The sequence below is a fragment of the Dermatophagoides pteronyssinus genome, unplaced genomic scaffold, assembly GCF_027571235.1.
Source record: "Dermatophagoides pteronyssinus isolate colony J.1.1.1.1 unplaced genomic scaffold, Derpt_VIB-CSIC_2022.12 sq0048, whole genome shotgun sequence".
Lineage (NCBI taxonomy): Eukaryota > Metazoa > Arthropoda > Arachnida > Sarcoptiformes > Pyroglyphidae > Dermatophagoides > Dermatophagoides pteronyssinus.
This window is the reverse complement of record NW_027461571.1, coordinates 65,513-170,350: the sequence shown is the minus strand read 5'-3', so window position 1 is coordinate 170,350 and position 104,838 is coordinate 65,513. Positions and strand designations below refer to the sequence as shown.

General features: G+C 28.9%; 28 protein-coding genes and 1 long non-coding RNA gene across 30 annotated transcripts; 8 read left to right on the top strand and 21 right to left on the bottom strand.

The window, feature by feature from the left end:
• Positions 1 to 4,046: 4,046 nt before the first annotated feature.
• On the bottom strand, positions 4,047 to 4,960 carry LOC113796598 (uncharacterized). The gene is made up of 2 exons (XM_027346901.2): positions 4,821 to 4,960; positions 4,047 to 4,722 (listed from the first exon to the last, which is right to left on the bottom strand). The coding sequence occupies exons 1-2, from the start codon at positions 4,827 to 4,829 to the stop codon at positions 4,222 to 4,224; spliced, it is 510 nt and encodes a 169-aa protein (XP_027202702.1). The 5' UTR covers positions 4,830 to 4,960; the 3' UTR covers positions 4,047 to 4,221.
• A 2,692-nt stretch (positions 4,961 to 7,652) lies between these two features.
• On the bottom strand, positions 7,653 to 15,238 carry LOC113796556 (protein madd-4-like). Its single transcript, XM_075824096.1, has 11 exons — positions 14,008 to 15,238; positions 11,940 to 12,079; positions 11,740 to 11,839; positions 11,122 to 11,648; positions 10,841 to 11,045; positions 10,697 to 10,767; positions 10,486 to 10,629; positions 8,796 to 10,416; positions 8,585 to 8,737; positions 8,217 to 8,459; positions 7,653 to 8,124 (listed from the first exon to the last, which is right to left on the bottom strand). Exons 1-11 carry the CDS (start codon positions 14,059 to 14,061, stop codon positions 7,891 to 7,893), a joined length of 3,492 nt encoding a protein of 1,163 aa, XP_075680211.1. The 5' UTR covers positions 14,062 to 15,238; the 3' UTR covers positions 7,653 to 7,890.
• Positions 15,239 to 16,842: 1,604 nt separating this feature from the next.
• Tsen2 (tRNA splicing endonuclease subunit 2) lies at positions 16,843 to 18,051 on the bottom strand. Its single transcript, XM_027346854.2, has 2 exons — positions 17,626 to 18,051; positions 16,843 to 17,538 (listed from the first exon to the last, which is right to left on the bottom strand). Exons 1-2 carry the CDS (start codon positions 18,049 to 18,051, stop codon positions 16,936 to 16,938), a joined length of 1,029 nt encoding a protein of 342 aa, XP_027202655.2. The 3' UTR covers positions 16,843 to 16,935.
• Positions 18,052 to 18,224: 173 nt separating this feature from the next.
• On the top strand, positions 18,225 to 19,239 carry Phax (phosphorylated adaptor for RNA export). Its single transcript, XM_027346885.2, has 2 exons — positions 18,225 to 18,801; positions 18,858 to 19,239. Exons 1-2 carry the CDS (start codon positions 18,225 to 18,227, stop codon positions 19,181 to 19,183), a joined length of 903 nt encoding a protein of 300 aa, XP_027202686.2. The 3' UTR covers positions 19,184 to 19,239.
• On the bottom strand, positions 19,169 to 20,327 carry LOC113796589 (uncharacterized). The gene is made up of 3 exons (XM_027346891.2): positions 19,953 to 20,327; positions 19,582 to 19,887; positions 19,169 to 19,511 (listed from the first exon to the last, which is right to left on the bottom strand). Exons 1-3 carry the CDS (start codon positions 20,156 to 20,158, stop codon positions 19,232 to 19,234), a joined length of 792 nt encoding a protein of 263 aa, XP_027202692.2. The 5' UTR covers positions 20,159 to 20,327; the 3' UTR covers positions 19,169 to 19,231.
• Positions 20,328 to 24,145: 3,818 nt separating this feature from the next.
• On the top strand, positions 24,146 to 25,146 carry LOC113796580 (uncharacterized). Its single transcript, XM_075824097.1, has 4 exons — positions 24,146 to 24,291; positions 24,392 to 24,572; positions 24,646 to 24,759; positions 24,836 to 25,146. Exons 1-4 carry the CDS (start codon positions 24,283 to 24,285, stop codon positions 25,051 to 25,053), a joined length of 522 nt encoding a protein of 173 aa, XP_075680212.1. The 5' UTR covers positions 24,146 to 24,282; the 3' UTR covers positions 25,054 to 25,146.
• A 1,302-nt stretch (positions 25,147 to 26,448) lies between these two features.
• On the top strand, positions 26,449 to 27,499 carry LOC142646078 (uncharacterized). The gene is made up of 4 exons (XM_075824098.1): positions 26,449 to 26,566; positions 26,650 to 26,836; positions 26,920 to 27,033; positions 27,110 to 27,499. The coding sequence occupies exons 1-4, from the start codon at positions 26,558 to 26,560 to the stop codon at positions 27,349 to 27,351; spliced, it is 552 nt and encodes a 183-aa protein (XP_075680213.1). The 5' UTR covers positions 26,449 to 26,557; the 3' UTR covers positions 27,352 to 27,499.
• Positions 27,500 to 28,040: 541 nt separating this feature from the next.
• LOC113796591 (uncharacterized) lies at positions 28,041 to 29,030 on the bottom strand. The gene is made up of 3 exons (XM_027346892.2): positions 28,888 to 29,030; positions 28,600 to 28,828; positions 28,041 to 28,524 (listed from the first exon to the last, which is right to left on the bottom strand). Exons 1-3 carry the CDS (start codon positions 28,894 to 28,896, stop codon positions 28,052 to 28,054), a joined length of 711 nt encoding a protein of 236 aa, XP_027202693.2. The 5' UTR covers positions 28,897 to 29,030; the 3' UTR covers positions 28,041 to 28,051.
• Positions 29,031 to 31,251: 2,221 nt separating this feature from the next.
• On the top strand, positions 31,252 to 32,511 carry LOC113796592 (uncharacterized). Its single transcript, XM_027346894.2, has 4 exons — positions 31,252 to 31,413; positions 31,638 to 31,857; positions 31,926 to 32,017; positions 32,091 to 32,511. The coding sequence occupies exons 1-4, from the start codon at positions 31,405 to 31,407 to the stop codon at positions 32,424 to 32,426; spliced, it is 657 nt and encodes a 218-aa protein (XP_027202695.1). The 5' UTR covers positions 31,252 to 31,404; the 3' UTR covers positions 32,427 to 32,511.
• Positions 32,512 to 36,302: 3,791 nt separating this feature from the next.
• On the top strand, positions 36,303 to 37,972 carry LOC113796578 (uncharacterized). The gene is made up of 3 exons (XM_027346878.2): positions 36,303 to 36,441; positions 36,584 to 37,063; positions 37,131 to 37,972. Exons 1-3 carry the CDS (start codon positions 36,433 to 36,435, stop codon positions 37,632 to 37,634), a joined length of 993 nt encoding a protein of 330 aa, XP_027202679.1. The 5' UTR covers positions 36,303 to 36,432; the 3' UTR covers positions 37,635 to 37,972.
• An 83-nt stretch (positions 37,973 to 38,055) lies between these two features.
• LOC113796567 (fatty acyl-CoA reductase 1-like) lies at positions 38,056 to 40,375 on the bottom strand. The gene is made up of 3 exons (XM_027346866.2): positions 39,545 to 40,375; positions 39,036 to 39,426; positions 38,056 to 38,971 (listed from the first exon to the last, which is right to left on the bottom strand). The coding sequence occupies exons 1-3, from the start codon at positions 40,205 to 40,207 to the stop codon at positions 38,268 to 38,270; spliced, it is 1,758 nt and encodes a 585-aa protein (XP_027202667.1). The 5' UTR covers positions 40,208 to 40,375; the 3' UTR covers positions 38,056 to 38,267.
• Positions 40,376 to 42,082: 1,707 nt separating this feature from the next.
• On the top strand, positions 42,083 to 43,576 carry Hao (Hydroxyacid oxidase). Its single transcript, XM_027346874.2, has 2 exons — positions 42,083 to 43,202; positions 43,285 to 43,576. Exons 1-2 carry the CDS (start codon positions 42,159 to 42,161, stop codon positions 43,423 to 43,425), a joined length of 1,185 nt encoding a protein of 394 aa, XP_027202675.2. The 5' UTR covers positions 42,083 to 42,158; the 3' UTR covers positions 43,426 to 43,576.
• On the bottom strand, positions 43,451 to 45,608 carry LOC113796603 (uncharacterized). The gene has a single exon (XM_027346905.2). The coding sequence runs from the start codon at positions 45,477 to 45,479 to the stop codon at positions 44,550 to 44,552; it is 930 nt and encodes a 309-aa protein (XP_027202706.1). The 5' UTR covers positions 45,480 to 45,608; the 3' UTR covers positions 43,451 to 44,549.
• Positions 45,609 to 45,637: 29 nt separating this feature from the next.
• LOC113796581 (mite allergen Der f 6-like) lies at positions 45,638 to 46,805 on the bottom strand. The gene is made up of 3 exons (XM_027346881.2): positions 46,448 to 46,805; positions 45,984 to 46,380; positions 45,638 to 45,912 (listed from the first exon to the last, which is right to left on the bottom strand). The coding sequence occupies exons 1-3, from the start codon at positions 46,741 to 46,743 to the stop codon at positions 45,760 to 45,762; spliced, it is 846 nt and encodes a 281-aa protein (XP_027202682.1). The 5' UTR covers positions 46,744 to 46,805; the 3' UTR covers positions 45,638 to 45,759.
• Positions 46,806 to 46,949: 144 nt separating this feature from the next.
• LOC113796596 (mite allergen Lep d 7-like) lies at positions 46,950 to 47,982 on the bottom strand. The gene is made up of 2 exons (XM_027346899.2): positions 47,822 to 47,982; positions 46,950 to 47,734 (listed from the first exon to the last, which is right to left on the bottom strand). The coding sequence occupies exons 1-2, from the start codon at positions 47,868 to 47,870 to the stop codon at positions 47,205 to 47,207; spliced, it is 579 nt and encodes a 192-aa protein (XP_027202700.2). The 5' UTR covers positions 47,871 to 47,982; the 3' UTR covers positions 46,950 to 47,204.
• A 323-nt stretch (positions 47,983 to 48,305) lies between these two features.
• Positions 48,306 to 49,293, bottom strand: LOC113797778 (mite allergen Lep d 7-like). The gene is made up of 2 exons (XM_075824099.1): positions 49,141 to 49,293; positions 48,306 to 49,053 (listed from the first exon to the last, which is right to left on the bottom strand). The coding sequence occupies exons 1-2, from the start codon at positions 49,187 to 49,189 to the stop codon at positions 48,524 to 48,526; spliced, it is 579 nt and encodes a 192-aa protein (XP_075680214.1). The 5' UTR covers positions 49,190 to 49,293; the 3' UTR covers positions 48,306 to 48,523.
• A 268-nt stretch (positions 49,294 to 49,561) lies between these two features.
• Positions 49,562 to 50,549, bottom strand: LOC113796595 (mite allergen Lep d 7-like). Its single transcript, XM_027346898.2, has 2 exons — positions 50,389 to 50,549; positions 49,562 to 50,300 (listed from the first exon to the last, which is right to left on the bottom strand). Exons 1-2 carry the CDS (start codon positions 50,435 to 50,437, stop codon positions 49,732 to 49,734), a joined length of 618 nt encoding a protein of 205 aa, XP_027202699.2. The 5' UTR covers positions 50,438 to 50,549; the 3' UTR covers positions 49,562 to 49,731.
• A 229-nt stretch (positions 50,550 to 50,778) lies between these two features.
• On the bottom strand, positions 50,779 to 51,750 carry LOC113796594 (mite allergen Lep d 7-like). The gene is made up of 2 exons (XM_027346897.2): positions 51,530 to 51,750; positions 50,779 to 51,447 (listed from the first exon to the last, which is right to left on the bottom strand). The coding sequence occupies exons 1-2, from the start codon at positions 51,576 to 51,578 to the stop codon at positions 50,864 to 50,866; spliced, it is 633 nt and encodes a 210-aa protein (XP_027202698.2). The 5' UTR covers positions 51,579 to 51,750; the 3' UTR covers positions 50,779 to 50,863.
• Positions 51,751 to 52,145: 395 nt separating this feature from the next.
• On the bottom strand, positions 52,146 to 57,268 carry LOC113796562 (uncharacterized). The gene is made up of 6 exons (XM_027346859.2): positions 55,848 to 57,268; positions 55,281 to 55,394; positions 53,737 to 55,088; positions 52,925 to 53,664; positions 52,691 to 52,858; positions 52,146 to 52,612 (listed from the first exon to the last, which is right to left on the bottom strand). The coding sequence occupies exons 1-6, from the start codon at positions 57,046 to 57,048 to the stop codon at positions 52,240 to 52,242; spliced, it is 3,948 nt and encodes a 1,315-aa protein (XP_027202660.2). The 5' UTR covers positions 57,049 to 57,268; the 3' UTR covers positions 52,146 to 52,239.
• Positions 57,269 to 61,200: 3,932 nt separating this feature from the next.
• LOC113796585 (uncharacterized) lies at positions 61,201 to 63,057 on the top strand. Its single transcript, XM_027346887.2, has 2 exons — positions 61,201 to 61,344; positions 61,416 to 63,057. Exon 2 carries the CDS (start codon positions 61,417 to 61,419, stop codon positions 62,746 to 62,748), a length of 1,332 nt encoding a protein of 443 aa, XP_027202688.1. The 5' UTR covers positions 61,201 to 61,344; position 61,416; the 3' UTR covers positions 62,749 to 63,057.
• Positions 63,058 to 63,061: 4 nt separating this feature from the next.
• On the bottom strand, positions 63,062 to 64,393 carry LOC113796577 (uncharacterized). The gene is made up of 2 exons (XM_027346877.2): positions 64,234 to 64,393; positions 63,062 to 64,170 (listed from the first exon to the last, which is right to left on the bottom strand). Exons 1-2 carry the CDS (start codon positions 64,265 to 64,267, stop codon positions 63,182 to 63,184), a joined length of 1,023 nt encoding a protein of 340 aa, XP_027202678.1. The 5' UTR covers positions 64,268 to 64,393; the 3' UTR covers positions 63,062 to 63,181.
• Positions 64,394 to 64,660: 267 nt separating this feature from the next.
• On the bottom strand, positions 64,661 to 65,346 carry LOC113796599 (uncharacterized). Its single transcript, XM_027346902.2, has 2 exons — positions 65,191 to 65,346; positions 64,661 to 65,132 (listed from the first exon to the last, which is right to left on the bottom strand). Exons 1-2 carry the CDS (start codon positions 65,225 to 65,227, stop codon positions 64,750 to 64,752), a joined length of 420 nt encoding a protein of 139 aa, XP_027202703.1. The 5' UTR covers positions 65,228 to 65,346; the 3' UTR covers positions 64,661 to 64,749.
• A 419-nt stretch (positions 65,347 to 65,765) lies between these two features.
• Positions 65,766 to 67,558, bottom strand: LOC113796593 (uncharacterized). The gene is made up of 3 exons (XM_027346895.2): positions 67,173 to 67,558; positions 66,751 to 66,945; positions 65,766 to 66,656 (listed from the first exon to the last, which is right to left on the bottom strand). The coding sequence occupies exons 1-3, from the start codon at positions 67,530 to 67,532 to the stop codon at positions 65,835 to 65,837; spliced, it is 1,377 nt and encodes a 458-aa protein (XP_027202696.2). The 5' UTR covers positions 67,533 to 67,558; the 3' UTR covers positions 65,766 to 65,834.
• A 133-nt stretch (positions 67,559 to 67,691) lies between these two features.
• On the bottom strand, positions 67,692 to 69,270 carry LOC113796579 (cathepsin O-like). The gene is made up of 3 exons (XM_027346879.2): positions 68,929 to 69,270; positions 68,675 to 68,845; positions 67,692 to 68,570 (listed from the first exon to the last, which is right to left on the bottom strand). The coding sequence occupies exons 1-3, from the start codon at positions 69,211 to 69,213 to the stop codon at positions 67,782 to 67,784; spliced, it is 1,245 nt and encodes a 414-aa protein (XP_027202680.2). The 5' UTR covers positions 69,214 to 69,270; the 3' UTR covers positions 67,692 to 67,781.
• A 222-nt stretch (positions 69,271 to 69,492) lies between these two features.
• Positions 69,493 to 70,364, bottom strand: LOC113796597 (uncharacterized). Its single transcript, XM_027346900.2, has 2 exons — positions 70,179 to 70,364; positions 69,493 to 70,098 (listed from the first exon to the last, which is right to left on the bottom strand). Exons 1-2 carry the CDS (start codon positions 70,201 to 70,203, stop codon positions 69,494 to 69,496), a joined length of 630 nt encoding a protein of 209 aa, XP_027202701.2. The 5' UTR covers positions 70,204 to 70,364; the 3' UTR covers position 69,493.
• A 1,114-nt stretch (positions 70,365 to 71,478) lies between these two features.
• LOC142646079 (DNA damage-regulated autophagy modulator protein 2-like) lies at positions 71,479 to 73,031 on the top strand. Of its 2 annotated transcripts, none has more exons than XM_075824101.1 (3): positions 71,479 to 71,658; positions 71,775 to 71,842; positions 71,912 to 73,031. In XM_075824101.1, the coding sequence occupies exons 1-3, from the start codon at positions 71,504 to 71,506 to the stop codon at positions 72,469 to 72,471; spliced, it is 783 nt and encodes a 260-aa protein (XP_075680216.1). In that variant the 5' UTR covers positions 71,479 to 71,503; the 3' UTR covers positions 72,472 to 73,031. The 2 variants fall into 2 exon arrangements, with proteins under 2 accessions (XP_075680216.1, XP_075680215.1); XM_075824100.1 differs by having other exon boundaries at positions 71,721 to 71,842.
• LOC142646080 (uncharacterized) lies at positions 72,937 to 74,162 on the bottom strand. Its single transcript, XR_012847086.1, has 2 exons — positions 74,104 to 74,162; positions 72,937 to 73,966 (listed from the first exon to the last, which is right to left on the bottom strand). It is a non-coding gene; the product is annotated as an uncharacterized LOC142646080 (long non-coding RNA).
• A 10,387-nt stretch (positions 74,163 to 84,549) lies between these two features.
• Positions 84,550 to 85,471, bottom strand: LOC142646075 (uncharacterized). Its single transcript, XM_075824093.1, has 4 exons — positions 85,411 to 85,471; positions 85,175 to 85,355; positions 84,973 to 85,086; positions 84,550 to 84,912 (listed from the first exon to the last, which is right to left on the bottom strand). The coding sequence occupies exons 1-4, from the start codon at positions 85,423 to 85,425 to the stop codon at positions 84,653 to 84,655; spliced, it is 570 nt and encodes a 189-aa protein (XP_075680208.1). The 5' UTR covers positions 85,426 to 85,471; the 3' UTR covers positions 84,550 to 84,652.
• Positions 85,472 to 85,700: 229 nt separating this feature from the next.
• LOC113796560 (uncharacterized) lies at positions 85,701 to 86,656 on the bottom strand. Its single transcript, XM_075824102.1, has 5 exons — positions 86,608 to 86,656; positions 86,367 to 86,535; positions 86,180 to 86,293; positions 85,927 to 86,063; positions 85,701 to 85,733 (listed from the first exon to the last, which is right to left on the bottom strand). Exons 1-5 carry the CDS (start codon positions 86,614 to 86,616, stop codon positions 85,701 to 85,703), a joined length of 462 nt encoding a protein of 153 aa, XP_075680217.1. The 5' UTR covers positions 86,617 to 86,656.
• Positions 86,657 to 104,838: the final 18,182 nt, after the last annotated feature.

Sequence of the window (104,838 nt, the reverse complement as noted above, 5' to 3'; positions counted from 1 at the left end):
CAATCAATCAATAAAGCTTAACGGTCCGTTGAGGTCCATAGCTTCTCCAACGATTTGTTTCCACCGGTCCCTGTCCTGTGGGTCGCTGTGTTGGCGATTTAATTTGACTAGATCCTTGGTGACGCTGTTGAACCATCGCTCTTTTGGCCTGCCTCGTCCTCTCGTCCCTGCAGGCTTGTAATGAAGCGCCTCATTTAATAGTCCATTGTCACGCCATACGTGTCCCAACCATTCGATTCGTTTTCCCCTGGTGTAGCTTAGAATATTTGCACGGCCATAACGTTCGTACAGGTCCAGATTGTGTCGCCGTTCAAATTCATTTGTTACCGGGTTGAAGACAGGACCAAATATTTTCCTGAGCACTTTGCGTTCGAATACTGCTAGTATTCTCCTGTCGTTTTTGCAAAGCGTCCAGGCCTCGCAGCCGTATGTCAATACCGGCCTAATGTAAGCGAGGTACAACCGGATTTTTGATTGGTGAGACAATAGTTTTGATTTTAACGTTTTCTCAAGCATGTAGTAGCACCGGTTGGCACACTTGACACGTTCTTTGATTTGCTGGTGGGCGTCTCTTTTGTTGTTAAATACCACCCCCAGGTATTTGAAGTCACCGGTTTCTGCAAAGCGTAGACCTCTCACTTCCATAAAGGATGTATTGTTGACGACATGGTCTTTATTAGATTTGGACCCATCGATTACCATAAATTGGGTTTTCGTTTCGTTGATGGTTAGTCCAACCTCCGCTGCAGAATCGATCAACTTTTCGCACGCTGATTTGACTAGATGCATGTTGTTGCCCACTATAACGATATCATCGGCAAATGCTAGTACTGTAGGCTCGTTTTGGTTGATTGTTGCGATTGATAACTTGGCATTCCGCATCACATACTCTAGCACTAAGTTGAATAGGGTCGGGGCCAGTGGATCACCTTGTCTTAGGCCGTTTTTGACTAGAAAACTGTCCGAGATTGTTTTTTGGCACTTCACTTTGCAGGTGGTATTATCGTAGCATGCTTTGACTAGATTTATATATTTAGATGGAATGCCAATTGATGCGAGGGCATGCCACATTGATTCCCTGCTGATTCTGTCGTACGCCTGTTTGAAATCGATGAACAGTGCTATTGTCGGAACGTTGAATTCGTAATTCTTTTCAATGATTTGGCCGATGGTGAAGATGTGATCAAGGGTTGACTTTGCCCTTCTAAAACCGCACTGGTATTTTCCGACTATTTCCTCGGCATATGGTACCAGCCTCCTGTTTAATAGATTTGTAAATACTTTGTATCCAATATCCAGTAGCGAAATTCCTCGATAGTTGACCGGTTTAGTTTTGTCGCCTTTTTTGAATATTGGGATGATGGTGGCGGTATTCCATGCCTCTGGGACTTTTTCGTTGCTCCATATTTCAGTGATGATTCTGTGGATTTCGATAAGGAGCGATTTGTCGGCTTTTTTGAGCATTTCGGCTACTATCATGTTGTCGCCGGGAGCTTTGTTATTGCTTAGCGATGTTACTGATTCGCTGACCTCCTCCAAGGTTGGTTCCCCCATCCATTGTTCTGTGGTCGTAATTGGGGGAAGAGACGGACAATTTGAACCTTCCGCATTTAGAAGTCGGTTAAAGTGGGATTTAAGCACTTCCACTATATTGTCTTTTCCCGACACTAAATCACCTTGGTCGTTTTCTAGTAGTGACGTTTGTTGGTTGAACGTTTTTTTCACTTGGTTGCAAGCTCTGAAGAATTGTCGAGACTTATGTCGATTATTTTCAATTTCTTCAATCTTATCTTTTTCATATTTTCTCTTTGTTGATCGAATTAGTTTGTTTGCTGCTTGCTTTAGATCGATGAATTTCTGTCTTGTGGCTGAATCGTCGTTTTGAAGAAGACGGTGATAAGCCAGGTTTCGCTCTTCGATGGCTTTTTTACATAATTCGTCGAACCACGGTTTTGATTTTGTCTGAGATAGCCTTCCGATGGTTTCGTCTGCTGCTTTCTGCAGAGATGTGACAAGGTGGTCCCATTGCCTTGGTTGGTCGTTATTAATGTGATGTTTCGTTTGGGCGAGAAAGGCTTGAGCCGTTTGGTCGATTTTTAGTTTTTCTATGTCGAATTTTTGTTGCTCGTCATGCTGGTGTGCCCGGCATCGTTTGATAGTATATCGTTGTTTGATTGTGATTCCCACCATATGGTGGTCGGTGTCGAAGGCTACCCCTCTATATGTTCGTAGTTTTTTAATTGATGGTTTGTGGGTGGCGTTGATCATGATGTGGTCGATTTGATTTTTTGTCGCGCCATCGGGCGAGGTCCACGTATATTTGTGGATCCTTTTTCTAGGAAAATAAGTTGACACTATGCACTGTCCTTTGGTGATTGCGAAGTTGATTAGCCTCTGACCATTTTGGTTGCTTATGTCGTGTAGGCTGTCGGGGCCGATCGTAGGTCGATATATGGATTCTTTGCCCACTTGGGCGTTGAAATCTCCCATGGTAATTACTACATGGTTACTTGAGATTCCATCGTATGTTCTTTCCAGTTCGTCGTAGAATTCATCTTTAACTTCATCATCTTTTTCTTCGGTAGGCGCATAGCAATTGATGATGCACAGGTCCCGTGGCTGGGCTCGTAATTTGATTGTACACAGTCTGTCGTTGATTGGTTTGAATTCTTTGACGGCTGGCAGAATTTTGTTGTTTATTGCAAATGCCACACCGTGGCGTTGATGGCGGTTGCTTTGCTCACTTTGAGCCACGTGGCTGTTATTGTTTACATTGTGAGGGCCGCTCATAAACAATGTCACATTTTCAATTTTCATGATTCCCGAGTCGGGTAATTTAGTTTCCTGGAGGGCGATCACTGATATATTTTTGGAAGATATTGAATTGACGAAGTCGTGGATTGCGCCTGTTTTGAATAGCGTTCTGACGTTCCAGGTTGATATATTAATCGTTTTTCCGGTCATTTTTTTGTTGGTTTTGTTGATATTTGAGCACCGGGAATTTGTTGAACCGGGAATTGTTTGATGTACTGTAGCTGACGAATCCAGAGGTGTTCCGTTGGTGGTGTCCGTTGGCGAGCGAGGTATGTTGAGTCCGTTGATGGCAGTCCGGCTTTTTCTATTTGTTGGAGGTTGAACGATGAGTTTTTTACGTGGTCGGATTGTTAGTCCTGGACGCACAACCTCTGTGACCGAGAGGATCGGGACGGGTGTTTTAGCTGGATATAAAGGATGGTCTTCACGCCTTGGGTGGCCCTACCAGGAGTAAAAACTCCAGACGTACTTCTTCCATCCAATCCATTGTCACTTGCTCGCCACGTTGAGGCACACACCGTCACCAGAGCAAGATCAATATTCAATATCAATCAATAACAATTTTCGTTTGGCACCAAGTCAAATTATAGTGTGTGTGTTTTGTTTTTGTTTTTGATGCATAAAATTAACAATGTTTTTTTTTTCGTTCCTGGATCCAGGAAATCAACAGCAAAAAAAAAAAAAAATAAAAATCCTAATCTCATTCATATTCCGTGAATATTTTGATTCGTCCATCGATCAATCAATCAATCAATCAATCGATTAATCAATGGTTTCAACTGTTGAATAACATTCAAGTGGTGACCAGTAGCATTTTTACACCATTTTTTTTCACACAAAGATTTAAATTAAAAAACAAAGCATTGTTTTCGTTAATCATCATCGTCACATAATTTTTAATTAGTTTACAAACACGAAATTGTATCAACTTAATTATCGATCGATCGATCGATCGATCGATTTTGTTGGATACAATCATTTTTCCTGTCCTGGCTTTCATCAAAATTTTTTCATATTTTTCCTCTCTCTCTTGCATTGATTAATAATTAATTGGGATTTGGCGACTAAATCAAAAGAAAAAAAATGGATTAAACATTTGATTGATTGATTGATTGATCGATCGATCGGATGACCAAATCACAAAAGAGAAAATGAAAGTGAAAAATTGTCTTTTTTTTTGATAATTTGTAACAGTTTTTCGGTCGTTAGATCGAATAAATACATAGAGAAAATTGTTTTTTGATAGTTTTTTTCCACCACATTGATGTTATATGTGGGATTTTTTATTATAATTTCTTTTAATTAGAAGCAAAATTATCATTTCATTAAAAATATATATTTCCAAAATAAAGAATCCATAATTTTTCCAGAAAACTTTCCAGGCAAGATGTTTCCATTTGTCATGTTTTAATGAATGTTTGCATTTTTGGCAATTTTTTGTACAACTTCTTCTTGTACCGGGCGAATTTCCTGTACAATTCGTCGATATGGTTGAATAATTTCACGTACTTCTTGTATAACTGGCCTAACAATTTCATGTACTAAACGATGTGGTTCTTCTTCCGAACGGGATAATTGAAGTTCTGGTTTTGGTGCTGGAACATGTGTATGTTGTACATTTAATGGTGCTGATTGTGAACGATAATGTACATTAACTTCTTGTGCAGGTGATTGTACTAATAATGGTCGATTTAAAAATTGATTTTGTAATGTACCAGCATTAGCTTGTAATGCTTGTTCAGCATTTAATGGTGCAACCATAACCAATGCCATTTGACCATCTTGTATACCATGTTGTACTAATAATTGATGTAATGTAATTGAATGTGGATCCTGTTGTAAATAATTTGTTGGTGTTAATGGTTGCGATAATGCCAATGGCAATAACATTAACAATATTGCATATAACTTTATCAACAACAAAAAAAAACGGGAAAAAAATAAATCAAATTAGAATAACCGGATACTCAAAGGGTTAAATTAAGAATTGGCAAACAAACACATACCATATTCATGGTTGATTCAGCCAGGAAAAATTATTCAAAAAAACCAAGCAAAACAAAACAGCACAGCACAAAACAAACAACACAAAATTCCCAAAAAACACACCAAAATGAAATGATTCCAAATCGACAAAAATGTTCTGATATTTTATATTCCCATTTTTTACATCAGAAAAAAAAATTTTTGCTTCCAAAACGAGAAGCAAAAATAAAAGAAAAAAAATTCAATGCCTCTGTGTATTCATTACATACCACCACCACTACGGCAAAGACACGCCAAAACGCATTCCATTTTCATTAAAACAAAAAAAATCACATTCATTTTCACCTTTAAATGATTTTAAATAAGAATACAACAACAAACAAACAAAAAACAAAATGGTGGCATTCCATATTCATTAATTATTCGCTCGTTCGTTCTATATATTCACCATCAACATCTTAATCACACATTGTCGTCATTCATTTATCAAAATCCAATGAATGCTTTTTATCATTAACATTATCATTGAATGTAAGAAAAGTAATAGTAATATGAATGAATGCCTTGTTGTTGGAACAAGTTGTTGTTTCAACATTCGATTTTTTTTCAATGATAATAATAGCTTGATTAATCGAAATCAAAAAAACTAATGGATTGCAACAACAACAGGTATAAATTCATTTTGATGATCCATTTCTTCTTGTTATTATTATTTTTTACATGTACATTTTTTTCGCTATCTTTTGTACGTTTTTTCATTATCACATACACATTTGTATTATCGCTTGGTTCCAAATCATCATTCATTCAAATATGGAGATCCGATCAAAACAAAACGAAATAACAAAAAAAAATCATTGAAGAAACAAAAAAGGTGGCGTTGTTAGTGGCCATACAATGCACTTTTGTCCCTCGTCGCTATTGATTGATATGATAATCGTCGAATGATAAATATTTGCTCTGATTTATTTATTCGTTGTTTTTGTTGTTTGCTTCCAAAAAGATTTTTTTGCTAATTGAAAATCCATTCATTATCATTTTTGGTTTTTTCCCCGTTTGGAACAAGAGAAAAGGGGAGAGAAGAAAAAAAAACAAAAAAGAATTATCAAAATGAAAACGTGTTTTTTTAAAACATCGGCAATGAATCGATATAAAAGAAACAAAAAAAAGAAAAAAAAAGATTAAAATCAATTTTATTGATTTTTGAATTCGAGGCAATTGAATTCATTCGCATCATCATCGTTCAATCCATAACCTTGGTGGAAAACAATATTTTTTTTTTCGCAGCCATTTTAACCACAACAGTCGGGTATATATTTCAGAATTTCAACTTTCGTTTCTGCATCTTTTGTTATGTAATCGAATGAATGTAATTGAAATTCCCAGAGAAAAACTGTTTATAAATTTTTATCTAAATTGAAAAAGAAAATATTAATTACAAAAAAATCTATCTATTTATTTTGTAATTCAAGGAAATTTACTTGTGTGAATAATAATAATAATAAATAAATAATTTAGTAATCAACGGATTAATCACTTCCGATTAGAGGTTTTTCTTTTTTGCATTTGTTTTTCTGTTTGTCGTTCTATTTCAGATCTACGAATAGCTGAAGAAGAAGAAGAAGAAAAAGGATTTTTATCGATTTGGAAATGAAAAAAAAAAAAATTAAAAATCGATTTTTTTTTGAATCAAATTCAATCAATCATGATTAATCCAGAAGAAAGAAAAAATTAACTGAAACAAAAAAATACGCATTGGAATAATGAATGTTTAATGAACAACAACAAAAAAAACAGCAAAATGTTTGAAACTAACAATCTAATCTTATCGTGGATATATGTGTGTGTGTGTGTGTGGTAAATGGATGTAGGAAAATGTAAAAAACTGTACACCTGTAGGGCATTTATATTGAAGCAAACCATCATCATCAGTTTTTGGATTTCAAGTTTTTATTTTTGTTGTTTGTTCAAATTTCATCATCATCATCATTATCGTTATATTCATAATATGTCAATGATAGTGTAAACTTGTTGAAAAAAAAATCCAATTCGTGAAAGTAAGAAAAAAAGAAAGGTTAGTTTTGATGCTTTCCGCATGCAAATGTCATTCGACAAATTTTTTTTTACAACCAATTTGACAGTTAGAAAATATGCCAACAAAAAAAAAATATTAATCCTTTTTTTCCTTTGGAATTCTGAAATCCAATCTAAATTGGATTTAATAAATCAATGAATATAACTGAAAGGTAAATGGTAAATGTAATTTGAATTTTGAATTTTGCAAAACGATGGCGTGGCAGACAAAAATGATTTTTCGATGATTTTTCTTCTTATTATTAATTTTTGTCGATGATTATGATGATGTGGAAGGGAAAATTTTTGATTGATTAAAGAAAACTTGTGGAATTAAAAACTTGGAAACAAAAAAAAACTTGCACTTGAACGAGACAGACACATGAATATAAGAAGTAACATCGTCATTTTGCAAAACTAGATTTTTTTCTTTTTTTTAAAAATATTTTTTTGAATGAATCCAGCCTGTCAACGAGAAAAGACAAAATGTAACATCATCATCATCACCATCGGATCATCATCTTTTTTTTGAAGATCATGATCATGATCATCTTCATAATTCAAATCTTTGAAACTTGTTTTGCTCCTTTTTAACACCATTTAATCATCGATAATCATGTTTTGAATTGAAGAAAATCTTGAATAAAAAAAATCAGGAGATTTCCAATCGAGAAAAAATTATTATTATTATTTTTTTTACAAATCAAAAAAAAAAGGATTAAGATTGATTTTAACAGACAAACAAACAAAAAAATACTGTACAATTATACTATACATTCAATATGGGAGAAGAAAAATGAAATGAATACTGATTTTCATTACTTTTTTTTTTTGGCTGTTTTTTAAGTAAATGAATGTATGTGTGTGATACACACACACGAACACATCAATTATTAACCAATTGAAAATGAGGGAAAAATGCATGTTGAAAATGAAAGTGAATTGCGTGTGAATGAATGAATGAATGGATTAAATATTTTGGTCAATTTTGATTTTGATGTCATCATTCATCATTCATTAAAAAGGATTAATTGTGACCACATCATTATTGTCATCATCATCATCATCATCAGCATTGATGTTTGGCTTGATTAATCCATTACAATAATTATCATCAATAATTTGATCTTGTAATCGTACATCATTCCAAACGCAACGTATTAACAATCTTGTCCTCGATTCATTATTTTTTTGTTGTTTTTCTTCATTATATCTATTCGAATTATCATCAATGCAATCATTGTTACGGCACTATTGACAAACAAAATCAAAATAATAAACAAAAAAAATTGAAAAATTAAAATTTGAAACATTAATAATTACAAATCAAATGAAAAACAAACTTTTCTTTCATTCAAATCAAATGATTCTTCTTTTTCTATTTCTGTCAATGAATGTTGAATTGTTTTATTGAAAATTTTCCACATTGGTATACAATTCATATGATAACATTCTTGTTGCGTGATTGGTTTGTTTGAATTCCAATGATAACATTCAGATTCATCCATATTGATTGTACCATTTTGATTATGACATTCAACATTTCGCCATTGTATTCCTTTATGTATGTCTATACAACCTTGACACTGTGTGATTGAATGATTAAAAAAATGAAAAATGAAATAATTTTTCCATAATTGACAAAAAATCACTGGAATCCTTTGTGGCTCCCTATGAAGCCATTCTCTCTCTCTTTTTCATACACACTCACCTCAGACCATTGGCCAACCATCCAATATGAACATGTTTGTAGGCCACATATTTCAAATGTATTCGGTTTAGTCAGGCCTGATTCAATACAAAATGAATCATTAAGTTTACGTGTCATATTGTCTAATCGTTCATAACATTGACTATGTCGAATCTAATATATTGAAAAAATATTTTAGTTTCACATAAATAAAATCATATCAATAAATTACTTTAAATCCAAATCCACCGCAAGGTATTGTACAATTAGACCATGATGTTGTAATCCAATTCAATTGGCCATATGGTTTTTCTATTTGTTTTTCATCATTAATTTCATTCGAATTATCCACTAATGATAATTGTGGTGATTGTGAAGATTTTTTATTTGATTTTCTAACCAATGCAATCAGTTCCTGAATACCTCCAAGTCGATCAGGTCGTATTCGATCATTATCATTATCATCATTATTATCATAAGATAAATATTGTCTTTTTGTTTCACTTTTTAATGAATATTTTTCCATTTCTTGTGATACATCCAATTCATTTTGATAATAATTATTACTTATTTCTGTGGTCGTTGTTGTTGTTGAATGTTGATCATTCATAAAATCATTATTATTATTATTATCCATTAATCGAACAACATGTAAAAACATTGAATGTTGAATGATATCATCATCATTATTAGAATCATAATTGTAGATACATTTATAAACACCAGTATCATTGGATTTTATCATTCGGATTTTAAGAAAATTATCCATCATTATAATATGTTTACGATCCGGTTGAATAAGATCATGACCTTTTAACCATATTGGTTTGATTTCGGTTGTTGTTATTGTTGTTGTTTGTAATGGTAATGGACATAAAAGTTTAATTCGTGAACCTTCCATAATGGTTACTTCTCCTTGTACTTTAAATACATGTTTATATTGTATTTGATGATTATTTAATCGATTATTATGATGATTTCGTTTAGATTTTCTTATCATTTCACCACCATTATTTCCCATCAATAACAATGATGATGATGATGATGATGTTCGACGACATGGTTTAAGATTACATTGTTTCGATATTTTTGGTTTTTTTGCTAATGAACATTCAACAAACGATACGTTTTGCAGGCCACCAATAACATAATCTTTTACACAATAAATATTACGTTTTTTTAATCCACCACCACATTCACGGGAACATTTTTGCCATGCATGTGTATCCCATCTGGCCGGACAATCAAATTGATTACATTTACGTTCGATTAATGGTTTAAGTGAATCACATTGATCATCAGGAACAATGACAAAATTTTTTGATCCTCTTGCTACTTCATGTATACAAAGAACAACACGAGTTTGATATCCACCTTCACCACATTTTTTCGAACAATCGCCAAATTCACTCAAATTCCATCTTGGTAAACATGGTTGATCATTACAAATTCTTGTATAGGTTTCGGGTTTTGTTTCCAATGGACAAAGCTCGGTAGGCATTCGTTGATTATCGCTAATTCGAATACAATCAATTATCGATTCTTGTGTACCACCTAAACAATTTGCTGAACATTTTGTAAAACCAGTAATTTTCCATTGAAATTTTTCATCAATAAAATTATCATCAGGTTCAATAATATAATTATTTTCTTGAAGAGAATCTTTTCCATCCATATGACAATCATATCCATAACATATTTGTATATCTGATGGTCTTGATCCTGAACATTGATTAAATGGTATTGTTGCAAATGTTTTTGAAAATTCCAAATAAATTCGACATTTAACACTACGTTTTTTATAGCCAATTCCACAAGTAACATTACACGAAGACCATTGTCCAACATCATAGCTGAGGGAAATTGACATTGAAAAAAAAATTTAGAAAAAAATTTCAAAATTCAATTAAAATAACCTTTACCTTGGTTCATTGATCATTGAATCAATGACAATATGATTGTTTGGTGAATCTTCTTGCGAATTTGTTGATTTACCATTTAAACAATCAGATATATCTGAACAATTACGACTATCTAATGGTCGAAGTTGCCAATCACATTTGTCACTATAATAAATAAATTTCGAATGAAAAATTATAAATGGGAAAGATTTCAATGAAAAAAAACAATTACCTTGGCAATCCTTGATTATCTTTGCATATAACATGACGCTTTTGAGTACCGTTACCACATGTTTCAGAACACTATTTATAAATATTTTAAAAATTATGATTAATCATTTTAAAAATGTTTTCAACAAAACAAAAAAAAACATACCGCTGACCAAGGTCCTTCATACCATTCTGGACATTCTTCTTCATTACATTTTCTTTCAGTTTCAGGTCGTTTCAGACCAATTTTTTCACATTGTTTTTCATCCATTTTTACATTATGATTTATATTCAATACACAATATATGGCACGTATTTGATAACCTGTTCCACATTTTTGTGAACATTTTGACCATTCTTCTGTTATCCATCTTTTTTGTAATTGAAAAAAAAATTGTCAGAATTAAATCAATTTTAAAAAAAAATTAAATAAAATAAACAACCAACCTAAATTTACAATGTTCAATCGATGATTCACATTGTGATGTTATTGGATTTGGTCGTTCATCTTGTCGACAAAATAAATCATCAACAATTATTTCAGTACTAACATCCGTACAAAAAACTGTTGATGTACGAAATTGTGATAATTGATAATCATTGGAACAAATGGTTGAACAATTTGTTTCAAATCGATGTTGCCATCTATAAGTATGATTTTTACATGATGATCCATCACCACCACAAACACCACAATTATCAATTTTTTTTGTCGATCCAAGTTGAAGATCACAACCAACACTCATACATTTTCCGGATACACATACATCTAATGAATCGGTTGTACATCGTGTACCATCCGTTATGAATGGTGATAATTTGGCAACAAAATTTAAACCATTTGCTTTACATGTTAAACTACATGGATCAGTTGGATCAATAAATGCAATCCATTCATAATAACGTTCTCTATATGGTTTATTATTGAATGATGAACATTGTGATTGACGAAAATTTGTTTTCACAATACATGGCTTATTTGCATGCAAAAATTCAATTTTGAAAAAAAAATTCAATGAACAAAATGATTTGAAACATTAATTGAAAAATAAAATGAAAAAGTACCTGCATATTACATAATTTATGTCGTTTAAATTGGCCATTTTTACAACCAGAACGAGCCAAACATTTTCGAACTGAGGTAGTTATTCCTCCATCACAGATTCTTTTAGTGTAGTTTGTTCAAAAGGAAAGTTTCAAAAGCAAAATCAATGAGTTTTTTTCATTTCATAAAATCCAAAAAAATATGAATGCATGATTATTACCTAGAACAAGGAGACCAAGGTGACCATAATGACCATTCATTTATTTCATGAACAACATCATTCGATAATATTGATATCGATGATGATGATGACGGTGATAATACATTAAGGCAACAATAATCATTGATCAAAAATAATGGCTATAAATGGGGGAAGAAAAGGACGAAAAATTAATTTCCAAAATGAAAAATCCAAAAATGAATAGTAAATGTTTGTAATAAATTTTTGATCATTCAATTTTTTTATTTTCCTAATATATCTGTAAGCAAAATATCTATCAAATAATGTTATTAGTATCATCATCATCAATAAGTGGATGATGATAACGAAATTGAAAATTTCATTTTCCAGATAAACACAGACATGAACAAACAAACAACGATCTAAATGTTTTTGAAAAACATTAAAATTCAGGAAATGATGATTGCTAAGAAAAGCAATTTTTTTCTCCTGAATGAATCACAAAAAAAACAGAAATATAAACAAACAAACAAAAAATGTTTTTGTTTTTCAGTGGGGGAAAAACGTTAGAATTTTTATTTTTCAAATTCTATTTTTCAATTCTACAATGACAGTGAAATGTGTACTTGTTTCGTTTTTTTGGATGTCAAAAGATTTGTGTTTGAAAGATTTTTGTTTTGTTTACAATAACAACAACGATTCTGAAAAAAAACTTCAGGATCATCAAAAAAATTTTTTCATCGAAAAGAAAAAATCTTCGAAAAGAATCGATTGAATTGAAAATATTTTTAGCCAAGTTGGCAATTTGATGATTTGTGTGTGTATGTTTTATCCATGCCTGATGATATCTTTTAATCTTGAGTTTCGAAAATGAAATGATAATTTTCTTTTAAAAACAACCAAAAAAAAAGAAAGGTAATAAATCAAATCGAAAAGAATCGATCTAATTTATAAGATAAATTCATTCATTCCGGATTGTGAAAAGAAAAAAATATTCAAAATCCGAAATCACCCTTCAATATTTGGTTGGTGGTGGTGGCGAAAAACACAAAAATGATCGTAATCTTTTTTTTTGAAAAGGGAAAAATCAAGGGAAAATTCACATGCATTGAATATTATATCATTCTTCTACCACGATTAAATGGTATATGAGAGAGAAAAAAAAATCCAATTACAGGAAAATAATAATAATTTCACGAATGATGTTCACAGGTCACGAAATATACAAATTGCATATATCAAACATAGATGTTTGGCTGATTTTTTTTTTCATTGAAAATTCAAAAATAATCAAAAATCAAATTGATCAATCTAATATTTTTTTCCCCCAGCAATGAATGAATTAAATTAATGATATCATTTTTAGTAATAAAACACATTTTATCTATACATATTTGATTTTTTCTGGTTTTTTTCAGCCTGTGTATAGCATGAATTTTCTATTGATAATCAACATGAATATAATTACATTCGGTAAGCACATGTAAACAACGAAAAAAAAATACATCAAGTAACAACAACAACAACAAATCAATGGATCTCTGAAAAAAAACTAAGCTAAGTTATTAATGCGTTTTTTTAGATATGTGAAACAAACAAACGAAAAGCGAAAAAAAAATTGTACGAAAATTCCATTCTTTGTTTTGGCTGATATACCAAAACAAACAAACAAGACAAAATGCAAATATTATATTTATTTAGTGGCCAGAAGAGAATTATAAAAAGTTTTTTCTATAAAAAAAAGATAAGAAATAAGCATAGTGCCAACAGATTTATGTATGAATGAATGAATTAAGCAGAAAAACTTTGACTTTTTTTTACTTTGACTTTGTTTGTCAATCAATAGGATATGGTTCGAAAGAAAAAAAATTCACAAATAACGTATAATGAAAATATGTTATTTTAAAAATTTAATTTAAAATGAAACAGAAAACTGATGCTATTGTTTTGTTTTTTGAAATTTGAACCCATAAAATTTTTTTTAGTAATTAATTTCAAACAAAAGAATCCTAATTTATGAGTCGAAATGTTCTTTGTTTGATATTTTGAAGAATTTTTTCAACAACAAAAAAACAAAACAAAAGAGAAAATCAAACAAGATACATACGCAAAAGATTATGGTGAAAAATATTAGCAATTTATAATGATGTGGATGTTTCATTTTTGTTGTTGTTGTTGAATTGAAGAAGAAAAAAATTCTCGATAAAAATCAATTAAACATCATTCAGAGCCAAACAGATGGACACAATGGTTCGAATGATTCACCATCATCATTATTATTACATTCGGTTGCAAAACATTTCACACACACACACAAAAATTTTTGATTGATCAGTTGAAACTTTGGGATGCAAGAATAAGAACAAAATGACAAGAAATGATGTAATTTTTGATTGCAATTCATGATGATGATGTTTTTTTGGAAATAACACAAAGGCGTCAGCGATCAAAATGCGCCTGACATTTTTTGTTTTGTTCGGGATGTTATATTCGGACAAGAAACCAGAATAGTGAAATTAGGCAAAACAGTAAAAAAAAAATTCACATCGTTGTCAAAAAACAGAATAATGGAACGGATGACGGCGTTGACAAGTCGTCGTTTTTTTTTGGGGTTTTTTTTTCTTGTTTGATGCTGGTCACAAATCGAAAAACCAAATGGTAATGTAATGTTTGGCTGGTTGGTTGGTTGTTTCAAACAAAACAAATTGAAGAACACATCAGAATCGACCAACCAAACACTCACTACATACATTAATAAAATCATATAAGAGATTTTTCATTATTTTTTTTGGGCGCGCAAGACTACGACGACGATGCGAGAAATGGTTGTTGAAAATAAATGGTGATGGCTGTGTTTTTGTGTTTTTGTATTATTCTTTGCTTTGTTCGGTTGATGTTGTTGTTGGGTCAGAATTGCGCCGTTCTTCGGCTTTCATCACAGTAAAGTGACTTGTACAAAATGAAAAAGAGATACGGGTCGTTTTCATCATCAGTCAGTCAGTCAGTCATTCTTTCTTCGAACGATGTTTTTTTACGATGACGACCCAGAAACTAAAATCGAAAACTGTTTTCCACTTATACATACAATACACATTCTCTCACACACGATTGATGTATTTTCGATTTCAATTTTTTTTTAAAACCCGAAAAAAAACAAAACTGCCGCATCAATTTATCCATTTATTCATTCATACACCCAGACACACACACACATTATATTGACAAGTATAAGTTTTCATAAGTATTTTTCGTCACTTTATTTGAGAGCAAGGGAGAGAGAGAGAATAATTTTTTGTTGGTTATCAAATTGATGATATTGATATGTGTGTGTGATAATAATAATAACAAACATTCATATATGAATTTAGATCGAACGAACGATCGATCAATTGATCGATTGATTGATTGATTGATCAAAATAATGTTGTTGTTGTTGTTGTTGTTGTGATGTTATAATGGATTTATATATTTGTTACGATGACAACAACGAACGAACGAAATGAATGAATGATTTTTTGTTTCTGGTAAATTGAGGAAAAAGTTTTTTTAAAAAAAAACAAGCGACAAATTTTAAAAAAAAAATTAGTTTTTTCCATTGATATGATGGATGGAAAAGTCAACAACAAAAACGACATATGGAAAGTTCAATTAACAATGTTGTTGTTGTTGTTTTGTTGTAAATAATAAATCAATCTGTATTTTGTGATGGAAAATGAATCCAAAAACAAAAACATAAAAGAATATCAATAAACAAAACAATTGAATTCAAATGATTTTGTTTTGAGATTTGCTTTCAAGATTTAGAAAAATCTGGCTAAAATCTGATTGAATGACAAAAATGGTAATGATGCTGATGATTATGATCAAATGAAAGTTAAACACAAACACAAAAAAAAAAATACATTTTTTTTGGGAGGTAAATCTCTATAAGTATATTTTGGGGGAAGAGGGGGTTAAAAACACCTAGGTAACAAACAGCAGCAGATGTATAATGTTGTTGTCGAAGGTGTCCATCATCATTTGATGGTCGGTATATTCTCCACTATTCTTAATACAGAAAAATGTTTTTCTGAGATAAAAATTATTGATTTTTGTTTGGCAACTTTTTTTCCCTGAAAAACAAATGGAATTCAAATTCAAACATACTTGATTTTCAGAAAATGGAAAAATCTCAAGACCCAAGAAATGTATTCGGCTTTCTCTATTTTTGAGTGGTTTTTCTTTTCTTCTTCAATGATGATGATGATATTCTCTCTCTTTTTTTGGACTCTGCGCCAAAAAAAAAATTTTTTCTCTTTCGCGGTTTTCAGTTCTGGGTTGTTGATGATGATGATAAAAGTTTATTGTGGTTGCCGATGGTATGCATGTTTTTTTTCGGATGATGATGATGGTGATAATGGTGGCCTTGCCCGATGAAGAAAAAAAGAGGAAAATTCTCCAAGGTAACCAAACAACAAAAAGAAAAAAAACCACAACCAATCAAAAGAACTGTTTTAAAACGATTCGATGATGAATATGAAAATAATTTTGTGTATACAATATCGAAACACACACACATAATGCCAGTAAATTAGACTTTTTGGTTGTTGTTCGAGAAAGAGAGCGAGAAAGATGGTTCCGATGGTAAAAAACAAACAAACAAAAATTTTTTTTCAAGTGTTGTTGGCTGGCTGTTGTTCGGGGGTCGATCGATCCGGTGTACGAAGTTCGTTCCATGTATTCAAATTCATTCGTAAAAAAAGCAAACAACAATCAAGAAGATCAACAAGGGTTTTTCGAGGGTCGGTATCGACGGATCATCAAGATAGATGAATTTATAGTGAGAAAAACTTCGAACCGAATCAAATCCGATGAACAAACAAAAACCAAAAGAAAACATTCGAAATTGGTAATGGACGAATTTCAAATTTTTTTTCCTGCCTTTTTCACACTATCGCAATAGTTGACAACAAAAAAAACTATCGATTGTTTATTTGATCGATAATAAAAAAGTTTTAATTTTTTAAATTTTAAAAATTTTTAAAAAGAAAATAAATTAACCACCACCATTTTGCCATGAATCTAATGTTTGTCGTCGTAATTGAATAAGATTAATTTTAAAATATTTTATACAACCAGGACCACTAATTTGTAATTTGGAACGATATCTTTCAGGTATTATTACCGTACATAGAATTAATTCTTTCCGGGAATTATTCGATATCCGAATTAGACCGGATATTTCATTATAATTTAAGGTTTTTGTTTCATTATCAGTTGTATTATCATCATATTTATATTCAATAATTATTGCATAATGTGAATGATTAAATGGTGGTCCTTCTTCATAAAGCAGATAATCCACACCGAATTTAAAACCATTATTAACAACAAAACCTTGTGAACGAAAATAATAATAGGCTGCAAATCTGGTTACAAATTTTGTTGAACAATCATTATTATCATTGGATAGTTGACAAAAACATTGCCACAGTTCATCAAGACCATAAAATTCTTTGCTAGAATTTTTCTGAATTTTCAGCATTCCAAATACATAGCTAAGAAAATAAGCTTCTTCAAGATTTAATTTCATACAGGTGAATGAAGTTTTTTGCTCAGTGGATTCGATTGTTGGATTTTCATTCGTTGTTTTAAGTTTCTATATTTTACAAATGTAAGAAAAAAAGAATAAAATAAAATTGAGAAAAGAACCAAAACAAACATTCAACTGAAACAACAACATTACATTTGTATCACCGATAAAATTTGTTAATGCTGATGATATGTTAACGGTATTTAATGAAAAAAATCCAACAGTAAATTTTGGTTTATTTTTATTTGTTGCTGATTGTTGTTGTTGACGTTTACTTTGAGTATCAATCATTGATTTGAAAATAATTTCACGGCTAGAATGTGCACCGAAAAAACCCATTTTATTTAATGCTAAAATAGTTGGTAGATCATCGATTGAAATTAATTTTTCATTTTCTATTAATCGCCCGATTGCCATTAAGAAAAATTCTTCTTTTGAAAATGGCCATATAGTTTTGTTTTTTAAATCTAACATTGGATATGGAAACGGTAGATTAATCTGTGATTTACAGAATGATTTACCCAATGAATGATTATGATTTGGTCGAGTGGATTTGGACATCTTTTTGGATCGATCCATATTTTTGAAAATTTAAATTTCAAAAAATTTTCAAAGTTTTTTGTTTACAATTCAAAGACACGTGCGAAATCCGTTCATAAACACTAGGACATTATTTTCACGTGGATCCTCATCGAATGTTTTTTTTTCTTGTTTTGTTTTGGTCCAAAAATTTTTTCATTTTTTAAAATAAAATGAATTCATTTAGATTAGATGATAATATGATGAATACTCAACGACCACCATTTCGATTTGAACCACCTGGTTCTTCTTCTAGTGATGATTCTGACTGTGATGATAATAAGGTTGGCAGTGGACGATGTCATCTTTTAGCCAAAATTGATGATGAAAACAATTTGGATGATAAAATTTCAAAAAATGACCTGAATCCATTTACACAACCATCACCAAAACTAGCAATTATTGATCATAAACAATCAAATATTAAGAATAAATTTAGTATTTGGTCGGAAATTCTTTTGGAACAACAATTAACCGAAACAATGGATGAAACATTACAGATTAAAGATCGGCGTTCAGCAGCACGACGACGAAAACGTATGCGATTGCAGCAAAAAGCTCAAGAACAACAACAACAACAGCAGCAATCAAATGATGATGCGGAAAATTATTTTCAATGGACACAAAAAGATTTTGAAAAAAAATTTGGCAAAAAAAATCCAAATGAACAAAAACCAAAACGTATACGTAAACCAGGAGTTGTCGGTGAAATTGCCTATAAACTTAAAGAAGCAAGAACCGATATTATCAGTAAGTTTAATGTTTTTTTTAATCAAAAACTTTTTACAATCTTTTTTTTATTACAGAAAATATTGTCGATGTTCTTGGTGAACAACGTGCACGACAATTAACAGCCGAAGTATTAGATATTATTGATGTTGGTGGTATTATGATTGAAAATCAACAACGTAAACGTTCACCAGGTGGAACATTATTTTATTTAATTAAAAATGATTCAACAATTACTGATGAACAACGAAAATTAATATTTGGTAATCGTGAAATACGTGAACGTAATCGTCAGGTAAAAAAATTAAAACATAAACGTAAACAATCGGTTGGTGGCAACAAAAACAACAACAGCAAAAATGTTGTAAACAAAAGAAAAAAGAATAAAAAACGAAAAAAATGATAATTTTTAATTAACTAAAAAAACAAACGTTTATTTAATAAAAGATCATTATCTCATTACTTGACAAACAATAAATGCTAATTCATTAACAGAAAAATTCATTACAAATTTTGAATCACAAGTACGTTTAACAGTTTTATTTGACATTTTTTGTTCAATAAATACTTCCCAAAATGAACCGAAACGTTTTTTCATTGCTGCTTTAACATAACGTGCCATATCTTTTGGATTTTCAAATTTTAACGCTGCATATTCGGCTTTTGTAATGGCAAAACGTTGTTGATCGATTGGCATTTTGGCTGTTTTAATATCAATATCGACCGGTGCACTAATTTTGAAAATAATCAGAAAAATGAAAAATCAAAAATCAATTTGAAAATCAAAAATATAAAACATACATAAAAGCAAAATCTTCTGGATGTAATTCTTTTTCAGGTGTACCAGCTAAATCATCTTCAATATTATGTTCTTCACCTAACCAATTTTTACCATAATACATAAATAATTGTCCTTTACGAAAACGATAAATACCACCAGAATTTATAATCCAATCTGAATATGAATCAGACATTTTATTGATTTTTTTATTTTTACCACCAAACACATCAAACATTATTGAAATATTATCTTCAGTTTTTACTTCACACCAATGACGATAAAATGTTGTTTTTGTCGTTGATGATGATGATTTTTGTGGATATTTTCTTTGAAAATTTAGAAGTTTTTAAGAAAATTTCATTAACGGTAAAATACAATTACAACAACATACCCTTTAATATCATAACGATCATCTGGTTCGATAATTTTCTTTTTAAATTTTCTTACATTATTATTTGATGAATCACGAAAACATTGTATTTCTACGGGAATATTCAGCTTATTCCATAATGTAATCCATGTATCACATTGAACAACCATTGGTTGTTGTAAAGATAATAGAAATATCAAAATGAATATACAGGAATATTGATTCATTATTAGTGAAATTATTTGATTAAATTAACCAGGTATTCAGGTATTTGAAATGTGAAGATGAATTTTTTGCATCTTCTTCTTTTTTTTGTAGAAAAAAAATGGGGAAAATTAGATGTTCATTGGTGAATCAATTGGTTGGATTGCAACAGAAACAGAAAACAAAATAGCAACAACAACAACATTTTTTTTCTGTTGCTATTTTGTTGTTACTGTTGTTGTTGAATTGATATTCAATGACGAATTCGTTATTTGTTGGAGAAAGAAGAGAAATGGACATCATGATGATGATGATCATCATTATTTATTACTTCATGATGAAGAAAAACACTATACACGTACTGCAGATAATGTTGATGGATGACATTGAAACTTTTTGCTGTTTGATTTCATAAATTTTTTTGTTTGTTTTTTCACTCAATTCAATTCATTTTTCAATTTTGAATTTCGAAATCCTGGATATATACTTTTTTAAAATCAACAAAAAAAAGGAAAGTTTGAATCATGTTTGTTTATTGTTTCCTGATGTTTGTATCGATTCACTAGCATCATCTATTGATTGATTTTGTAAAAACAAAACGAAATAGAGCTAAAAAAATACTTGATCATCATCAAACATTAAAACCATCCAATGTAATTATACCGGGTCTTGGTTGTCATCATGAATTTACAATCAAAAAATTTGAATGTTAAGTTGATTTTACTTTTTACTTTTGTTTTTGTTTTTGTTCATTCAATTAAAATTCAGTATATTTTTTGGCAAGATTGGATTACTGGTCAAAAGATGGCGTAACTAATACCACATTTTTATTTATTTATTTTTTTTTTTGAAAATAAAGGTATTTTCAAATCCATTCATTATTTTGATGTAATTTGGATGGATAATAAAATGGATAATATCGAAGATAATATCATCATTCATTTAGTTAGTTAGTGAATGTACAAAAAAGAATGGTCAAATTAAGTCGATAATGATGATGACAATGAATGAATGCTGGTGATAATTATTATTATTGTGTTGAAAATTATAACAACAACAATCATCATCATCAAATAGACAAGGTCAGAAATGATTCCAACAAAAAAATCATGATTATTTGTTGAAAAAAAAGATGTTACGAAATTTTCATTCATTTTTTACACTGCAAAAAAAAGATATAGATTTGCTTTTGTTACAAGTGGTCAATTGGAAAGTTTTTCATCAATCGACAACAACCTGCAAATTGTTAATCCGAAAATTTATCTGAAAAATCAAAGATTATTTTAGATTTGAATGTTTTTTGTTTTTTATTTGTAATTAAAAGCAAATTAAAAAAACAAATATTTACCTCAATGTCAAAATGTCCTTTAAAAAAAACGAAAACGAAAACATTTTGTCGCCTGTAAAAGGATGTTTTATGTGAACAGTTTGTGTAGTGGTCGATTGTTGAGGATCCAAATTCAATAAACAAAAAAAATTGATATTAGATCGATATGAATGATAACAACGACGATTGATTGAATAACGAATGAAAAACATTCATTATGTAATCAAGGTGTGGATAAAGGTAAATTGTCAAGTTTCATTTCAATTCAATTCAATTTTGTAAATTAAGCTCGAGGAAGAGCATTTGGCGTTTGTCATTTTGTTTATGAATGACATTTGTTTCAATTATGAATATTGAAATTTTATCCATTTGAAATGTCCATTTTTGTTGCTGATGTTGTTGTCGTTTATTTCGAGAAATTTTCCAGTAAACAGAAAAACATCGCATAGTTAACCTTCAGATTTTTTTTGCACGATTTTTTTTTCTCGCTTGCTTGTTTGATCCAAATAGATCGTGTTTTCGCTTGCTTGCTGTATTCCCCTAAAGGTGTTTGTCACTTTGATACAAAAATGCGATGATTATATAACAGCAAGCAAAACAGCCAGTCAGCCAAACTGAAACATTTCAAGAGGATAATTATTGATGTAAAAAAAAGTGAAAAATTAATGAATTTAATGAACAAAAATGATCTATTCGACTGCATTTGATTGGAAAAAAATTTTTCATTAAAAATGATTTATCAAAAATTTTTGATTTTTTGATTTTTTTGATCTTTTTTTTCGATGGAAAAAATTACATAATTTCATCATTCAGCAAATCAGATGGAAATAATAATCCCAAGAATTTTTCCAATCTAAAAAAAATCTGAGAAAATTTTTTCTTCAAGCTAGAATTTCTTCTTCTTCTTCTTCTTTCTTCGGCTATTCGACTATATTTTCACAGCCAAATTGATAATTTGTTCATTTTACGCAATTGATTGAATTCAAAATGAAAAAAAAATTTCATTAAATATCGATAATCAAATCAATTGATTTTTTCGCTTTTTCAATCGTGTCAATGTAATTTTCTTAATTTTTTTTCATTCATTTTGCTTAAAAGCCAAAACATTTCAAAATTATATCCCCCATCATCATCATCAGGATTGAAAACGATTGCTACTTTAATTGATTGAAATTCATAGAGAAATTAATTTTGAATTTTTTTTTCTTTAAGATTTTTCTTTCTTCTTTTCTCAACAAGATTAAGTGATGCTGGGTGAAAACTTGAATTGATCGATTATCAAGAGAGAGAGAGAGAGAGAGAGAGAGAGAGAGAGAGAGAGATTAGACCTAATAGACCTTATCCTTGATGTTTAAGTAGATTTCAAGAAACAAAAAATCGGTCAATTTTCAATTTAAAAAACATTCACAATTCAATTACCACCAAATTTTTAAATTGTGTGAGAAACCGAATAAATTTCGTGATGAAAATATTGAAATCGATTTCAATCAATCAATGATCCATTAAGAGGGGGGAATGTAAATATATTTGTGACCATGAAATGTTGTTTTTTGTTTTCTAAAATGGAAAAATCCAATTTGGAACATTGAATATCGTTGATTTAATCATAGAACCTCTTAATAAGCTGCTTCAAGGATTAATGGATTTTTGGATTAAAAAACAAAAAAAAAAAATCTGATATTTTATCATGATAAATGTGTTTGTGTTTGTGGTGAAAAGCAACATTATCAAACAATCATCAAATATTGAACATCATCATCATCCGACTCTGAAAATAAATATGGAACAAACACGTGTGTGCGATGATCATCGTCATTTGTACATCTTTTTTTTCTGAAAGAAAATTACGATGTTAATGACGATGAGGATGATGATACAAAAATGAAATTGGAAAAATCCATCATCAGTGAAATCAGTGGTGAAAATTGATGATGATGATGAAAAACAAATAAAAATAAATACAGAATTGCATAACCCACCAATATGAGTAAAAAACACACAGCCAATGAAAAAAATAGGCCATGAAATTATTATGGATCAGAAAAAATATTTATCTATTTTTGATCTGAAATTTTTTTCGATGAAGAAGTTGACGATGGTAGTGTTATTTTTGTCTTTATTTATTTATTTTGAAGATTTTTTGTTTCATCAAGTAGGTGAGTAGGCGAATCACACCATCTCTCTCTAACAAAAAAATTTTCAAAATGAATTTTTGAAACTTTAAAACTTTTTTTTTGAACTATTAATTGACCATCATCAACTTGGCTATTCATCACAAGATCATAAGACATTTTTTCTTCAATAATTATTGTTGGTCAATTTGTTCCAGTTTTTTTTCTTTCTTTCTTTCTTTCTACGCTGACCATCCATTTATGTAATATATAAAATATGTCCGTTGATTGTATACATCTGTGTTATGTGTTTCAGTGAGAACGAAAAAAGAAAGAAACGAAACACGTGCTGTCACGTGTTTCGTTGTTCTGTTACACAAAAACAAAAGGGGCAGTCACCATATTCAAAAGCTAAATGTAGATGTTTTTTTTTTTTTTGAACAGAAACAAAAAAGATAATGATTACAAATTGCGAATCGTTATTTGCTTTGTTTTTAGCTATATAGCTAAGTTTAGTTTTATTAATTTTTTACAAAAAAATTTTTTCGTTGTTCGACTATAAAAATGTTTAGTTTTTGGCATTAATATTTCAAATCGATCAAACAAGATCATCCAAACAAGCAAACAAACAAACAATCATCTGATAGCAAATTTTTTTCTGTTTCTGTTTTTGCAAACAAACAAACAAACGAACGAAAAATTTAAGAAAATGTTCAAAGTATGATTTTTAAATTTTGTGTTTGTTTTTTCCTTACGATTTTTTTGGTTCATTTACGGTTTTTGTTTTATCTTTGAATCCCGACCGGGTAAATATATAGCTTATTGTTTTAGTTGCTTTGGTTGCTTTGGTCCATGGTTACGGCGGCGGTTATGGTGGTGGCGGTGGTGGATATGGTGGTGGCGGATATGGTTCAATTCCATTAGCCGTACGATCGTATCATAATATCCGAACCTATGATGTTCCATCATATGGTTATAGTAAACCAGTATATGTTGATGGTATGATTTTTATTGATTTATTGATTTTTGTTTAGAATTCAAATCTCTATTCTTTTTGCTTTAAAAAAATTAGTTGATTCTAGTGCTATTCCAATCTATATGAATTTCCGATCAAAATCATCATATTTGAAATTAAATCAACAACATGAAGGACAAAAAGGATCATATCAAGAATCATATTCACAAGGTATGTGTATTTTGTTTATTAAATAATTTGATAATCAGAAGAATGCTAACGGAAAAATGCCCATTTTTTTCAACAGATGAACCACATTATTTGAAACATACCGTTAAAAAACCAGTTTATCAAGAAGTTAATGAAGTTATTACACCATATCGAAAAATTAGACAAGAAATTCGTCCAGTTCAAGAAGAAATTGAAACAATGGTTGCACGAAAAGCTTATGGTGGTGGTGGTTACGGTGGCGGTTACGGTGGTGGTATGGGAGGTGGTTATGGTGGTGGTGGTGAATATTATTAGACGCAAATACATGCATATCGATCCAAATTACAAAAAAAAAGAAGAAATTAGTTGTAGTTTATTTTTTTCCAATTCATCTCAATCCCAGAAACCGTGTGATTTTTTTTAAAATTATTATCATTGAAAATGTAAATCAAATTCCCCGGGAAGAAAAATAAACTTTCCAGGAATTTGATTTTATCTGAGTTAACAATTACCGAAAAAATCAAAATCAAAATCTCATCTCCCAGATCGATTATTTTTAATTTATTTTTAAATTTTATTTATTTATTTTACCCAAATATGTTCATATTTATTGTAATTTCTTTTTTTTTATAAAAAAATAAATTTTTTAAATCTTTTTACAAGAATCTTTGTAGTTTTTGTTTTTTTTCAAACCATAAATTTTGGAAAACTTTTTGGAAAGTTTTGATTTTTTTTCAAAATACAGATGAAAGATGTTTATCGTTTCTTGGAAAATTTCTTTTTAAAACAACAAGAAAAATTAATTACATCTTCAGTGTGTTAATGAATCGAAACTCAGTATTTTGTTCTTATCTCGTTTCGGAGGATAAATAAAAATTAAATAAATTGTATCATTTTCAATCGAAAAGACATAGAAAGAAAGATTTATATCAATGTTTTTTTCTTCTTGAAACAACAAGATTCATTACATAAATCAAAAATTCATTACATAATTAATTAATTAATTAATTGATGAAAAATTTTTCTTTTGTAAAAATCTTTTGTATAACTGAAATGGAAAATGTTGCGAATATTTTGAATAACTTTTCTGTCTTTTTGGATTAGGTTCCTTTTTGTTTTTTCAATTTCGGGTTGACCACTTGACCAATTGAATGGTTTTTTTGTTGTTGTTGTTGAGAGTAAGTGTGTGGGGGAAATTGAATTTTTGAATGGCTTTTTTTTTGCATAACCACCACTTTTACATAATGTTTTCTTTTTCTTCCCAAAGAGGATGTGTGTGTGTGTGTTATTGAAAAATTCATTAGCGAAAGAAAATTACAAATTGACATTTAGCATTGAATTACAAAGCACGTTTTTTTTACTTTACTTTACTTTTTTTAAAAATTTCATTCAAATTTGATCCAAATATAATTTTTCATTTCATTTTTTTTTTGATTTCCAAGAAAATTGAAAAATAAAAAATAAAATTTCCAAGTGTTGCACGTACATTAATCATCATCATCATTATTATCAATGATAAAATGTACGTGTTCAATGGTCATTCAGCACGTGTTTGTACAGTTATTTTGTGTGTGCGTGGAGACAAATTAAGAATTTATTATTATTATTATATAATTAACGTTCAATTACATCTGATCGATTTGTTTGTTTGTTTGTGGTTGTTTGTCATTGATTCTTGACTATAAATAGTGATCCGTTTCAAACGATAAAATTCATCATTAAGCATCAACAAACATCAAACAAACAAGCATCATCCATTTCAAATACATTGAATTTTTTCTCGCAAAGAAAACAAACTAAAAAAAAACAAACTTAAAAAATGTTTAAAGTATGTTTCATTTCCGATTTGTAAATATAATTTTATCTTGTTAATTTTTACCTGTTTTTTTCCAAAATTTCAATTCATTTCAGTTTATCGTTCTTGTTGCTTTGGCTACTTTGGTCCATGGTTCTGGTTACGGAATGGGTGGTGGTGGTGGTGGTTATGGAGGTGGTGGCTATGGTGGTGGCCCAATTCCATTAGCCGTACGATCAAATCATAATATTCGAACTTATGATGTTCAATCATATGGTTCAAGTAAACCAGTCTATGTTAATGGTATGGATTTTTTTTCTGGTTTCTTCTTTGTTTGGATTTTAATTCTAATCGTTTAAATCTTTCATTCTCACTCAAAAATATAGTTGATTCAAGTTCACCACCAATATATATGAATTTCCGATCCAAATCATCAATGTTGAATATTAATCAACAACATGAAGGACAACAAGGATCATATCAAGAATCATATTCTGAAGGTATGTGTATGATAATTTTGAAAGAGGGAAAAAATCATAACCCAAAAAATTACATTATCTGTTTCTAAACATATAGATGAACCACATTATTTGAAACATACTGTTAAAAAACCAGTTTATCAAGAAGTTAATGAAGTTATTCAACCATATCGAAAAATTACACAAGAAATTCGACCAGTACAAGAAGAAATTGAAACAATGGTTGCACGACAAGCATATGGTGGTGGTGGCGGTATGGGAGGTGGCATGGGAGGTGGTATGGGTGGTGGTTACGGTGGCGGTATGGGTGGCGGATACGGTGGTGGTGGTGAATATTAGATTTGAATCCAAAAGAAAAAGTGAAAAAAAAATTGTCGAAAAACGATTTTCCCGAAATCCAAAAGGATCAACATATCTTTCAAACAACAGCAAAAATATATTTATTTTTATTTATTAATCTAATTATTTATGGCTAAAGTTTCCTGTGTTGCTATCTCCAATCCCAAAATTGAATTATCTGAAAAACAAAATAAATAAATTTTGAATTTCAAAACAAAACAAAAAACATAAAAATTTCTCTTAAAATTTTGTCATTTTTTTCAAGGTGGATAATAATCATTTGCAAAGAGAAAATCAACAACACTAATAATTTGGCTTAATCGTTTCATCTTGATTTTTGATTTTTATTTTGATTTTTTTTTTGAAAATAAATAAATACTTTTCAATCAAACATTTGATTGATTGAATGAATGAACAAAAAGGAATAAATAAGGAAAGAGTTAATTATAATTTTTTAATAAATAATGAAAAAAATACAATCAATGACTGATAAATAACATAAATAAATAAATAAATAAGGAACAATGAATCTGATGAATCTGATCTCATCATCTGAGAAGAAGAAGAAGAAGAAGAGGGAAAAAAAATGAAGAAATGAAGGGTTGAATTTGATTCATCATTGAATGAGAATCATATGGCAACTACAAAAATAGGTGGGTGGTTTTTTGGGAATATTTTTGCTTAACATTTTTGGATAAGCTTAATAACCGCTCATCATGCTTGAGCCACCCATACTTGAACCGGCACTCATGCTAGAAGCACCACCACCATAACCGCCCATACTTGGAGCGGCCATTTTTGGAGCAGCTTCCATCGTTTTTGGTGCAGCGGCCATCATTTTTGGTGCAGCGGCCATCATTGGTGCAGCGCTCATACCACCACCATATCCACCACCCATACCACCACCATTCATCATCATACTTTGTTTAGCGATCAATGTTTTAATTTCTTCTTCAACTGGTTTAATTTCTTGTGTAATTTTACGGTATGGTGTAATAACTTCATAAACTTCTTGATAGATTGGTTTTTTAACTGTATGTTTCAAGATATGTGGTTCATCTTCAGATTGTGATTCTTGATTTGAACCGGCAGCACTTTGATGTTCTTGTTTAACATTCAATGCTGATGATTGTGATCGGAAAATCATATTGATTGGAATGGCCATAGCACCGACTAGATAGATTTTGATTCAAAATTGATTGAAATTCAATTATAATTCGGTTTTCTTCACAAAAAAATAATACATACTTTCAACAGTGATTGGTTTGACCATTCGTTGTGATTCAACTTCTCTATATGAAACACGATGATTTGATTTAACAGCCAAATTAACTGTTTCACCCATACCACCACCCATACCGCCATAACCCCCACCGCCACCACCACCATTACCGGCGCTCATGCCAGAAGCACCACCGCCACCCATACCATATCCGCTACCATATGCCATGGTAATTGAAGCAGCAATAACGAAAATCTATAAACCGAAAAATAAACGAAAATTAAACACAAAAAACTCGGATGAAAATCACATACTTTGAACATTTTTATTGTTGATGTTTTGAAGATTTTTTTTTGTTTTACAAAGTAAAATAAAGTTTTATTGAATAGTTATTGAATTATTATCTTTTGGAAAGATTTGTTTCAAATCGAATATGATTTTTAATCCATAAATCGACCATGGGTTTTATAGTAGAAAAAAATTCGAGATCAATGTGTGTGAATCAAAGAGCATCTGTCTCTTTAACTAGACTCTTGTATTCATCGGGTTATAATTGTTGTTGTTGTTGTTGTTGTTTTGCTTTCTTTCAATAAAAAACAAGCTGTTCCAAATAACATATATTTGACATTTATTGGAAAAAAATTTGCACTTAATTTTATTGATCAGTTGAATATGATGATGGTGGTGTGGCCAAACATCACCAATCCAAATCAAAAATCACAAAAATCACTAGGTCGCCACTCATCAAGACCTTGTTATTTGATTTAGTTTTGGCAAAGAAAAAAAAATTAATCTATTTTTCATTTTATTTACAGTCTTTACATTCATCTTCGAGCAAAATTGAAATCGAAAAACGAAAAGCGAAAATGCACCAAAACAAATAGTTTTGGGATAATTAATAAATCTCTTTTCTTTTTCTTTCTTTTTTTGATTTTTTTGATTTTCGCATTCAAATCAATCAATATCGATGCAAAAATTATTATTCAAGAAGATTTTCTTTTTTTTAATTGATGATGGCCAAAATGAAGAGATTTAATCTCTCATCTCAAAAACAAAAAAATTAGATCAGTTCCAATTAGATTTGAAAACATATTGAAACTTTGAATAATATTTTGATATAATTTTGTTGTTTTTGTTGTTGTTTTCGACATAACCTTTGACCAAAAATTTGTTTTGAATTTTTTTTTTTACTTCGGGCACCTTATTAGTTTGTTTTTTTTTGCAAGTCTAGAATAATAATGATTTGTTGTTGTTGTTGTTGTTTTGGCTTTAATTGATCTAATTTGTTGTTGTTGTTGTTGTTGAAAATTACACTGATTGAATGATTTTCAAAGATTTGAACTTGATCAACTATAACTATCGGTTATTGATCATTATCAGTTCGTTTGTTTGTGTTTGTTACTTGATTTCTTCCTATGTTTGTCAAATAAAAATATTTTCATTTTTCTTCGTTTTGGTCAAAGAATTTCATAATTTCAGAGCAACGCAAAGCAAGAAATTCATTGCTGAATGTCAACAATGACAACGACAGAAAAACGTTTGACAGTTTTCATTAATTACTAATGAATGGTGACAAATAGTTTTATCAATCAAGTAATCAACAACAAGTAAAAAAAATATATCGAAATTTGGAACAAATTTGTAAAAACTGAAATAACTATCTGCTTTAGTCGAATAACGTAATCCAAACATCTCTCTCTCTCTCTCTCTTGCTCTCTCACCGCATTAATATCATGAAATTGGAAAAAATCAAGCTAAATATTATTTAATAACAGTACAACGCAATCAATTAGATGATGAAATGTTTTTTGTTTTTTAATTAGATAATTTTTATTCAATATTTTTTCAATCATGGATCATCGAGAATTTTCCATTTTGACAGTTATCGATTTGTTTTTCATACATACACATAATTTAGGTACCTGCATTGTATAAATTTGGTTATTTTTTTGAAAATTTTTCCGATATTGTTTGATTGATTGATTGAATCATTTTTCATTTGCTGAAAAGACAATGATTCAAATGTTTTCTTCTCCTGAAAAAAATTAACACACACACGCACACATGGGACATTTTTCAACAAAAAAAATCATTATGGTTACACAAATGGCTATCATAATCATCATAATCATTAACGTTATCAACAAACATCATTATACTCAATGATAATGATGATAATAAAATTATCATTATTAAATCCTTTTCTTTTCTTTCACTCTTTTACTCTTTCTTTTCATACCTTTATAATTCAATTATGGAACTATATCATCATCATCATCATTGAGACAATTTTTTGTTTTATTTCGAAAAAGAAAGTTTTTTTAAATGTCATTTTTGGCATTGTAAAAGCATTGACAACGTAACTTTTGTTTATACCGAAAATTTAAAAAAAACAACAACAACAACATATTTGACAATCGCCATTATCATCATAATCATAATCGTCAAAAAAAAAAACAGAAACAGAAGCAAATGATGATATGGATTGTTGAAGAGAATAAAGAAAAATTGTTGTTGTTGTTGTTATTTTCATCATCCTTATCATCGGCGTCATCATTTTTAAATGACCATTTTTATCGACAATTTAAATTTTTTTATTTATTTATATAACTTGAATCATTTAAATGGATCAATATTGAGACATTTTGAATTTTTTTTCTTCTTCTTCTTTTGTAATAATAAAGAAAGAAAAACAGACTTGTTCCATCCATATATAAAATCCATGATCATCATTCAATTAGTGTATCATAATTGAATTTCATCTTCAATTGAAATCATCCAATTCAATTCAATCAACTTAATCAACTTAATCAACTTTTGAAGAAAAAAAAATGTTTCGAGTATGTTTTACAATCCCGAGCCGTGTACCCGATTTTTAAATTCCGAAAATTTTTTTCCCTCATTAGTTTCATAAAATCAACGAAAGATGTCATTAGTTGTTTTTTCTCCCTCCACAGAAAAAAAAACAATCCTAATGCCAGTCATGTCATCTGGTGATTGGCGTTAGCAATTATTTTCTTCAAATTTCTGATTTTTTATCATTTTTTTTCTTCATTTTTTTAAGCTATTGATTATTGCCAGTTTGGCTATTTCCGCACAATGTGTTCGATATGGTGGTGGCGGTCGTAGCTATGGAGGTGGTGGATACGGGGGTGGTCGTAGTTATGGAGGAGGAGGTGGAAGTTACGGTGGCGGTATCGTAAATTTAGCCGTAAGATCTCGTCATAATGTACAATATTATGATGTACCATCAAGTGGTTCAATTCAACCAATTACTGTTGAAAGTTTGTATTCTCCCTACGATGATGCTAAACCATATAACTAAAATCATCTTTTTTTCCGTAAATTACAGTCGGTGCAAATCCAATTCCGGTAACAATGATTTTCCGTTCAGCATCATCAAATTTGAATGTACAAAATCAACATGAAGGTCAAGGTGGTTCGGTATGTATTTAGTGAATACAATGACTATTATCGTTTTGTTTTAACTAATATTATTTCATTCAAATCCCAAAAGTTCCAAGAATCACAATCCGAAGATGAACCACATATTTTAAAACATTTAGTATTCAAACCAGTATTACAACAAATTCATGAAGTTATTACACCAAGACGATTAATTACACAAGAAATTAAACCAGTATTTGAAGATATTCAAACATTGGTTGCAAGAAATTCACATGGTGGTAATGGTGGTGGATTTAGTCAAAGTAATTCACTTTTAGGATCTATGTTTGGTGGTGGTCGTCGCAGTGGTGGTGGTGGCGGTGGTGGTTATAGCCGAGGAAATTCACTTTATGGTTCAATGTCTGTAAGCGGTGGCGGTTATGGTCGATCATCCGGAAGATATTAAAATCAATGACTGAATCAATCGATCCATCAATCAATCGATCGATTGTCCAAATATTTATTTATTCATCATTATTTATCATCATCATTATCCCAAAAACAAGAATCCAGAATCAAGAATCCATTCATCATTCATTCATTTTTGGTTCAAACAAACATCCAACGTCCAAAATGAATTTGTAATTTTATGTTTTTCATTTCGCTTCATTTCTCTTCAATTCACTTCATTTTCTCCACTACCCACCAAATCCAATATAATAAAAACATTTATAATTTCATCAATAAAATTGATAAAATTATAATTTTTATAGACAAAAACAAACAAAAATTTTGTTTTAGTTTTCTCGCCATTCATTTATTCAAAATGATGATTGAAAAATAATTCTTGAACAGTGCTACGAATGATAAATGGGAATTTTTGCTTTCAATGTCGATCCACTATTTAAAAAAATTGATGCCATTCATCTGACCACCACAAACATTATTATCATCACCAAACAACAACAACAACAACAACATTATCATTAATATGAAAACATAGACAGAAAATTATATGCATTTTTTTCCTTTTTAAAACAAAATGATGATGATAATGATGGTCACTTTTCTGTTGTTGTTGTTGTTGTTGGATTCATTGCAGAAAAAAACAAATCCTTTTTTTGTACGCATGCGCTTTGCTTATAATGATAATCCTTTCAAATTTTTTTCGTTTCAATGTAAAAAAAACTGACCATTTTTGAATTGAATGTAAATTTTTCAAAAAAAAATTTTTCTTGTTCAACACAGTGTGAAAGATGGTCAAATATTTCAAGGCAAAACTCAATCAAATCAATTTATCAAATACAAAAAAAACAATGGCCAAATGATCAAAAAACGTTACACATTTAACGATTTATCATCATCATCGTCGGAGTGTTATTTTGGATGAAAAAAAAATCCAAAATCCAAGTTTATTTGTGGATTTCTGCTTGAAAATGGCCAAGAATGTGTGTAGCAATTACAAGACTGAATTTTTGAATCTTTTTTTCTGTGATATAAATGGAATAGAAAATGAAATTCCAAATGAAAAAACATTGGAAAATTGATGCTAAATTCATCATCAAAATTATCAAAGTAAATTGTTTAATATACCGCCTGTTGATGTTTTAATTTCATTTTGGATTTTTGTTTGTTTGAAACAAAACACGTCTGAATTTGAATTTGAAGTCTTTGAAGATTATCTTGGGCGTTTCAATCTGTGTCCAATATATATCATTTTGTGTGATATAAATTTTCTTCATTTTGCACTATTGAAAAATCTCGATAAATTGAAATGAAATTCATCAATTTGAATATAAAAGAAACAACGAAAAACTTGAGACACAACCTATGTCTGTGTTTTGATGACGATGATTGATTGGAAATTTTTCATTTTTGCAAAAAAAATTAATTTCAATTTTCTCTTGATGAAAAAGAAAAAACAAGGGTTTTTTTGGAAAAGTTTCCTGGAATCTGGAAATATTTCCATTGGAATCTTTTTCTGTGTGGGAAAAAATTTCTGGGAAATTTTCTTATAAATTACCTTTTTTTAACATTTTGCTGGTAGGTAATTTTCTGAAATTGAACAGCAAAAATATTAATTGATTCCCACACACAAACACTTGTATCTCCCGTAGGGCATTTAATTAGCACCTGTTTTTCCATTGATTTTCTAAATGTTTTTTTTTCATTTGGATCATCAAACAACGTCAATGGTTTGTTTTCGTTCGCCACTTTCACTTTATCAAAAAAGCAAAAAAATATTCTTCTAAATATGACTTTAGTTGATTGGTTGACAAAAAAAATTCCTTCAAAATGGATCTGGATTTGAATGAATAAATGAATGATGTTTTCAAATGAAATTAATCTAATAAATACAAAAAAAATTGAATGAAAATCCCATTAGTAAAGAGTTTTTTCATTTATTCATTTATTCATTTCATTTAGCTTTGTTTCGTTTTGCTGTTTTCTTGGTTATCCTTGAAAATCATGCTATAGATCAGTTTCATTTTCTGTGCTTTTGAATAATGATTTTTTTTTGCTTTACTTTTTTTGATTTGATTTTTATTTTATACGATTGATGCGAATGATTGGATTATTGCTTCTGGGTTTTCTCTATATATTGAAAATCTTAAAAATCTTTTCATGTTGGCACTTCTTTAGTTGAATGGATCATTGATGATCATTGATGATGGCCAATCAATGACTCAATCATCATCATCATTTTGATTTGATGATTAAATTAAAGAAAATTTTCATCTAATTTCATCAACTTTTTCATTTCATAGGAAAATTTCTCGGAAATTTCTTGGAAATCTTTCTGAAAATTATTATTTGACCAACATGTTTTTTTACTGTTTTCTGCTTGAATGATGAAGAAATTTATCTAGCCAAGAAATTAATGAAAAACTGTGATAATATCACTGTTTCCAATGCCAATATTTTTATGAATATGAAATATTTAGCTAGCCAACTAATAAAGATGTTTATTTTAGCATCATAATAAATTTTCCAACCATATATATATCGTTATCTTTATATCTTTTATTCGATGATTTTGAAATTTTTTTGAAAATTTATTGATTGACTTTCGAAACAAAAGTTTGGCGACTATTTCAACCACATTTTATTATCAAATGCGGTTATTTTAGCCAAAAATAATTTAAATTGCAAATTTTTTTTCATCGCATCTTTTCTTTTTTCCCCCCAAACCACTAATAATAATATTTACGTCAATCATCAAAATGTGTGAATTTCGATTTGATATTTGGAATTTAAAAAAAAAAAAATAAAAAAAAAAAAATAGAGCAATCAATTCAGTCTGTCAGTCAGTGTCTTGTTGGTGGTGTGCGGGCGCCATATCCACAAATGGTGGATCATAAATGTCGAAACAGTGATTCGTCCATCATCTTTTTTCGTTATCATTTTCGACGTCTTCGTAGCAGTAGTAGGTGGATTTGAATATATATTTTATTTTATTCACCTGTGTAGTGTGACTTTCATTTCATTTGTAAATGTATCAAACATATATTGATAATGTTTTTATCTAAAAAAAAAATTTTTGACATTCAAAAAAAATCAATAAAGTAAAGTGATTAATAGATTTCACTTTGATGTGATAAATATTTATTTATTTATTTGACTGATGAAATTATCCATTATCGTTACAACAAATCATTGGAGAATAATAAGCAATTTGATTCCTAAAATTGGTAAAAAAACTTTTCTTTCTTTTTATCGAGCTCATTTCACTGAATAATTAATCAATCATATCAATTTTTTGTTTGGCCATCAAAAATCGAAATCGAAATGAAAAAAATTCATATAAATAATGATCAATTGTCTGCGTTTGTGTAGTGTGTGTTGGACGATTGCTGTAGATAAGAGAAAAAAGCAAAAAAGAGAGAATTTTGGGAAAATTCGGAAGGAACAATAGTAGTGAAATAGCGTGTGAAAATATAGTTGAAACTCGTGTGTGCAACACGTGTTAATAAAGTGTGTGTGTTTTGCACAAATGCATAAACAAAAACTTACGAAAAACAAGAGAGAGAAAAGAATGTAAATTACAAATTTTAAAACTGCCTATTTTTAAATCAAATAGTTAATTGTAGAACAAAATACAACTAAAAAGCTAACTATACATTACATTTAGATTTGTCTAGAATGTTTTACTTTTACTTTTGGCTTTTGTCTTATTTTTTCAAAAATGGACAGAAAAAAATCATGATTTCTTCATCAATTCTTTTTCAATTCCTCTAGTTTTTTTGTTTGTTTGTTAATTCCTTATCTTTTAGCTTTTTTTTTGCTTCATTATTGAGTTTTTTTGATTTTTGATTTTTGTTTCGACTATAAATATGGCTAGACATTCATTCAAATCAAATCATCAAGCAATTTGGATTCCATCCAGAACAAACAATCAAACAGCAGCAACTTTCTAATAAAAAATTTTTCTTTGAATTTTATATTCAACAAACCAAACAAACAAAACAAAAATGTTCAAAGTATGTTTTTATTGGTGATTTTTTTTCCCATATGATCCATTTATTAAATGTCGCCCATCCATTCATCTATCTATCTATCCATCTATCCATATGTGTTTCATTTGTGTTTTTTTTACATTATTTCTACTATATAAAACTTTAGATTTTAGTTGTCGCTGGTTTATGTGCATTGTCACAAGCCGTTCCAAAATACGGTGGTATTGCTGCTGGTTATGGTGGCTATGGTTTAGCCGGTGGTTATGGTTTAGCCGGTGGTTATGGTTTAGCCGCTGGTAATGGTCTTGGTCTTGGTTTAGGAAGTGGTGCATTGATTGGTGGTGGTTTAGCTGGTCCAGCTTTAGTTGGTGGTGGTGCTTTGATTGGTGGTGGTTTAGCCGGTCCAGCATTGCTTGGTGGTGGTGCTTTGATTGGTGGTGGTCTTGGTTTGGCTGCTGTTGGTGGTCCAATTCAAGCTGCTGTACAAAGCCGTCAATCCGTTCAAGTTTATGATGTTCCATCATCTGGTCCAGTTGCTCCAATTAATATTGATATTGGTGCCAACACTGTTCCAGTTAACATGATGTTCCGATCACGATCATCAGCTCTTAATGTTCAACAAATGCACGAAGGTCAAGCTGGTTCTGTAAGTATTCATCAAGAAAATTTCAAATTGATTGATTGATTGATTGATCTTCGTCATCATTTTATAGTACCAAGAAACTGCTAGCCAAGATGAACCACATGTCTTGCGACACACCGTCAACAAACCAGTCATCCAAGAAGTTCGTGAAGTTATCTCACCATTCCGACGAATTACCCAAACTGTTCAACCAGTACAAGAAAGTATTGAAACACTTGTTGCACGAAATGCTGGTGGTGCTCCAGCTGGTAATGCTATCGCTACCGTTGCCGCTCCAGTTGGTCGAGTTGGTTTAGTTGGTGGTCCAGTTGCTGCTGTTGCTGCTGGTCCAGCATTGGCTGCCGGTCCAGTTGCAGTTGCTGCAGGTCCAGCTTTTGCTGCCGGTCCAGTTGCTGTTGGTGGTCCAGTTGCTGTTGGTGGTGCTGTTTTAGGTGGTGGTGCTGTTTTAGGTAACGGTCTTGTTGGTGGTGTTGGTCTTGGTCTTGGCCGTGCTGGTTATGCCGGTTTCGGTTATGGTGCCGGTTCATATGGTTTGGCCGGTTTAGGTGCTGGTAAATTGTACAGCAAATATTAGATTTTTTTTTTCATAAATAATTGAAACAACAACAACAAATAATAAACACCAACAACAAAATCAAAATATTCATTGTCCACCCCCAACAATTTTTTCGTGTTTTTTCCCCCCTCCTCCTAACCCTTTAACATCCACCAACTACTACGGACAAATAATGTGATGATTCATCATTGGTGTGTGAATCAGATATTCTAAATATATTGTTGAACAATCAACACTGCCATACACACACACACCCCTTTTCTCTCTCTCGCACTCTCTCTCTTCTCTTCTCAGTATATATTTTTGTTATTATAAAATGAAAAAAGTTTGAATAAATTTTTTGTTCAATCAATCAATCAATCAATCAAAAGATTTGATTCGATATAATTATGAAGGCGTATTCAAGGTTTTCATGATCGATCAATGGATCGATATGGAATCAATGATTGATGATAATCTTTATTTATTTAAATTTATTTGTTTTCATAAAATAATCCAAAAAAATTCAAATTCAAATTAAGCAAAATATATAAATGAATCGATTATATCGATCGATTTGATTTTTGATTTACAAAATAGTCAGGTAGAAAAAGAAGAAATAGGTCAAATTTGATGAGAAAAAGAAAAGAAATGTTGCATCAATCATCATCATTACATTTGTTCAATATGTTCAGAAAATATTTGCCACCAAATTGTACCAAAAATACCTAAATAAGCTAATGCTTCACCTGAACCATATGCCCAATTAATAAATTTTTGTCGTTGTATAGCTTGATCAATAGTTGAATCATCTTCTTTCAGTAGATAACGTCTTGTACCTAATGTTGCATTATCAACATATTTCATCCAATCAATTTGACCAATATCTGAACGAAATATTTCTTGTTCATGTGGTGATAATTGATAGAAAATATCCAAATAATTTTGTGAACGAAATTGCCATTCATTATTTGTAAATGGTTCCAATGTATCAAAACCCAAATGCATACGTTTAGTAATATTTAATAAAAATGGTTTATTACCAGTAATCATTGCCAGACCATCAGCTACTAATGCAAAACAATAATGTGAAAATATTTTTGTCATTTGATGTGATAATCGGCCATAATATGTATTGATTGTTTCAGGTTTTTTTGCTAATGGTCGTATTTGTTTCAAAAATGGTTTAGTTGCAACACATTCACGTGAACGATTTAATAATTCACCCCATGTTATTGGATTACGTTCACCTGATGTTAGATGAACAACTTGTTTACGTTGTTCAACAGGTACAATAGCTGTATGTGCAGCTACTACTATTAAACCATTGACAACATAATCAACAGGTATTACATCAGCATTACATTTACCATTCACTTGAAATGAAGAAAAGAAAAAGAAAATTACATTGTTGAATGCATAGAATAGATTAACACTTACAGATCATTGTACGTGCAATACCTAAACCACCAAGAATCATAGCACCACTAACACCATTTTTAGTATCACACCAACCAAATGTTGGTTCCGCTACTGAATGTGTTACAATTGATGGACGACATATAACATATGGTAATTTATTACCATATTTTTTTACTAATAATAATTCAGCTAATGCTTTGGAAAATGTATAACAATTTGGACGACCCCATAATGCTTGATGTCCAGATTTTGGCCAAATATTACCATATTTCCACATAATATCATCAATAAATTCATCAATATTATCATTAACATATGCATATGGTATTGTATAATTTATTGGATAAATTTTTTCTTCAATCATCGATAGATTACAATTTGAATATGCAGTCGATACATAAACCACAGACTATCCAAAATATTAAAAAAAATTATTAACAAATGATCATCAAACACGAAATAAACACATTACAAAAAAAAAGATTACAAAATCATCATCAACGTTATTGTCGTTATTATAAACATACCTTTAAATTAATCATTTCAGTACATAAACGCATTATATTATCAGTACCAAAAACATTTTGTTCAATAAATATACGTAAATTTCCTTTAAATTGTACAGATGCAGCTGAATGTATAACAATATTAACTTGTTGTATCAATAGTCGATGATCTTCAAATGATAAACCTAAATCTTTTTGTGTAATATCACCATCAATAGCAAAAACTTTATCAAAATTTAATTGTTGACGATTAAATTGAAAACAAGGTGATTGATTCAATAATTCTTGCAGTCGTTCATATGGTGTTTTATTATGTTTTGAACGTAATAATACATAGATACGATCCAAAACACCAATACGAAGAAATTTTTCCAATAAAACTTTACCAATAAAACCGGTTGCACCGGTTATTAATATTGTTTTATTACGATAAAAATCTATAATATTTAAATATTTTATATCAAATTCATGTCGATTTGATAATAATGTTGATGATTTTGTAATGATTTTATCATTATTTGATGCTTGTTGCTGATTTTGTTGTTTTTGTGATAAAAGTAATTCCTGTAGATAGGTAAAATCCAATCGAGTTTGATTATTATCATCATTATTACAACGTAATGGTGATGATGACAAATCCGTTGAACAAGGTGGTGTTTCAATCAAAGTTTCGTAATGAAACATTTTCGGTTTTGGGAATTCTGAATATTTTCACGAAGAAAAAAAACCCAAAAGAAAGTAAACGAAAAATTGGAAAAAAGTCGATGACAACAACGAAAAAACAAGCAACGAAAATGAAATGTCACGGTCGAAATTTATATTTTTTGATCATCATTTTTATATTGACCATCATCATCGTTTTTATGATGGGCTAATCAATCGAAGATTAGTTTTCTTCTTTGTCTTTCCTTTCTTCTTCTGCTGCTGCTAATCACTCTAATAATAGTGCTAGTCGAAACTAACTTCTAAGCTTAAACCTTTAACCTGTGCCATTTGGCTAATCAAATGTCAATCTTCTTTTCTCTCACTCTCTCTATGTATCTGTCCAATTTTTTTCCCCAACAACAGCAACGAATAAAAGAAAAACTTGACCTTTCGACTGATAATATGCTTTATTGGCCCAAAGAAGTATTGTACATTTGCAACGACGAAGAAGAAGAAAATTTGCGTGCCAAAATTCACATTTTCGTTTTGCGTTTATTTCTTCTTCTTCGCTGTTTGTTGTTGCTTGCTATCTTTTATATTTCATCACATTGGATATCATGATAATCATCATTATAATCAATGTTAATGAGTAAACAACACAAACACAAAACAAACTCACGATCAGCAGATAATAATAAACAAGCAGAAAAAAAACAGCAGAAAAATTAAATGGTTTTTATCGTTTTAATTGTCTTTTTTTCTGCTGTTTTGTTGTTTCCAAAATTACAGCGTTTTTTTACAAAACAAAAAATAATCCATATTAATTTCAAATCAAACAAACAACAACAAACGAAGTTTGAATGTTTGAAAATCCTTTTTTTGCCGATAATCCTTATAAACAAACGATTATTATTAGCAGCAGCAACAAACAACAAGCGATTCGTGTATTATGATCGAGATTTTTCAGTTTTTTTAGTTTTAGTTTAGTTTTTTAAATAGAAAATTAAAACAATAATGGTGTGTAAGTGTTTGGGCAGAAATGTAGATTTTCGTTTCGTTTCGTTTTGTTTTATTTTCAATTATCATTATTCGATGTTTGATGATAATGGTGATGGTGATGGTGGCCATTGCTATCATCAACATAATGGCGATCATCATTCGATTGAATGTTGTTGAAAAAAAAACATTTTTGACATTGTTAATGTCCATTTTGGCATACGGATGATGATGATGATAATGATCTTTCTATTTTAGTTGTTGCTTCGAATGTTACCTTGCTTCGATTTTTTTGGATCAATTTTTAGATCGATAGATGCTTGCAGCTGTGTTTGTGTGTGTGTGTGTCTATGCAGATTGAGTGAGCGTTTTGCAACAAAATTAAGTTAGTTAAGTTAGTTTTTTTTTGGATAAATTTCGCATTTTTATATATTGACCATCATTGGATTGATACAACATTATCATTATTGTAATTTCCCACCATATGTTTGCTGTTGTAGTTGATGATAAATTCCTTATTCGGGGTTATTTTATTTCGTTTTTTCTTTCTTTGTAGTTTTTAAATAAAGATAATATCGATGAGTATCGATTGATGATGGCCAATCAATTGAAAACAAATAAGAAAAAAAGACATTAATCTTTTTTGTTCATTTTGTTCATTGTCATCCTATTGATTGGCCGCTGGCATACCTTTTTTTGATTCGATTTTTCCTGGAACAAAAAAAAATATTCATCCCAAAATAGACATTAAGGAAAAGGAAATACTATTAAGCCACGTTACGCCATCTAGATTTTATTGATGGTTTCATTTTTGATTTTGATTTTTTTTTCAAAAATGAATTTTATCAGCCGAAAAAAAGATTATTTTTCAAAATGAAATCATTCGCTGATGATGATTAGATTTGGTTTATTTTGATGAGCATCATGTGATTATCATTTTTTTCTCCCTATTTACCCATTTGGCCAAAAATATTTTCACTAAAGAAAAACAACAATGGGTGTATTAAGTTTGGATCGATCATCATCATTGAAATCAAAAACGGTAAATACGGTCGTTGTCAATCTAGATGATATTGAAAATGAAGCAAAGAAAAAATTACCAAAATCTGCATTCGATTATTATCGTAGTGGTGCTACAAATGAATTAACATTAGGTGAAAATGAACTTGCATTTCAAAGAATTCTTATTCGGCCACGTGTTTTAGCCAATGATGTTAGCCAAAGATCAACATCAACAACTGTTCAAGGTATATCGATAAGTTTTCCGGTTTGTGTTGCACCAACTGCAATGCAAAAAATGGCCAATGAAATGGGTGAAATAGCTAATGCATTAGCATGTCAATCGGAACAAACTATAATGACATTATCAACAATATCAACAACATCAATGGAAGATGTTGCACGTTCAACACCAAATTCACCGAAATTTTTTCAACTTTATATTTATAAAAATCGTGATCTAACCAGGCAATTAGTTGGCCGTGCTGAACAGGCTGGATATCGTGCATTAGTATTAACTGTTGATACACCATTCATGGGACAACGTTATGCTGATGAACGTAATCGATTTACATTACCGGCGAATTTACGAATGGCAAATTTTCCAAAAGATCTAGAAGAATCAAATCGTATTCAACGTTTACAAAATGATGATAGTGATGATAAACCAACATCTGGTCTTACAGAATATACAAGCGAATTATTTGATCAATCATTAACATGGAATGATGTACGATGGTTAAAAAGTATAACCCGTTTACCAATTATAACCAAAGGAATAATGACACCAGAAGATGCATTAATAGCATTAGAACATAATGTTGATGGTATTTGGGTATCAAATCATGGTGGTCGACAATTGGATACAGTACCGGCAACAATTGATGTTTTACCAGATATTGTTAATGTTGTACGTGGTCGTTGTGAAGTTTATTTGGATGGTGGTATACGTCGTGGTACGGATATTTTTAAAGCAATTGCATTAGGTGCACGTGCTGTTTTTATTGGTCGTCCAATGGTTTATGGTCTTGCTTTTAATGTAAGTTTTGAATTTCATTTTCTTTTCTTTGATTTCATTGGAAAAAACCGTAATTTTGTTCTTTAACACTTTTTTCTTCAAGGGAATGGATGGTGGTCGACGTGTTTTACAAATTCTACGTAATGAATTTGATAAAACAATGGCCTTATCTGGTTGTTCACGTTTAGAACATATTAATCAATCAATGATAATAACAAGAAAAAAATTATTAGCAAAACTTTAAATCATATTTTTTTTTGTTCGGTAGATGGCAATCAAATCGTAGTCGATAATTTTTATTATAATTTTTTGTTGTTTATAAAATTTTTTAAAAAAATTTTAAAAAAAGAATTAGAATTAGAATTGTTAAATAAATAAAACAAAACAAACAATAATTATTTATTCAGATTGATAATCGATTATTGGATCCAGAATGATTGAAATATCTTCTTCTTTTTGTCGACATTTTTCCACGTCGTCGTCAAAAGTCGTCAAAATCGATTCTGATGATGATGATAATGATAATTTGATTGGTGGATAAATTTTCAATGGTTCCATTTTCATTCGTTTTCGTTGTTCAAATTCAAAATTAATTTTTTTATTCAATTTTGTTCGTGGTGTTGTTGTTGTTCTGGGCAATTTTTTTGTTGCCGATGATGGTGTTGGTGAAGACATATGATCGAAAATTTCATAAAATTTTTCATCAAAATTATCGGAGGAATTTTGTTGCCAATGTTGAATGAAAAAATTATTTGAATTGTTTCGATTTCTCATCATCATTGATCGATCGTTGGATGTATCAATCAAATTGTTCAGCGTTGATTCATTCATATTTATATAGAAAAGTTTTCAATCAATCAGAAATGAGTCAGAAGCAAATAAAAAATCGATCGATGGACAAAGCGCAACATCATCGAATGATGATTCAAGGCGAGCTATTTCCACATCATCATCCTGATCTTGATCTTGATCATCATCATCGGGTTTAGCATCAAATACCGGTAACGATGATTGTTGTTGTTGTTGTTGAGCTAAACATTTTTTTCTTTCCAATTCAAAATTTATTTTTTTATTAACACTGCCGCCGCCGCCATCAGGATCATTATTGGTTGTTGATGATTTTTTCATCGGTAATAATAAATCTAAAATTTCAACATTATTCAATTCATTATATAGTCGTTCGAAATTATCAATATCATCATCGTCATTATCATGATTATTATGATTATGATGATGATAATTCCAATATTTTTTACAATAAAATAATTTACAAATCTTTTTTCGCATTTACCCCGGTGGCTACCACCACCGTCTATAGCTATTTATTTTTATTTTACAAAAAAAATTAAATTAAAATTTTTTTTTAAATTAAAAAAATAAATTTGCAATAATCATTGGTAAACGGCTTGGTTTTGGTTGTGAAATTAGAATTTTTTTCTTTTCTTTCGATAATAATTTTTGTTCGTTATCGTTGTTGTTGTTTAAGGCCAATTTTTTCCTTGAATCCAACATTTGTAATCGTTCGATAATTTTATCAAAATTTGTTGGATATTCCTGTTGCTGCTGCTGTTGTTGTTGTTGTTGTCGTGCTTTTTGTCGTTCAAAACGTAATCGAATCAAATCAGCCGTAAATGGTGATACATCAAGATGATCAGATAATTTGGGTGAATGAAATATATCATCATCATTATTATTATCATCATCATTCAATGATTCATGGTGTTTTGTTGATGTTGATGTTGATCTGGTGGTTGAATAATCATCATCATCATCATCATTAATAGATTCTTTTGACGAAGAATTTTTATCACCAACATCATCAAAATTATAATCATCATCATCATCATCATCATCAATCGAACTATTATTAGTTTCATTATTATCATCATAATCTGAATCATCATCATCTTCTTCTTCTTCAGTGTTTGACAGGGCACCAATTCGACTAATCCATGTTGATACCGATTCGAATGATGTTGATGTTGATGATGATGATGATGATGATGATTCATCACTACTATCATCAAATGATGATGATGATGATGATGATGATGTTGGTATCGATATTGAATCGATAGTTTCGTCCATCAAATCCATCATTGTCATTGTTTTTTGTTCCTTTGTTGTTTGATTATTATCAGCAACAACAATATTATCATTTTTTTGATCTTTAACTTTTGAACGATAATTATTATCACCATTTTGATTATAATCACCATCAACCATTGCATTATTATTGTTATTATTATGATTGGTTACATAACATTCTTCAAACAATGGTACAATACTTGGTTCCATATTTTTGTTTTTCACTTTCTTTTGCTAATCACCTTTTCTTGACTTGAAACAATCAAATAATGTTGATAAAAAGAACCAAAATACAAAACGAAAACAAGAACAAAACAAGAAACAAATAAAAAAATACTGATATTGAAAGTAATAAAATAACGACAAAATTTATAAGTTTCAAATGAAATAAATTCGAAAATGTTTAATTTTGCTTGTTTAAAATTCAAGTAAATTCAATTACAAAAGATATTGTTTGATTTGTTTGTTTGTTTGATTTTACCAAAATCGTTTATTGAACAATATTTTTAGCAATCCAATCACTATAATATTGTGGTCGTGTAAATACACTCATATATTCACCTGGTGGACATTTACTTGGTCCCCATGATACAATACCGGTTAATTTACGATCAGCCGAAACTAATGGTCCACCAGAATCACCCTGGTTACAAAAAAAAAATTTAAGTTAAATTTTTTGTAAAAATTCGGTTACAAACAAAATAATAAACATACATTACAACCAGATTGTGTTGCATCCAATGCACAAATCATACCCGGATGAATAGTATTAACCGAACCCCATTTATCATTACATTTATCATTACCGACAATTGTCATTGAACCTTTTTGTAAATTATCGGGTAAATTATTTGTATTACCATCGGTTAAACCCCAACCATAAATAGTTACTTTTTCACCATCACCAATATCTTTGGTTTCAATATCAATAAAATCAACATTTGAACTTGGTTTAACCGGTTGTGACAAAATCAATAATGATATATCATTTTGTATGGTTTCCGGATCATATGATTCATGTTGAACAATACGTTTGATTGAAAGATCAGCATATTTGGATGATGTTCGTTTATTTGTACCATAACGTATTGAAAGTGATGATGCTTTTTGTCTGTTAATTGATTGAAAGGCATTCATAAAGTTTTCATTTATGTAAAAAGGTAAAGCTAATATCTTACCCATCAGTACAATGTGCAGCTGTAATGACAGTCGATGCTGAAATCAATGAACCACCACACATATGACTTTTCATAATAAGATAATCTTTCATCAAGGAAATTTGAAATGGTGCTTCAGCTTCGGCAGCATCTTGACCACCAATAACACCAGCAATCGGACTACTATTATCATTCATCATTGATGAACTAGCCGGTAATGAATCTAAATATGACCATTTTGGTTGAAGAATACGTGGAAAACGACAATCAACAACGACGGTTATAATCAAGATAATTGTAGTTATAATTTTAATCATATTGTTATAAAAATTGATGGCCAAAACAAGAAGAAAAAAAAGATGATATGATCGAAAAGAATACCACAGCAGATTTATATATACCGGTTGATGGAATGCCATTCTTTGATCATAAAGAAAGTATCATAAAAAAATTTTTTCTGGTTTTTTGTTTCATTTGAAATAACACGTGCAATCCATCCATGGATGGATGGGTTATAAAATCATCAACAATAAGACATTTTTTTTAATTTGGTTGAAAGTAATAATCATTTATTTGTAACAACAGTGATTGTAATTTTATTATTATTGTTTGTAATTGTAATTTATAATCATGATAATCATCTTAATTATTATTATTATCATTATTATTATTGTGTGTATTTTAAAAATGAAATAATTTTCTGTTCAATAATTAATTTACTCATTAGCGACCGATGGAAACAAATCGTTGAAGAAGCTATGGACCTCAATCTGGACCGTTAAGCTTTATTGATTGATTGATTGATTAATGTTCTCATCTGTCTACATGCTTCATCGTTATAATATTCTTTGTATGCTTCAACTTCTGATGAACCTTGAATATTTACTTGACAATTTTCAAAATGAACAATTTTAAATTCTTTAACATTAAATTGGTCATGATTTTTTTCAAATTTAAAATTAATATGAATATTATCGTAACTGATTTGACAATTTAAATTTTCAAAATTTTTTATATCAGTTTTTACATTCAAATCACTGGTTACAATAATATTTTTATCATTCAATTGTAATTGAATATCTATAATATTGCTATTATTTTTCATTACAGCATTACCATTACGATAAATATGACTTAAACCTTGAACTGTAATATTTTTCATTTTAATATCAATAAGAATACCGTGAACAATAACCCCAATTTCATAATGGTCAATTTTTAATGGATCCAAATGTTTTGTTTTGATAATCGTTGGAATAATTTGATCAGCATATTTATTTGCCTGATCAGTTGTATTATCAGCGTTAGCTTTATTTATTTATTTGGAAGCATAAATTAAAATAGGGGTTAATATAAATTTACCAACAACAAAACAAGCCATAATTCAATACTAACCAACCAAAACGATGGCCAACAAAACAAATGATAATCCAACGAATTTCATTGTTTGAATTTTTTTAGACGATTTTTTTTTTGTTGAAAATTACTTTTTTTGTTTGAAACATACACAAATATTGGATCGAATGTTGAAAAATCGATTAATCGATCCAATATTTATATCATCATCATCGATTGATCAGATCATGATCAATCGATAGCTATATATTTACTAATTAACGATGAAGGATAATTTAGGTTAATTAGAAAAAAATTTGAAAATTTACATCTGAATCTGGTATCTTGGAAGTGATCTTCTGAGTTATGATAATCTGGAATGCGCATTTTTTGGGGGGAAGAAAAGAAATTGAAAAAATTTTTAAATTTCTCTTTTTTATCTCAATGGGAATTATTTGAAATATTTCGAAACTTTAGTTATGAAAGGGTTATAAAATCATCAACAATAAGACATTTTTTTAATTTGGTTTGAAAGTAATAATCATTTATTTGTAACAACAGTGCTTGTAATTTTATTATTATTATTATTTGTAATTGTAATTTATAATCATGATAATCATCTTAATTATTATTATCATCATCATTATTATTATTGTGTGTATTTTAAAAATGAAAAAATTTTCTGTTCAATAATTAATTTACTCATTAGCGACCGATGGAAACAAATCGTTGAAGAAGCTATGGACCTCAATCTGGGGACCGTTAAGCTTTATTGATTGATTGATTGATTAATGTTCTAATCTGTCTACATGCATAATCGTTATATTCTTCGTATGCTTCAACTTCTGATGAACCTTGAATATTTACTTGACAATTTTCAAAATGAACAATTTTAAATTCTTTAACTTTAAATTGGTCATGATTTTTTTCAAATTTAAAATTAATATGAATATTATCGTAACTGATTTGACAATTTAAATTTTCAAAATTTTTTATATCAGTTTTTACATTCAAACCACTGGTTACAATAATATTTTTATCATTCAATTGTAATTGAATATCTATAATATTGCTATTATTTTTCATTACAGCATTACCATTACGATAAATATGACTTAAACCATGAACTGTAATATTTTTCATTTTAATATCAATAAGAATACCGTGAACAATATAAACCTCAATTTCATAATGGCCAATTTTTAATGGATCCAAATGTTTTGTTTTGATAATCGTTGGAATAATTTGATCAGCATATTTATTTGCCTGATCAGTTGTATTATCAGCGATAGCTTTATTTATTTATTTTGAAGCATAAATTAAAATAAGGGTTAATATAAATTTACCAACAAAAAAACAAGCCATAATTCAATACTAACCAACCAAAACGATGGCCAACAAAACAAATGATAATCCAACGAATTTCATTGTTTGAATTTTTTTTTGACAATTTTTTTGTTGAAAATTACTTTTGTTTGAAACATACACAAATATTGGATCGATTGTTGAAAAATCGATTAATCGATCCAATATTTATATCATCATCATCGATTGATCAGATCATGATCAATCGATAGTTATATATTTACTAATTATTGATGAAGGATAATTTAGGTTAATTAGAAAAAAATTTGAAAATTTACATCTGAATCTGGTATCTTGGAAGTGATCTTCTGAGTTATGATAATCTGGAATGCGCATTTTTTTGGGGGGGAAAAGAAATTGAAAAAATTTTTAAATTTCTCTTTTTATCTCAGTGTGAATTATTTAAAATATTTCAAAACTTTAGATATGAAAGGGTTATAAAATCATCAACAATAAGACATTTTTATTTTGTTTGAAAGTAATAATCATTCATTTGTAACAATAGTGCTTGTAATTTTATTATTATCATTATTATTTGTAATTGTAATTTATAATCATGATAATCATGATAATCATCTTAATTATTATTATCATCATTATTATTATTAATATTGTGTGTATTTTAAAAATGAAATAATTTTCTGTTCAATAATTGGATGTATTAATTCTCTCATCCGTTTACATACTTTATCGTTATAATATTCTTTGTACCCTTCAATTTCTGATGAACCCTGAACATTTACTTCACATTGTTTAAATGCATCAATTTTAAATTGTTTAAATTTCAATTCACCATTACTTTTTTCTAATTCAAATGTCATATCAATATTACCGTAATCGATTTCGCCATTCAAATTTGGATATGATTTTCCAACAGCTTTTATATTCATACCACTGGTTACGATAAATTTTTCATCATTCAAACAAAATTGAATATCGATTGTACCGCTATTATTTCTCATTACAGCATTACCATTACGATGAATATGACTTAGACCATTAACTGTAACATTTATCATTTCAATTTCAACCAAATGCGGACCCCAATACTTAATATAAAATTGCATATTTTGATGGCCAATTATTAATGGATCCAAATGTTTTGTTTTGATAATCGTAGGAATAATTTGATCAGCATATTTATTTGCCTGATCAGTTGTATTATCAGCGATAGCTTTATTTATTCATTTTTTTGAAACATAAATTAAAATAACGGTTAATATAAATTTACCAAAAAAAAACCATAATTCAAAAATACTAACCAACCAAAACGATGGCCAACAAAACAAATGATAATCCAACGAATTTCATTGTTTGAACTTTTTTTTGACAATTCTTTGTTGAAAATTACTTTTTTTGTTTGAAACATACACAAATATTGGATCGATTGTTGAAAAATTGATTAATCGATCCAATATTTATATCATCATCATCGATTGATCAGATCATGATCAATCGATAGTTATATTTACTATAAAAGATTTATTATCATCATATTATTGATGAAAGGATAATTTAGACTAATCTGAATTTTTATCTGTATCTTAGATTAATCTGCATTTTTTGGGGGGAAAAGAAATTCAAAAAATTTTTAAAATTTCTCTTGTTATCTCAGTGTGAATTATTTGAAATATTTTGAATAACTAGATTAATTTTCGATTGAAATTTGAAAATATTTTATTTATTTATTATTATTATTATTGTGTGGGTGTTTTGTTTTGTTTTTGTTTTTGTTTTTTAATAACCAAAATGAAGAATTTCATGTTCAATAAGTGGTCGTATTAAATCACCAATTTGATGACGGGCTTTTTTGTTGAAAAATAATAGATAAGCATCGGCTACAATATCGATAATATTATCCAAATTTTGTAAACCATGTACATAAACTTTACAATGTTTCAATTCATCAATTTCAAATTGTTCAAGTTTAAATTTACCATCAACCATTCCTAATTCAAATTTTATATCAATATCACCAATATCGACTTCAGCTTTCAAATTTGGATGTATATGTTTACCCATTTTAATATGTAAATCACTTGTTGCAATAACATTTTCATCATTCAAACGTAATCGTATATCGAATGTACCGTTACTATTTTTCATAATAGCATTACCATTACGATGAATACGACCCAAACCTTTAACTGTAACATTTTCCATTTCAATTTCAACATGTAAATGAATAAGACCAATTTTACGATCAAGAGTTACATTATGATGATCAATTTTTAATGGATCTAAATGTTTTGATTTGATTATTGAACCAATAATTTGATCAACAAATTTATTTGTCTGTTCAGTTTTATCATCAGCGATTGCTGTTTTTTGAAACATAAATTAAAACAAGGGTTAATTAATTTGCATAAAATTTGAATTTACAACAAAAAATTCAATACTAACCAACCAAAACGATGGTAAAGAAAACGAATAATGATGCAATGAATTTCATTGTTTTGAATTTTGTTTTTGTTTTGTTGTTGGACGATTTGATATTCTTTTGATGGAAAATACAGTAGAAAAAGAATCTGGATCGATTGTCTAAAATTGTTTAATCGATCCAATATTTATACCATCATCATCATCATCATTATCATTACCTTGCTCACTTGATCAGGTCATGATCAATAACCAAGTTATTTGACGTAATCTTTATTAATTAATTAATTAAATTAATAAGATTAATAAACAGGATTTTCTTGACATCTATCTATCAATCATAAGAAACACTTTTGATTTATCTCTCTCTCTCTCTCTCTTTATCTTGAATGTGATCGGTTATACCCAAACGACGATGATGATGACAATGATAACGACCTATATGTGTGGTAGGAGTTTTCATTTGGTTTTTTGTGCCCACTTAATCAATAGGTTTTAGGGAAATGGAATTTTTCAAGATTAACCATCACTATCTATGTGGATTAATATTAAAATCCTTTTTGGGTGTTTTTTCTTTGGAAGCTAAATTTGATTCCGATTAGATATGAAAATTTAGAAAATGAAGAAGATAATAATAATGTCGAAATAAGAAAATATTTTTGTTTATTTTGGTTTAATTTTTCATGATATTTACAAAACAAAAAAAAAGTCAGAAACAAAAATAAAATTATATATCAAAATGAAGCATTGAATTTGGCTTTGAATATTTTATCTTTGACATCTTTGTCATCATCACCACTATTATCATGATGACCATTTTCATTATTTTCAACATTTATTGGTAATGAATTTATTGGACAAACAATAAGATTTTTGCAAGATATTTTTCCATTTTCATCCGAAATTATTAATTTATGATTAGGTTTTTGTTGATGATTTTGTCGATGACTGTCATCAGTTATGGTTGTTGATTGTAATGATAATGATCGTTGTGGCTGTTGTTGTTGTTGTTGTAATTGTTGTGGTTGTTGTAGCTGTTGTTGATTGATCAATAATAAATTGAATTTGAGTTCTTTAAATTTATTGAAAAATTGTTCAAGTTCATCACTATATTTTGGTTATTGGAAATTTAAAAATTATTATTATTTAGGATTTTCCACTGATCATACAAAAGAAAACACATACCTGAGTGCAAAAACAAATTGATAAACATCAGTTTGATTGGATTTTAAAAATTTTATCGTATTCAATGTTGCTGAACCAGAATCATCATTTGATAATGATGTTACTAATGATCCACAACTAAATTCAACACGATCTAATCGTTCACATTCAATTACTTTGTATTTATCTCTGTAAACGAAAATGAAACATTTGAATTGAAAATCAATACTAAAAAATAAATAAAAAAAAACTTACTTTCGTTGTTTATAATCGGCCAACATCAATAAATCAGTCAATAAAATCAACATTGAATGATGTGTTCTGACATCTTTAAATTCATCATTCGATAATAAACAAATATGTTTAATAATTTTAATCGATGCTTGACGATAAATTTCACGACCACTAATAACAAGATTATCTTTTAGATGAGCAAAATTTCCTGTTAATTTTTTACGAAATTCAATTAATTTTTGTAATTTAAACAATTCATTTAATGCATTATCACAACGCATTGAAAATTTTGTTGCTGATTCAAAACATTTTTGTACATTATTTTTCAATTCATTTAGTTGTTCATCATTATTTGATTTTTTTGTTTCCAATTTTTTCATTCGATCCAAAATAGTTTTCAATAATAATGGATAACGTGTAATACGTTGCATTGGTGTTATAAATGATGATTGCATCATTTTAATATCTTTCGGTATAGCTAATGCTAATTTTTTATTTGCCATTACTTGATCACGTTCATTTTGTCCACGTATATATTCAATATATGGTTCAAATTTTTCATTAAAATATTTTTCAAATACAACAAACATATGATGCATAAAACAATCTTCATGAAATGATCTAGCAAAATCATTATATAATGATTGATTAATATTGAACAATGGTTGAAGATTTCCAAATAAAATTTTCTGATCATATGATGATAATATTTCGGCTAATTCGGGCATTCTTTTCAAAAGGCTGATTAAATTTTCCAATCGCTTTGATTTGAAATGAAAACAAAAAATTTTTTTAAAGAATTTTAAAAGATAATTTTTATTGGATAAACTTACCACTAGATAGGATTTTTCCGTTACAATCAATTCAAACATTGATTCATACATTAAAATCTGTTCATTTGTTAATGATTGCCAGGTAATTTTTCGTCCACATGTTTTAATATAATTTAACCATGGATTATTTGATTGAAATTTTAATATTCGATTATTATCCATCATTAATGATGATGATGATGATGTTGCTGTTGTTGTTGTTGTTGATGATGATGATGATGATTGATCAATATTTGTTTGGTCAATTTTAAAAACTTTACGTTGTAAATATTCATCTAATGATTCACGTCGTTTATAGAAATTTTTTCGTCTCCATGATGATCGTAATGGTAGTTTTTTATTCAAATCATTTGTTGTTTGAAAAAAATTATCATCATCATTATCATTATCAGCGGTAGAATCAGTATCCGTATCTTTTTGTTTTTGATTATTATCGTTTAACTGTTGTTGTTGTTGTTCAATTTGTTGATCTTCTTGTATTGGTTTGGATGTTTCAAAAATTTCCATATCATCCAATGTTAAACTATGTGCACGATTATCTGTCAAACGACAAAGTTGTGAATGAATCAATACATCACCTGTTGATTGTGATCTTTTATTTCGATTTTCTAAATTCGTTTCATCAACAATCGATGTTTGTTCGAATTTTGATTGTTGTTTTGGAATCAAATTTCTTTTTGTCATACGTTGTTTTTTCATTATTTTCATTTCAATTTGTCGAATAAATTGTTTTGCATTTTTTGATTTGATACGATAATAACGAACACATCTTCCCATACGATGTCCACGTATACCAGAACGATGATAAACATGTAAAACAATTGATACGGTTGGACTAACGATTCGTTTTCGTTTTTGTTGTTTAGTGGATGGTTTTTGTAATTCAGATTGCTCAATGATTGTTTGTTTATTATCATCATCATGGTCAAAATCATCATCATCATCCATATCATGGTCATCATCATAGGATATTGGATGTAGAAATGTTTGTTTAACATCATTATTATCATTATCATAATCATCAATTATGTTATTATTGTCATTTAATAGTTCCGAATCATGAATTTCAGTTTTTTTTAATTGATCAATCATATCCTGAAACATATTACATAATCTATGTAGACTAGATGATGGTGGTGTTGATATTGATGATTTTTCAACTTGATGATCATCATTTTGAACTAAGTTGTTGGTGGTGATCGAAGCCATTTCATTGTCTTCAATATTATCATCATCATCGTTGTTGTTGTTGTTGTTGATCAATTCTTCTGGTGATATTAAAATGTCACAATCAATTATTGATTTGCTTTCAATCGATGATTGCTTTATTGCCTTATTTTTGGAAATTTTTTCTTTAGTTATTTATGTTTGTAAATATGTAAGGTGATGGCGGTAATTTTGATCATTTGTATTTTAAGAAACGTGGCCAAAAAAAAAAAAGAAAAGAAATGAGAAAATGAAATGAGAAAAAAAACAAAACATTGGTTATAAGATAAACAAACAAGTCATATAGTTATTTAGAGGAAAAGAAAAAGGAAAAATACCTTCAATTTCATCATCATCATCATCATCATTCACCACATCTTTTTTATCATCATCGTTGTTACTGGATATTGTCGTATCACATGGCTCGGTTTTCGAAATTTGATTCGGAATATCTATGAAAATTTTTTGATAAATATTAAGAATCCATAATATTAATTGTAATATGAATAATGTGATTGTTCGCATCAATATTTTCATTTTGTTTGTTTGTTTGTTTATCTAAGACACACACAATCGATAGAGAGAAAACACAAAGATTTTGACAACAAGTTTTGAATGTTTGTTTCCTCAAAACAAAACAAAATAGTAAATGTTACTATGGATATAACTTGAAAAATGATGAGAATGATGTTATTGATCGAGATGCCAATGTTGATCTATTGTTATGTGTATATGTGTCAGGATACATTCGATGACAATTGAGTTATTGTACAAAGAAAAGTGATGAACAACCAAAAAAATCGATACTACTATCGATACTATTGGATCTAATACCGTTATATTATTGCTCATTTGTTCATTTACATACAAATTAAAAGAGGATTATATTTACAAATAACACTTACCATTACATTCATTGGATTTTATTTTTGAAAAAATATTTTGATTATCATTATTATCATTTTTTCTTTGTTGTTCATCATATTTCAATGATGTTGTTGATGTTGATGATGATTGTTGTTGACATTTTTTATCCCGAATTATTATCGATGATAATGATGATTGTTTTTGACAATGTTGTTTGATGGTATGATGGCCACCACCAACACCACTATTATCAGCAAATTTTGTTTCAAATAAATTGACAAATTTTTTCACTGTATTCGGTCGTATACAATCCAATTCTTTACGATTACCATTTTTGGTTATTTGTTGTTGTTCATGATGTTTTTCATTCAATTGTTGATCAACATTTCCATTTATAATATTCGAACGAAATTCATTCAATGTTGATAACAGAAAACGATATTTTTTCAATTCATTTTCACGTTTAATCAATTCAATTCGTATTGGATCATCATTTTCATCATTGGGATTTTTGTTATCATTGTTGATGACATCATTTTCAAAATATTTTTCCATTGAAACGTTTTTTGATCGAAACAATTTCTGTTGATGATGATGATCGCTACAATCGATTGTATCGTAGGAATTTTCTTCACCACCACCATCATTACCATTTTGTTGATCAATCAAAATATCATTTTTTTCATTTTGAATCAATAATTTTTTCGAATGTTTTTCAATATTATTTTCAGAATTTGATAAATATCTTTGATTTTGTCTTGTCGATGTTGTTGATGATGGTGGTGGAACTAAATCCAATTTCGGTATAATTGAACGCATTCTATTCCAAATTCGATCAACAAATGTATTGAATTTTAAATTTTTTTTCTTATTATTCTTCTTTTTGGCTACCGCTGTTGTTTTTGTCAATGATAACGATGATAATGATGATCGTCGTTTGTTGTTGTTGTTGCTTGATGTAATAGATTTTTTTACAACAATTAAATTATGATGTTGTAGATCATCTTTATGATTATTTAAATCATCATCATCATTATTACAATAATGATTATTAGTTAAAATTTTCATTTTATTATTGTAAATTATTTCTCTATCATCATCAACAACAACAACGTGGTCTTTATGGTGTTGGTTGTCGAGGTAATCATCATCATCATCATCATCATTGATGGTGGTAATGTCGATGATGTTTTTATTAATTTTTTCATCATCACCATCATCAATATCAACATTGTTCATTTTGTTTTAATGATGATGGTTGTTATAACGGTAATTAACGGGTTGCTGTTGTTGTTCTTTTAGTTGTTGTTGTTGAATTGGATTCATAGATGATGAATTTGTTTAGTTTAGTTTGGTTTGGTTGTTTGGTTTTTTCCGGTTTTTCAAATTAATGTTAAAAAAGCATTTTGGTTTGATTTTGATTGTAATCAAATCATTCACAATCTCAGCCATCATTATTATCATTATCATTGGATTCATTTTTCCATTTTTTGGTGAGGTAACCATGTAAACAAACCCAAAACAATTGTAATAATCATTAGTTGATGATCTTTGGTGTCTGTGTCTGTATATGTAGCTTGGGCGCCTTTAAACCAAACCCAAACCCAAATGTAACTATGGTTTTACAATGGGCAATCTTTTTCTCTTTAGTTATCCAGATTACTTAAGATATTTTATTTTTTTTTTTTTTTTGGTGATAAAAACACAATCCAGTCAGGTAAATCTAACAGAAAAACAAGTGATTTAACACAATCCTTAGATAATCATCTAATAATAATCAGAAAACGGATTCCATTTTCTCCATTCATTCTTCGTTTGGCTTAAAACAAACAAACTTAGAAACTTTCTTAGAAAATTTCTAGTTTGTTTGTTTTAAGAAAAATTTTATAAGATGAACATCCTTGAATTTTAAATTTATCAAAAAAAAATTTATAACAATCATTTTTTTTTTTTTTTTGATAATTTCTATTGTTGTTTTTCTAGCCAACTTCTTCTTCTTCTTTTTTGAAAAGAAACGAAGTGAAAAAAAATTCGTGCCATATTCGATTATGATAATGATGATTATGATTATGATTATAACATCCATAACGAGCTAAAAGTAGAAAGATATTATTATCAAATCGACAAGAAAGAAATGTTTTGTTTTTGTTGTTTTTGCTGTTTTCCAATGTTATATTTTCATATTGAAATCAAAAATCAATCATTATTGAAGATTGACAGGTAAACAAAAATGATTGGATTAAGATTTGGTTTTCTTTCAGTGAAAAAAAGATTGACATATATAAAAAACAATCGATTGTTGTTTGATTGTTTTTGAATTTATTAATCGATAGTATCGATTATTAAATAATCATATCCGATTTTGTAATAGCGATTATTCATTGATGAAATATTCATCGTTTTTTTTTGTTTGTTCGTAATTCCATTGTTTTTCTTTCTCCACAAAACCATTATCATTATCATTTCGAGCTGTCAAAATGACATCTAATAATAAACATTCGATAATGACAATGACATAATTATTGTTCATCATTCCTGTTGATATGTTTTGCTGTTTATTATGGTTCAAGGTTCAGAAATATGATTTTGTATGTGTGTAATTTATTCGGTGTGATAAATCCTATAAAAAAAAATTATCCAACAACATAATCCTCGATCATCATCAAAGTAGTGTTGTGCTGTAAATCGTGTTCAACTTGTCAATGGTCAAATTGATCCAATAAACAAAACAAAAAAAAATCTGCCAAAAACAAACATCGGAAATCATGACCAAAATGATCAACAGGATTATGAAATTTTCATAGGAAAAAAACATAACGGAAATTCATGAATTTTGCTTCTTTGCTGTTGGGAAACTGTTGGGAAATTCATCATTATCATCATCAGTGAAAGGGGTAAATTCCATCATGATTGATGAAGAAAATATCCTACCTCATCATCCAACATCAGACCAACAACAAATTATTGGTGAATGATGGAAACCAGCATTTTGGCTGATTAATTAATTAATTAATCATTTAATTAATTAATTTAATCAACATTTTAAAACATGAAAAATTCTTTATTCTTTAATCAATTTCCTTTATTAATTAGAATTTTTATATGAAGAAGATGATGATGATGGTTGACAAGAAAAATTTATGATTAAAATTTTCCAAGGATTTTTTTAAATTGGATAAAAAATTCATTAAAAGAAACAAATTCGATGAAAATAACAACAACAGACAAAAAATATGTCAGAATATCATCTCATTGCCTTGGCATATCATTTCCATTTTTTTTTCAAACATTTTTTAAAATCTTTTTTTTTGAATTTTTTTTCTTCATCATTTACCTTAATTTCACACATCAAGACAAGGCTCTATAAATATAAACAATAATGATAAACATCTTCCCACACACACTTCACTTTCAGCCTTAAACTTGAAGATTTTTGTTGTTGTTGTTTTATTTTTAAACAACAAAAACATGTCATAACTAATTAATCTTTACTTTAATTTGATTTGATAATGGTGTTTAATTTGAATTTCTTTTCCTTTTGTTTCATCAGGAAAAAAAATTCATAATTCATAGCACTTTAATGACATTGATTTTGATTTTGATATTTTTTTTTTTTTTTTTTTTTTTTTTTTTTTTTTGATTCGATCGTGATTCAAATGAATCACATTTTAAACATATCAAGGTTCATATAATGAAAATTCAGTCAGATAAATTTCAACAAACGGATGTTCCGTTTGTTTTTTGTTGTTTTAACGCATCATTCGTTTTTTTTTGAAAAAAATCGATTGAATTTGGAAAATACGTCCATAAATCTTGAATAATGTCTAAATATTTTTCTTTTGGGAAAAATTGATGAAGAAGAAGGGTAGCGATGATTCTTTTTTTTCGCTTTCTCTCCATCCAAATCTATAATTAACACTTCCAACATCAATATTTCACTTTTTCAATTTGATTGATGAACTATTGAATTCAATTTTTTCAGTGATTTTTTTTTGCTTATTAAAAAAAACCAAAAACAACATTTTCGGAATTAATTTGATGCATTAATTTAGTGATTTATAGCCATTTGTATTATCATAATAACAACAACAAAATAACACACACGCGATTCAAGGTTATGATGATGAACAATCAATTAATATTCAGGTAATGTAATGAAGAAGATTTCCGCTTTTTCTTTCAATTCCCGGCCATAAATATGATGATGAGGATGATAATAGGGTAGATATTTTTTTTATACATAATCATTATTAAAACAGGTGGAAATTATGAAACGTCTTTCAAATTGTGTATTTAAAATGATGATGATGGAAGCAAAGAAAGCAAGAGGGAAAAAGGTAGAATGTATAATTAATAGAAATCATATTACCATAATAATGATCATCGATTAAATGTGGCAAGAAACATTGCACACTACGCACACACACACTACACACACAAAATAGTCTGGATCCATCAATTGATTGATCAAAAATGTTTATGGAATATTATTATTTACAAGGAAAAAAAGACAGGTAATTTTTGGCTGATTCTCTAATTAACTAACACTTGATTTCCAAGATGGATGCTTTCATTTCCAAGATGCTTTTTTTTCATTGCCTAGTGATTCATTAATTGAATTTTTTTTTCAATAAAAAGTTTCACCAATTTTATTTCATAAATTACCTTGGAATTTTTTGTTTCAATCAAAAAAATTTTTCCCAAAAAAAATTTTATTTTTGAATTTTTCATTCCATATGAATATCATTATAATAATCAGACAAAATTTTCAATCAAGCAAAATTGATTTACATTTTTTTTCAATTTTTAAAATTTTCTATTTTTTTGTTTCATCCTGGATGATTTGACCATGAAATTTTAACCCCTCTTTTTTTCGTTCGTTGTTGTTTGTTGCCAATCATCATAAAGATTTTTCGACATGATAATCATGGATTTATTGTTGCTGTTGTTGTCGTTTGTTATTCAATTCGTGATCCTATTTATGGATGTTGTCGATGTTCGATGTTGATAATTAAAATCGTCCCTGGATCGATATATTTCCCCATTTTTTTTGTTTTTCTTCAAAAAAAAAGAAGAAGAACCATACACTTGTTACATTGATTAATTCGTGTCTTTTGTTTTGTCTGCTTTGTAACTTGGAACTGAAGAGTTGTTGATGGATGGATGGATGGATGGATGTGCGCATCAATTTAAATCACATCAATTCATTCATGGAATGTTGGTATGTAATCTCCTCCTACAATTCAACAAGTGAAAGTAACAAAATAATGACCACCAAAATGATAATGTTTTTTATTACATTGTTTATTCATTCGTCAATAGCGGATATGTTACATATCTTTCCCTCAATATTGATATTGATATTGTTGTTGTTTTATGAAATCAAGAAAAAATTCATGCTCGAAAAAGGCTATAAAAAGCAATGTTCATTTCTCAATTTTTTTCCTACGAAAAATTCATTGCATTCTTGTTTCAAAATCTGTGCTTCTTCATTGTTTTCAAATAAAAACACTGCGATTTTTTTGAAAACTTCAGGTAATTTTTTTCCTTTTCGGTAATTTTTTTTGTAATCTTTTTGTAATTTTTTTTTCTTGTTTGATAATTAGAATGGGTAGAAAATTCACTGCCATTACTTGTTTAATATTGATCGGTACAAATGTTTTATTAGTCAAATCATCACCACCATCAAAAGGTGGTGATGATAATGATAGTTTTGAAGATAGTGGTGAAATTGTTGTACAACAACCATTAGCTCGACCAAAACGTGGTGGTTATATTGAAAAACCAATTGGTTATGGTGCTGCTGCTGGTGGTATGCGTTTTCGTGGTCCAGCTGCCGTATATAGTGGTGGTAAAAATTTAGCCGGATATGGTGGCAGTGTAGGTATGTCAACATATTCAACTGGTGGTGGTGGCAGTTTTGGTGGTGGTAGTTTTAGTGGCGGTAGTACCGGTGGAAGTGTCGGTGGCTCTTTACCTGGACCAATGAGTCTTTATAGTTATGCACCAAGACGTGCTAATGCAGCCGTTTATGGTGGTATTTGGGGACCACAAACCAATGAAGAAGCATTAAAATTCGATAGCCATATGACACGTTCAATGATTGCTGAAGCGTTAGCATCAAGTGGTAGACGATTATATGCTGGACATGGTGGTCTAATACCGGCTGCTATTCAATCACGACGAAATATTCAATTTTATGATGTACCATCAAATTTTGAAGCAGCCGAACCAATTACAGTTGAAGTTGGTCAATCACCAGCAGCACAATTGAATATCCGATTTAAATCATCGTCTAGTCCATTGGCTGTTGAACAAGATCATTCACCAGCACCTGGTTCAATGCGTGAAACAAGCAGTGAAGATGAACCACATGTTCTAAGACATACTGTTTCACGACCAATATTCCAAGAAGTTCATGAAGTAATCAAACCGTTTCGACGTGTTACACAAGAAATCCAACCAGTTCAGGAAAATGTTGAAACCGTTGTTGCACGAGGTGATGAAATCCAAGGAGGAACTGGTATTGTTGCCGGTCAAGTACTTACAGCCGACAGTGGTGAAGTTACCGGTGTACAACAAACTTCGAATATCATTGCAACAGGACATGGTGGATCAGTTGGTCAAGGATATGTACAAGGAATATCAACAAAACCGGCCATCTATGGATCTGGATCATATGGTATGATGAATGCTGGTGGTCAACATGCTGCTGTTTATTCATCAAAACCAAAAAGTTATGCTGCTGTTCAAGGTCAAACTGGCGGTTATCGTCAAACTGGTTATGGTCATGGTATGGCTGCTGGTACCGGTTATCAAAAACAACAAATAACCGGTGGTGGTGGCCCAGAAATGGCACAGGTTCAAATTCCATTTGCAAGACGTGCAGCTGCTGCTGCTTCTGCTGCACGTGGTGCTCGTCGTGCACGACGTGCTTGAATGCAATTAATAAGCGATTAATAATAGCGGTTAATTACTAGCCGATATTTCTAAATTTCCGATTCAAAACAAACAAATCGAAATTCTCAATATTTTTTTTTTTTAATCAATACAAATGTCCTGCCAAACAATCTAAATAATAATTTTTGTCAAAAAAGAAAAATACATCTTCCCACCTGAATATTGAATATATATTCATCATTTCTCATTTCAATCAACTTGTCAATTTTTTGTTAATTTTAAATTTTCTTAATTAATTAATTTTTAATTCTTATTATAAATCAATAAATCGATAAATCAATCAATCAATCAATCGATAACAATAATTCAATGCTGAAAATAATGATAAAAATTAATTTGATTAGCGATTATAAGTAGTTGTAATTTTGTTGCTTGTAATTTTTTTGTGAATTTGTAAAATGAATTTGTTTGATTAACGACGACGACGACGACGTTTATTACCACCTAGATTTGGTAACAATGTATCTAAACTTGGTAATCCATCAAGATTTGGTAATGTATCTGGATCTAAAAGATTACCATTTTCAGTTAATTTTGATAATGATGGTAAACCACTAATTAAATCTTGTAATGCACCACGTTTTTTACGTTGATTTTTTCCAAACATATTACTTGTTGGAAATTTATCACTATCCAAAATATTACCATTTTCATCCAGATTAACAATATCTTTAATGTTTGGTAAATTACTATTACTATCGCTGGAACGTTTTCGACGATTTTGTAATGGATTATTATTGGAAAGTTTATCCGAATCAAAAATATTTCCATTTTCATTCAATTTTGATAAACTTGTTTGCGGTAAATTATTACTACTGGAACGTTTTTGACGACCATTGTTTTGTTGATTTGTTGATGGATTTTGAAAATCAATATTATCGGTTTGAATTGCATTATCATTCGGTATTTCTACATCATTATTAACATCCATAGGACGCAGTGTTGTTGGCGTTTGATTAGAATTTCCACGATTACCATTCATACCATTATTTCCACGAATATTACCACCATTATTAGTACCATTACGATCAAAATTTTGTGCATTTAAACGATCCGATTCCATTGCAATACGTTGTGCTTTATAATGTAATTGATCAACAATACTATTTAACATTGCCATTATATTTTGATCAATTGCATCACGATGTTCTAAATTTTGTCCCATATTTTTAACAATATCTAAATCTTTTTGTACCATTTGTAAACGATTTGATGCATTTGATGTACCTCCACCACCACGATTATTAGAATTTTTTAATGAATTTTGCATTCGTTGTACTTCTTGTTTAGTTCTTTGTATATTACGATTTAACATTCGCATTAATAAATTATTTCCTTGTTGATCATCGTTGTTGTTGGTGTTTTGTTGCATTGATGGCTCGAAGCTTAATGCAATTATTGCTACGATAAAGTGAAAGGGAAAGAAAAGTAAAACTCAGAACAAGAATCAGCAAACAAACTTACCGAACAAAGTTACGAATAGAATTGTACGATTCATAATGTTTATGTTATTATCAGCAAGCAAGAAAGATTTCAGAAATTTTAATTTTATTTTTTTTCAATTTAAAATTTTCCATTTTGATATGCATGTTTTTATATCTATTTTTTCTTTCTCGACCACTAAATGTACTCAACAAACGCACCAAAAAAACAAAAATCAAAAACATTGAATGATGGATAGCCAGATGTTCTGTCAAATTCTATTTTTCTTCTCCACCATTTTCATTTCTGAATTGAATCAAACATCAATCGAAAATTGATTTTTTTTGTCAAAAATGTCAAAATTGATTCAACAACAAGGGGAAAAATAAAAAATGACAGAATTTCAAGAACAGATTTCTGTCATAAAATGTCAAAATAATGATTATGACATATTGATAATCTTTTGATATTTGCACAACAAAAAAAATTAAATATTTTATTGATTTAAATCAAGTTTTTTTAGTTTGGTTGGTTTGGGAAATTTCCTCGGAAAATTTTTCAAGAAAAACTTTCCAATTTTTGTATTTCAATTTCTAATTTTTGTTTTACAACACATAATTTTTTTTCCAATATTTTCAATATTGTTCGTATATTTTGTTGTTGTTTTTGATCATTTGTAATCGATAGTTTCGATAATTCATAATCTAATTGTTTTAAAATGGTAATTATTTTCAATAGGCCACCATTTAGATATTCACGATTTTGTGATTTTAAATGTTCATTTTCAATCTGTGCATCTTGTATTAATTTTTCTGCTGTTTGTCGTAAATTTTGTCGCCATTTTTCTAGATTTTGATGCTGTTGTTGTTGATCCTGTTGTTGTTGTTGTTGTGGCCGCAAAAGTAATTGCGGTGGACGACATTCAACATTGATTACGATCGCTAATCAATAAAATTTTGGTCAATATTTGATTTTTTCAAATGAACAAAGATTACTTACCGAAAATAACCAAAAAAATTGGTAGAATTTTTTGCATTCTAAATACGGGTATTTAAAACAAAGCAAAAAAGAAAATCCAGGAATTGATTCGATCGGGTTAGATTGACAATATGTGTTTATCAATTGCATATTGATATTTTCTATTTATAAGATTTTTGTTTGGTTTTTTTACATCTGTTTGTATGTTTCCACCGTTACTTTGTTTCTAAATTGTGTACCAAAAACACTTATTAAAATGTAGGGGGGTTTATCATTTTGTCATCAAATGTTTGACCATATTGATTGAAACAAATCAATCAATCAAATCAATCATTCGATCTATCAATTGATTGATTTGATTATCGGTATCGGTTTGGATCAATAAGTTTATTGATTGATTGGATTACCTTGGTGATATTTAAAAAAGCAAAAAACAAAATTACAATTCAAATCAATTCATTTAATAATTTCAAATTGAAATTATTAAACTTTGCTCTAAATACAAATCATTTTTTTATAATGTTATAATCTAATCATCTGATGATCATAGATCTTTTTTTTTGGAAATTGAAAAAAACAAAAAAAAACAAATTACGTCAATCGAATAACATTATTTTTATTTTATTTTGGGAATTGAGGAATGGAAAAAACAATGTATTTGTTCATCATACAATGAACGGTATACCAACATAATTTTGAATATTACATTTATTTTGTCCACGTGGTAAATAAAGATAACCATCGATACCCCAATTTTCACCCCAACTATTTTTAATAATCCAATAATATCTTGTCCAACCAATTACTGTTAATGCATGATTTGGTTGAAAACCACAATTACCATAAAATGGTCCTTTTAAATATTGTATTGGATAACCATAACTATCAACATTCATTGTAACCGATAATGGTCCATATTGTATTAATAAACGTTGCATATATTCTTCACTTATATCAAAACTTTGACACCAATATGATACTGTTATTGGTGATTGTGGATAACTATAACATCGACCAGTTTGTTGTCCTAAATAAGGTCGTTCTTGTTCATTAGGTACTCTATATTTTCGTACAATATCCCATGATTGTGCAACAAATGATCCACGTTGACAAAGACCATAATCTAAACAATCTAAAACAGCTTGTTCACTTAAATCTAATGTTGATGCGGAAAATTTTCCTGGTTGTCGTATAAGATATGCACTTTCTAATGATGCTATTGCACTGAATATTGCACAACTACCACATTTATATTGATTACGTATTGGTGTAACAGCACCTTGATTAGCCCAATTAAATTCTTCAGGTATTTGTTGATTTGGAATATTATCAACACACCTATATCCACGTACATCTTTTAATGTTAAATTTGAATGTTTTCCAAATTTTTTTGCTGTAAATTTTTCATTTTTTGGTTTTATATCTCGTAATGTTTTTATTTCATCTGCTAATCGTGGATTTAAAAGTGCTTTAAATTCTTTTTCCGTCTAAAATTATTTATTTTTGGATTTTTTTTTAAAAATTAAAATTAGTTAAATAAATTGAAGAAAAAAATAAATAATTATAAATTTAAAAACATACCAAATGAAAAATTGATGTTATACCTAAACGTGAACGTTTTTCTTTCGGTAATTGTAAACATTTTTGTATTTCTTTTACTAATCTATGAACATTTTTAGTTACAGTTTTTATTCGTGTATCTAATATTTTGTCTGTTTTATTTTTAGGTTTATTTTTCAATTCCATTGATAGAAATCGTTTTTGATGCGGTGATTGCTGATAAATATTAAATGGATAGTTTTATAAATTTAATTAATATTATAGGGGTTTCACACTAGCAGCAATGTGAATGAAATATTTCAAATGCAATATTTCACTACATTTCAGCCTTATGGACTGAAATATTGCATTTGAAATATTTCATTCACATTGCTGCTAGTGTGAAACCCCTATTAATAAAAAGAAAGGAATTTTAAAAATGAATAAAAATAATAAATACTTACAAAATATCTCAATACAATATTATTCAAATCGGTATTGATTATATTAAGATGATTTCTTTGACCATCAAACATACTATCATAACAATCATATAATTCATATTCTCTTAATAATTTTAAAATTTCTGCACTAAATTTATTTGATAAACGATCGAAACTTTTTTTTCTAAATGTTGAATTTATTTTTGATGAAAATTGTTCATCATTCAAATGAGAAGAATGATTATGTTTATGATGAGAATGATTTTGTTTATGAGATATTGATTTGTTGCTCTTTTTTGTTGTTTGTGTTTGAACACAAACAATACAACAAACAATAACGAAAAAACAAAAAGTTGTTGATAATAATTTAAAAGACGACATTGCGAATGAAATGATTTTTAATTTTTAATTTTATTTATGAATCCTATTTATAGAATTTAAATTTAAAACAAAAAAAAATTTGAAATTTAAAAAAACATAAAGTTTATCGATTGATTTGATTGATTGATTTTTTATTTTCAAAAAAATTTTATGGATCAATTGAAAGGTTAATCTAAATTTTTAATTACTTTTACTTTTAGTTTTGTTTTGTCATTTTTGTAAGAAAATGTCATCATTACAATAAAATAATTAATAAATTTCAGTAATTGGCATAGCAACTTCAATTAATATGCCACATTTATTTGAATGACGTGGTAAAAAAAGATAACCATTTATACCCCATTCAGGTCCCCAACTATTTTTAATAATCCAATAATATTCATCCCAACCAATCAATGTAACAGCATGATTAACATGTGTATCACAATAAGCTTCAAATGGTCCTTTTAAATATTTCCATTCTGGTCCGGTTGATACACTGATACTTGCATCTAATGGACCATATTTATATAACATTGTTTGAATTATTTCATCATTATTATAATTATGACTACACCAATCAATAACTCTAATACGATATCTTGATCTTGGATAAACATTACATTGTCCCAACCATTGTGTTTGATAAGGATAATATTCTTCATCAACAATTCCATATTGTGCCATTGTTGACCAACCAAACCATTGATATCCACCACTTTCACAAGTATTTCGAGCAAGACAATCCAATACTGCTTGTTCACTAAAATCAACATCATATGGATTGATTTGACCATTACTTTTAATCAATAATGAACTTTCAACAGTTGCAACAGATGAAAATATAAAACAACTTCCACATTGTCCTTGTTGTCTAATTGGTGTTACTTTACCTTGTTCAAACCAATTAAAACTTCTTGGTAATTGTCTTGATATTGGTTCATTTGGACAGCTAGGAGTACCGGTTAGATTTGAACCAAGACCACCTTTTAATGTTGCATGTAATGTACTTCGTTCTATTAAATGATGATTTATCATTGAATCAAATTCTTGATCAGTCTTTAATTCCATTGAGTTGAAGGGAAGGGAAAATGCAATAACAAAATTAAAAAAAAGAATTCATAATGATTCAACAACAAAAAATTAAAAAAATATCTAATTACCAAATGTGTAAATGATGTAATACCCAAACGTATACGTTGATTTTTAGGTTTTCTCAAACATTCTTCAATAGCTTTAATCAATGAATTAATATTTTCGGCAACAATTTGTAAACGTTTTTCAGTTTCATGTTTATCATTATTCATTGTTCCATGTAATGTTTGTACTGACATCTGTTGTTAAGAAAATGAAAATTATTATTATTATTATTATTATTATTTTTGTAAAGGATTTTTTACATTTTGAAAAAACTTACAAAATAATCATGTACAATTTCATTAATAGACATATTGAATAGATCAATTTTTTGATCACCATATGTACCATCATAACATTGATCAATATCATCCAATGAATATGAATTACCTAATTGATTAATTTGTTCAGTTGATTTCATTAATGTTGATGATAATGTTGGATGATTATCGATTGATGAACGTAATGAATTTGATGTTGATTGTAAATGTTTTGGACAATATTCTGTATTGATTATCGATATTATCGATATCATATATAATAATTTAAAAAATAATTTGGACATTATTTCAGTGGATTTCTGTTGCTTTTTTTCTGAATTGATCAATCAAAATTTGTTTGAAAATGATTTGAAAAAAAAATCCGATAAAATTATTACTTTTAAATTTTTTTTATTATTGAATCGGCGAAAAAGTCAACAAAAAAAAAGAAAAAGAAAAAAAAGAAGATTCGGTTCATTGAAAACATAAACTTTGATAAAATTTCAAAATTTCAAAATTTCAAATGTTTTTTTCTAGTTGTCAACTTTGATTTTTTACAAATTATACTTATAATTATAACAGAGTTCAACCAAAATGTTTAATTTTTTTATTCAATTCAATTTCAAATGCAATTACAATATCATTATAATATGAACAAATTGATGAATCATTATCATCATCATCATCATCATCATCATCATCATTATAATCATCATAGGAATTAACATTATAATCGGAATTAATATTATAATCATATTGATCACAACCATCATCGATAATTTGTTGTCGTACTGTTTGTATATGTTCAATGAATTTATACATTTGTTGAATGTAAACAAATTTACCAACGGATTTTAAATGATTAATTTCCTGTATAGCATTTTGTATTATCAAATCTAAATGTTTTATTAATGTAATTTTATGGTTACCATTTTCAGCATCTTCGATTTGATTGATGGTACGATGGAGTCTTTGTCTTTGATAATATTGATAATGATGATGATGAAATATTGGAATAAAACGTTTCATAAATTTCCCGGCAGGATCATTTGGTACTAGTTTCAAAAGTTTCCGTAGAAATTTTTCCGTATTATAATGATAACCGGGAATCATTTTTGGGGAATGATTTTTTTCCGCTTTAACCATTATACCACAAGTCGATATGACTATGATGATGATGATGTTTAAAACTACCAGAAAAACGAAAACCAAAAGAATTTAGCCCAAGAATTAGATCTTTTATTGGAAAAAAAAAATTTTGTTTGCTCACCAAAAATAATTGTCCAGCGATTCATTGTCGTAATTTTTGTTTTCTTCTTCTTTTGGTTCTGCGTAATTTTCTTAATAAATCCAAAAACAGCAAAAAATCTAGATTCATAAGCCAGCTACTCTTATAGCTTGTAGTAACAATAATCACCACGTAATTGAAAATTTTATCATCATCAACATCATCATTTTAAGATTTCAGAAAAGCGTGCTTTGTTTTTTTGCTTTGTTTTGTTTGTTATCTGATAACAAACAAAAGAAATTGTTTAGGTAAACACTTATACACACCACACGTACAAATGTAACGTGCAACAAGATAACAATCCTGTTTGGATCATTGCCATATTGTTTTGACAAGAATTATGTCAAAAAAAATCATCAAAGAAAAATCCAAAAACAAAAAAAAAACATCAGATTTTGACATTGATAATGAATTTTGAATGAAGAAAAAAAAAGATGGAATCTTTTAAAGGGGAAAAAGAAAAAATCATAAGATTTTTATCCACACACACACACACACATCCATCATCAAAGTTCAAAGTCGAAAATATTTTTGATGAGTACATTTTGACAAGTGTTTGTTTCATACCAAATGCAACAATACGCACCCGTTCGTTTCAATCTTAAAAAGAGAAATATATTTTTTAAAAAAAAACCTGTCAAAACTATTATCAGGATTTGGATGTTGTCAACTGCCAAAAAAAAAAAAAAAAAATTTGGTAATCCCATTTTAAATCGTAAATCAAAAGATTTTTTTTGAAATGACAAGGTTTCTCAGTCACTCACCGTTTCGACGATAGATGGCTGGTCATGTATTGTGTTTTATTGGATTTGATTTTTTGTTGCTGTTTTCGTTCATTAACATCACAATTCTTTTTTTCCCAAAAATTACGTTATCTCACCAATGTACAAATTCTCACCTTTATGTCAACAACAAACATTATTTTGATTTTTTACAAGCAGTTTTTTTGTTTGTTTGTTTTGTTTGCAATAGATTTGGCCTTCAATCGATCAATCAAATCGATTGATTGGTTTGAAGCTGGACATTTGTGAATGAATAATTGGCAATAAAAAAAATACCAAAAAACAAAAGCAAGAATTAATTAATCAATCAATCATCAATTATCTGAGGATGATAGAAAAACAAAAAAAAAGGAGATGTTTTTTACAATCAGAAAAACAATTTACCTTTATTGGTTTTATTCCAAAAACCAACCAAACAAAACAAACAAAAAGAAAGGATGGAAGGGTTTATTAGGAAAGAATTCATGCAACAGAAAAAAACAATTCATTCGTTGATTACCTGTTCAATAACCAACAATCGAAAAAATGTTATCGACAAATATTGATTTGGAAAAACAACAACAACAACAACAAACATCCATAGTGAAAAATCCATTTGATTATTTTCAAAAATATTATCAATATGTTTGGATTTTTTCATTCACAATACCATTAACGTTTCCATTAATTTTGATATTAAGGTAAGAGATTCGGTTATTATTTTCTTCGGAAAATAACCAAAAAATTTTTTTTTCCAAATTAGCTATTACATAACCGTATCGAATGATTTTGTTGATCCATTATTTCCATATATAAGTGATATTGTTGGTCATCCACCGGTTGCCTGTTATTTTTCAATGTTTATCGATTTACTTTCAATACTTGGTATGTTTGTTTTGTTCATTCTCCATGTCTGTGTTAATTTTTTTAATTTTGAAATTAAATGAAAATTAGCCTTTATAACCGGATTTTTTCGCTATAAACAATTGCAGTTTTTATTGATAAACAAAAATTTTGATAATGATAATAATGATTCAAAAAAACAATGTTTACAAAATTTAAATTATAATTCATTAATATCATTATGGATAACATCATTCGGTTTATTAATGATTGGAAATTTTCGTGAAACAGAAAATATGTTTGTACATATAATTGGTTTTTTTGTATTTTGGTTACCAATAACATATTATATGTTTATAATGATCAAATTAAATGATAATATTGATGATTATAAAAATAATAATAATAATGATATTATAATAATAAAATTATTAACATGGTTATCAACAATAACATTATCAATATTTGTAATATCAATACCAATATCATCATATAAACATGGTAATTTATTGGCAAATTTTGATAACCAAATTCGTCAACATTGGCCAAAAAATGACTCCGGTTATATTTGGCATACGTTTGGTGCTATTAACGAATGGATTGGTTTCTTAACGTTAATGTTATTTTTTAGTTTGATTGGTTTACGTTTACGTTCATTTAAATATTATTGAACAGCTAAATAATATTTCCTCGTCATTTTTCAAATCAAAATTGATAATAAAAAACAACAAAAAACAACAGATAAGGTTACAGCAACATTTCATTTCAATCTTCAATATGCCAGGTACGTTACAGCCATAATGATAATGATGGTGATTATCATTTGTGGCTAATATTCATCATTAACACACAAGGACGCAATCAGAAAAATGTTCCAAAAACAAAAAAAAAGCATATTTTGTATTTCAGATAGACAAATAGCTAACAAACAACATTATGTAATAACAAATTGATAATGATATTTTTTGTGACTTTTTTATGTGTGTGTTGAAAAAACAATAAAAAACACACACACACAAACACACAAAAGTCATTTATTTTTTTTTACATACATACATATGTCATTTTGTAAATGACGATTACAATTTATTATTACCATTATTATTTATTTTTGATACAACTACTGTCTGTTTGTGTGTGTGTTTCATATTCAAAATGTTTCTTTCTCATTTCATTTCATTCAGGGAAAAAAAATTATTACAAAATTTACATAATACACACACACACATCGGTAAAATAATAATAAAAATTTCTTCTGCTGTTGCTGAAAATGATAGTTTTTTTTTAAAAAAAAATGAAAAGTGTCATCAACATTAACGAAAAACAACAGGCATTGTCTGTTGTTGTTGTTGTACAAATGACAATTATTTGTTGTTGTTGTCGTTAATGTTGTTGTTGTTGTTGTTGTTGTTGTTGTTGATGAATAAATATCGAAATGAAAAACGATTTATAATCATCAAAAGTCAAAAAGAAAATACAAAATAATAATATCCATTTAGGATTTTCGGCTATTTTAACTGATGATGATGATGATGATGATCGTTGAGTATTGGAGTAGTATGGAGTATTGGTCATTGTTTTTTATTTTCCGTTGAAAAAATACCGGCTGTTCAGCCCAGCCCGGTCAATGTTTGTTTTTCCCGCCAAAAAAATTGATTGATTTGAATTTGAATATTTGAATATTTGAAACAAAATAAAACAAAAATTTCTATTCTTTGGGAAATAATTTGATTGCAAATCGAATGATTCATTCGAAACAAAACGAAAGAAGATTCATTTATCAAACATATGTTTGTTTACGCTCATTATCATTATCATTATTGTTTTTTTTTCTGTTCTTGTTGTTTTTCTGTTGTTATTTCATCATTTGAAATGATGAAAAATGAATATTTTGTTTTGTTAGAATTCTTATTACATGAAACAAACAAAAAAACAAACAAAATTCAAATTTGTCAATCATTAATCACTTTGAAATTTGTCTGTGTCTATTGGTGTGTTTTTCTGTATGATACAAAATCGACAACAGAAAAAAAACGATTCAATAATGATGATAATGAGATTTGTCTTTTTTTGAAACGAAACGAAAAATGATACAAATGGGTTTTTTTTGTCAAAATTTTTCAAAAAAATTCATTTTATCCAACCTGTTGCTCTGTCTGTTGGTCTCTGTGTTATTCAATCAGTAGAAATAGGTGAAAAATCAAATTAGTCATTAAAGGTGGCAAAAAACATGTTTTTAAAAAAAAGTTTTTGTAAAAAAAACAAAATTAATTTTAATGTATTTTTTTTGTTGTTATAATTACCATCTTTTTCGTACGAAATAAGTGTAAACACACACATATATAACACACATGGATAACACAAATGGATGTCATAAAAAAAAATTTATGGCCATTTTTTTCTTCTACAGACAAACATATCATATCACACACAAATGATAATAATTATAAAGACCACCAGGTAACAACATTAACAACACCAACAACAAAAAAAATCATGATCCGTATCTCAAAGATTATCATCATACACCATAATAATAATAATAATGATCGGCAAAGTTGATCTTGTTTTTTTTTAGTTTCTTGAAAAGATTTTCTCCCGGTTATTGTCGATATCGGTCCAATGATTTTTTTTCCCTTTCTCTCTCCCTCTCTCTCTTTTCCCAAAAATTCTTGACGACATCAGAATTGATGGTGTGACCACCACCACTAAAAAAAATTAAATGATCCATGACTTGTCAAGTATTACATTAGACAACAAGAGTGAATCAGAGTGATTATTGTCACAAAAAAAGCTAATAGAAAAAAAAATATCAACCATAATCGTTATCGTTACGATTGATGGATCAAATGTACATCATCATCAAAATTGAATTTAATGATTCTTTTCTTCGTTTTTTCAAAAAAATATTCCGATGTTCGGTTGATAATCGATATCTCTGTGTGTGTGTGTGTGTGTGTTTGCTGTCCAGAAAAAACATGACCAAAAACCGAATGATATAGAAACCATATAGATGGAAAGAACTTTATGAACAAACATTATTAACCTTTATAAACCATAACCGGGATAATTTCAATGAAAATTTGAATTTTTTCATCATCATCATCATTATTTTTATTAATTCAAAACATGTCCACAAAAAACACACATACAAATGTCATCTGTGAATGACCGAATAATAATAATATTACAATTCTTTTGTCCACAAAAGAAAATCTTTAAATTATTTTTAAAATGTTTGTAAATCAAAAGAAATGTATATGATGGCTTTCATAATGATGTTACAAAAATAATTATCCTTGGTTGAAACATTATTTTAAATGTAATTTTGTTTGTTTGTTTGGATAACAAACAAAAAAAATAAAAGAGAAACAACATTAGCAGTAACCGGTCAACTATTCATTTTTTGTAATTAATTTTAATAATTTTTTCATCAAGAAAAAAAATTGAATATTTAAATTACAACAACAATAACAACATTACTATGTTCACCATCATCTTCGTTGTCAATATTTTCTTCTTCTTCTTCTTTTTTCTGGTAACATTGTTGATGACAAAAATAATCATCATCATCATCAATGGTCTTGTATCTTTGATGATGATTATTATTTCAATGACAATGATAATAATAATCACCGACAACATACGATTCACCATTTGATGATGATCATCATCATTATAATCATGCTTTTTGGATGTCGTTGTCGTTGTCGTTGATGATGATGACACTTGAATATAAGCAAAGGAGATAGAGCTGGAGAGGGAGAGAGAGAGAAAACAAATTAGCAGAACAACATTGAAGACATTTTACCTTTATGGAAATTATTATTTTGTTGTTGTTGTTGTTGATGATCGTTGGTGACCATCAAAAAAAACAACTAAACATTAAGTGTTTGTTGTGTGTGTCAGTGCCATGTATGAAACGAATCGTAACCGAATCAAACTATCTAACTACAAAAAAAAACCAAATAATGACAACTGGATAATTGAAAAAAATGATAATGATAATGATAATGGTGGTCACACACAGAATATGTATTTATTTTTGTTTTTTTTCATCGTTACCGATCAACACAACCGGATCAGATGCGTACGTGTGTGATAACACAGTGCCTTGTTCACTGTTGTTCAATATCAACGGAAATGTAAACGAAAAAATGAGCCGCATATATTTTTTTCACTTGACTTTGTAAAAGTCAAAGCCATTGAATACATTTTGTATTTGGGGAGAATAGTAATTATCTTCGAATATTATGTGATTAAAACAAAACAAAAAAACAACAGCGAAAAGTGGCAATGCGATTATGTGAATTTTTCTACAGTTTTTTGTCTTTTTAACGATACTTTTCTGAGTTAGTAAAAGCCGCTTGATTATTACTATTATTATTGTGTCCGGGTGGTCATCATTTTTCACTTGGTTAACCCGATAGAAAAACAAACATGTTTGCTCAATAATGATACACATCAGAATCAATTTACAAAGCAATTCGATTGAATGTTGATCCATCACAATATTTTGGTTTTTGTTTTTGCTGTTTTTCTTCAAAAATTTAAATCATTAAATCGGATTCGAGTCACTTTTTTGTGACAAACCGAACATGACGAATGACCGACGAGAAAGTAGCAATGACAATGTTTGACAAGACAATATCGTTAATGAAATAATAACAATTTTCTAAGAATTCTATCATTATGATGATGATGATTTTACCTAAAAAAGAAAAAAACGTCTCGCCAAAAAAAAAGCAAAATCTAGGTGGCCAAAAGTTTTTTCAATTTAAGTTTACGAAAATATGAAAAAAATTGAATTTCTTTTTTTTTTTTTTTGTCTGTAGAAATGGGATTTTTTTTTTGCTATTGAAATTGTAGCTTTTTATTTTTTGGTGTACTGGTCATGCTTTTGTGAATGATGTGAATTGAATGATGTTTTTGCTACATTCGAAAAAAAATGGCTACACATGATGTTTTTTTGAAAAAAATGTACATTCTTTTGACAAGTTGGCCATTTTCTTCGAATTTGTCTTGTTTTTTTTTGCTACCCGCTGTTTTGATGAAAGATCTTTTTTTCCACTCTTTTTTTCTACTTATATTTCAATGAAATGCATCGCCTGATGTGATGTGTGAAAAGATCAAATGGGAAAATTGAAATGAAATTCTTTCGTGTATGTTTGATTGAATATCTTTTCTTTTTTTCGGTCTATTCAATGTCATTCTTGAACAAAGATTACTTTTTCAAATTGAAATTTTGTAAAATGTTGATGAACAGGTATAACAAAATGTAATTTGCTACAATTTTTATTTGTGATGTTCAAAAATCGCCAACATTGTATTCGAATTGTACGCATGCTCAAAAAGAATTTTTCGAAAAAAATGTAGCAAAAAAAGATATTTTGTAATAGAAAATTTTATTGTATCCAAAATGACCAGTAGCCAAAAAAAATTCGATATCAAATAATGATGATGATTATTGACAATTTTTTGCCCTCTCTCTCTCTCTCTCTCTCTCTCTCTGACTTTGTAATAATAATTCCCATTCCCACACCGATGTAATGATCATCATCATCATTTACCTACAACAGCGATCTTCGTTGTCTTTGTTCGATTTCAGACGCCATCAAGACAAATGATTATTATTATGATGATGATGATGATGATTATGGCTTATGCCGAAAATTATATTTATTAATTCCAATGAGTTTGAGTCTTATGAATTTTATTGTTGTTGTTGTTGTTATTGTAAAGGCAGGTAAATTAATTTAAATTTTCATATTTTTTTTTACCACACACACCTTTGAAATGAAATGAAATGAATGGAAGAAAAATTTTCTTGGAAAAAAATTTACAGAAAAGATTCTCAAAATTATTATTTTGTTTCAAAAAGAACCAACACCCTTTCAATTTTGTCAAATTCTCTCTCTCTCTCTTCGTGTCTGTCTGTCAATCATTGATGATGATGATGATTTGGTCACATATTTGATACTTGTCTATTTTGACAGTGAATTTTGTTGTTGCTTTGGTTTGACATGGAAAAATGAGTGAATGACATATGATTTGCATAACAATTTTTTGCATCTCCATCATACTGAATAGATGGAAAAGAAGCTCGACTGGATAAAACAAGCAGAAACCTCTGATGAAAGGATTGATGATCTTCCAAAAAGAAACAAAAAAAATATTCATCTGGATTGAATGAATGAATGCAGATTTTCCAGATGAATAAATTTTTTGTTTTTTTGGTTCATAAAATGAAAATTGTACTTTGAATATTTTTTTTCTCCATCACAATAGTTGAAACCTTACAAGAAAATAAACATGATATCCGATTATAATAATACTAATTGATTGATAATTGAATAGAAATAGAAAATAATTGGTTTAATCAGGTTATTTTATTTTATTCTGAATGTTTTAGGTGGAAATAGAATAATAAAAAAAAAGAATCCATAGAAATAACTTTTTTAAATCTTAAATCCAATCAATATATCAAACAAACAACAACAACAACAACAAACAAACAACAACAACAAAAAACATTAGTTTTTCCTTTTCTTTATGATTTGTAAATTGTTGTTGTTGTTGATTGTGAAATTCAATCATAATGATAAATGATAATTTAGGTAATAATTAGAGAGAAGGAGAATGAAGACACACAGGAAATGTTTTCAGAAGACGAAAGAAAAATCTCTGGAAATGTTCTGGAAAAAAAATGTTTGTAATGATCATCATTGATGATGATGATAATGGTCAAACAAACACAGGAAAGAAAAAACACATTGATATAAAAGAGATTATTATTGGGTTTAATTTTCAATGACAATTTCTTTTTCTTTTTGTTGCTGCTGCTGTTGAATTTGTTGAAAATCGCATTACACCATTATAATGATAATGATGATGATGATGATGATAATGCCGACAATTTTCTCAGGTTTTTTTTTCATTTTTCCTTTATTTTTTTTTTACCTGATAGTTTGAGCTATAGGTAGTTTGAGTGTTTGAGGTCAATTATCTTATCGTATTATTTTTTTTAAATGTAACTTTTTGGTTACTGCTGTTGTTGTTCGCCTCTTCGAAACATAAACCGGATCATCATGTTTTCCGACAAAAGAAAAAAAAAATTGTTACATTCAAAATATCAAATTACAAACATGATAATAGTGAATTAGTGAGTGTGAAAGAAACAAAGGGTATCCTTGAATAAGATGTTGAAATTCTCCTTGTATATGTAACCATATCAACCAACCATTTTTTCTTGATCAGGTGTTCCAGGAACATAATTTGAAGTGATGAAAATTAACCCAAACGCACCCACATTCGTCCAGTGAAAAACACGCCCATTTGCAAAATTGCTCTCCTGCGGCCATCACTCCGAACATTTTTGTGAAACTTGGCAAGATTATTCGTCTCTTTATGAAGTCTCAAAAAATGTCATTTGAAATTCTCAGGTTAGGGCATCAGAGGTCAAAGGGCAAAAACTCTCACGCCTCTCCAACGGGGTTTGGTTGCATTTTTTCTTTTGGGTCAACAAGATATTCAAGATCTTCACCTGATTTGAAGTTTTGAAGGAACTGTCAGTTGTGGCAGAGAAGTTATCGATAAAAAAACGAAAAATCAATACATTTTCCTTCCGGCGGTTTGGGCGTGTACAAATACAATTTCCGGTATGTTCCACATTTCTGGAGTGAACACGCCCCAACCGCCGGAAGGGTGTGCATTAAAATTCACCTTTTTATTGATAACTTCTCTGCCACAACTGACAGTTCCTTCAAAACTTCAAATCAGGTGAAGATCTTGAATATCTTGTTGACCCAAAAGAAAAAATGCAACCAAACCCCGTTGGAGAGGCGTGAGAGTTTTTTGCCCTTTGACCTCTGATGCCCTAACCTGAGAATTTCAAATGACATTTTTGAGACTTCATAAAGAGACGAATAATCTTGCCAAGTTTCACAAAAATGTTCGGAGTGATGGCCGCAGGAGAGCAATTTTGCAAATGGGCGTGTTTTTCACTGGACGAATGTGGGTGCGTTTGGGTTAATTTTCATCACTTCAAATTATGTTCCTGGAACACCTGATCAAGAAAAAATGGTTGGTTGATATGGTTACATATACAAGGAGAATTTTAACATCTTATTCAAGGATACCCTTTACTATTTTTACACACAAACACACAATTAAAAATTCAATTATCATTCATATTTGTCCATTGTTGCTTTACTGGCTACTGGAAAGTGAAGAAAAAATTCAAATTCAAATGAAAAATTGATTAATAATGATACTGGATGGATGATGATGCAAAAAAAAATACGAAAATCCCCATTATTATCATCATCATTTTTATTTTCAATAAATTCGTGATTATTCAACATCCATTCTTTTTTTCTTTATTTGTAGTTTGGGGTGTAAATAGGATTGTTTGTTTGTTTGTTTGTTGGATGATAATAGTAATTTTTTTATTTTCAATTATAACCCAAGATGATAATAATGATGATTATAAAAACATTATTCATATTTTATTTTGTAACAAAATGAAATTGAATACGTTTTCTTCTCTGTTTCTTGTTTAGTTTTTCTTCGCCAAAGAGTTTTTTTTGTTCATTCATTCATTCATTCACTTGAATTAATGAAAATCAAATCAAATCAAATTAAAGTTGTCGACAAGTTGCTGTTGTGTGTTGTTATAAATTATTATCATTTTTTTTCTTGTTTCTGCTGTTGTTGTTGCTGTTTTTGCATATAATAATTATGATAAATTTTCTGGATGATAATGATAATATCCATTAATCTCATACGCTTATACCAATTGACCACCATGATGTTTGTTCGTTCGGTCTGATGATAATAATAATAATGATTATCAAAGCAAAACAAAACGAAACTAAAAAAGAAATATGAAAAATGAATGAACGAAAAGAAGAAAAAAGTAAAAAAAAAGAAAATAAGCAACACTTTTTTGCATGAATGAATGGATCATGAACAAACCGAACAAGCAAGCAAACAAACAGAGTTAGAAGTGGAAACAAAATAATAATAATCCATCAGGTTATATAATTATATAGATTTGGTCTTGATGATGGATATAATTGTCTTTTACATATTTTTCTTAAATATTCAACACGGTTCGGTTCGGTTTCTGTTTCTGCTGCTTTTTCTGTCTTGGACTTATGAGTGTTATGTAAATTTATTTTGTTTTTTTTTTAATTTTTTTTTTGTTTTCAATTTTTTCTGTCAACAAGAAATTCAAACCAAAAATGAAATGTTTCTTGTCATCATCATCATTATCATTATTCGTGATGAGGATATTAACGCCCTGTTTTCTCCATTGGTTTCTCCCTTGGCTTCTCTCTTTCTCTCTGACTATATGATTTTCTCATCAACACTGAATATAAATTAATCAGCTATCAAGGTATATCGTCGGTGGTGGTGGTGGTGGTGTATAGAAAAGATCCGCAAATAGAAAAAAATTTCTGAAAATGAGCGTTTTTTCCATCGAAACCAAGGAAAACATTTAATTTTCCCTCCCCCTCAAAGTGTTTAATTAATTAATTTTTCTTCATTTGCATTCTATCGCATAATCGATTTCTGCTTTTGTTTTGAACCACAGAAGAATATTTCCAGAAATAGAATCGTCCAGCATTCATTTTTTTCCTGAAAAATTTTTCACAAAAAAATTTTTTTCAAATAATCTTTTTTTATTTTATTAGTCTATTGAGAGTTATGATGCTTATTTGTAGCAAAAATATATCCTTTATCACATAAGCCACAACAACAACAACAGCAAAAATTTGCATCCGAAAAACATTTTCAATGCAAAAAAAAATATCCATCCATCCATCCATCCATCCAACCACCTACACAAGAATATTTAGATGATTATTATTATAACCCATCAACCATTATGATGATTATTATTTTAATGGCAAAATATTCAACAAAAAAAAAAAGAAAAAAAGAAAAAATCCAATCGGGTGCAATTAAGCATTCAATTCATGTGTATGCATAGTTGGTTGGTTTTGGTTACAAACAACAACTATAGAAAACCCAAAACCAATAGAGAATATTCTTACTGATAATGGTTATTCTTCTTCTTCGTTTTTGTTGTTGTTGTTGTTGTTACTTTTCTTAATCGCACATCCAAAAAAAATAAAATAAAGATACATTATCAGAACCTAAATATATTTCCCCATTATTATTATTTTTTCCTTCTTTTTGGAAAAAATATATAAAGATAACTTGAGGCCACTGAATTTGAATTTTTTAAACATTTTTTTTCTCTCTATCCCTCTTCTCTCCCCTTAACCCCCTCTTCATCTTATTTCATATCGTTATTGATAACGATAACGATAATAATAATAAATATTATAATCGATTATAAGCCATCATTTATTATTATTATTATTATTATTATTAAATTATAGCAATTATTATCATCTGGAACTTTGTATACGATACATACATATACAGTGTTTATCTCTGTATGTATGTATCTTGTTTTTAAATGGGAGCCATCAATTTTTTTTCAAATAAAGAAATATCGTTATTATTATCGTCGTTTTTTTTGGGGAATGTATCTATTTAGATTCATTTCTAGCTAGTTGAATACATTTTATTACAATGAAAATAAAAAAAATTGTTATCATTATCAAAAGAGATACAAACACGCAGAGTAGGAAGATATAAATGAAATCTATTGAGATTTTGGTTATTTTTTTGTTTTGTTTTTTAATTTTTTCATCCTCTCCTCTGTGGTAATTAGTGGTTAACAATTTTGACCTTTAACCTAACCTTCTTCTTTTTTTTCAGAAATTAATTGATGATGGTAACATTTGTTACACTAATTGTAACAATGTCAAAACAAAAAAAAATATGAAATTTGATTTTTTTTCGTTTGCTTCATGTTCACATCGAAAAAAATTGAGAATTTTTGTTTTTTGTTTTGTTTGTTGTTGTTTGTCATTATGGTGATCTGTATATGATAGATTTGATTAGCTCACGATGGTTATGTCAACGTAAAACACACACAAACAATATTTCATTGTTTTTATTTTTTTTTTGCGTTTTTTGATTGTTTGATGTGATGATGATGATGATAGTCGAGTGCTGTCATCGACAAATCACACACACACACACACATCAACAAAAAACAAGAAAAAAATACGAAACGAAACAAAGAAGGAACAATTAACGTAAATTTCTTTTCTTTTTATATTCAACGAATATTTATCAAAAAACAAAAACAAATGTCATTATATTTGGTTGATTTGGATTTTTATTTTTATTTTCGCTCCTCTCTGTTTAACTCAGTGTTAAGGTTGAAGGAAAAAAAATTATTATTATTATTAATTAATTATCTTTGAAATGATGATGAACAACAAAAAACAGAAGAAGAAAGAAACAACAACAACAACCAATAAGTAAATTACAAGAAAATTGTTAATGTTGTTGTTGTTCAGCAGCAAAAAATGAAAATTATTATTATTGTAATTACTGCTGTCATCATAAATTAGTGAATTGGAAGAAAAAATGATGATGTCGTTGTCGTCGTTGTTGTTGATGTTGTTGATGATGATGGAAAATTAAGTTTCAAAAGCGGTAGAAAAAACTAATTGTATCACCCGAACTGAAGAAAAAAATGATGATGAAGGAGTTCTACTTGAGCTATTTTTTGTTGTTGTTGTTGTTGTTGTTTGGTTCAAATATAAACAATGTATCAACCAAAAACAACAACAAAGAAATAAAGAATAAGTAAGCGAATGCAAACAATTAAGTTTGATTCTTTGTTTGTTAAATGCTGCTTGCTGCTGCTTCTGTTTCTTCTTCAGCTTTTTCTGATTTGTTTTGGGATATACAATATTCGTTTGTTGATGGTTGAAGAATACATGTCCAAAAAATGACATTTTTGTACTTCTTGAAGATTCAATTTGTTTGACAAACAAAAACAAAACAATGTTTATTCGGATAATTCCTGTGGAATGTATGAACCAAAAAATAATAGTGACAATTGATCAAATGTGGTTGACCCAATGTGTATAAACTTGTCATTTTTTTTCTGGTCAGTTCTTTAGTTTCACATCATCATATTTGTTTATGATGACGAAGATGAAGATAATGATCATATTATTTTGTCATCAATTTTTGTAGAATGGAAAAACATTTTCATGATTTATTAGTGTTAAATCAAGAAAAATGATTTCTCAATATCAACATAATATAGTTAGTTACACACAAACGAGAAAAGTCTAGAAAATTTTGACATTGATAAAGACCCCAAAACAAAACAACAAAACAACAAAACAACAAAACTGATTTTTTTTTCTGGTTGGTAATTTATTGCTATAAAACCAAAATTATATAATAATTTTGTTTTGGGTTTTTGGTTGGTTTGAAACATTTAGGAGTGGTTTGTATGTGTTTTGGTGAAATGATAAGGATGGATAATGTGTGTGTGTGTGTGTGATGGACAAATTATCGAAATTAACTTTTTTTTTTCTTCTTTCTTTCATTGTCACACAGACAATAAGAGTGGACAACAACAACCGAATGATGATTTGGACATTTAATACTGACCAGTTACCAGTGAAATGCAATTGAAACTTAACTGGACTGTCATCATCATCATAATAAATATCGTGAATTTCTGTTGTGTTTAGACACATTTACAGATGATAAATGGCTCAATTTGGACAATTTTTGTCAATTTTCATTTTGATTTTTGTAAATGGATTTTTTCTTCTCTTTTTTTGAAAAAAATAATGTAAAAGGAAATCAATTTTATTACGTCATTTTTGAACAGGGAAAAAATTAAATAAGAAAATTTTGTTTGAAAATCATGATTTTGTTGTTGTTGAAATCAGCAAATTATCGATCATAATGATGATTGTCACCATAATGTTCATCATCACCATGTTTTCCATATGATTCTTTATGTTCTTCTTCTTTCTTGTGATAATGATCATCATGATGATGACCATCATCTTCATGTTTTTTGGCTACAATTGTTTCAATTTCTTCGTGTACTGGTTTGATTTCCTGAATAATTTTTCGATATGGTTTGATTATTTCATGAATTTCTTGATATACAGGTTTGTCGACATAATGTTTCAGGTAATGTGGTTCATCTGAAACAAAAAAAGAAATAATCAAAATTATATTCAAAGAAATAGACAATGAAAACCGACCTTTTGAATGTGATATTTTATGTGATCCACCAGAATTTTTATGATGTTGATCGACCATTAAATGTGATGATTTGGATTCAAAATCCATATGTATTGGTACGGCATGTGCATCAACTTTGTTTGGTAATGAAAAACATTGAAAAAACATAGGGATTAACAACAGATAAACGACAAAAGAACTAAAATCATTCATTAGCAATACCCTTAACATGAATTGGATGTATATGATGTTCAGATTTCGAATGATAATATTTAATATGATGCTTGGATTTAACAGGTAAATGTACCGAATGATGATGTTTATGATGATAACCATGATGATGATCATATTTTGTTGAATCAACAATGATAATCATCATTGATAAACCGACAAGAATGAAAAACTATTATGGGGTAAAAAAGAAAGTAAAGAAAGTTTTTTTTTCATAAAAAACTTACATTTTTGATAAACATTTTGTTTTCTCGATGATTGATTGAATAAGCGATGAAGAATTTTTGAATCAGTAAAATTTTTTCTTTCAACTTTGTTTTTATATAGCCGGGAAAATTTCTCTCTTTGGAAAACTTTTTGGAAAAAAAATTCAAAATCAATCAATAATTAAGGTGACTATCGGTGGTATGATCGAAAATCATTAACCGGTAAAAAAAACAAAATTTAAAATTCCTCAGTAATTTGGAAACAGAAAAAAACAGATAATTTTTATTCAAATTTTTTTATTTGTAAAATTTTAAAACTTCAATAGTTTTATAAATAATGGAAACTAGGGAAATGAAATTGAATTCATAGTTTACTGATGTCATTTTTCGAATCCATATCGCTTCCAATTTGTTTTCAGCGTCCACCACCACCACCGCCGCCACTTCCACCATGATATCCATAATGATCTTCATGTTTTTTTTCCTCATAATGATCATCATGTTTTTCTTCTTCATGATAATCATGATGATGATGACTTTTTTCGCCACCAATGTTTCAATTTCTTCATGAACTGGTTCAATTTTTTGTGTAATTTTTCTATATGGTGTTATTATTTCATGTACTTCTTGATAAATTGGTTTTTTTACATAATGTTTCAGGTAATGTGGTTCATCTGATCGATTGGAAAACAAAAAGAAAAGAAGAAATTGTTATTGAAAAAATTGTTATTGAACCATTTCCATTAGAATTTTTTTGTCTGGAGTGGTAAGGGTTAAATCTTTTTCCTACCTTCAGAATGTGATATTTTATGTGATCCACCAGTATTTTCATGATGTTGATCAATTGAAAGATGTGATGATTTTGATTTAAATGTCATATGTATTGGTACAGCATGTGCTTCGACTAATTAGGATGATAATTAAGCGAAAATCATTCATCGATTATTTGGTGATAATTTTAGTATTAAAAAAAATACCTTCAACATGAATTGGATGTATTTGATGATGTCCATGAACATGATAATATTTAACATGATGACTTGAATGAACTGGTAAATGTACCGAATGATGGTGATGATGACCATAATGATGGCCATGATAATGAGAACCATAAGCCATAATGGCCAAACTAACCAAAAGTAACAACTGTTGATCAAGGAAAATAAGAAAAAGAAAATGAAAATGTTAATCATAAAAACAAATCAATCACAAACATACTTTGAACATTCTCTGATATTCGATGATCTTGGACAAAAAACAAAAAAGGAATAATCGATACAATGAAATGCAATGTCAAATCGATCAATTGATCGGTCATTTTATAATCGGGGAGTCTGCTGTAGATTTTCAGACTCTTTCCAATACAAATTGGACATTTTTGTTGTTGTTGTTGACAATATGACCATGGATAAAATTAATCAGATAAAATTAAATTTTAATGAAATTATTCAATTCAATTCAAACAGACAATAATAATAACGGTGATTTTTTATTTTATAATTATAATGTTTTTACAATGGACATTTAAATTATAATAATAATCTTTGATGATTGACCATTTTTGAATGATTATTTTGTTTTTGTTTTTTACTAAGAAAAAAAAAAGATTACGTAAAGATTTTTTAATCTCTTGATAATCAATGGTTATCCTTTTGGATATTTAAAAAGAGAAACTTTTTCACCCGATAGATGGCTGTACCTGGTTCAAATTTAGATGAAAAAATACACTAACAAAATTGAAAATTTATTCAAATTTATAAGTAAGTAACGGAGGAAAAAAAAACCAATGGAAAACGTCGATTCAATCCGATTCTTTTTTTTTTGGTGAAACTGATCTAATCATCATCATCATCACCAGTTGGAAATGACATCCTTGACTAGTGCTGCGATATAATAAAAAAAACAATAGCAAAAAAACAAAAAACAAATTTAAATATCATTCACATTCTGTGCATATCCTTCGTCTTTTTTTTCGTTGTTGTTGTTGCTGTTTTTTCTGCGAAAGGAATCAATTCTTACGGAATTCTGAAACAAAAAAAAGAGAATTTGAAATATTTGGGAAACAGATGTTGTTGTTTTGGTTTTGGTTATTTTTTTCAGATAAGATTTGCATTCAATTCGCATTGATGTGTTGGTTGGTTGGTTGGTTTGGTTTATGGCGAAATTCAACAACAACCAGAAAACCATAGAAAAAAACACACACACAAAACCAGCAAAAATAACATTGTAACCAAATCAAGATTTTGCAACTATTTCTTTTTTTTTCTCCACAGATGCTAACCACACACACACAAATGGTTGTTTACTTTTGAGAAATTTCCTGGGAATTTTTTTTCTTTCATCGCTAAACAACCAGATTTTCTGGAAAACTTTTTCCGGTGATTGTTGTTGTTGTTTTATCATTTATCATGGTTTGTCAATCTAGGATCTCGTTAATTCATAATAAGGAAAAAAAGGGATTATCAAAGCAAATGAAACAAATGCAAAATGTGACCAAGAAACCTGATGAATCTTTTTTGACGTTGATTTTTTATTATTATTTCATAGATATCATTAGTTTAAACCAAAATGAATTCATTGAATCATTATCATTGTAATAATAATAATAATAATAATGAGAAAGAAATCAAAGTAGCAAAAAAAGAAGAAAAAATGCAGCCAACCAAACTATTCGTCCATCATTCATTCATTCATTCATTTCATTTCATCATCATTTCACGATGTTAATGATATATTTAAAGGTTTCTAATTCATGTCTAATCATATTTCTTCTTCTTCTTCTTCTTTTTTCTTGGACTTTTTCAAGATTCTCTCGTTTGTTTTTTGGATTTTACCCACGTCACATTATTCATTATTCAATTGATAATTCATTAACATTGTTGCTGTTGCTGTTGTTGATGGACAAAATTGTCATTGACATTTTTTTCTGTTTTTTTACGAAAATGAATAATGAAAAATTTGTCCATAAAGTTTACGTTGTAGCGATATATATGAAAAGCAATAACCTGTAATTTGTCCATTTTTTTTTCTGGTTGTTGTTTTTTCATCATTAACATTATTGTCATCATCAATGACAATCATTTGTGATGGTTATGTGATGCAAATTTTGCTTTGCTTTTTGTTTTCGGCAGTCTCCTTCCATGTTCCAGATGAAAAATAAAAATTTCTGGTTCTAATTTCTGCTTGGTTAGAGTGTACAATTTGGTGAAGAGTGATGACATGTTAGTTAGTTAGTTTGTTGTCATTTCATTTCATTTGCTTGTTGTCGGCATTACATAATAATTTTCTAATTCAACAAAAAAAAACGCCGACAAAATAACAACAGAAAAAAAAGCTGATGACAAGTGTCTTCAAGTCTTTGAATCAAGTCTGAACAGTAGTAGTTTTTTCTACATCAAATAATGATTACTATCACCCATAATCATTATCAAAAAAGCAAAAAAACAACAAAAAAAACAAAAGATAAAATACAATTATCTAAAATGTGAATATATGCATCATTGTTGTTGCTTTTGTTGTTTTTTTTTTTGTTTTTTGGGACAACAAAAAATCCAAAAGTCCATTTTCGTATGATGATGAAATTAAGATTAATTGTTATGCAAAGATTCTTGCTTGTCTTTTTCTATCTCTGTCTCTGTCTTTTGTCTTTTTTCATTTTCTACATTCAATAATGTAACTACAGAGTGATTTAGATAATCAATGATTATGGAGAACAAACAGACAATGATGATGATGATGATGATGAAAATTGAAAAATCATTTTGGATATGATAATCATCATGTTGTTGTTGTTGGAACACACATTGTTAGAACAGACAAAATTATAGTCAAACAAAATCAAACAATATGGTCATTCTTTTTGAAGAAAAAAGGACACAATAAATGTAACAACCATGTTTGATCAATGAATATTGTATTTGTGTTTTTTTTTGTTTCTTTGGGCAAAAAAAAGTTTCGAAATGAATGTTTAATTTCATTAAACATTTTCTGTGTCTTTTATCGTTTCCATTGAAAATTCTTTGATTCTGAAACGAATCGAGAGTGGGGGGCTGGAATGACCGACCTAAGAATCCTTGGTTTGGATTCTTTGAGTCACGAACAAAGCTAGTTTCTTTCTTTCTTTCTTTTTTTTCGAAAAAATAATTTTATTTAAACTTTTACAAAGAAATTTTTCGTCTTCATTATAACCAGAATATTTTGTTTTTTTTCCTTCCCCCTTTCTAAATTTGATTGAGTTAAATTAGTTTAATTTGAAAATTATTATTCAACACGAACTGACATTCGCATACAGTCATTCAATAGACATTCATAGAGTTTTCAAATTTTTCACTTTGCAAGATCGAAATTTAAATTTTTCGTTTAAAAAAAAATTGTCTTTCTTCTTTCTCTAGGTAAGGTGTATATTTTGAAATCGATTTACTTTATTTAAATTTTCAAGTGAATTCTTTCAATCCTGGATGTTGTTGTGTGAAGAAAACTGTTTCCAGAATGAAAAGAAATTTAATCATTTTAAAAGCAAAAGACAATTGAAAAAACAAATTGAAAACATTCAAGAAATGAAACAAAGGTAAAAAATGTTTGATTACAATTAACATTTGTTTTTTTTGTTTAATTTATGACCAACGAGCATCTCAAACAACAACTACATTAAAATTTTGAAAATTTTTGAAACCAAACCAACCAAAAACAGGACAGAACATCAACCGAATGAAACATATTTTCTGAAAACTTTTTTTCGTTCAAAAATAGTTTCTTATTTTTTTTAAAAATAAAAATGTAACAACAACAACCAGAAACAACAACAACAACAACAACAAAATCCATATACAACGTGCAAAGACTATTGATAACGACGACGACGAAATGAGAAACAGACATTCCGAGTATGTATGTATGTATGTGCGATATGGTAATCAAATTATAAATTCCACTATCCGATATAACCGATTATAATGATATTATCTTTCGTCGTGATGGTTTTTTGAAAAAAAAGCATCAGGATGATGATGTTGAGAAAGAGAGAGAGAGAGAGAGAGAGAGAGAGAGAGAGAGAGAGAACAAGATGATTCTTTGGAAACTTTTAACCCTTTTTTTTCTTTATTTCTGGTAGTTTTTTTTCCATTTTAAAATGTAGAAACAAAAAAATTTTATTTGTTTGTTTGCGGCTTTTTTTCTCTATCCCTCCAATGATGATGATGATGATGAACAGTTGCCTGCATCATATTCTGTATAATAATAATGTAGACAAGAATCTAAAACCATCTTGTAATGTGTGCCCATCATTATCATTATCATAATAATAATCGTCATAAAAGTAAAAGTAAAGAATAGAAACTCTCATCATCATCATCATCTCCAAAATTACTAAAAATGATAATAATAATGAGCCATAACTTTTTCCAAACCAAAAAAACTGTTCCAAGAGTTAGTCCTGAATATTGTGTGTGTTTTTCGAAGCAAATTTAATTCTTGACAATGATTATGATGATCATCATCATGGAAATGAGAAACCAAAAAACAACATGAACGAGTGAAAGATGAGTCGAAGAATTATGAAAATAAAAAAAAGAAACACTTTAAAAAAATTTAAATAAAATGTTGTTATAATGTTGTTGTTGTTTCTGGACCAGAAACTCTTCATTTTTTTTCAACAACCAAAATCAAAATGTTAAAGTTTTTGCTTTTGTTTAGTTTGTTCTGTATACAAAATTCAATGAAAATGAATAAAAAATCAACTTTTACTTATTTTTTTGGTTTCTAATTCAAAAATTCCACATGAAAAACTTTTTGGAATTTATATATTCTTAATTCATTTTTTTCCCCCTTTATGAAACGAAAGGGTTAAATGTTTTTCAACCAAACCCATACGGCAACTGATAATTATGTGGATTATGAGAATGATGAAAACATTTTTGATAATGATTTTTTTTCTCGTTTTAGCGAACGAAACTTCTTTTTGGTGCAAATCGATCGATTGAATGAAAAAAAATGAAAATCGTTGTGGTTGAACGAAAAAAAAAATTGATGATGATAATGGTGGTGGTGACCACCACCAATGTTGAATTCAATAATAATAATCATCATTTGGATGGTGGTCTCCTTCTTCATCATCATTATTATTTGAAAGCTGTCAATTTTGATACATCATTTTTCATTCAGTTTGTCACACGAGATTTTTTGTTGGTTGAAAGAATGATGATGATAGCTTGTCATGTCAATTCATTATCATCATCATTATCAAATGAATTATGAAGTGAATTATGAAGTAACACTCCCTCCCCTTTTGAAAACTTGTGAATAATAATAATTTTTTTTAACGCCCATCGATCCAAAATTATATTTGCTTGTTTGATGAATGAGAAAAAGAATAATGTAACAAAGTAATTCATCATTATAATATTGTGTAATCAAAGGGTTGAATATTTTTTTTTTTTGTTGGAAAAAAATTGATGATGAACAAGGCGGACAAGTTTTTCGATGATGAATTGAATGAAACATGATGAAACAGAAGCAGAAAGAGAAAAAAGGGTTAAAATAATGACAAACCAGAAAAAAATTGATGATGAATATGATTAACATCTTTTCAAACAAACAAACAAAAAACATTCATTTATCATCCATAATCATCATCATATTTGACATAAAATCATCAAACAATGAGAAAAATGTTTGTTTGTTTGCTTGGTTGTTTGTTTGTTTGTTTCATCATTCGTTAATCAATATAAACCAGGATTATTCCAAATGATGATGATGATAATCATTGGTTTAGTGAATGATGATGATGACAACTGTCAAATGCACCAAGGAAACATTATAATTAATCCAGATTTATGATGATCACGATCATCATCAGAATGTGAATTTGTCACTGTGATTTTCATTGCAAAACAACAAAGGTATTTTTCCTTGATCCAACCAAACAAACAAACAAACAAACAAGCAAAAAAGCACATTTGGCTAGATTTTCGTGGAATATTGCAATTTTTTTCATTCCTGGAAGCATCATTCAGAAAACCAGAAAAAAGAACAGAAAGGGAGAAAAACTGTCACAAAATTATTTTTTTAAAAAGAAAGAAAAACGAAAAATTATGAAATTAATTTTGGAAAATGAAAAGGGGAAAAAAATTCCATTTTCCATTTCCCATTTAGATGTTTTTTAAACAAAAAAAAAAAGAAGCTCATTACTGGCCAAAACCAAAAACGAAAAACAGTAGCACAAAGAGAGAATGAAAGCCAAGCATCATTATAATGAATGAAAAAAGAGTCAAATAGAATTCAGGGAAAAACGAAAAAACGAAAAAAAATGATTAATTAAAAGCTAAAAAAATGCTGGAGAATTCAAAAACCCTAGCTAAAATTGTTTTAAAATGAAAATAATTTCAATGGAAAATTCCTTTTTTCACACACACACACACACACAAGTATTGAATAATTGAAATGAAAAAAAGCTAAATTAGTATTCAAAGAAGCAAAAAAATAAAAACGGGCTTTTGAAACTAGAAAGAGAATAGCAGAATTGAATTGAGAGATTCTGTTGAACACTCGACGCTCGACGACGATGCTCCAAACACATAACGCCTACGGAAAATACTTTTACCTTTTTTGCTTCAATTTTGAAAAAATTTCGGTTTTTTTTTCCTATTTGTCGATCCTGTTTGATGGAAATAATTTGAATAATTAAACCGTTCATTAAAAAAGAAAAAATTTCAGTCTGAAATTGAATGTGGCACGCGTGTGCTGATTTGGTTGAGGGTTCGACATTGAATTTGAATCCTGGAAAAAAACCAGAATCAGTTTTTTTGGGGGGGGAAAAGACGTGTGAATGAATGGACTGATTCGAGAATTTTCTTGATTCCTGAATATCAAATCAATGGCCAGTGAATGTCCATTTCGTTTTCAAAGAAGGGTTTTTCTTTTGCTACTGTTTTTTTTATTGAATATAAAAAAAGTTTTTCAATTCAGTTATCCAAGTTTGGAATGATGAAGAATGTAGCAATTTTAATTTTCTTAAAAGTCAATTGTAAAAATGCACACACACATGCAATGTTGCATAATACAGTGAATGAATGAATGAACGAAAAAAATTTACACAAAATTTCAATTTAAATTCAATTCGTTTTGTCTATGTGTGTGTGATAATCATATCCAGAAGAAAAAAAAACGAAAACCAAAAGCTTTTTTCTGGATTTTTTTTTTTTTTTTTTTGTTGAAAACTTTCAATTTCATCAACTTAGTGAATCTTGTACAGAGTTTTGAAGTGAAGAAATAAAAAAAAAAAAGTTTTTCGTTGTTGTTGTACCACAATCCAGAAAAAAAATCAAGAAAGTTCTCATCAAGTTAATATTATCATCATTATATAAGATGGAATGTAGAAAAGATTCAAAAAAGGTTCAGGTTTGGTTGTTGTCGATGTTTTTTGTTATTCAAATTTTTCAATGTTTCCGAAAACTTTCCTTATTTTTTTCCTACTTTTTTTTCGCTTGTTACTTTTTATCGTTGTTATTGAAAAAAACTAAAATTTTGAAAATTAACAAATTGATTCGACAAAAGAAATTGGTTGGGTGAAAAAACTTTCCAGAAAAAAAAACTGCATGCAGAAAAAAAAATTACTCGGTTTTTTTAGCTTCCGAAAATATTTCTCCGGTATATGCACACATGAAAAAAATGAAATCCGGATGTTTTCGGGAATTTTTTTTTCTCACCCCCATTGAAAAACTGTTATATTTTAACCAGTGTAAAATTGCTTTTCCCAGTGAAAAAACCCAGTCATTTTTTTTATCTTAATTCCTTTCCCGAATTTTCGGTTATTATTTGTTGTTGTTGTTGTTGTTATCTTTTTTCTCTTGCTAGTATGATGATCATAATAATAAAAAAAAATTGATTGAACACCAAAATTGAAAAAAAATAAAACTTGATTCCAACAACAACAACAACAACAACAACAACAAAATCATTTTCGAAAATAAAGTGTTCCGGTATTGGTCTATGATGGTGGTATAATTCTTATCTGTAATTTACTTAAAAGAAGAAAAAAAATTTTCGGAATTTTTTTTTCTCCTAAAACTATCCATTTTCGGGATGTTTTCCCGAGAAAAAAAAAATGTTTGGTCGTTATCTTTGAATACTTTTTTCGTTTCGCTTTTTTTATTTTATTTTATTTTTGTTTTGGTGTGACAAAGATTTTCGTAATCAATTTCTTCTTTTCGTTTTTTTTGAAACTAGAAATTTTGTTTTTTTTATCGAAACTAAATTTCATTCGGATCAATCAATGAATCAACGAATAAATTGAATGACCAATGAATGACCAATGAATCGAAACGTAGCCAAAAAAAAACAATTGAAAAAAACTAAACTAAACTAAATAAATTTCTTGAAAAAGCAAAAACAAAAACACTGAAACTGAACATTTTAAATGAAGCGAATCAGACAAAAAAGAAAAATAAATTATCTCACTCTCTCTCTCTCTCTCTCTCTCTCTCTCTCTCTCTCTCTTCGTATATGTTTTTCCTCGGATAATAATACCGGAATCAAATTTTGTAATACCACTATCATCATCATCATCATCGATGGATTTTTTGGTATGACATTCGATTTTTTACTGTTTTTGCTTTTGTTTTACATTCTTCCGGAGTCCTATTCGGGATTGAGAATTCGAGAATGTGTTTGGATTGTGGATAGTGATGGTGATGGTGATGGTGGGGGTAAAAAACTATTTATATGAATAGACCATCATTGAACTTGATTCGATATTGAGAATCAATGAATTGAATTGATGAAACAAACAAAACAAAAACAAAAAAAAATTGGTCAACTAATAAAAGTTGATGAGAAAAAACAAAGTTTGTTTTTGTTTCTGGCATCTTCTTTATACTATGTATGTTCCAGAATGAAAGAGAAAATGGATGTGAATAAGAGAGAGAGAGAGAGAAAAAAAATTTTCCATATCCGCATCCATTTATTCATTGTCATTTATGAGTATTTTACCCGGAAAGTTTCTTGATTTGTTTTCTTGTTTCTTCTTCTTTCAACTTTGTTGTTGTTGTTTTTATTATTGTCAAAATAGTGAGGAAATATTTACATTTTCGTCTTGTTTTTTTCGGTTTCTTCTTTTTCTTCCTTGGAAAAAACATCATCATCAACATTGTTTGTTTGGTTCCAAATGGAACAAATAAGAAACACAAAAAACATTATCCATTCGGTCTGTGTGTGTGTGTGTGTGTGGTCAGTCATGACAGTCTTCTCTTCTCTTTTTCTCCTTGATGATGATGATGATAATCGTCATAAGAATTGAATGGTAAAACTTTTTTTCTTACATCAATTTGGTTATTCTTCTTCTTCTTCTTCTTCTTCGTTGTATTCGCTATTAAGTGATGACTTTTTATTATTATTATCGTTTTGTTTTGTTTTGTTTTGTTGTTCTTTTTCCTTGGAAAAAATTCTTTTGGTTTTTTCTGAAACAAAACAGAGAAATTTTCCAGAAATAATTTTTTTTCCTGTTTTTTTTCTCGTTTTGTAACAATGTAGATATTTTCGACAGATTTTTCGTTTCAACTGAACAGCAACTAACAACAAGAAAATTTGAAACTTTTTTTTTTGGCGATATTCACTCGGGTATCATATACAAGTCGAGTATTGGCTATCATCATCATCATCATCATCAACATTGTTTTTTATTTGTTGATATCCCTATGGATATGGTGTTTTATATTGTTTCAAGATAAAAATGTCTCAATTTTGTGATTCTAATTCGATACACACACAGCGAAACAAAGACAAAGAAACAAACAAACAAATAAACAACGATTCTGGCTATAATCATTTCGATGGATTTTTATTATTATTATATGTTTGTAGCGAGCAAAAACAGCTACAAGTTTAAGAATCATCATCATAAATACTGATATAGTTTGTATATATAAATAGTGACAATATGAAAGAATATTTTTTCAGGAATCAAACTGGATCATCATCATCATTATCATCATCCACAATCACAAATAGAATCGAATCGAAATGAAATTTTTTTTACTGAATTCTCACTGGAAGTATATTTATAACTTTAATTAAGTAAAATACACTTGTGAAATTTTTTCTATGCTTTCCCAGTTAAAATCATCAAATTTGATTTTACGTTTTTTTTCCTGATTTCTTCCAACGATTTATTGATCATCAATGAGAATTTTTCCGAAAAAATTCATTGAAAAAAACTTTCGGGAAAAATAGTGAGATTCGGAGAAAGAATTTTAATTTTTAAATAATAAACGATTCTTGTTCTGTGTTTTTTTTCATTGGATTTACAAAAACAAAATCATTTCATTTTAAAATTACACATGAATGAATTAACTTTTTTTTCGAAACGGAATCGGAATTTTCGCTTCGATTCTGGATTTTTGTAAACAAAATTAAAGTTTTTTTTTCGTTGTTGCTTTTTTCCATGGAAAAAACAACATAGCGAGAGAAACTTTCAAATTGATCGTGATGAATCTCTTTCTCTCTCTCTCTGTGTATGTAAAGATTTCAAAGTTCATCATCATCATCATCAACAACAACATTGTTTTGTAATCGTCGAACCACAACCAACATCATCATCATCATCATTCCATTTGAAACACATTTGGGAATTTTTTCCTTTCCCCTCCTGTTTTTCTACAATTTCCATAGAAAAATGCCGGAAAAAAATGAACTTTTTTCTGTTTGTTTGTTTGAATTTCGGAATGATGATGAAGAATTTGCCGCCACTTTTTGCTTGCTTTATGATGTTTGTTCTTGTGAATTTCAGTTTGAATTGAAACTTTAAAATTATTTATTCAACCGAATTTAACGGAATATTTTTTTTTGTTGGGTTTCTGGAATAAATAATCACCGTTTATACCGAAAAAGAGAGAGAGAGAGAGAGTTCAGAGAAAATCATAATCAGAATCCGTTTTATTCGTGAGTTTCATTTTGTTCTTGTTTTGTCGACGACCATTAACTCTCTTCAACAAAATTTTTTGCTTTTGAAATTTTTACTTTACTTTCATTATACACCGGTTTTTTCGGGAAATTTTCTCATTTTTTTCACTTTGAATTTCTTTCAAACTTTCCAACTCTCTTTGTTTTTTGGGTCTAATGTGGGTAATAATATTCTTTACCTTTTCAAAAAGTATCCATTGTTTTTTTATTATTTTCATTGAAAATCATAAATCATAGTTCTCTTTTTTTTCGAAATTCTTTCTTTCTTTGTTTTTGTTCATTTTGCTACTTACTAAAAGTATCGGATGGAAAAATCTAGAACCAAGAACGAAGGAGAACAAGAAGAAAGAGAAGGAGAAAACAAAATACCGATTAAATTACCGAAATTCCGGGTATGAAACATAAATTAAATTGAATTGAATTGAGAATGATTCATGAGAAAAATGGCCATATTGCATTTTTTCAATGAAAAAAAATTATTTACCGGATTCTTTACTTGATTCCCGCACTATTCTTTCTCTTTCTCTCTCCCATTTCCCCTTATGGATATGTTCAAATGTTTTGCGAAAAAAAAATTCTTTTCTTGTATCCAGAATTGGACCGGCCGGTTGTTGTTTTGCCCCAGACAAAAAAAAAGTTTTCGAATAAGAAAAAATAATGAAATTCCAGAATGAATTGATGGTTATTTTGGAAAAAACAAAACGAAGAAAAACAATTGGAATAATGACAACAATCAAGTGATCAAACGCAGGGATGCTGTATGTTTGTTTGGAAAAAATGGACTGACTGACTGGGTGGGTGGATAAATGTTGAAATGAATTTTCATTTTTTTTCATTTCATTGCAACGAAACAAATCCAAAATAGTCACGAAAACACCAGGAAAAAAATGTTTCTTTTGATCCAAAGAAACAGAAGAAAAAATAATGGAGATGATCATCAGAAAAGACAAGACTAACCAAAGATGAAAAAAGAAAAAAGAAAATTTGATCGATTTTTGATTGGACTTTTGTCTTAGTTGATGGTGGTGGCCATACACAAATACCATGTACACACACACACACATTGTAAAATACGATATTATCCAACCATGTCATTTATCGCCTCATCAAATAACCATCGATCATATCGAGAAAAAAAAATATATAAATTTTCCATTTCCAGAAAAATATAAAAAAAAATTTCTGGAAATTTTTCTTTTTTTTAGTTGGAAACTGAGGGGGAGAGGAAAAGAATTTACTTGTTTTATTTTTTTGGAAAATAGCTCACGAAAATTACCGATCAACCGAAATATTTTTTTCGGGAAAAAAAAAGATGTACAGCATCATTGAATGGCAACAGTGAGAGAGAGAGAGAGAGCTTTAGCATCATCACTTAGTGAAATAATAATAATCGTTATAAACAGAAAGTGATGGACTATTTTCATCCAAATGTCTGGACATTGTTTGGTTCAAAAAAGAACCTAAACACGCCCATTCTGGATTCTGGATTCTGGAACTGTTGATGATTTTCGTTTCTTTTGGTAACATTTTTTTCATCGAAAAAAATAACAATCTCTCACAGGAATGAACCTGCATCGGACAAAAACAAAAAAACAAAACAAAGGTGTTGTTGATTGTCATCAACAACAACATCATCAAATTCTGTGCATCATTTTTTTGGCTCGAGAAAATAGACAAAATAAATCGATTTATAATGGATTTTTTTGTTTCAAATGTGTCAATAACATTATTGAATTAATTGATCGATGGAAACATCATTCAACTACAGCAAGCAAAAAACATTGAAAATGATATTCGATATTCTCTGCTCATTTTTTATCATTTCAGCAAAGAATTCCCGAACGAAAAAAAACTCCGGTTATTCCGGTTAAACCGGCTTTTTTTCTTGCTCCGCAAAAAAATATTTGCTGATGACAAAATTGACAATTTTCAACTTGAAACAAACAAAAGGATTATCATCATTATCATCATCATTATTAACAATCGTCCAGAATCCTGAAACTAAAACAAAAAAAAAAAATTTCAATAAGAATTTAAGAAAAGTAGCTTTTGTAATGATCAATATGAAACAAAACAGAACAAAACAAAAACGCCAAGCTGACTGCTATACAAGAGGAAAGAATATTCTTCATTCATTCATTGAAATGATGATAATAATAATTTGTCATTTTTTTTTCTTCTGGACAATGTTTGCGTGATCCATTCATTCATTCATTCAATGTAAAACAAAAATAAAAATAAAAATCTAGTAACCGGATCGGATCAAAATAAATTCCTAATTTCTTTTTTCATTTTTGTTGTTGTCGTTGTTGTCGTTGTTGTTGACCAACACACACACGCTACATTTTCAATTCGTTTCGTTTAGTTTTTAAGAAGATTCTTTTTTTTTCCCGGTCCCCGGTTTCTTTCTTTTGTTGTTGTTCGGTTATTATTTTGACTACTATACAAAATTCTTTTATCATATTTTTTTTCATACAACAACAACAACAACAACAGCAACAAAAATAATAATAATAATTCCAAACGACATTTATTCTTGTTTTTTTGTCTTATTTTTTCTTTTCTACTAATATCCTACTGTAAAATAAAATTTTTTTCTGGATCTTATCATTGTTGTTGTTGTTGTTGTAATGGTCGTCGTCATGTTGTTGTTGTTGTTGCGATAATACGCTTATAAAACATGAATTTGACATATTATATTGAACATACACAATGTGTATTGACTACTTTGGGAGAGAGAGAGAAAATACTGTAATGCAAAATCCAGTAACAACAACAACAAAGACAATGTGTGGTGGACAAATTATCAAACATGATTATAATTGTGTAGTGTTTGTGTGTGTGTGTGTGTGTGTGTGTGGAAAATGTACAAAAGTATTCTCTTTATATGGAAAAACATCTTTTATGTTTGCAGAATGTTTCTAGAATAATTTCTTTTCCCCTCTACTTATTATTACTATAGAAAATCTTTCGGAAACAAACAATGTTTTTGTTCACATGTTTTGTTTCATTTGTCATAATTTTGGTATTCTAACCAGAAAAAACAAAACTAAAATGAATTATCAACCAATATGATGATGATGATGAACAATTGAAAACAAAAAAAAAACCAGTGACAAGAACATTTTGAACAAAAAAAATAAAAGTAATAATCGAAACCGGATTAGTTTAGTTTTGTATGTATGCGTGTGTCCAGTATGTTCGTGTCTTATCGTGTGGTATATTTTGAGGGAAAAGAATCCAAAAAGAATTTTTTTCTTTTTTCAATTCACTTCATTTGATGTTGTTGTTGTTGAGCTTATACAAAAACTATTGTAATAATGGTATACTCGGCAATGGACGATTTTCAGTTTGCATCATCATCATTGTGAAGGGTTAATCTCTTTTCTTTTGTTGTTCACTTAAACAAAACAAAATGTGATCAATTCTTCCATCTTCTTTGTCCATCTTGGTCAATTCAATAATCTCTTCGTTTTTTCTTTTCTTAAAGATGCTTAGACAACAACAACAAGCAGATTATCATCATCATCATTTTATGATGGACGATAAAAAAAATAAAAACCAAAATGAATTGTAAAAATCCACTGCATTCTTATTATCACATCCGATTACATCAAATAGAATCGATTCAAATTAAATTTTTTTGAAATTCTAATTTAATCACAGAGAGGGAGAGAGAGAGATTGAGAGAAAGAGACTGATTGAAAAATATTTTGACATCTCACCTTTTGTTGTTGTTGATGAGATTATGGCGATGATCATCATCATGATCATCGCCATCATAATCATTCGGGTGTGTCTTCGACGATGATGATGATGATGATGATCAGAAACTAATGGAATTAATTTGAATGAATGAATGAATGAATGTTGTTGTTGTTCGCAAGCATTCATTTGCATCAATTTTTGTGCTTATAAGCAAGAAAAAATTAAATTAAAAATTTCAATTTGAAAACAAAAATTAAAAAATTTGTAAAAAATGGTTGCACGAATTTTTCCTGTTTTTTTTGTGTGTTTTCTTTCGCATTTTGAACAAAGAAAATCATTTTTTTTCTTCCATAAATTTACCTGTCCAAAAAGGTGATTATCATTAACATTATTCTCTTGTTTTTTTTTGTTTTGTTGTTGGTTGAATTTGATTATTTTAAATGATGATTCAAACCATACACAGAGAAAAATGAACAGACAGACATAAACTTATAAACATTTGAAGATATGATTACCAAGATAATCATAATCATTCATTCATTCATTCATTCATTCACCGGAGAATTCAAAAAAAAACCGGGACAAAAATTCATATTTTTGGCAATGTTGTTGATGATGATGATGATGATGACAATGATCTTCATCATCAACAATGCAAAACTCCCATGTAATCCAATTTAAATTTGCATAAATTTTATTTTTTTTTTTCGGTAAAAAAAAAATTAGACAATTTCTATTTTGAGTAGAAATGGCGGCCGGCATTTAGAATTATACATTTTGACAACAACAACGACCACTATTTTCATCCAATATATGTAATTTTCTTGTTTTTTTTTGAAATGTATACTTGAAAAAGTATCATCATCATCATCATCATCATCAAAATGGGTTATGATTGTTCAGGTTGTTTAAAAAAAACAAGGTAATCATCGTTTGATGATGAAATGGATTGGCCACTTTCAAAGATAATATCATTGCTTGAAAATATGTAAACGACCAAATCATCATCATCATCATCATCATCATGTTTGACGATTACAACAACAACAACAACAACAACGAAGACGACAATCCAATTCAAATTTGATTAGATTTGGAAGTTTTTTGTTTTGTTTCGGTTTGGCTTGGTTGGTTGGTCCATGTCAACGACAATCATTATTATCATGATGATGATGATGATGATCATGATCTTGATGATGACCACGATGATGGTGATTCAAATGTCATATAATCATCATCATCATCATCATCATCATCAATGTCTTTGTTTGTGGTCCAATGATTTTACACAAAAATGATGATGTACCTGATGATGATGATTGTAATAGGTAAGAGGTATGGAACTGAGAAAAAAAAACCCACTTCTATATCAAAATCCACCGGTTCCATTCAACTGGATTTTTTTCATTTTTTTCTGGCTAAAATTTTTAGCTTTTTTTTGGACAAAAAAGATGATATTTCATTATTGATTAGTATCAAGCGAAAAAAATCCGAATCGAAAAATGTTGTTGTTGTTGTTCGCGTAGAAACAAAAACAGCCAAAAATGATGATAAAAAATAGAAAAAAACCTTTCAATGGAAAAGATGTGACGAAAATTGGATTTCGATCAGAGACAAAAGAGCGAAGAGAGAGAGAGAGAGAGAGAGAAACAGAGATTAACCATGATGATGCAACATATGGAACCCGAATTACCCCGAATTTTGAAACGTTCGATATTATCGACCGGCCGGTAAAATATGGCAAACAAAAACAACAACAACAACAATGATGATGATGAAAAAAAATGTAAAAAAAGATTTTGTTTTTTTTGTTTCGTTGAAAGTTTTTTTTAGAAACTGATAACACTGATGTCAGCTTTTTTTTCACAAAACTCTCTCTCTCTCTCTCTCTGACTGGGATGACAACGATGATGATGATGATGATGCGACCGGTATTGATTGATAATATTGATGTGTAGTTTTCGTGGAAAAAAATAAATAAATTGAATTTTGAAAAAAAAGAAGAAGCTTAACATTTTCATCGGGTTTCGCTTTTGCTTTTGCTTGGAAAAAACAATCGAATGGCTTTTGCAGCGGCATGTTGATGATGCTAATTGCTATTGTCATCGATCCAATCATTTTTTTTGCCAAAATTCTTCTGGGTTCCAAAATCTAAAACATTTTTTTTATCTTTCTTCAGGGCAGAATCCCGAAAAAAGCAAACATTACCTCCAAGTCTTGATTCTAGTTAGATTCTAACCCAGAATTGAATGTCTTTTCTTTTTTTTCGATGTTTGTTTTTACGCTCATTTATAACGAAATTAATTATCAAAAACAACAAACAAAAAAAATGTTCCAAAAAACTAATTAATACACGAGAAATAAGAAGCTAAAATGGAAAAAAAAACGTTTGAATTTCAAATTACACCAAGCCACCAACACGAAAAAACAACAAAAACAAATTGGAATTTGGAAAAAAGAATTAGAAAACAAAAACGAAGAAAAACTTTGTTGTTTCCCTTGACTGATTCCGTTTTTTTTAGTTTTTTTTTCTTCAATTTGGTCATCAGATTCTGGAAACTGAAAAACTGAATCGAGAATAATTTTTTTTGGTAAATTGATTCAAGTGATAATTAATTGACTGGTAATAATTCTTTGAAATTGTCAAACAAACAACAGCAAACAACAACAGCAACGGAAAAACACTCGATTAGAATTTGACCATTTTTCAATTGAATTTTTCGTTTTGCCTGCCTGCCTGCCTGTCTGCTGAGTGATGTTAGCGAAGATGAATGCGTTTGTTTTGTTTTGTTTTGTTTGGTTTTCCGAGCATAAAACAATTCTGAACTCAAGTTTTCTTTTTTCGGGTTGGTTTGGTTTCATTTCATTTCAAATTTGCAAATTTTGTTTGTTGTTTTTTTTAACACCCAAGATTTACGATGAATTTTGTGGCCAATTTTTCTTTTAATGAATTAAAACCACCATAATTTGAAGCAATAAAAACCGAATCTACTCCCATGAAACACGTGATGCTTTAATGATGACATTTGATGATTTTCACCCAAAAAAATCATAAAAATTTTTTTTGGGTTAAAAATTTTTAACAGCCATACACTTTTTGGCAACAAGATTTATTTCAGAACAAAACTTTGTCATTTTCTTTTTTTCTTCCTAAATTTTTTTTTATTGACCATCATCATTCGTTTGAAATTCGAGATACATTTTAACAATCTCTTCCCTGATGAACGAAAGACGAAAAATAAGATCCGTTTTTTTTTTGACAGAAAAAAAAGTTTATCACTTCCCCCAGTTTTTTTGCTCTTTATAATTGAATTCATTATGTGTGAATGTGTAGTGGAAAAACGAAAAACATCTTAAACATTTTGACAATGAAATTCAACACACCATACACACACACAGTCAGTTGTGTCATCGATTCCGAAGAAATTTTTCGTTTTGCGTGCTTAAAATTTTTTGATAAAAAAAAATTTCAGTTTTTCTACGTTTTTAATTTAAACAACAACAACAAAAAATTGAAAATTGAAAATTGAAAATCATTTATTTTTAAATTAAATTTCACGTCTCGATGACATTCTCTCTCTCTCTCTCTCTCTCTCTCTCTCTCTCTCTCTCTCTCTCTCTCTCTCTCTCTCTCTCTCTCCGTGTGTTTCCCGATTTCATTTAGATTTTACCGGATTGTGTTTCAAATGGAAACCTTTTTCCCTCTCTCTCTCTCTTGCTTTCGATTGTGATTCAATTGATAAAATCCTCAACAGAAATTCTTCAACAAAATGATTTTTCTCTTGTTGT

What these genes read in the sequence shown, in the direction of transcription:
- LOC113796556 (XM_075824096.1), bottom strand. Translation starts at nt 14,061, where the DNA reads ATGAAACATCCACATCATTATAAATTGCTAATATTTTTCACCATAATC. An exon ending in GATAATCAAGGATTGCCAAG is followed by an intron (nt 10,630 to 10,696) that starts GTAATTGTTTTT and finishes TATTTATTATAG; the next exon opens with TGACAAATGTGATTGGCAAC. An exon ending in GCGGTGGATTTGGATTTAAA is followed by an intron (nt 8,738 to 8,795) that starts GTAATTTATTGA and finishes TCAATATATTAG; the next exon opens with ATTCGACATAGTCAATGTTA.
- Tsen2 (XM_027346854.2), bottom strand. Translation starts at nt 18,051, where the DNA reads ATGGATCGATCCAAAAAGATGTCCAAATCCACTCGACCAAATCATAAT. An exon ending in ATTTTATCGGTGATACAAAT is followed by an intron (nt 17,539 to 17,625) that starts GTAATGTTGTTG and finishes TGTAAAATATAG; the next exon opens with AAACTTAAAACAACGAATGA.
- Phax (XM_027346885.2), top strand. Translation starts at nt 18,225, where the DNA reads ATGAATTCATTTAGATTAGATGATAATATGATGAATACTCAACGACCA. An exon ending in AGCAAGAACCGATATTATCA is followed by an intron (nt 18,802 to 18,857) that starts GTAAGTTTAATG and finishes TTTTTATTACAG; the next exon opens with AAAATATTGTCGATGTTCTT.
- LOC113796589 (XM_027346891.2), bottom strand. Translation starts at nt 20,158, where the DNA reads ATGAATCAATATTCCTGTATATTCATTTTGATATTTCTATTATCTTTA. An exon ending in GATCGTTATGATATTAAAGG is followed by an intron (nt 19,888 to 19,952) that starts GTATGTTGTTGT and finishes AAATTTTCAAAG; the next exon opens with AAAATATCCACAAAAATCAT. An exon ending in CCAGAAGATTTTGCTTTTAT is followed by an intron (nt 19,512 to 19,581) that starts GTATGTTTTATA and finishes TTTCAAAATTAG; the next exon opens with TGCACCGGTCGATATTGATA.
- LOC113796580 (XM_075824097.1), top strand. An exon ending in TAAACCAGTATATGTTGATG is followed by an intron (nt 24,573 to 24,645) that starts GTATGATTTTTA and finishes TAAAAAAATTAG; the next exon opens with TTGATTCTAGTGCTATTCCA. An exon ending in TCAAGAATCATATTCACAAG is followed by an intron (nt 24,760 to 24,835) that starts GTATGTGTATTT and finishes TTTTTTCAACAG; the next exon opens with ATGAACCACATTATTTGAAA.
- LOC142646078 (XM_075824098.1), top strand. An exon ending in TAAACCAGTCTATGTTAATG is followed by an intron (nt 26,837 to 26,919) that starts GTATGGATTTTT and finishes TCAAAAATATAG; the next exon opens with TTGATTCAAGTTCACCACCA. An exon ending in TCAAGAATCATATTCTGAAG is followed by an intron (nt 27,034 to 27,109) that starts GTATGTGTATGA and finishes CTAAACATATAG; the next exon opens with ATGAACCACATTATTTGAAA.
- LOC113796591 (XM_027346892.2), bottom strand. An exon ending in CAAACCAATCACTGTTGAAA is followed by an intron (nt 28,525 to 28,599) that starts GTATGTATTATT and finishes AAATCTATCTAG; the next exon opens with TCGGTGCTATGGCCATTCCA.
- LOC113796592 (XM_027346894.2), top strand. An exon ending in TCAACCAATTACTGTTGAAA is followed by an intron (nt 31,858 to 31,925) that starts GTTTGTATTCTC and finishes CGTAAATTACAG; the next exon opens with TCGGTGCAAATCCAATTCCG. An exon ending in ATGAAGGTCAAGGTGGTTCG is followed by an intron (nt 32,018 to 32,090) that starts GTATGTATTTAG and finishes AAATCCCAAAAG; the next exon opens with TTCCAAGAATCACAATCCGA.
- LOC113796578 (XM_027346878.2), top strand. An exon ending in ACGAAGGTCAAGCTGGTTCT is followed by an intron (nt 37,064 to 37,130) that starts GTAAGTATTCAT and finishes ATCATTTTATAG; the next exon opens with TACCAAGAAACTGCTAGCCA.
- LOC113796567 (XM_027346866.2), bottom strand. Translation starts at nt 40,207, where the DNA reads ATGTTTCATTACGAAACTTTGATTGAAACACCACCTTGTTCAACGGAT. An exon ending in CTGAAATGATTAATTTAAAG is followed by an intron (nt 39,427 to 39,544) that starts GTATGTTTATAA and finishes TATTTTGGATAG; the next exon opens with TCTGTGGTTTATGTATCGAC. An exon ending in TATTGCACGTACAATGATCT is followed by an intron (nt 38,972 to 39,035) that starts GTAAGTGTTAAT and finishes CTTCATTTCAAG; the next exon opens with TGAATGGTAAATGTAATGCT.
- Hao (XM_027346874.2), top strand. Translation starts at nt 42,159, where the DNA reads ATGGGTGTATTAAGTTTGGATCGATCATCATCATTGAAATCAAAAACG. An exon ending in TTTATGGTCTTGCTTTTAAT is followed by an intron (nt 43,203 to 43,284) that starts GTAAGTTTTGAA and finishes TTTTTCTTCAAG; the next exon opens with GGAATGGATGGTGGTCGACG.
- LOC113796603 (XM_027346905.2), bottom strand. Translation starts at nt 45,479, where the DNA reads ATGGAACCAAGTATTGTACCATTGTTTGAAGAATGTTATGTAACCAAT.
- LOC113796581 (XM_027346881.2), bottom strand. Translation starts at nt 46,743, where the DNA reads ATGATTAAAATTATAACTACAATTATCTTGATTATAACCGTCGTTGTT. An exon ending in GCTGCACATTGTACTGATGG is followed by an intron (nt 46,381 to 46,447) that starts GTAAGATATTAG and finishes ATCAATTAACAG; the next exon opens with ACAAAAAGCATCATCACTTT. An exon ending in CAACACAATCTGGTTGTAAT is followed by an intron (nt 45,913 to 45,983) that starts GTATGTTTATTA and finishes TTTTGTAACCAG; the next exon opens with GGTGATTCTGGTGGACCATT.
- LOC113796596 (XM_027346899.2), bottom strand. Translation starts at nt 47,870, where the DNA reads ATGAAATTCGTTGGATTATCATTTGTTTTGTTGGCCATCGTTTTGGTT. An exon ending in GTTGGCCATCGTTTTGGTTG is followed by an intron (nt 47,735 to 47,821) that starts GTTAGTATTGAA and finishes AAATAAATAAAG; the next exon opens with CTAACGCTGATAATACAACT.
- LOC113797778 (XM_075824099.1), bottom strand. Translation starts at nt 49,189, where the DNA reads ATGAAATTCGTTGGATTATCATTTGTTTTGTTGGCCATCGTTTTGGTT. An exon ending in GTTGGCCATCGTTTTGGTTG is followed by an intron (nt 49,054 to 49,140) that starts GTTAGTATTGAA and finishes AAATAAATAAAG; the next exon opens with CTATCGCTGATAATACAACT.
- LOC113796595 (XM_027346898.2), bottom strand. Translation starts at nt 50,437, where the DNA reads ATGAAATTCGTTGGATTATCATTTGTTTTGTTGGCCATCGTTTTGGTT. An exon ending in GTTGGCCATCGTTTTGGTTG is followed by an intron (nt 50,301 to 50,388) that starts GTTAGTATTTTT and finishes GAATAAATAAAG; the next exon opens with CTATCGCTGATAATACAACT.
- LOC113796594 (XM_027346897.2), bottom strand. Translation starts at nt 51,578, where the DNA reads ATGAAATTCATTGCATCATTATTCGTTTTCTTTACCATCGTTTTGGTT. An exon ending in CTTTACCATCGTTTTGGTTG is followed by an intron (nt 51,448 to 51,529) that starts GTTAGTATTGAA and finishes TTCAAAAAACAG; the next exon opens with CAATCGCTGATGATAAAACT.
- LOC113796562 (XM_027346859.2), bottom strand. Translation starts at nt 57,048, where the DNA reads ATGAACAATGTTGATATTGATGATGGTGATGATGAAAAAATTAATAAA. An exon ending in CGGAAAAATCCTATCTAGTG is followed by an intron (nt 53,665 to 53,736) that starts GTAAGTTTATCC and finishes TTCAAATCAAAG; the next exon opens with CGATTGGAAAATTTAATCAG. An exon ending in CAATTTGTTTTTGCACTCAG is followed by an intron (nt 52,613 to 52,690) that starts GTATGTGTTTTC and finishes ACCAAAATATAG; the next exon opens with TGATGAACTTGAACAATTTT.
- LOC113796585 (XM_027346887.2), top strand. Translation starts at nt 61,417, where the DNA reads ATGGGTAGAAAATTCACTGCCATTACTTGTTTAATATTGATCGGTACA.
- LOC113796577 (XM_027346877.2), bottom strand. Translation starts at nt 64,267, where the DNA reads ATGAATCGTACAATTCTATTCGTAACTTTGTTCG. An exon ending in TCTATTCGTAACTTTGTTCG is followed by an intron (nt 64,171 to 64,233) that starts GTAAGTTTGTTT and finishes ACTTTATCGTAG; the next exon opens with CAATAATTGCATTAAGCTTC.
- LOC113796599 (XM_027346902.2), bottom strand. Translation starts at nt 65,227, where the DNA reads ATGCAAAAAATTCTACCAATTTTTTTGGTTATTTTCG. An exon ending in AATTTTTTTGGTTATTTTCG is followed by an intron (nt 65,133 to 65,190) that starts GTAAGTAATCTT and finishes TTTATTGATTAG; the next exon opens with CGATCGTAATCAATGTTGAA.
- LOC113796593 (XM_027346895.2), bottom strand. Translation starts at nt 67,532, where the DNA reads ATGTCGTCTTTTAAATTATTATCAACAACTTTTTGTTTTTTCGTTATT. An exon ending in ATATTGTATTGAGATATTTT is followed by an intron (nt 66,946 to 67,172) that starts GTAAGTATTTAT and finishes AATATTTATCAG; the next exon opens with CAATCACCGCATCAAAAACG. An exon ending in TAACATCAATTTTTCATTTG is followed by an intron (nt 66,657 to 66,750) that starts GTATGTTTTTAA and finishes AAATAATTTTAG; the next exon opens with ACGGAAAAAGAATTTAAAGC.
- LOC113796579 (XM_027346879.2), bottom strand. Translation starts at nt 69,213, where the DNA reads ATGTCCAAATTATTTTTTAAATTATTATATATGATATCGATAATATCG. An exon ending in AAATTGTACATGATTATTTT is followed by an intron (nt 68,846 to 68,928) that starts GTAAGTTTTTTC and finishes TCTTAACAACAG; the next exon opens with ATGTCAGTACAAACATTACA. An exon ending in TTACATCATTTACACATTTG is followed by an intron (nt 68,571 to 68,674) that starts GTAATTAGATAT and finishes ATGGAATTAAAG; the next exon opens with ACTGATCAAGAATTTGATTC.
- LOC113796597 (XM_027346900.2), bottom strand. Translation starts at nt 70,203, where the DNA reads ATGAATCGCTGGACAATTATTTTTG. An exon ending in TCGCTGGACAATTATTTTTG is followed by an intron (nt 70,099 to 70,178) that starts GTGAGCAAACAA and finishes TTTTTCTGGTAG; the next exon opens with TTTTAAACATCATCATCATC.
- LOC142646079 (XM_075824100.1), top strand. Translation starts at nt 71,504, where the DNA reads ATGTTATCGACAAATATTGATTTGGAAAAACAACAACAACAACAACAA. An exon ending in CCATTAATTTTGATATTAAG is followed by an intron (nt 71,659 to 71,720) that starts GTAAGAGATTCG and finishes TTTCCAAATTAG; the next exon opens with CTATTACATAACCGTATCGA. An exon ending in CGATTTACTTTCAATACTTG is followed by an intron (nt 71,843 to 71,911) that starts GTATGTTTGTTT and finishes AATGAAAATTAG; the next exon opens with CCTTTATAACCGGATTTTTT.
- LOC142646075 (XM_075824093.1), bottom strand. An exon ending in ACATCCAATTCATGTTAAGG is followed by an intron (nt 85,087 to 85,174) that starts GTATTGCTAATG and finishes TACCAAACAAAG; the next exon opens with TTGATGCACATGCCGTACCA. An exon ending in TAAAATATCACATTCAAAAG is followed by an intron (nt 84,913 to 84,972) that starts GTCGGTTTTCAT and finishes TTTTTGTTTCAG; the next exon opens with ATGAACCACATTACCTGAAA.
- LOC113796560 (XM_075824102.1), bottom strand. An exon ending in ACATCCAATTCATGTTGAAG is followed by an intron (nt 86,294 to 86,366) that starts GTATTTTTTTTA and finishes CATCCTAATTAG; the next exon opens with TCGAAGCACATGCTGTACCA. An exon ending in TAAAATATCACATTCTGAAG is followed by an intron (nt 86,064 to 86,179) that starts GTAGGAAAAAGA and finishes CCAATCGATCAG; the next exon opens with ATGAACCACATTACCTGAAA.